We start from the raw sequence: 144,179 nt of genomic DNA on the forward strand, positions 1-144,179 counted from the left end.
GCTCAGCTCAGTAATTGTACGTTGTAATTGTACATTTTTTCCCGGCGCATGTATGAGCTGTGATAACTGCTGTCTCTGACAGCAGGCTATCACGGCTCAGTCTCCAGGGACCAATCACGGTGATCTCTGCCTCAGCGGTTGCTGCTATTGGTTAGTCACTGACTTCTGACCAATAGCGACGATCGATGACTGCATATCCTGCCGCACCCACTGTGTACATTCCTGTAGGTGTTAGTGAGTCGTTCATAGCGGATGTGTGGAGAATTGCTGTGAAAAAAATAATAATTAATAGTACTAATAATAGACTTTTTTATTTTATTTTGCTTCCTATGTACTCCATCCACTTCCCACTCCTCTCATCCTTCTCCTCCTTGTGTTCCCCTTGTCAACCCCACGTTTTTGGTCAGTGATCTATCGCTGACCACTTCCCAGTCTTCATGGCCACATTTTTTGGGAAGTTCACATAAAATCTAGTTAGGTTTAGTGTTAGCAACCTCCGCTCTAGTTAGGTTTAGTGTCAGGAAAGTCCACTTGCTCTACAAAACCAAAAAAGAAAAGAAAACCGTGGTAGTAGTTTAGGTAGCATGCAACACACGACATGTAGTATATCAAATAAACTGTACTCTCTGTAATTTATCTTATGTTGGGTGTACAAGTCGCCCACTTAAGGCCAGAATTAGAGAACATCTCAATGGAGCCACTAATCCTGAAGTTAGAAATCCTTCTAATGCATCCAAACACTTTAGTTTTATGCATCAAGGCAATATCAGCAGCTTTCAATTTGATTGATTTTATATTTGTATTTTTATACATTTTTGTAGGTTTTATAGGTCATTCACTTTTGTGATCATTGTATACACCTGATCAGAGTGGGTGTTTCTCTTTCCTGGCTATTATTTCAGCCACACACTCTCAGTCCCTCCCCTATTTATGAGTAGTAGCTCTTGTGAGCTAGAAACGCGTCAGAGAGGACGAACGTCTTATGTATTGTGACCACTTTAAGCTGTTCAGCCTTCCGCAGCTATGTAAATAAATAAATAAAGAAGATTTATTTTCCAAATTCCACAAGGAGTGCTGATCTTTTCCTCTTGCATACAGCCTATTAGTCACGTCCACACTATTAGACCAGGCGGGCTGCCCAGCACCTTCTAAGTTTACCACACAATATACTGACACACTCTTCTCCCCCAGTACTACAAAGACTGGCTGCATCCTGAAAAAGAGATCCATGATAAACGATGAATATCAATGATAAACATGAGGTATTAGTTGGTATTTTGGCTAAAATACGCAAGCTCGCAATCCGCGTCAATGGTCCCCATTGTATTGTGAGTCCCTACACCCCTATTACAAACAAATCACTGAAAAAGAACTATATTAATTTAATATCACTGAACAGGTTAAGAGGAAACTTATATTTTACCCGTCTGTTATGCTATGTATTACATTCTCAGGTTACATTAATCAGCCACATTCCAAGGTAGGGGGCAGACTACTTCTCCAATAAGATTGATTAGTTAGAATTTGGACATGAAAAAGGAGTTTGGTCTAGTGAGACTGATGTGAACCATATGTTGATCATGAGAAGACCACTATAGAATCACGAGATATGCATGTATGTGTCCAACGGGATAACGGTATTGATGTTAGCCACCCAATCGGGGTAAGGATGTGATGTACAACTCAAAGTGTAACTGTATAAAAGTAGAGGGGCCCTCCCCCTCTGTAAGCATTTCATTGAAACTACTGTATATTAGATGTAGAAGTGCTCCCAGCTGGTCGTGAATACATTTTATGTTTCCTGAAATAAAAGGTCTTTCGTGAGTGGTATTCTACAACACAGGCTATACTTACTCATAACGGCAGGTACACACCACTTCCCAGCATACAGAGTTATATAAAGCTATAAATTTCGCAAAACAGGATTGCCTAGAGGAGCAAATAGCTGACACGTTTCACACCTCAATGGTTTTCTAGGGTGCAGACATCCCTGGCTTTGTATTTCCTGTACAATGTCAAATAGGAAAAATATTCCGCAATGCAAGCAATTTAAAATTGTCTGAATATTTTTCCCATTATATTACATTATAAAGATTTCCACGGCTTATTTTTTAAGCCACATGTGTCTGCACCCTAACTCATAGCCTACTAAAATGATATGGAGCCTCTCAATATATAGTGTATGTCGTCTACTGCAATTACATAACAGGTGCGGAAATTCATGATAAAGTTCACATATATGTGGCATTTCATTACAATGTAGGATGAGATCTGCTCTAAAGTTGGGAGCATGGGGATGGGAAGTAAAGGCAGAAAACCCAAATTGCGGCTTAATTGAGAAGCGGTCTAGTGCAGTCTGCCTCTGACAGGACAGTTATCCTTTATTATGTCACTATAGAATTATGCCCCATGCACACAAATGTATTTTTGCGGCTACATCTGGTACTCCTAGCTACTCTATGGGGGTATTTGGGCAATGCATATATAGACACTTAATTATATACTACCTTTTATGAACCAATAATTGTAATGCTAAAACGCCAAAAATAGAGTTCTAAATGAATTAATATTCAATCTATATATTATATTTATTGCATCATAAAGTTTTGTTATCATTACACACACACACTGTGTGTGTGTGTATATATATATATATATATATATATGTGTATATATATATATGTGTGTGTGTGTGTGTGTGTGTGTGTATATATATATATATGTGTGTATATATATATATATATATATATATATATTAGTGGCGGATTAAGTAGACCATGGGCCCTGGGCTGTTACCAAAACTTGGGCCCCCTTCCGCACTGCCGCACCATAACTATTTTTACTACCTTTTTGGGCAAGCAATAACAAATGGGTGTTGCGATTCCCCTTGACACAGGGCTGTTGACACAAGGGGAGTTGTCTATCAGTCCTGGAATTCGGAAAGACTTTTTGTGAAATACAAGGATTTCCTATAAATATCAGGAGAGGTGACAGATTCTCTATAAATCTAGTGACTCACAGGTGACGACGTCTCAGATTCTAGTAGTTTTTTTTCCCTCTTTTCTTATCCATCCGGTCCAGAGCTTATGACGACTTCTCCCGGCCATTTCTGCAGAATTTGCCAGTCAGATGTCTTCGGCTCCTCACTTTTCCAACATTTCCACCCCTATAAACGAAAATAAAGTTATCAGGGTGCCACATACTGTGCCTCTAAATATAATAGCACCAAATACTACGTGTCTGATCATAATAATACCACACACTGTAAAACACCACAAACACAAGGCCCCCTGTACATAGTGCCACGCACAGCCCCTGTATATATTACACCCCCATAGATAGCGCCACACACAGCCCCCTGTAGATATCACATTCCCCTGTAGGGACGTTACACACAGCCCCCTATAGATAGTGCCATACAGCCCCCCTGTAGAGAGCGCCACACAGCCCTCCCCCTCTTGTAAATAGCACCAAATTGCCCCCCTATAAAGAGCGCCACACATACCGCTGTGGATCGCGCTACACAGCCCCCCTTGTATATAGTGCTAAATAGCCCTCCCCTTTGTACAGTGTCACACAGCGCTCCGCCCTTGTATATAGTGTACACAGAGCTCCCCCTTTGTATATAGTGCCACATAGCACTCCCCCCTTGTATATAGTGTCACAGAGCACCCCCCCTTTGTATACAGGCCCACACAGCGCTACCCTCCCCCTTGTATATAGGGCAACCCAGCACTCCCCCTTGTATATAGTGTAACGGAGCAACCCCCCCTCCTTTAATATATACACAGCGATAGTCCCCACCGAAAAAAAAATATATACAGTTTACTTACCTTACCGCGTGGTGGCCGCTCCAGCTGGACGCGTGAGAATCCTCTGGACTAGACACATGCGCAGACCAGCGTGATGCAGTACCTGAGGACTCAGATACAAATGAATGTGGCTGCCGCTAGCACCGGGGCCCCTTTCGGTGCTAGCGATGCCACCGGGCATGAGGGGGCCCGTGCGGTTCGGCTGGCCATGGGTCCCCCGGGAGCCTTGGGCCCCGGGCGGCCGCCCGAACCGCCCTAATGATAATCCGCCACTGTAAATATATATATATCAGTAACATCAAATAGATTATTTGTAAATAAAATCCTAACAAATAGACTATTGGTAAGTGATTAGTTCCAAATGAGGTTGTCTTCGGCTGGATCTATGCGGCCCATTATTGTTTCAGTGTGTGGGCCCACCTATGCTACTTGACCCTGCAACAACATCACAACAGAACCCTGTTTCTAAATAATATTGAAGACCATTGTGACATCACAATAGAACAGACTTTATAATTAATGATAAACACTACTGTGAACAGAGGGCGCACTAAATATTTTTCAGCAGGGTAAACCTCCATATCTTAGAATTTCTAAGGAGTATACGTCTCCAAGGAGAAGTATTTCACTTTGTAATAACTCAATTTAAGGGTGGATTCATGCACTGCAGCTTTTGTTGCTGAAATTTCTGCAACAAAATTTGTTGAATGTGAATCCACCTGAAAAGTAAATAGGCTGAAAAGAATATTTATTGGGATCTTAATAATTTTTTTTACATGTAATCTTACACACATCATTCTAATTCAAATGATAAAAGTTTGTAAAATTGTGTTAAAACAGATAGGGATGATAAGGAAGAAAATTCCACACCGACAATCTATTGTGCACGTTTCTCAACCAATATACTGACAGGTGTAATCAACAGATGTCAAGCAATATGATCTATAGTTGTTGTGCTATTTACTATGTAAGGTTATTACCCTGCAATGCTGTAAATTTTAATGATTCATCTCTTATTATGGCCACACTGCTACAAATGAAGACTATAAAGCTGTCGTTGATCATTACATGTTATTTATATACATATGTACACATTTCGCAAAGCTTCCTGCTTACACCAAACATGGCTGAAAAAGAGATGTGGAGTATCCACTGATTCAATCTTCCCCATGTCATGTGTAGGCAGTAAATGACCACAACCAGGTGAAGACACAGCGAGCCTGTTCCAGAATGTCTTCCTTTCATCATACATGTTGTTAGAGTATCCTCCTTTTAGGTGATAGGCAACGACTATCGAAGTCCGAGTCAGTCAGAGATTTCAAATTGTTCATCGCGCTGGAGAGTTTTAACACAGAGACAAGTTGATAGTTTGTCACAGTATCTGATCTGAAGAGCTGACGTCCCGTGACTTCATTTATACTCATTGTAGGCTTCCTCATTAACATAGCAGGACTCAAATATTAACCTATTACAAAGCAGCAACACATTCTAAACTTCTATTGGCTCTTAGGAATGATCCAATCTGCATTAGACACGTAGATGCTGAAGTCCCCCATATATGTCTGGAGCAAAACTGGTTTTAGGGACTTTGGCCTAATTCAATAATCATGTTTAGTTAAACTGATGTAACCCTGTATATGTGACGACATAAACTCATTAACTCTCATGTTTTTTGGATTCGAGGACTACTTCAATGACAGCATTTTTTTTATTCTCAATAAGTACAGTAAAAAATAGTGTAGTACCATGTTAGCCAGAGACAATATGAAATGTTAAATACTTTTGTGTCAAAAAAGACAAAAGTATAGTAGGTATGATACCTTTATTGGCTAACCATAAAAGTTCTATATGCGGCTTTCAGAGCACACAGGCTCCTTCTTCAGGCAAGTTAACAAATGAATGTCTTCGGAAAAAAGCACAACATTTAGATGTTACACAACGACAATCAGTACATGAGGTGATACCTCATTAAGATAAGCCGGGCCCATAAAACTGAGGTTATAGGGGTGATGACTTAGGAGTTAAGGGATCTGGAGTCAGTCTAATGGGGGATGTGACGTGTGTCCATGTAGTGGCTCATAAATCCAGGTTTTAGATTGAGGCCTTGTGTCAATGACTGGAATTTTATCATCAGCTTGATTTCCCATTTTTCTTTCTCTGTTGTTTTTAAAATGACCCTTTAGAATTAGGACTTTTAAATCTGCCAAACTGTGATCAGGTCCTGAGAAGTGGTTTCCCACGGGTGTATCCACCTCCTGTTTTATTGTATGTCTGTGAAGATTCATCCTGGTTTGTAGTTTTTGTATGGTTTCACCAATATAGATTCCTTTATCTATGCACCTTGTACACAGTATCATGTACACTACATTGGAGGATGTACAGGAGAACGTGCCAGTGATTTTATAGTCCTGCTGCGTGTTTGGTATCTGGATGGTGTTTGATGACCAGATGTTGGTACAGGTCTTGCATTTTCTATTGTTGCAAGGAAAGGTGCCAGTCTCTGATGGTGGTGAGAGGGACTTCTTACCAGGAGATTCCTTAGGTTTGGTGGCTGTTTGTATGCAAGGAGAGGTAAATCCGGGAATATTTCCTTCAGTTTATTGTCTTTGTTAAATACAGGTTGGAGATCAGCAGCAATTTTCCTCAAGATGTTCATTTGTGGGTTGTATATGACCACTAGGGGCACCCTGCTGTTGTCTTCCTTCTTTTTGTACTCCAGAAGATTGCTCCTTGGAATTCTTTTGGCTCTGTAGATCTGATCATCTATAATCCGTGGATGGTATCCCTGTTGTAGGAATGTACACCTCAGTGATAGCAGGTGTTTTCTGTCCTCACTGTCTGAACAGATTCGTATGTACCGCAGGGCCTGGCTGTAGATGATGGATTTCTTTATGGGTCTTGGATGAAAGCTGTTCCATCTCAGATATGCTGGGCGGCCTGTAGGTTTATGGTAGATAGTTGTTTGTATGGTATTGCTTCTCATGTACACTAACGTTCAAAAGTTTAGGGTCACTTAGAAATTTCCTTATTTTTGAAAGAAAAGCACAGTTTTTTTCAATGAAGATAACATTAAATTAATCAGAAATACACTCTATACATTGTTAATGTGCTAAATGACTATTCTAGCTGCAAACGTTTGGTTTTTAATGCAATATCTACATACAGTGAAGGAAATAAGTATTTGATTCCTTGCTGATTTTGTAAGTTTGCCCACTGTCAAAGACATGAACAGTCTAGAATTTTTAGGCTAGGTTAATTTTACCAGTGAGAGATAGATTATATTAAAAAAAAACGGAAAATCACATAGCCAAAATTATATACAGGGTGGGCAATTTACATGGATACACCTAAATAAAATGGGAATGGTTGGTGATATTAACTTCCTGTTTGTGGCACATTAGTATATGGGAGGGGGGAAACTTTTCAAGCTGGGTGTTGACCATGGCGGCCATTTTGAAGTCTGACATTTTGTATCCAACTTTAGTTTTTTCAATGGGAAGAGGGTCATGTGACACATCAAACTTATCGAGAATTTCACAAGAAAAACAATGGTGTGCTTGGTTTTAACGTTACTTTATTATTTCATGAGTTATTTACAAGTTTCTGACCACTTATAAAATGTGTTCAAAGTGCTGCCCATTGTGTTGGATTGTCAATGCAACCCTCTTCTCCCACTCTTCACACACTGATAGCAACACCGCAGAAGAAATGCTAGCACATGCTTCCAGTATCCGTAGTTTCAGTTGCTGCACATCTCGTATCTTCACAGCATAGACAATTGCCTTCAGATGACCCCAAAGATAAACGTCTAAGGGGGTCAGATCGGGAGACCTAGGGGGCCATTCAAGTGGCCCACGACGACCAATCCACTTTCCAGGACACTGTTCATCTAGGAATGCTCGGACCTGACACCCATAATGTGGTGGTGCACCATCTTGCTGGAAAAACTCAGGGAACGTGCCAGCTTCAGTGCATGAAGAGGGAAACACATCATCATGTAGCAATTTCAGATATCCCGTGGCCTTGAGGTTTCCATTGATGAAGATTGGCCCCACTATCTTTGTACCCCATATACCACACCATACCATCAATTTTTGTGTTCCATCAGTCTTGGAGGGATCTATCCAATGTGGGTTAGTGTCAGACCAATAGCGATGGTTTTGTTTGTTAATTTCACCATTCACATAAAAGTTTGCCTCATCACTGAACAAAATGTTCTGTGTAAACTGAGGGTCCTGTTCCAATTTTTGTTTTGCCCATTCTGAAAATTCAGTGCGCCGATCTGGGTCATCCTCGTTGAGATGCTGCAGCAGCTGGAGTTTGTAAGGGTGCCATTTGTGAGTAGCTAATATCTGCTGAAGGGATGTTCGACTGATGCCACTCTCCAGTGACATGCGGCGAGCGCTACGCTGTGGGCTCTTGCTGAATGAAGCTAGGACAGCCACTGATGTTTCTTCATTAGTGATAGTTTTCATGCGTCCACATTTGGGCAAATCCAACACTGAACCAGTTTCACGAAACTTTGCAAGCAGTTTGCAAACTGTAGCATGGGAGATGGGTGGTCTCGTAGGGTGTCTTGCATTGAAATCTGCTGCAATGACCCGGGTACTGCGTTCACCAGATATCAACACAATTTCTATCCGCGCCTCACGTGTTAACCTCTGCGACATGTCAATGGCTGTAAACAAAGAGAAGCTTGTAAATAACTCATGAAAGAATAAGGTAACGTTAAAACCATTGAAAAAACTAAAGTTGGATACAAAATGGCCGCCTTCAAAATGGCCGCCATGGTCAACACCCAGCTTGAAAAGTTTCCCCCCTCCCATATACTAATGTGCCACAAACAGGAAGTTAATATCACCAACCATTCCCATTTTATTTCGTTGTATCCATATAAATGGCCCACCCTGTATATTTATTTGCATTGTGCACAGAGAAATAAGTATATGATCCCTTTGGCAAACAAGACTTAATACTTGGTGGCAAAACCCTTGTTGGCAAGCACAGCAGTCAGACATTTTTTGTAGTTGATGATGAGGTTTGCACACATGTTAGATGGAATTTTGGCCCACTCCTCTTTGCAGATCATCTGTAAATCATTAAGATTTTGAGGCTGTCGCTTGGCAACTCAGATCTTCAGCTCCCTCCATAAGTTTTTGATGGGATTAAGGTCTGGAGACTGGCTAGGCCACTCCATGACCTTAATGTGCTTCTTTTTGAGCCACTCCTTTGTTGCCTTGGCTGTATGTTTCGGGTCATTGTCGTGCTGGAAGACCCAGCCACGAGCCATTTTTAATGTCCTGGTGGAGGGAAGGAGGTTGTCACAGGATTTGATGGTACATGGCTCCATCCATTCTCACATTGATGCGGTGAAGTAGTCCTGTGCCCTTAGCAGAGAAACACCCTCAAAACATAATGTTTCCACCTCCATGCTTGACAGTGGGGACGGTGTTCTTTGGGTCATAGGCAGCATTTCTCTTCCTCCAAACACGGCGAGTTGAGTTAATGCCAAAGAGCTCAATTTTAGTCTCATCTGACCACAGCACCTTCTCCCAATCACTATCAGAATCATCCAGATGTTAATTTGCAAACTTCAGATGAGCCTGTACATGTGCCTTCTTGAGCAGGGGGACCTTGCGGGCACTGCAGGATTTACCAATGGTTTTCTTGGTGACTGTGGTCCCAGCTGAGTGAGATCATTAACCCCTTAAGGACGCAGCCTAGTTTGGGCCTTAAGGCTCAGAGCCCATTTTTCAAATCTGACATATTTCACTTTATGTGGTAATAACGTCGGAATGCTTAAACCTATCCAAGCGATTCTGAGATTGTTTTCTCGTGACACTTTGGGCTTCATGTTCGTGGTAAAATTTGGTCGATATATTCAGTGTTTATTGGTGAAAAATTGCAAAATTTAGAGAAAATTTTGAAAAAATTGCATTTTTCAGAATTTAAATGCATCTGCTTGTAAAACAGACGGTTATACCACCCAAAATAGTTACTAGTTCACATTTCCCATATGTCTACTTTAGATTGGCATCGTTTTTTTAACATTCTTTTATTTTTCTTGGACGTTACAAGGCTTAGAACATAAACAGCAATTTCTCATATTTTTAAGAAAATTTCAAAAGCCTTTTTTTTAAGGTACCTCTTGAGTTCTGAAGTGGCTTTGAGGGGCCTATGTATTAGAAACCCCCATAAAACACCCCATTTTAAAAACTAGACCCCTCAAAGTATTCAAAACAGCATTTAGAAAGTTTTTTAACCCTTCAGGCATTTCACAGGAATTAAAGCAATGTGGAGGTGAAATTTGCAAATTTCATTTTTCTTGCTGAATTTCAATATTATTCCATTTTTTTCTGTAACACAGAAGATTTTACCAGAGAAATACTACTAAATATGTATTGTCCAGATTCTGCAGTTTTTAGAAATGTCCCACATGTGGCTCTAGTGCGCTCGTGGAATAAAACACAAGCCTCAGAAACAAAGGAGCACCTAGTGCATTTTGAGGCCTCTTTTTTATTAGAATATATTTTAGGCAGCATGCCAGGTTTGAAGAGGTGTTGAGGTATGAAAGCAATGGAAACCCACCAGAAGTGACCCCATTTTGGAAACTAGACCCCTCAAGGAATTCATTTATGGTTGTTGTTATCATTTTGACCACACCGTTTTTTCACAGCACCTATTTGAATTGGGCTGTGAAATTAAAAAAATGATATTTTTTCCATTAAGATGTAATTTTTGTTCAAAATTTCTTATTTTCACAAGGAATAAAACACCCCATTGTGTTGCCCAATTTGTCCTTAGTGCGGCAATACCCCATTTGTGGTGATAAACTGCCGTTTGGGCCCATGGGAGGACTCAGAAGGAAAGGAGCGCTATGTGTTTGTTGGAGTCCAGATTTTGCTGGATTGGTTTTCGGGTTCCATGTCGCATTTGCAGAGCCCCAGAGGTATGAAAGCAATGGAAACCCACCAGAAGTGACCCCATTTTGGAAACTAGACCCCTCAAGGAATTCATTTATGGTTGTTGTTATCATTTTGACCACACCGTTTTTTCACAGCACCTATTTGAATTGGGCTGTGAATTAAAAAAATGATATTTTTTTCCATTAAGATGTAATTTTTGTTCAAAATTTCTTATTTTCACAAGGAATAAAACACCCCATTTTGTTGCCCAATTTGTCCTGAGTGCGGCAATACCCCATTTGTGGTGATAAACTGATGTTTGGGCCCATGGCAGGACTCAGAAGGAAAGGACCACCATTTGGCCTACTGGAGCTTTTCTTGTGCTAAGTCATGTAGGCAGAAGCCCCTGAGGTACCAGTACAGTTAAAACCCCCGAGAAGTGACCCCATTTTAAAAACTACACCCCTTAAGACATTCATCTAGTGGTGTAGTGAGCATTTTGACCCCACAGTTATTGTGTAAAAGGTAATGCGCAGCAGATGGTGCAAAGTGAGATTTGCAATTTCCTATGCATATATGCCATTTCAGTGTCTGATATATTGTGCCCAGCATGTGCCACTGGAGACATACACCCCATAAATTGTAATGTGGGTTCTCCCGGGTACGGCAATACCCTACATGTGGCTGTTATTAGCTGACTGGGCACACGACAGGGCTCAGAAGGGAAGGACCACCATTTAGCCTACTGGAGCTTTTCTGGTGCTAAGTCATGTAGGCAGAACCCCTGAGGTACCAGTACAGTTGAAACCCCCGAGAAGTGACCCCATTTTAAAAACTACACCCCTTAAGACATTCATCTAGTGGTGTAGTGAGCATTTTGACCCCACAGTTATTGTGTAAAAGGTAATGCGCAGCAGATGGTGCAAAGTGAGATTTGCAATTTCCTATGCATATATGCCATTTCAGTGTCTGATATATTGTGCCCAGCATGTGCCACTGGAGACATACACCCCATAAATTGTAATGTGGGTTCTCCCGGGTACGGCAATACCCTACATGTGGCTGTTATTAGCTGCCTGGGCACACGACAGGGCTCAGAAGGGAAGGACCACCATTTAGCCTACTGGAGCTTTTCTGGTGCTAAGTCATGTAGGCAGAACCCCTGAGGTACCAGTACAGTTGAAACCCCCGAGAAGTGACCCCATTTTAAAAACTACACCCCTTAAGACATTCATCTAGTGGTGTAGTGAGCATTTTGACCCCACAGTTATTGTGTAAAAGGTAATGCGCAGCAGATGGTGCAAAGTGAGATTTGCAATTTCCTATGCATATATGCCATTTCAGTGTCTGATATATTGTGCCCAGCATGTGCCACTGGAGACATACACCCCATAAATTGTAATGTGGGTTCTCCCGGGTACGGCAATACCCTACATGTGGCTGTTATTAGCTGCCTGGGCACACGACAGGGCTCAGAAGGGAAGGACCACCATTTAGCCTACTGGAGCTTTTCTGGTGCTAAGTCATGTAGGCAGAACCCCTGAGGTACCAGTACAGTTGAAACCCCCGAGAAGTGACCCCATTTTAAAAACTACACCCCTTAAGACATTCATCTAGTGGTGTAGTGAGCATTTTGACCCCACAGTTATTGTGTAAAAGGTAATGCGCAGCAGATGGTGCAAAGTGAGATTTGCAATTTCCTATGCATATATGCCATTTCAGTGTCTGATATATTGTGCCCAGCATGTGCCACTGGAGACATACACCCCATAAATTGTAATGTGGGTTCTCCCGGGTACGGCAATACCCTACATGTGGCTGTTATTAGCTGCCTGGGCACACGACAGGGCTCAGAAGGGAAGGACCACCATTTAGCCTACTGGAGCTTTTCTGGTGCTAAGTCATGTAGGCAGAACCCCTGAGGTACCAGTACAGTTGAAACCCCCGAGAAGTGACCCCATTTTAAAAACTACACCCCTTAAGACATTCATCTAGTGGTGTAGTGAGCATTTTGACCCCACAGTTATTGTGTAAAAGGTAATGCGCAGCAGATGGTGCAAAGTGAGATTTGCAATTTCCTATGCATATATGCCATTTCAGTGTCTGATATATTGTGCCCAGCATGTGCCACTGGAGACATACACCCCATAAATTGTAATGTGGGTTCTCCCGGGTACGGCAATACCCTACATGTGGCTGTTATTAGCTGCCTGGGCACACGACAGGGCTCAGAAGGGAAGGACCACCATTTAGCCTACTGGAGCTTTTCTGGTGCTAAGTCATGTAGGCAGAACCCCTGAGGTACCAGTACAGTTGAAACCCCCGAGAAGTGAACCCATTTTAAAAACTACACCCCTTAAGACATTCATCTAGAGTGTAGTGAGCATTTTGACCCAACAGTTATTGTGTAAAAGGTAATGCGCAGTAGATGGTGCAAAGTGAGATTTGCAATTTCCTATACATATATGCCATTTCAGTGTCCGATATATTGTGCCCAGCATGTGCCACCGGAGACATACACCCCATAAATTGTAATGTGGGTTCTCCCGGGTACGGCAATACCCTACATGTGGCTGTTATTTGCTGCTTGGGCACATGGCAGGGCTCAAAAGGGAAAGATGAGGGGGATAAGCTGTGCGGAGTGCATCAGGGTAAATTAAAAATCAAGGGATGTATGGTAAATTTTAAAACAATCTTTCATACAGAGCCCTGGTTTTTCGGGACACGTGTCGCATTGGTATGTTGTGTCCTTCCTTATCCCCCTCTTATAGCACACTTTGCACCTCTTTTGACTTTTTCCCTTCTTGCCAGTTTGGGGAACTTCTCCTGGAAAGTGTTGCCCTGGTACGATGCGTGTGGCCTCGCTTCCAGAAGTACTGGGTGCCCCTCCTTCCTGGTCGCCAAAAATTAGGTTCTTTATAACCACCTCTTGAAATTCCAGGAAAGTTCCCCTCTGGCCTGCACATCGACGTAGCACGTACGCATTGTACAATGCCATCTGTATGATGTGCACGGCCAGCTTCTTATACCACACCCTCGATTTCCGCGTAGCGCTGTAGGGCTTCAGGACTTGATCTGACAAGTCCACCCCTCCCATGTACCTATTGTAGTCCAGGATGCAATCTGGTTTGGGGGTCTCTGTACTGGTACCTCGTACAGGTACATGGGTACTGGTGTGGCCATGTATTGTTGTCAATACAAGGACATCTCTCTTGTCCTTGTACTTGACACACAATATGTTGCTACTAGAATGTGCCCTGCTCTCACCCCTTCTGAGTGTTTGCCCAAGCAGTGTTTTAGGGAGGCCTCTAAGATTTTTTCTAGCAGTGCCGCATGCCGCAGTCCTTCTGGAAGCGAGGCACTTGAAGAGCGGGACGCTGGTATAAAAATTATCCAGGTAGAGGTGGTAACCCTGGTCCAGCAGTGGGTGCACCAAATCCCACACAATTTTTGCGTTAATTCCCAGTAAGGGGGGGCATTCTGGGGGCTGAATACTGCTGTCCTTCCCTTCATATATCCTGAATTTATATGTATACCCTGATGCACTCTCGCACAGCTTATACAACTTCACGCCATACCTTGCCCTCTTACTTGGCAGGTATTGGCGGAATTGAAGCCTCCCTTTAAAATGTACCAGGGACTCATCAATGGAAATACACTTCTCGGGGGTGTATGCTTGGGCAAACCGGGCACTGAAATGGTCTAATAGGGGTCTCAGTTTATATAAACGGTCAAAACTGGGGTCATCTCGGGGTGGGCACTGCTCATTATCGGCATAATGTAGGAAGCGAAGTATTGCCTCATAACGCATCCTGGACATGGCCATACGGTACATCGGGGTGTGGTATAGGATGTCCGTGCTCCAGTAGGTCCTAATGGATGGCTTTTTTAGAAGCCCCATGTTCAAGAGCAGTCCCCAGAACTTGCCCAACTCTGCTGCGTTTACAGGAGTCCACCTCTGGGATTGGGCATAAAATGAGTTGGGGTTCTTGGTGATATACTGTTGGGCATATAAATTAGTCTGGGTGACCATTAGCTCTATAAAGTTATCAGTGAAGAAGAACTTGAAAAAGTCCATCTCACTGAACCCTGCCGTGTTAAATTTGATGCCTGGGCTGCCCGTGTACTCAGGGATTTGGGGTTCATAATGGTCTGGTGTGGGCGTCCAAATGGGGTCACTTCGCTCAGGGGTATCACTTGTTGTGGGGTCACTTCTCTCAGGGATTTCTACTATGGTGGTGGTCCTGGGGCGTCTCCTAGGGGGTCCCTCCTCTTCATCGCTGGATGAGGAGGTAGACAAATAAAATAGTGTATCGCCATCCGACGAGTCTGTGTCGGAGGCCAGAAATGCATACGCCTCTTCAGCAGTAAATGTCCGTTGGGACATGCTTGTTGTGCGAAGACAAAATTTATATACTGCAAAAAAATAAATCCCTAACTGGGAGCAATAGGATAGCACAACTAGCACAAATGTGTGTTTTGTTTTTAGAGAGCAAGTGGACTTCCCTGACACTAAAGCTAACTAGGGCGAGGGTTCCTAACACTAAACCTAACTAAATTTTATGTGGACTTCCCTAACGCTAAACCTAACTACGGCGACGATTCCCTGACACTAAACCTATCTAGATTATTTCAAGCTTCCCTGACACTAAACCTAACTACGGTGACGGGTGCCTGACACTAAACCTATCTAATTATTCCGAGCTTCCCTGACGCTAAACCTAACTACGGTGATGGATCCCTAACGCTAAGCCTATCTACGGTGACCGATTCCTGACGCTAAATTCCCTGACACTATACCTAACTACGCTTTTTGACGGTTCCCTGACACTAACTAACCCTAATACTAAACTAACCAGTTAAATTTTCAAAATTGGCTAAACTAACTATTTTTTTTTGTTTCTTTTTTTTCTTTTTATATTTTTTTTTTTGTTTTATGTTTTATATAGAAAAAAATGAAAAAAAAATCCCCAGGGACCAAGAAATGTGGTCCTGAAGACTGAAAAGTGGTCAGTGATAGGAGATCACTGACCAAAAAACGTGGGTAGAACTCAAAGAGGAAGGGAACAGGAGTGGGTAGTGGATGGGGTGGTGGGAAGCAAAAAAAACGTTGTTTTAGAAACTTTTTTTCACTTTTTTTCACTTCTTTTCTCTCTGACTCTCTGCTCACAACCGATCTCAACGCCTCGCTAACTCCAACAGGGCGTTCAGGGCGGTTGCAGCAGGATGTGAGGTCAGAGAGAGGAAGTGACGAGAATGATCGCTGCTATTGGCTAGTTACTCACTGACTAGCCAATAGCGGCGATCGGCGAGGCGGGACCATAGTAAATGGTCCCGGCCCATTATGCTGTGATAGCATGCTGTCAGAAACAGCAGCTATCACAGCTCAGGAACGCCGGGCTCGAGCACTGCTGTGCTGAATGAGACCGATCGCTGCTATTGGCTAGTTACTCACTGACTAGCCAATAGCGGCGATCGGCGAGGCGGGACCATAGTAAATGGTCCCGTCCCATTATGCCGTGATAGCCTGCTGTCAGAAACAGCAGCTATCACAGCGCATGAACGCGCCGGGCGCGCGCACCGCTGTTCTAACTGCAAGACGTACTATTACGGCATGGAGCGCGAACGATAGAGCTGCCATGACGTAATAGTACGTCAAGGAGCGGGAAGGGGCTAATACTAAACTAACCAGTTAAATTTTCAAAATTGGCTAAACTAACTATTTTTTTTTGTTTCTTTTTTTTCTTTTTATATTTTTTTTTTTGTTTTATGTTTTATATAGAAAAAAATGAAAAAAAAATCCCCAGGGACCAAGAAATGTGGTCCTGAAGACTGAAAAGTGGTCAGTGATAGGAGATCACTGACCAAAAAACGTGGGTAGAACTCAAAGAGGAAGGGAACAGGAGTGGGTAGTGGATGGGGTGGTGGGAAGCAAAAAAAACGTTGTTTTAGAAACTTTTTTTCACTTTTTTTCACTTCTTTTCTCTCTGACTCTCTGCTCACAACCGATCTCAACGCCTCGCTAACTCCAACAGGGCGTTCAGGGCGGTTGCAGCAGGATGTGAGGTCAGAGAGAGGAAGTGACGAGAATGATCGCTGCTATTGGCTAGTTACTCACTGACTAGCCAATAGCGGCGATCGGCGAGGCGGGACCATAGTAAATGGTCCCGGCCCATTATGCTGTGATAGCATGCTGTCAGAAACAGCAGCTATCACAGCTCAGGAACGCCGGGCTCGAGCACTGCTGTGCTGAATGAGACCGATCGCTGCTATTGGCTAGTTACTCACTGACTAGCCAATAGCGGCGATCGGCGAGGCGGGACCATAGTAAATGGTCCCGTCCCATTATGCCGTGATAGCCTGCTGTCAGAAACAGCAGCTATCACAGCGCATGAACGCGCCGGGCGCGCGCACCGCTGTTCTAACTGCAAGACGTACTATTACGGCATGGAGCGCGAACGATAGAGCTGCCATGACGTAATAGTACGTCAAGGAGCGGGAAGGGGCTAATACTAAACTAACCAGTTAAATTTTCAAAATTGGCTAAACTAACTATTTTTTTTTGTTTCTTTTTTTTCTTTTTATATTTTTTTTTTTGTTTTATGTTTTATATAGAAAAAAATGAAAAAAAAATCCCCAGGGACCAAGAAATGTGGTCCTGAAGACTGAAAAGTGGTCAGTGATAGGAGATCACTGACCAAAAAACGTGGGTAGAACTCAAAGAGGAAGGGAACAGGAGTGGGTAGTGGATGGGGTGGTGGGAAGCAAAAAAAACGTTGTTTTAGAAACTTTTTTTCACTTTTTTTCACTTCTTTTCTCTCTGACTCTCTGCTCACAACCGATCTCAACGCCTCGCTAACTCCAACAGGGCGTTCAGGGCGGTTGCAGCAGGATGTGAGGTCAGAGAGAGGAAGTGACGAGAATGATCGCTGCTATTGGCTAGTTACTCACTGACTAGCCAATAGCGGCGATCGGCGAGGCGGGACCATAGTAAATGGTCCCGGCCCATTATGCTGTGATAGCATGCTGTCAGAAACAGCAGCTATCACAGCTCAGGAACGCCGGGCTCGAGCACTGCTGTGCTGAATGAGACCGATCGCTGCTATTGGCTAGTTACTCACTGACTAGCCAATAGCGGCGATCGGCGAGGCGGGACCATAGTAAATGGTCCCGTCCCATTATGCCGTGATAGCCTGCTGTCAGAAACAGCAGCTATCACAGCGCATGAACGCGCCGGGCGCGCGCACCGCTGTTCTAACTGCAAGACGTACTATTACGGCATGGAGCGCGAACGATAGAGCTGCCATGACGTAATAGTACGTCAAGGAGCGGGAAGGGGTTAACAAGTTCCCCCCGTGTAGTTTTTGGCTGAGCTCTCACCTTCCTCAGGATCAAGGATACCCCACGAGGTGAGATTTTGCATGGAGCCCCAGATCGATGTCGATTGACAGTCATTTTATATGTCTTCCATTTTCTTACTATTGCACCAACAGTTGTCTCCTTCTCACCCAGCGTCTTACTTATGGTTTTGTAGCCCATTCCAGCCTTGTGCAGGTCTATGATCTTGTCCCTGACATCCTTAGAAAGCTCTTTGGTCTTGCCCATGTTGTAGAGGTTAGAGTCAGACTGATTAATTGAGTCTGTGGACAGGAGTCTTTTATACAGGTGACCATTTAAGACAGCTGTCTTTAATGCAGGCACCAAGTTGATTTAGAGCGTGTAACTGGTCTTGAGGAGGCTGAACTCTTAATGGTTGGTAGGGGATCAAATACTTATTTCTCTGTGCACAATGCAAATAAATATATATCATTTTGACTATGTGATTTTCATATTTTTTTTTTTAAAATATAATCTATCCCTCACTCGTAAAATTAACCTAGCCTAAAAATTCTAGACTGTTCATGACTTTGACAGTGGGCAAACTTACAAAATCAGCAAGGGTTCAAATACTTATTTCCTTCACTGTAGGTGTATAGAGGCCCATTTCCAGCAACCATCACTCCAGTGTTCTAATGGTACATTGTGTTTGCTAACTGTGTTAGAAGGCTAATGGATGATTAGAAAACACTTGAAAACCCTTGTGCAATTATGTTAGCACCGCTGTAAACAGTTTTGCTTTTTAGAGGAGCTATAAAACTGACCCTCCTTTGAGCTAGTTGAGAATCTTGAGCATTACATTTGTGGGTTCGATTAAACTCTCCAAATGGCTAGAAAAAGATAGCTTTCATGTGAAACTCGACAGTCTATTCTTGTTCTTAGAAATGAAGGCTATTCCATGCGAGAAATTGCCAAGAAACTGAAGATTTCCTACAACGGAGTGTACTACTCCCTTCAGAGGACAGCACAAACAGGCTCTAGCCAGAGTAGAAAGAGAAGTGGGAGTCCCCGCTGCACAACTGTGCAACAAGACAAGTACATTAGAGTCTCTAGTTTGAGAAATAGACGCCTCACAGGTCCTCAACTGGCAGCTTCATTAAATAGTACTCGCAAAACGCCAGTGTCAACGTCTACAGTGAAGAGGCGACTCCGGGATGCTGGCCTTCAGGGCAGAGTGGCAAAGAAAAAGCCATATCTGAGACTTGCTAATAAAAGGAAAAGATTAACCCCTTAGAGACCAACAATATGCCTTTTCACGTTCGTCACTAAGGGGCCTTAGGCTAGGCTGACGCCTTTTCACGTGAGCCTAGTCTAAGTCCTGCACGGGTCCCCCGTGCAGGATGGAGCCGGGGCTCAGCTGTCTGATGACAGCTGAGCTCCTGCTCCAACACCCGCGATCGAAGTTTACTTCGATCGCGGCCGTTTAACCCGTTAAATGCCGCCGTCAATAGCGACCGCATTTAACTTTGTTTACAGAGGGAGATGCGCTCCCTCTGTCACCCATCGGCAGCCCGCAAATGCAATGGCGGGTCTCCGATGGGGTGTCATGGCAGCCAGGGGCTTGATAAAAGCCCCCAGGTCTGCCCTGGACATATGCCTGTTAGGAGGCGCCGGATTTACACTGACAGGCAATAATGCTCTGGTATACGAAGTATACCAAATCATTATAGCAGCGATCTGAAGATCACACAGAAAAAAGTCCCCTAGTGGGACTAGTGAAATAAGTCATAAATGTGAAATAAAGATTACTACTAAAAATTACAGCAAAAAATAAATAAAACCATTTTTTTCCATAAAAAGTGGTTTTATTTATTAAAAGTGTAAAAAATAAATAAAAGTACACATATATGGTATCGCCGCAACTGTAATGACTCCATTAATAAAGTTAATATGTAATTTAAACCGCAAGGTAAACACCGTAAAAAAAAAATGCAAAAAACAATGGCGAAATTGCAATTTTTTTCCATTTCCCCCCAACAAAGTCATAATAAAAATGAATCAATAAGTCCCATGCACCCCAAAACAGTACCAATCAAAACTACATCTCGTCCCGCAGAAAACAAGCCCAAAAAATCACTACATTGATGGAAAAATAAAAAAGTTACGGCTCTTGGAAAGCGACTATGCAAAAACAAATAATTTTAGTTCATAAGTGTTTTTATTGTGCAAAAGTTGTAAAACATAAAAAACCTCTACATATGTGGTATCGCCGTAATCGTACTGACCCGTAGAATAAAGGTAACATGTTATTTACGCCGCACAGTGAACGGCGTAAATTTAAAAACGCATAGAACAATTTCGGAATTTCAGTTTTTTTTTATAATCCACCCCAAAAAAGTTAATAAAAGTTAATAAAAAATTATATGTACCCTAAAATGGTGCTATTAAAAAGTACAACTAATCCCGCAAAAAACAAGTCCTCATATAGCTATGTAGATGAAAAAATAAAAAAGTTATAGCTCTTTGAAGGCGACTATAGAAAAACGAATAAAATAGCTTGGTCATTAGGGCCTAAAATGAGGGCTGGTCACTAAGGGGTTAATATGGGCAAAAGCACACAGACATTGGACAGAGGAAGATTGGAAAAAAGTGTTATGGACAGACGAATCGAAGTTTGAGGTGTTTGGATCACACAGAACATTTGTGAGACGCAGAACAACTGAAAAGATGCTGGAAGAGTGCCTGACGCCATCTGTCAAGCATGGTGGAGGTAATGTGATGGAAGCATGGGGTGAAATTTCTCCTGATTACCTCAGCAAATTAACAGCTAGAATGCCAAAGATCTGCAATGCTGTAATTGCTGCAAATGGAACATTCTTTGACGAAAGCAAAGTTTGAAGGAGAAAATTATTATTTCAAATAAAAATCATTATTTCTAACCTTGTCAATGTCTTGACTATATTTTCTAGTCATTTTGCAACTCATTTGATAAATATAAGTGTGAGTTTTCATGGATAACACAAAATTGTCTGGGTGACCCCAAACTTTTGAACGGTAGTGTATATATATATATATATATATATATATATATATAGATATATATATATATGTATATATATAGACAAACGAACAAATGGATCCAGCAGCATCGGCAAACTGGCAATAAAAGTACCCACTTCTTTCACATTTACTACGGAGTGCTGCCTATTTTTTGAATACTATGTATATATATCTATTTATCTATCTATATATATATATATATATAATATTTAAATATTTTTACACAATAAAAACACTTTAAAAAAAAAATTTCTCTCGCCATATTTACAATTTACAATTTACTTTTTGATCACTTTTAACCCTTTCCGGACAAGGTAATTGTCTTTTGGTACTATTTAAAGTACCATATAATGTACTGGGAAACGAAAAAAAAAAAATCTTTGTAGGGTTAAATTGGAAAAAATGTGGTTAATCCATAGTTTTTGGGGTTTTGTTTTTTACGGCATTCACCGTGCAGTAAAAATCACACCTTAGCTTTATTCTGCGGCTCAATACAATTACGCTGATACCAAATTTATAACGTTTTTTTTATATTTTGCTACTTTTACAAAGAAAAAACACATATTGCAGTTATATACTTGTTATGGTGCTCCTGGTGTACTCATGAATCCCTTACAGAATGTCCACCTAATATGTCCAGGACATCAAGGCATGCCCAGTAGCTCAGTCCAGTGCCTGCATCCTCTTGTACACGGGTGATGGAGTGATTCCTTGTATTCTGCAGGCCAGCCAATAGGAATAGTTGTACTATTTTTTCCACCGAAACTAGATATATTAAGTGGTCCATCTTAGAAGAGAATTAAAAGAACACTAGAGGGCGCAATAACAAGTATGTAACCGCAATATAGTATATATCTAATTTTTTATTTATTTTTTGTAATTGAAAATTTAGATTTTTGCGTGATCTAAATTAGAAATGTAATATTTATTAATAAGTCAACCCCTTTAAGTCAATGTCTGTAGGTCTACACCACCTTGTTTTTTACAGTTGTGACTCATTTATGAAACCTGATAAAAACCCTCCTTCTGTCACTGCCTATTCTTGTGTTTCCATGCATCACGGCCCTCACAAGTCTTGAAAACAGATACTACATTACATTACTGTCATTAGAAGAGAGCTTCACCAACGAGACACTTGCAGACCAAGAGCTTGGTAGATGACGTAAGTACCGGTGTGTACCTAGTAATGTGGTAAAGAGGATGACATGCTTTCCTTGTAGTATTATAATTGTTAATAATATTTATAAACTCTATTTGACTCATTACATGCTGTATTGTGCCGTGATCTTGTTATATGGGATGGTGTTTTTACTTTCATGTACAGTACAACCATAAATTTCTAAAATTCGGTTTTCACTTTGTTATTATTGGGTATTGAGTGCAGAATTATATGAAAAAATTGTTTTTATTTTTTTATTTTAGCACAATGCCTCAACATAACAAAACGTGAAAAAAGTGAAAGGGTCTGAAGACTTTCCGAATGCACTGTATATCTATAATTCACTATCTGCCTTTTATAAACTGTTTTCCTTTTTTCAAAATAAGTAGCGTTTTTTTCCTCAGAAAATCTAACTGTAATTAAAGAAGTTGTACAGGATTAGAAAAACATGGCTGCTTTCTTCTAGAAACAGCACCACACCTGTCCACGGGTTGTGTGTGGTATTGCAGCTCAGTTCTGTTTAAGTAAATAAGGCTGAGCTGTAAAACCACACACATTCTGTGGACAGGTGTGGCACATTTGTCAATGTTTTTCCAATTCTGTTCAAATCCTTTAGGGTATGTTCACACGGCCAAATTTCAGACGTATACGAGGCGTATTATGCCTCGTTTTACGTCTGAAAATACGGCTCCAATACGCCGGCAAACATCTGCCCATTCATTTGAATGGGTTTGCCGACGTACTGTGCAGACGACCTGTTATTTACGCGTCGTCGTTTGACAGCTGTCAAACGACGACGCGTAAAAATACAGCCTCGGCAAAAGAAGTGCAGGACACTTCTTTGGACGTTTTTGGAGCTGTTTTCTCATAGACTCCAATGAAAACAGCTCCAAAAACGGACGTAAAAAACGCCGCGAAAAATGCGAGTTGGTAAAAAAACGTCTGAAAAGCAGGGTCTGTTTTCCCTTGAAAACAGCTCTGGATTTTCAGACGTTTTGGTTGACTACGTGTGAACATACCCTTAACCTTAAAATTATGTGATGTTTAGTCACAAAATTTAGTTAAGCGCTTATATCCAACATGTGCCCTATTTTCTATCCAGCATAGCCTTACAGCTATGCCTCCCATATTTTTTGTTATCAGATAAGGCAAGTATTGTTTAAACATTCTGGTTTATTTTTTTTTATGCCACAAATAATTAGACTGGCAAATTAAATAAGGAAACTTTGTAGAGACGAGTGTTACCGTTTTTGTTTCCCAGACAAACCACACAAAAAACTGGTCATTAGTCAGGTAAGGCTTGATTCACATTGCGTTTTAGCCCTAAGTTTAGTGTGTACATCGGGAAAATCCCCAACGTACATGTGAAACGTGTCCATTGCGCTCCATTAGCCCAACGGAGGCCAAAAGAGTGTCCCTTTGGCCTTCATCGGGCTGGTAAACATTAGTATACCCTTTTTTTTTAAAGGATGGCATAGCGTAGTAGACTACACTATTCCATCCTGAGGGATTCTGCAAAGAAAACGTATACTGTGCGGTATACATTTTTTAAGATAGAGAACCTATGTGTGAGGAATGGCACTTTATGACATCCGCCAGAGGAGTCTGCCTTCATTTGGACTCCTTTGACATATACCTCTAACGGAAGGAAAAGAACGTGATTTGAACAGGACCTTACTTGGGAGACACATCATGCAATCTGTGGAAATACCAAACACATCATGCTATATTAAAGGGTTTTCCCATCAGGGACATTTATGACATATCCACAGGATATGTCATAAATGTCAGAAAGATGCAGGTCCCACCTCTGTTACCCGCACCTATCTCTAGAACGGGGCCCCTAAACCCTGTTTTACCTTTTTCTGCTCCCGCTGCCTCCTGGCTACGCTGTTTTCTTTTTCATGGTCGGATATCACATGATTCAGCCGCAACACAGAGCAATAGAACAGGGTTTAGGGGACCCCATTATAGAGATTGGGGCGGCTCCCAAAAGTGGAGCCTGCATCTATCTGACATTTATGACATATCCTGATGGGAAAACCCCTTTAAGTACTATATTTCATGATACACAAAAAAAAAGTCAGTATTAATATTTTTTGACAGAAACTAATTTCCCACTTTTATTTAATTGTTTATCCAATAGTTTTTGTGACATTGAATAGTGTGACATTCAAAAATGTTTGACTATGATAATAGTAAAAATTACTTGTTTTGCCCTAAATAGGAAATTCCCAAGATCTAGTTAGATAAATAGAGCAATAAGAACTAACAACCAAATATATGTTTTATTTAGCTCAATACAATTTCCAAACAAATTGCCAATATAATTGATCTTCACTTCTCATTTATTGAGAGTGCATTTTGAGAAACTATTATGTGTATCGCATTAAAAACAGATTAGGATTATCATGAAACATAATAACACTATAGCAATACAGATGGATTTTATGTTGATTATAGGAATTTATAAACACCATATAGCAATAAACTATGACACAATGGAGCAGATTTATTAATAAGGGCATGCCCACACGTGGCGGATTTCCTCCGCAACTGTCCGCATCAATGGCGCACAGAATCTGCGTTGCAGATTCTGCGGCGGATCTGCCCAAAATGTGCAGTAAATTGATGCGGACTAGCTGCTGCGGACTGCGGTAAAAGTACTTCCCTTCTCTCTATCAGTGCAGGATAGAGAGAAGGGACAGCACTTTCCCTAGCGAAAGTAAAAGAATTTCATACTTACCCGGCTTGTCTTGGTGACGCGTCCCTCTTTCTGCATCCAGCCCGACCTCCCTGGATGACGCGGCAGTCCATGTGACCGCTGCAGCCTGTGATTGGCTGCAGCCGTCACTTAGACTGAAACGTCATCCTGGGAAGCCGGACTGGAGGAAGAAGCAGGGAGTTCTCGGTAAGTAGGAACTTCTATTTTTTTTACAGGTTGCTGTATATTGGGATCGGTAGTCACTGTCCCGGGTGCAGAAACAGTTACTGCCGATCGCTTAACTCTTTCAGCACCCTGGACAGTGACTATTTACTGACGTCTCCTAGCAACGCTCACGTAATTTCGGGAGCCCCATTGACTTCCTCAGTCTGGCTGTAGACCTAGAAATACATAGGTCCAGCCAGAATGAAGAAATGTCATGTCAAAAAAGCAAGACGCATCCGCAGCACACATAACATGTGCATGACAGCTGCGGACTTCATTGCGGAAATTAGAATCTCCATTGAAGTCAATGGAGAAATTCTGCCATGAGTCCGCAACCAGTCCGCCACTGGTCCGCAACATCCATTGTATGCTGCGGACACCAAATTCCGCACCGCAGCCTATGCTCCGCTGCGGAATTTTCAGCCACGTCTAAACGAAGCCTACTAAAAAGAAGTGGAAGTCAATGGAGAAACGGCTCCGCTGCGGATTAACGCTGCGGAGTGTCCGCAGCGGAATTCAAGAGCAATTCCGCCACGTGTGGCCATGCCCTAATGGTTTAAAGCTGGAGGTGTTAGGTGCAAAACTTTTCAATAACGTGCATACTGTTTGATAGATGTGGGGCACGTAAGACTCCTTTACCTTCTTTACACCATTTATTGGAGGGTATACTATAGAGAGGTATTTTGTGCCAGAAAACTGGTGCACGCAAGTGATACATTTGTTGCATTTCACTACTCGCCAAATCGACTGCAATATTCTAAGTATGCGACCTGATGTAGAGAGCCTGTTGCAAACTTATGTTCTTTCTGGCGCATTCAGACGTGGCAGAGTTTTTGCATTGCAAAGGCTGAAATAGGCAGTGAAATTCCGCTCCTTCACCGCAACAGACAGTGCATGCTGCGGAGGGTAAATTCCGCACCGCAGCCTATGGTCCGCAGCGAAGTTTTCCGCAACGTCTGAACTAACTTTCCTAAAAATGTATAGAAACAAATGTAAAAAACGGCCGCTGGGGAATTCCACAGTTGACTGTCCGCAGTGGAATTCCACAGCAATTCCGCCACGTGTGGATGTGCCCTCATACATTTGGCCAACGAGGGAAAAGTGAATTTGGATCAGAGGCTACATAAGGGCCACTTTACTAATATTTCAATTCTATAATCCACCACCTGATAATCTATGACTTATAAAGAAGACCCAATCCATAAAAATTATCTTCTCTATTCATTCTCAAAAATACAAATCCCACTGTTAATCTCAAACCTCACAAGTGGAATCTACCAACTCTGATATTTGTATTAAGAATGACTGTATAATATAAGAAAATGTTCCCTACAATGCTACATTACTCCATCTGCTGTTTCAGGCAAGAGTATGAGTATTCCTGTTACTGGTGCTACATAAATAATGCATTGTATTCTAAATATTTTATTTTATAGTAATGTTGTCTACATTTATGTTAACTGTTCTTCATGCAGAACTAGTTAAAAATAAATATCATTATTACAATATACACAATATAAATCTGCACAAAATACATGTATGATGAGAACTATTCATTTATTTATTTTATTGTAGAGCTATTTGTCATCATGGAAATGGACCCAAATGGTAATGTGAGCACGTGACTTTTCTCATATTTTATTTCATTTATACATGAGTGCAACGTACAAGAGCAAGAGCTTTAATCCCTCTCCGCTGCAGCAATTTTTATTTTTTTTCATTGAAATTTTTTCCATGCCGCCTTCATAGGCCGTAACTGTTTTTCCATCGCATTAGCTGTGTGAGGGTTTTTTTTTTTTGCAAAACAAGTTTTCGTTTTTATTGGCCCCGTTTAATGTACTATATAATTTATTGGATAACCTAAAAATTATTTGGTGGAGTAGAATGGAAAAAACAGCAATTGCTCATGGTTTATGGGCTTTTGTTTTTATGGCATTCACCCTGCAGTAAAATACGATTATAGCAGCACCAATTTAAATAGTTTTTTTTACGTTTTACTACTTTTACAAAATAAAAAATATTGTTTTGTCTCTCCATATTCTGAGACCCATAACTTGTTTTTCTGTCGATGGTGCTGTGTGAGGTCTTGATTTTTGTGGGGCAAGAAGTAGTTTTATTAATACGATTTTTGATCACCTTTATATTAAAAATGTTTAGGGAGGTAAGGTTGACCAAAAAACATCAATTCTGAAGTTTTTTTATTTTTCAGACGTTCACCATGCTATATAAATAACGTTATATTATAATAGTTTGGACTATGGATGCAGCGATACCAATTATGATTATTTTTTTAATTGTTTACATTCACTTAGGGGATAATGGAAACCCTTTAATGAAAAATGTACCTTGTTAATTTTTGGTATTTAGAAGATACTGAGGGTTGAATACACTTTTACCTTTTTGTTGTAGACATATTAATATGTATTTAATAAACCCCGTAATGCATTAACACGTAAATGTACGTGATCACACGAACATGTTTAACGTCTGTGATACGCGCGTGAAAATCACGCGCGTCGCACGGACCTATGTTAGTCAATGGGGCCATTCAGACATTCCATGATTTTCACGCAGAGTGTGTCCACTGCGTAAAACTCACAACATGTCCTATACTTGGAAGTTTTTCGCGCATCACACACCGATTAAAGTCAATGGGAGCGTGAAAATCACGCGCAGCACACGAAAGCACTTCTTTGTGTCGCGTGTGATTCACGCAACAGTATATCAAGAAATGAAGGGAAAAATAAAACCACTTCCTTAATTTATTTTTCTAAACCTCAAAACCGCGTGTCATAAGGATGGCATATGCGTGAAAATCACGCAGCCACGCAGCAAACACTTATGACACACGGAACTACAACACGCAAAAAACGCTGCATTTTTTGCGCGCACAAAACGCACACGTTCGTGTGATTAAGGCCTTAAGGGGAAGTATAGAGCAGGTGACGAATGTGTTACACAGCCAACACCTCACTGCAACGGGTGGAATCAAAAATCACTTTGATTCTGCCTTTTTAACACCATAAATACCGCAGTCAATCGCGACCGCGGCATTTAAAATGTTACAAACAGGGGGGCGCCCCCTCAAACAAGCCATCGCGTCCCCTGCGACACGATCAGCTGGTAACAACGGTTGTTATGGCAGCCTGGGGGCCTAATAAAGGCCCCCAGGTCTGCCATCTTTGTACTCCTTTGAAGCTCCGCCTCTGGTCATAATCACGATATACTGCAAGGGCATGTTCAGACGTGGCGGAATTCTGCAGGCACTGAGCGCATCAATGCCGTCCATAATCCGCGTTGCAGATTCCGTTGCGGATTTGGCTAAAATGTTAATTAAAATGCTGCGGATTTGTCGTTGCGGATTCAGGTGCAGATCACACCCTGCTCTCTTTGGGCATGACCAGACGTGGCGTATTTCTGTGGACACTGTCCGCATCAGTGCTGCACATAATCTGCGTTGCAGATTCTGTTGCGGCTTTGCCTAAAATGGGCATTAAATTGATGCGGATTAGCCGTTGCGTATTCAGGTGAAGAGTACTTCCCTTCTCTCTATCAGTGCAGGATAGAGAGAAGGGACAGCCCTTTCCCTAGTAAAAGTAAAAGAAATTCATACTTACCCGGCCATTGTCTTGGTGACGCGTCCCTCTTTCCTTTCGACATCCAGCCCGACCTCCCTGGATGACGCGGCAGTCCATGTGACCGCTGCAGCCTGTGGTTGGCCTGTGATTGGCTGCAGCCGTCACTTGGACTGAAACGTCATCCCGGGAGGCCTCACTGGAGGAAGAAGCAGGGAGTTCTCGGTAAGTAGGAACTTCTATTTTTTTTACAGGTTGATCTATATTGTGATCGGAAGTCACTGTCCAGGGTGCTGAAACAGTTACTGCCGATCATTTAACTCTTTCAGCATCCTGGGCAGTGACTATCTCCTGACGTCGCCTAGCAGCGCTCCCGTAAATACGGGTGCACTCACGTAGTCACCCGTAATTACGGGAGCCCTATTGACTTCTATAGGCCTGCCTGTGCCGTAATAATGGCCCGTGATTACGGGCGTTTTTACGCTAGTGTGCATGGGGCCTCAGTCTGGCTTTAGACCTAGAAATACATAGGTCCAGCCAGAATGAAGAAATATCATGTTCGCAAAAGCAATACGCTACGCAACACACATAACATCCGCGTTCTTCATTGTGGAATTTTGACTCTCCATTGAAGTCAATGGAGAAATTCCTCAATGAGTCCGCAACAAGTCCGCTACACGTCCGCAACAGCCAGTGTATGCTGCGTACTGCAAATTCCGCACCGCAGCCTATGGTCCGCAGCTGAGTTTTCCGCAACGTGTGCATGAACCTAACTAAAAAGCTGTGGAAAGCAATGGAGAAACGTGTATGCTGCGGATTTCCGCAGCGGACTGTCCACAGTGGAATTCCAGAGCAATTCCGCCATGTCTGGCCATGCCCTTTCAAACATTCCATCCCAGTCTGGGTATAGACCTCGACACACATAGGTCCAGCCAGAATGATGAAATATCCTGTTCCTGAAAGCAATCCGCAACGCAACACACATAACATCTGCGGATTTCATTGCGGAATTTTGAAACTCCATTGAAGTCAATGGAGAAATTCCACAACAAGTACGCATCAAGTCCGCAACAGACAGTGTATGCTGCGGACAGAAAATTCCGCACCGCAGCCTATGGTCCGAAGCGGAGTTTTCCGCAACGTCTGCACGAAGACAACTAAAAAGGTGTGGAAACCAATGGACAGACTGTCTGCTGCGGATTTCCACTGCGGACTGTCCGCAGCGGAATTGCACAGCAATTCCGCCACGTCTGAACATGCCCCAATACAGAAGTATTGCAGTATATCATGCAAGCGAACCAACGATCGCTTCAAGTCTCCTAGAGGGACTAATAAAAAGTAAAAAACAGTTAAATAAAGGGTTTTTTTATGTTCCAAAAAAAATTAAAATATTAAAAGTTAAAAAAAACCCGCCTTTTCCCATTTTTTCCCTAAATTAATGTTAAAAAATAAAAGTTAACATAACTGGTATTGCCGTGTCCATCTCCATATCACAATATAGCGTTGTTTAACCTGCTCAGTGAATGGCGCAAAAAAATAAATAAATAAATAAATATATATATATATATATATATATATATATATACATAAAACACGTAAATTGCTGGTTTTTGGTCAAAAACGAAATAAAAAGTGATCAAAAGTCACATATACCCCAAAATGGTATCGGTGACAACTACAGCTTGCACTGCAAAATTTAAGCCTTCACATCGCTAAATTTATGAAAAAATTAAAAAGTTATGGCTCTCAGAATATGGCGACACAAAAGATTAACTATATCGCTAGTGCAGTGTAAATGAATAGAAAGAAGTGAATGACGCTGATTGGTCAGCATCAGACACTCCTCTGTACAACGCCCACTTGGTCTAAAGTAAAACACGCCCACTTGGGCATTAAGAAACTCATTAGCATAAAGCGAAAAATCGCTCATAAAGTGGTTTAAAATATATTGTTTTTCTAAATAAAAAGCATTACTGTCACCTACATTATAGCGCCGATCTCCTTATATAGGTGATAGGGCACTTATAATGTGGTGACAGAGCCTCTTTAAAGACATTCAGGCATTGTAAGATCTTTAGATTAAAAGATCTTTTGGATCACTTTTTCCTTGCCCTTTAGTTATAATTGTATGCTTTGGGATACGCGTACACCAGATGTCACCATATTAATACTTAATTATCTTGTAGATTTTAATCTTGCTTTAGTAGGGTTCTCCTTACTTTCTATGTTGTCCTATACTCATCCAGTAGCTATACACAGGACCTATTAGCTATGGTTCACACAATTCAGTTTTTATGTAGTTTTTGATGCTTTTTCCTTAAAGCGGCTCTGTCACCAATTTAATACTTCTCTATCTACTAACTAATCTAATAAACGCTTTGATGCTGATAACTACTGGTTTTTTTTTTTTTAAAACGTTTATTATTGACAAAGTTCTGATCATTTTTAGATTTATGCAATTTTTTTCTAAATGCCCAACTGGGTGTTTTTTTTCGTTTCACCAAGTGGTCGTTGTAAAGGAACGTGTATGACACTGACCAAATCAGCGTCATACACTTCTCTCCATTCATGCCCAGTTTTATTCCCAGCACAGCGTGATCTTGAGAGATCATGCTGTGATGTCACTTACTCCCACAGTTCCTTCACCGGAACTATGGGAGAATGACCAGACATCGCCTCCAGCCATGCCAGGACTGCTGCTGAGAAGGATAATCGTCCTGGCACGGCTGGAGGCGATGTCTGTTCATTCTCCCGTTGCTCGGGTGAAGGACCTGCGGGAGGAAGTCATGTCACAGCGTGATCTCGAGAGTGAATAATGCTGGGAATGAATAAAGAGAAGTGTATGACGCTGATTGGTCAGCGTCATACACTTTTCTTTACAACGCCCACTTGGTGTAACGAAAAAAAAGCCCAGTTGGGCATTTAGAAAAAATTTGCAGAAATCTAAGAATGATCAGAACTTTGTCAATAATAAACGTTTAAAAAAAACAACAACAAAAAAACAGTAGTTATCTTCGTCAAAGCGTTTATTAGATTAGGTAGGAGATAGAGAAGTATTAAACTGGTGACAGAGCCTCTTTAACTGTATTAGGCCCTATTCACACGGACGTGTCCATTTTGCGCGTGCAGAAAACGCTGCATTTTGCGCGCGCAAAAGGTCCATGTTGCATCAGCATATGGTGCGTGGCTGCGTGATTTTCGCGCAGCCGGCATCATGATGACACTCTGTTTTTATGTTTGCAAAATCGCGGGGTTCCGATGGCTGTTCTGGCAGACCAGAGGCCTAACAATGGCCCCTTGTCTGCCAAGTACGGAAGCCTGCTGGTTCCGCCCGGAGGCGGGCCTAAAAGTCTTCCGGTCGCTAAAGAAAGATGGCGCAGACTCAGAAGCTGAGCCTGCGACATCAGCCGCCGGTGTTAGCTGTATGGTACAGCTGACACCGTGCTGTAAGGGCAGGGATCAAAGCTAGCTCCGATCCCTGCCATTAAGACCTTAGATGCCGCGATCAAAAGCGATTGTGGCATCTTAGTAGCTTGTGGTGATCGGCATCGACACGATGTTATCGTGACGATGCCGATCGTTAATATGGCAACCGGAGGCCTAATAACAGCCTCCTGGTCTGCCACGTACGATAACCTATTAGGTCCCGCCCACAGATGGGACCTAAAAGGCTTGCTGTCACTGAATGACTGACAGCTCTAATGCATTGCACTACGTGGGTAAAGCAATGCATTAGAGTAAAGATCAGAGGTGCAGGCCCTCAAGTCCCCTAGTGGGACAAAAAAAAAGTTGAAATTCAAGTGTAAAAATAAAAGTTTCAAGTTAATAAAAACAAATATTGGCTTTTTTCCTATAATAAGACTTTTATCTTAGGAAAAAAATGAACACGTTCAAAAAGGTACACAAATTTGGTATCACCGCGTCTGTATCAATCCCAACTATAAAACGGTAATGTTATTTTTTCCACACGTGAACACCTCAAAAAAGATAAGTAAAAAAAGCATGCCAGAATCTATTTTTTTTTATCACCACCCCTCCCAAAACATGGAATAAAGCGTGATCAAAAAGTCGCATGTACCCCAAATCAGTACCAATAAAAACTAAAACTAGTCCCACAAAAAACAAGCCATCCCACAGCTTTTTTGACTGAAAAATAAAAAAGTTATGGCTCTCAGAATATGGTGACAAAAAATAAATAAAATGTAAAAAAAAGGGATTTTATTGCGCAAATGCTGCAAAACGTAAAAAAAACTATATACATTTGGTATTGCTGCAATCGTATAGACCCGTAGAATACAGTAGAGTTGTCATTTATAGCCCACGGTGAACGCCGTAAAAAAATTAATAAAAAACATTACAGAATAGCTGTTTTTTGGTCACCTTGCTTGCCAAAAAATGGAAGAAAAAGTGATAAAACAATCGCATGTACCGCAAAATGGTACCAATGAAAACTACAGATTGTCCCGCAACAAATAAGCCCTCACGCAGCTCCGGTGGAGAAAAAATAAAAAAGTTCTGGCTCTCAGAAAATGGTGATGCAAAATGTGCAGAGTGTTCCAAAAGCGGATAAGATCAGGCACCATTTATGAGTGTGCCACCGACCACATATCTGCGGATTATTATTTATTTACCGAATTATTATACCCTCTTATTATACCCTGATGTACTCCGCACAGATTGCATATGCCCCACATTACAAAATGAAATATCAGCAATACCCCAAATAGAACAACTACTAAGCAGAATCTGCACACCGCTAGCCAAATGGCGCTCCCTCCCTTCTGAACCCTACAGCATGAACAAACATCAGTTTATGTCCACATATATGGCATCGTCATACCAGGGAGAACCCGTTTAAAATTTTATGAGGTATTTGTCTTCGGTGGCACAAACTGGGCACAACATATTGTGCACTAAAATGGCATATCAGCCCAAAATTGCAATTTTCACTTTGCACCTTATGCTGCGCATTAATTTCTCATGAAAAAAAACCTGTGGGGTCAAAATGCTCACTATACCCCTTAAAATTCTTTAAGGGTGTAGTTTCCAAAATAGGGGTCACTACTTGGGGCTTTGTTTTATTATTTGACCTCAGAGCTCTGCAATTATTGGGCAATGGTGTGAAAATCACCAAAAAAGACCTCAAATGCGCATGGTGCATGGTTCACCTCTTAGCTCTGTCATATGTGAGGGGTGTAGTTTCTAAAATGGGGTCACTTCTTGGGGGCTTCCACTGTACTTTGGTACCTTTAGGGTTTTGCAAATGCAACATGGCGCCCAAAAACCAAGCCAGCAATATCTGCATGCCAAATAGTGTTCCTGCCTTTCTGAGCCCTGCAGTGTGTATAAATAGCAGTTTATGACCCCATATGGGGTATTGCCGTAATCGGGAGAAAATGCTTTTCAAATGTTAGGGTGCTTTTTCTCCTTTATACCTTGTAAACATTTTAAATTTCACGTTTTATCAGAAGAAAAGTAATTTTTAATTTCACAGCATAATTCCACTAAATTCAGCAAAAAAACTGTGGGGTCAAAATGATCACTATACCCATTGTTAAATTCCTTCAGGGGTGTAGTTTCCCAAATGGGGTCACTTTTGGGTGGTTTCCACAGATTTGGTTCCTCAGGGGCTTTGCAAATGTGACATGGCATCGAAAACCATTCCAGCAAAACTTGAGCTCCAAAATGGTGCTCCTTCCCTTCTGAGCCCTACCATGGGTCCAAACAGCAGTTTATTACCACATATGGGGTATTGCCGTAATCGTGAGAAATTGCTTTACAAAAGTTGGGGTGCTTTTTCTCCTTTATGCCTTGTAAATATTGAAGATTTCTACATTTTATTGGGAAAAATTTTGATTTTCATTTTTACATCCTAATTCCACTAAATTCAGCGAAAAAAACCTGCTGGGTTAAAATGCTCACTATACCCCTTGATAAATTCCTTGAGGGGTGTAGATTGTCAAATGGTGTCTTTTTGGGTGGTTTCCACTGTTTTGGCACCACAAGGTCTCTTCAAATCTGACATGGTGCCTAAAATATATTCTAATAAAATGGAGGCCCCAAAATCCACTTGGTGCTCCCTTGTTTCTGAGGCCGCTGCTTCAGTCCAGTAGCACACTTGTGCCACATGTGTGATATTTCTAAAAACTGCAGAATCTGGGCAATAAACATGAATTTGTGTTTCTCTGGTAAAACCTTCTGTGTTACAGAAAAAAATGAATTAAAACAAATTTTTGGTAAAAAAAATGTCATTTGTAAATTTCACCTCCACTTTGCTTTAATTCCTGTGAAACACCAAAAGGGTTAAGAAACTTTCTAAATGCTGTTCTGAATATTTTGAGGTGTGTAGTTTTTAAAATGGGGTGTTTTATAGGGGGTTTCCAATATATAAGGCCCTCAAAGCCACTTCAGAACTGAACTGGTGAAATTGCTGCTCAAAGTTCTAAGCCTTGTAACGTCCTGTAAAAATAAAAGAATGTTCAAAAAACGATGCCAACATAAAGTAGACATATTGGAAATGTTAACTAGTAACTATTTTGTGTGGTATTACTATCTATTTTACAAGTAGATACTTTTAAATATAGAAAAATGCTAATTTTCGCAAATTTTCTCTAAATTTTGGTATTTTTCACAAATAAACACGAGAAAACAATCCAGAATTGCTTGAAAAAACAGAAGCATTCCAAAGTTATTATCATATAAAGTGACACATGTCAGGTTTGAAAAAAAAAAATGGCCTGGTCCATTAGGTGAAAACAGTCTGTATCCTTAAGGGGTTAATATTGCTAATTAAGAAAAAGTGAAAATACTTACCCTAGACTTTGTATGATATCAGATATAATGTCAGATGCTCCATATCCACTTTACTATTATATTCCATATTTAACAGGTGTAGCTGGGCAGACCAACTATGGTTTTTATGGTGAAGGTTCCACTTTTCAGAATCCACCACCACAATCAGGTGATTTCAGAAGTTCATGGATGCGAGCTCCTCCAGAACTGCCTAACTGTCCACCAGGAGTAGAATATCTTAGTCAGGTTGGAAAACACATGGATTTCTTTTGATTCTTACGACTGTAGCTTCTTCTATAAGGTGCAGTTAGTATATGTTCTTCAATGGGGGAAGAAGTTTGCCGGGAAACTGTATGTGGGAAGATAGCACAAAAAAATTTCTATGGAGGTAGAAAAACTATATTGTATACCGTATATCAAAGACAACTTCAGCCCCCGTTATATTTCAGGTCTGCTGCAAGCGGTGGTGTACCTAGGATTTTCTCCTCAGAATAGGTAATAGTACCAGCCATAGTACCCATAATTTACCATTCACAGAAGTGATCAAGTAATAATGACAAGCTGAGTGATTAAATAATAATACAACCTACTGTATGTATTCCCCATAAACTAATAACAGACATTGTGGCCATTAAATATCAGCTATGGTGTAAAGGATCTGCCAGGCGCAGCTTCGGGGTTAACTCCCTTAATTAATCAGTCAGCACCTGAATCTACATCCCTGAGACTGACTCCAGCTTCCACCTCTCAGGCTGGCAGGCTTAGGAGTGGGAGAGCCTATCACAGCCTGGCCAGACTCAGCTAGCTCCCGCCCTCTGTCTATTTATACCTGCATTTCCTGTTCCTCCTTGCTTGTTATTCTTTTTCGTGTGGTTCCCTGGCCCAGCTACAGCTCCTTCTATTTTGTTCCTGCTCCATACAGACCCTGGCTTACTGACTACTCTTCTGCTCTTCGTTTGGTACCTCGCACACTCCTGGCTTGACTCGGCTCGTTCACCACTCTGGTTGCTCACGGTGTTGCCGTGGGCAACTGCCCCTTTCCCTTGCTTGTATTCCCTTGTATGTTTGTCGTGTTTGTCGTGCACTTACTAAGTGCAGGGACCGCCGCCCAGTTGTACCCCGTCGCCTAGGGCGGGTCGTTGCAAGTAGGCAGGGACAGAGTGGCGGGTAGATTAGGGCTCACTTGTCCGTTTCCCTACCCCCCCGGTCATTACATAATAACAAGCCCATACCTAGTCTACCCTGGTCCCTGACACCACTATGGACCCCCGTGAGTCCCTGGCTCAGCAAATGCAGGGTCTCTCCCTACAGGTCCAGGCCCTGGCTCAGAGGGTCAACCAGCCTGATGCTACCTTGGTAGTTCCCCTCACCGCACCTCTTGAACCCCACCTCAAGTTGCCCGACCGGTTCTCAGGGGACCGGAGGGCTTTTCTCTCCTTTCGGGAGAGTTGTAGGCTTTACTTTCGTTTAAAGCCTCATTCCTCAGGTTCTGAGAGCCAGCGGGTGGGTATAATTATGTCCCGGCTCCAGGAAGGGCCCCAAGAGTGGGCCTTCTCCTTGGCTCCTGATGCCCCTGAACTTTCCTCCGTTGATTGTTTCTTTTCTGCTCTCGGACTTATTTATGACGAGACTGACAGGACTGCCTTTGCCGGGAGTCAGCTGGTGACCTTATGTCAGGGGAAGAGACCTGTTGAGGAGTATTGCTCTGACTTTAGGAAGTGGTGCGTAGCTTCTCGGTGGAATGACCCTGCCTTAAGGTGCCAGTTTAGGTTGGGTCTGTCGAATGCCCTGAAAGACCTACTAGTTAGCTATCCCTCTTCTGACTCCCTAGACCAGGCTATGGCTTTAGCGGTACGACTTGACCGACGTCTCAGGAAACGACAACATGAACGTTTATGTGTTTTCTCCTCCGACTCCCCCATGATGCCTCCCGAAGTTCCGTTGCTTCGTTCCTCCCCGAAAGACTCAGAGATACCTATGCAACTCGGGGCCTCCATGTCCCCCCAACAACGTAGAGAATTCCGCAGGAAGAATGGTCTCTGCTTCTACTGTGGGGATGACAAGCATCAAGTGAACAACTGTCCTAAGCGTAAGAATGCAGCCAGAGAACTTCCGCGCCTAAGTGATCATCAGGGAGGTCACTTGGGCGCACAGGTATTTCCAGTAAATAGGAAATGTACTAAGATCTTGCTTCCCTTTCAGGTCTCTTTTGGTGGTAGGTCTGCTACCGGCAGTGCCTTCGTGGATTCAGGGTCCTCTACTAATATTATGTCTGTGGAATTTGCTATGTCTCTTGCTATGCCTCTGATTGATTTGCCTAAACTTGTCCCGGTAGTGGGTATCGACTCCACTCCTCTTGCTAATGGTTATTTTACACAGCATACCCCTGTTTTTGAACTCCTTGTTGGCTCCATGCATTTGGAGCAATGCTCTGTACTGTTGATGCAGGGATTATCGTACGATTTGGTTCTAGGCCTTCCCTTGTTGCAGTTGCATAATCCCACGTTTGACTGGAATACTGGGGAGCTAACCAAATGGGGTAATGAATGTTGTACGTCATGTTTTTCTGTTAATTCTATTTCTCCCCCTGAGGAGGCGAATACGCTACCCGAGTTTGTTCAGGACTTCGCTGATGTTTTCTCTAGGGAGGCCTCCGAAGTGTTACCTCCTCATAGAGAATACGATTGCGCTATAGAATTGGTACCAGGAGCTAAGCTTCCTAAGGGTAGGATATTTAATCTTTCTTGTCCCGAACGTGAAGCCATGAGAGAGTATATCCAGGAATCCCTGGCCAAGGGTTACATTCGTCCCTCTTCTTCTCCGGTAGGTGCTGGCTTCTTCTTCGTGGGGAAGAAGGATGGTGGTCTTAGGCCATGCATTGACTACCGTAGCCTGAATAAGGTCACGGTAAGGAACCAGTATCCCCTTCCTTTGATTCCTGATCTCTTTAATCAGGTTCAGGGGGCCCAATGGTTCTCTAAATTGGATCTACGTGGGGCGTATAACCTTATTCGCATCAAAGAGGGGGATGAGTGGAAGACTGCGTTTAACACGCCCGAAGGCCATTTCGAATACCTCGTCATGCCCTTTGGGTTGTGTAATGCCCCTGCGGTCTTCCAGAATTTCATAAATGAGATTTTGAGAAATTACGTGGGGATATTTCTTGTAGTGTACCTTGATGACATACTGGTGTTTTCCAAGGACTGGTCCTCCCACATTGAGCATGTCAGGAAGGTGCTCCAGGTCCTTCGGGAAAACAAACTGTTTGCCAAAACCGAAAAATGTGTGTTTGGGGTACAGGAGATACAATTTTTGGGTCAAATCCTCACTCCTCATGAATTCCGCATGGACCCCGCCAAGGTTCAGGCTGTGGCGGAATGGGTCCAACCTGCCTCCCTGAAGGCATTACAGTGTTTTTTGGGGTTCGCTAATTATTACAGGAGATTTATTGCTAACTTCTCGGTCATCGCTAAGCCTCTTACGGACCTCACTCGCAAAGGTGCTGATCTCCTCCACTGGCCTCCTGAGGCTGTCCAGGCTTTTGAGGTCCTTAAGAAGTGCTTTATCTCGGCCCCGGTGCTGGTTCAGCCCAACCAAATGGAGCCATTTATCGTGGAAGTTGACGCATCTGAGGTGGGAGTGGGGGCTGTCTTGTCCCAGGGTACCAGGTCCCTCACCCATCTCCGCCCCTGTGCCTACTTCTCCAGGAAGTTTTCGCCAACTGAGAGTAACTATGATATTGGCAACCGCGAACTCTTAGCCATTAAATGGGCATTTGAAGAGTGGCGCCACTTCCTGGAGGGGGCTAGACACCAGGTAACGGTCCTTACCGACCACAAGAATCTGGTTTTCCTAGAATCTGCCCGGAGGCTAAAGCCGAGACAAGCTCGATGGGCGTTATTTTTTACCAGATTAAATTTTTTGGTTACCTATAGGGCTGGGTCTAAAAATATTAAGGCTGATGCACTGTCGCGTAGCTTCATGGCCAGCCCTCCTTCGGAGGAAGATCCTGCTTGTATTTTGCCTCCTGGTATAATCATTTCCTCGATCGATTCTGATTTAGTCTCTGAAATTGCTGCTGATCAAGGTTCAGCTCCCGGGAACCTTCCTGAGAACAAGCTGTTTGTTCCCATGCAATTCCGGCTAAGGGTACTTAGGGAAAATCATGACTCCGCACTATCTGGTCATCCAGGCATCCTGGGTACCAAACACCTCATTACCAGAAATTATTGGTGGCCTGGGTTGCCTAAAGACGTTAAGGCCTACGTCGCCGCTTGTGAGGTTTGTGCTAGGTCCAAGACTCCCAGGTCCCGACCAGCGGGATTACTGCGTTCGTTGCCCATTCCCCAGAGACCTTGGACACATATCTCCATGGATTTTATCACCGATTTGCCTCCATCCGAAGGCAAGTCGGTGGTGTGGGTGGTGGTAGACCGCTTCAGTAAGATGTGCCACTTTGTGCACCTCAAGAAACTACCCAACGCCAAGACGTTGGCTACCTTGTTTGTCAAACACATCCTGCGTCTCCATGGGGTCCCTGTCAATATTGTTTCGGACAGAGGGGTACAATTTGTTTCATTGTTTTGGAGAGCCTTCTGTATGAAGTTGGGGATTGATCTGTCCTTCTCCTCTGCCTTCCATCCTGAAACCAATGGTCAAACGGAGAGGACTAATCAATCTCTAGAACAATACTTAAGGTGTTTTGTCTCTGACTGTCAATATGATTGGGTCTCATTCATTCCCCTCGCCGAATTTTCCCTTAATAACCGGGTCAGTAACTCGTCAGGGGTCTCTCCCTTTTTCTGTAATTTTGGGTTTAATCCACGGTTCTCCTCCGTTTCACCTGGTAGTTCCAACAATCCCGAGGTAGAGGTCGTTCATCGGGAACTGTGCACAGTCTGGGCCCAGGTTCAGAAGAACCTAGAGGCGTCCCAGAGCGTACAAAAAACTCAGGCTGATAGAAAACGTTCTGCTAACCCCCTGTTTATGGTCGGGGATCTGGTGTGGTTGTCGTCTAGGAACTTGCGTCTCAAGGTTCCGTCCAAGAAGTTTGCTCCCCGGTTTATTGGGCCGTATAAGGTCATTGAGGTCCTCAATCCTGTCTCCTTCCGGCTGGAGTTACCCCCGTCTTTTCGTATACACGACGTGTTTCATGCCTCCCTCCTTAAACGCTGCTCCCCGTCCTTGGCTCCCTCGAGGAGACCTCCTGTTCCCGTCCTCACCCCTGAGGGGGTGGAATTCGAGGTGGCCAGGATTGTGGACAGCAAGATGGTCCAAGGCTCCCTCCAGTACCTGGTCCATTGGAGAGGTAACGGGCCCGAGGAGAGGACTTGGGTACCCGCCCAGGATGTTCACGCTGGGGTATTGGTCAGGAGGTTCCACCTGCGTTTCCCCAGTAAGCCAGGTCCACTTAGAAAGGGTCCGGTGGCCCCTCATAAAAGGGGGGGTACTGTAAAGGATCTGCCAGGCACAGCTTCGGGGTTAACTCCCTTAATTAATCAGTCAGCACCTGAATCTACATCCCTGAGACTGACTCCAGCTTCCACCACTCAGGCTGGCAGGCTTAGGAGTGGGAGAGCCTATCGCAGCCTGGCCAGACTCAGCTAGCTCCCGCCCTCTGTCTATTTATACCTGCATTTCCTGTTCCTCCTTGCTTGTTATTCTTTTTCGTGTGGTTTCCTGGCCCAGCTACAGCTCCTTCTATTTTGTTCCTGCTCCATACAGACCCTGGCTTACTGACTACTCTTCTGCTCTTCGTTTGGTACCTCGCACACTGCTGGCTTGACTCGGCTCGTTCACCACTCTGGTTGCTCACGGTGTTGCCGTGGGCAACTGCCCCTTTCCCTTGCTTGTATTCCCTTGTATGTTTGTCGTGTTTGTCGTGCACTTACTGAGTGCAGGGACCGCCGCCCAGTTGTACCCCGTCGCCTAGGGCGGGTCGTTGCAAGTAGGTAGGGACAGAGTGGCGGGTAGATTAGGGCTCACTTGTCCGTTTCCCTACCCCCCGGTCATTACATATGGTATCCATATACTATTATTAGCCACAGTGTCCATAAAATAGTCCTAGTTGTACCTGTAATGCATAAATAATACCAGTAGAACATATGTAATAGTGACAGCCGTAGCCCCCAAATAATACCAGCTACATTTAATACCAAATATAACGTCCACATGCCAGCTATAGTGTCCAAATTATACCAGAAATAGTGCCCCATAAAATGCCAGCCATCATAATAACATAGTGTACAGCAAACATGCCTATACTACACTCTCATACCACTTCCTCTGATCCCTCCTCTGTCTAATAGTCACATGTCAGCACCCTATCAGTGGCCACTCATATGTGCCTTTCTTTCCCCATGCCAAAATAAGGGGAATGAGGTAACATTGTACAATATTTACCTTATAACTCCATTCTTTCATATGCTATTGCTCCCTAATTTATACTTAAAGGAGTATAGGAAGATGGCATGTTTCTCTGTGGCCCACATTTACTTATGCAGTCTAATAGTTAGCAAAAAAATTAGTCCAGGCAGGCACAAAATGCACCAACTTGATCACATCCTGCATAATAATTTTGGCTCATCTTGCATGACCTGTTAGCAGGGCCGTCCTTAGGTTGGATGACGCCCTGTGCGGGGGACGCTCTATTGCCACCCCTACACAAACACAAACCAAAAATGAATTACATATATAGAAACGCACATACTGGAATATACATACTGTACATACATAAAGACAGATATTTAGACATACAGGCAAATATACATACACACATCCGGAATATATACATACAGGTAAATATATAGACGTACACACACATATACACACACACACACACACACACACACACACACACACCAGCAGATAAATACACATACAGGAACATATACAAATACATAAAAGGCACATATATACGAGCACCAGAGATAACACAGTGATAACTCTCTGAGTACAGATAATGTAGTAGATGTTAACTGCAGTCCTATGTAACACCACAGATAACACAGTATTAACTCTCTGAGAACAGATAGTGTAGTAGCGTTACCTGCAGTACTATGTAACACACAGATAACACAGTGATAACTCTCTGAGTACAGATAATGTAGATGTTACCTGCACTCCTATCTAACACCACAGATAACACACAGTAATAACTCTCTGAGTACAGATAATGTAGTAGTTTTACCTGCAGACCTATCTAACACCGCTAATAACACAGTGATAACTCTCTGAGAACAGATAATGTCGTAGATGATAACTATACCCACAGCCACATATAAACACACACAGAGGCATATATATAAGGGCAGCAGAGTATATAGGGGGCAGCAGGATTTATAAAGGGCAGCAGGGTATATAAGGGTCAGCAGGGTATATAAGAGTCAGCAGGGTATATAAGGGGCAGCAGAGTATATACGGGGCAGCAGGGTATATAGGGGTAGCAAGGTATATAAGGGGTAGCAGGGTATATAAGGCGCAGCAGGTTATATAAGAGAAGCAGGATATATAGGGGGCATCAGGATATATAGGGGGCAGCATGGTATATAGGAGACAGGAGGTTATATAAGGGGCAGCAGGATATATAGGGGCAGAGGGATATATAGAGGCAGCAGGGTATATAGGAGGCAGCACAGATATCTTCGTTATATCTGTTCTACTTTAATATTGAACACACACTTTTACAAAGAGACATAAACACATGCAGAGAGACACACACACACTGTAACGAATACACATATACACACAGAGACACACAGACACACATAGACACTTACCATCTCTCCTTGCTGACAGGTTACTTGCAGGATCGGCTGTGGGCGGAGCTTCCTCCTCCTCTCTTTTTCCTCGGCTCTTATTTCCTCCACGTGTGAAACTAGGAGTAGAGCACAGAGTAGAGGCAGAGTCCAGTGGCGCCAATACATGCTGGGAGGGTGCAGCTGTGCGCTCGCACTGCTCGCACACCCCTAAGGGCCACCCTGCCTGTTAGACACTTTTCTCTTCTATATACCACTTTTCATTTGGCTTTCGCCCCCTTTACAACAAACCACGTCCCTTTTTTGGAACATTTAAAAAGTGCCTAGTGAGGTGTAAACATAAAAAAATTATGCCAATTTGTGCCAAACTTTTGCACATTTTTCAACACTTTCTAATCTCAAATACAGTAGTACAGTGTCTAGCATGTCTAGCAAGATGTGATAAATTATACAGCATGCACCACTGTTAGAACTTTGAACACATTTTCTGACTACACTATCTGAAACTTATACAGGATTAGTAAATCTGCCCCATGCCCAACAGACTCAAGACTACTTATAACCACAATGAATAATTGTACCCTACCATATCTAACCATACACTTGGGGTATAATTACATCCCCCTATGAAGGAGACATATACTCACACTGTTAAGCCGGATTCACACGGGCGTTGCGCATCTCGGACGTGAAAAACTGCCATTTTTCACGTCCGAGGTGCATCCGTGGTCTATGCTGCGGAGCGCGATATCACCCATCCTCTATAGACTAGAGTCTATGGAGGGATGCGTGAGGCATGAAAAAATAGGACATGTCCTATTTTCTCACAGACCCTTCACATGCTCTATTGAAACAACGGCCGTCACATGGACCTATATAATTCAATGTGGCCATTCACAAGGCCGTTGTTTCAACAGATCGTGTGAAGGGTCCGTGAGAAAATAGGATATGTCCGATTTTTTTCACGCATCCCTCCATAGATTCTAGTCTATGGGGGATGCGTGATACCGCATCCCGCAGCGCAGAGCACGGATGCACGTCGGAATTGAAAAAACAGTTTTTCACGTCCGAGATGCGCTACACTTGTCTGAATCCGGCCTTAGGGGAGAAGGATACACAAGGTAGTCACAAAATGGGGGGGGGGGGGGAACAGATATTTCTATGACCTACGTAAAATTTTCGGGTGATGTTTTTTCATGTTTTTTTATTTTTACAGGTTGATCAGCTTCTCATTCACCAACAAACAGAACTATTGGAAGGTATTTGAATACAGACAAATTTCCTTTGTCAATTCCCCTTTTTTCCTCTTCCACAATGTCATGTTAAAAATTTTTTTTATTCATCTTAGGCTTTTTTCACATCTGCGTCGGGACTCCGTTCATTGGTTCCATCGGAGCTTCAGTTTGGATTCCGTTCATGGGTACCCCTGACGGAAAGCTCTGACGGAACCCATGAACGGAGTCCCGATGCAGATATGAATAAAGCCTTCACTGAATGACATGGGATCGGCGGCCATCGGTATTCTATGCAGCTGGTTTTCGAAGAAGGTAGTTGCATGTATCAGTACACACCACCAGTACTTAATCAGCAAGGTGGGAGACATAGCAAAGATAGAAATTTGGCCCCTTTTAGGTGCTGCTTGACACCATCACACTCCTAACCACCTAAGACAGGAATGCGTGGTACTCCAATCCTATTTTTATGACTCCTGTGCTCTTCAATGTCCTTGTTTACTAACATTGCAGCACCTGTGGAAAATATGGGGGGGATTTATTAAGACTTGTATTTCAGATGCCAGTCTAAGTCTAAAGAGCACTGGAGTAAGATGCGCCCAATTTGTTATGAGGCACACACATCTTAATAAATTAGGTGCATCTCTGGCTATTCGTGCACCATAAAAGTAAATCTATGCCAGCTAAGAGATGGCATAAATTTTTACTACAAATCAAGGCAGTTTCTGATGTAAATTATTATGAATTTGTCGGGCCGTGGTGGCCCTGCCCCATTATGATAAGCCTCGCCCACTTTTAAAAAGTGGCAGAGGTTTTGTAAAAAGTCACAAATTATATCTCAAATTTGGCGTGTGCCATAATTTGCGACTTTTAAAGTCATAATACTGGAGTACAGCCGTTGATAAATTCCCCTCTATATCCCTATGCAGGTTCTCACTAAAAACCAACCTGAAATAGGCCCTCTCTTCACGAACACCATCGCACACACATGGTCTGCCTCTATTGTACATATGGCCTTGCTAAAGAACTTCCTAATAAATAATTATAATTCTTAAATAATGACTTTGCAAACTTAGGTACCTGGCGTTTAAGTTTTTTTAATTGACATTTCTGGGAAAAAAATGTGCAGCATAATTTAAGATATAGCAAATCTTGGATTACACCAGTAGAAAGTAGAACTACCACTGAACTTGATAAAGCATTTGAATCTTTTAAGAGAATATTCATCACATGTTAAAAAAAAAGTGTAATTTATAAAGTCTATAAAAGTCTAAGGGGGGAATTTATTAATCTTTCTACGGCACTGGCCTAATCGCAAAAGGCCTAAAATTTGCGGATTATGGTGAAAATTGTGAGCTTTGGGTATTTTACGCTGCTCTCGACACTTTTGGAATAAAGGGATCGGGCTTGACAAATGGGGCAACAAATTGACTATATTTACGCCAGAAAAATAGTGGAAATTATAGCGCAAAACTACGCCAGCTGCCGTAGCTTTCACTCTGGGGCATAGCAATATGGAGGCCTGTGTAGGGCACTGTACCTGGCCCCCCGTTTTGATAAGACTGCCCACCCCGCCGAATGGACAATATAGTAAAATAAATTGATGTACTCACCTCACCACTACGCTTCTCCCTACCGGGTCCCCTCAGGCTTTCACTGCAGGCTGAGGCTCATACAAGATACTGACAGTGTCAGGACGTTGTATGTGATACAGCACTGATGACTTTGAGTGCTGCTTCGCATGTTAGACCATGACACTGCTCGGCATCAGTACCTTGTGAGAGCCTGAGGGGACCTAGGGGAGTTGAGCAGAGCGTTGAGGTGAGCATACATATATTTTGCTTAATCAAGGGGGGGGGGGGCTGCGCTGTGAGTCGCACTCCCTGTAACTGCGATTGTTACAGCACAATTGTACAGCACAGCCAACAGAAAGATTAAACAAATTTATTAAGAGGCCTCTTAATAAAATTGTCGCATTAACCCCCATCGCGCTCCAGGACGTAATAGCCTGCCCTGGTGTAGGGGGTGGTGTATGGAGCTGGCTCACATGCTGATCACATTCCATACACTGTGGGTGTCAGCTATGTATTACAGCTGAAACCCTGTACTAACGACCAGGAACAGCGATCGCACTGTTCCTGGCGTTTCACCACTTCGATGCCGTGGTCAATAGCGACCACAGCATTAAAGCCGTTAGAAAGGGCAGCCCCCTCCGACAGCCCATCGGCCCCCACACGATGCAATCGCGGGGTGCAGATGGTTGTTATGGCAGCCTAATGAAAAGCTCCCGGGTTTACCTTCTCTCTGCCTCTGTAAAAATGACAATATAGTGCAATACATTAGTAACAATATAACAATCGCTAGTTTAAATCCCCTAGGGGTCTAATAAAAAGTGTAAAAAAAAGTTTAATAAAGTTCTCAGTAGTAAAAAAAATATTAACAGTTTAAGAAATAACGTTTCCCATTTTTCCTCTAAAGTAAAATAGAAAATAGAAAAATAAACAAATTTGGTGTTGTCGCATCTGTAAAAGTCTCAACTATTACAATATAACATTAATTAACTCACATGGTGTAAAACACCAAAATCAATGTTTTTTGATCACCTTAGCTCTAAAAAAAAAAAAGGAAATAAAAAGTGATAAAAAAACAATGATACAAACAATAAAAGCTACAGCTTGTCCTGCAAAAAATAAGCCCTCACACCGCTCAATCGGAAAAAGTTATGGCTCTTGGAATTTGGCGACACAATTTTTTTTTTTTAACAACGTTTTTTCTTTGCAAAAGTAGTAAAATATATATAAATATATATATATATCAAAGAAAAAGAGACTGGAAGCAGCACTCAGCAAAAAAATGTGAATTTATTCACCCAACACAGCAACGTTTCACTTCCTCCATGGAAGCATTTTCAAGCAATAAATGAAAACCACACATTGACATATATAGACAGAGCCGCAGCTCAATTAACAGGTGTAATGAATCGTAGTAGTTATACAATGTATCAAAAAATACGATATATTATAAAAGTGTAGCAAAAAGTATAGTGCAGAAACATATGAGTCAATCACTGACATTTAGATGTAAATAATCCCAACTGTATTAAGTGACATGTATGTGTATATAATAGTGAAAACATATTAATTACAGATTAATCAACAATCACAGTATGATACACAGAAGCTGGCACTCACCAATCTAGGTAAACAAGGACCATCTGTCCACGAGATGTCAGTGAAAAAAGAAAAAAGAATTTCGGCGCCATAATCGCCATATTGCGCATGCCCCAACTCACACCGTCTATTGGCTACTGCCAACACGTGCACAACAAAGCACTATGACCCTGTATATCGCGGCCTGATTACAACGTCATAGAGGGGCCGCAGTCCCGCGCAGGTGCAATGCGATAAAACGCTTTAGCCACGCCATAGTGAAAACTGGAAAACTTGCCAGTAATGCGATACCATTATCGGGATGTATGCGCGGCAATGGCTGAAAAAGAACCCTGCACGGAGAGATATATATCACATCAGTATTCCATAACACAAAATATGTGGTAAGAATGTGGGTAGATAAAGATAGTAAATAACATCACAATGAAGTTTTAAAACCCAAAAGACAAGATATCCCCCATATGAAACAATCAAGGGAATACCGTCATATGAAGAGTCTCGACATGCAAATATGTCAGATCCTCATCCCGGATACATTTAAGGTTACTTCGTGTTTCGAGTTATAAGAAAAAAAGGGCTTATTCCCCTCTCAACTATCCCCCTATTAATTCTGGTACACAATATATATCATCCGTGCAGGTCAGCGCTGTAGCATCTTCTACACAGTAGAGACCTTTCTTGAAATTCTTGAACATTCTCGTAGGCAGAATAAAGTACAAACATATAAATATAGCCATCCTAATACCAGTTGGTAAGTGTCCTTCAGTGTTAATCTCAACATCTCAAAGTCTTCAATCTACAAGACAAAAGAGAATCAAATTAGTAAACACATTAAAATCAATTTATAATATAATTACTCCTATTCCATACATCAAAAAAATATATAAAATTTTTCAGAGTAGCGAATAAATAATGAATGGTACCATCAGGCAAGAGAACCCCAGGGTCCACAAAGGTACATCAAACAAGTGCCTTAAAAAGAGAAGGACAGACATCCAAAAGGTTAATCACATCCAAAAGTTCTAACTGTACACATACAATCAGCGTTTGAATACATTCAAAGGATAATCCATGTTAAGACCATTGGGATGAAGGGAGTTAAGTTTATTAATCCATTGAACCTCCCGTTGTTTGAGGATCAGTTCCCTATTGCCCCCACGTTTAAGGGGGGGAACCCTATCAATAATACAAAATCTAAGCTGTTGCACGCTATGTCCCAACTCTACGAAGTGTCTAGGTACAGGAAGTTCAACTTTCTTCGTCCGAATGCTAGATTTATGGTTATTCAGTCGCAACCTGCATTCAGTTGTAGTTTCACCCACATAAATCAGATTACACGGGCATTGTAAAATGTAAATGACAAAGTCACTTCGACATGTGTAATGTGAAGTGATTCTGTACGCTCTACCAGTGGTTCCATGGAGGAAGTGAAACGTTGCTGTGTTGGTGAATAAATTCACATTTTTTTGCTGAGTGCTGCTTCCAGTCTCTTTTTCTTGGATATATGCATGAGGAGCCCGTCACTCCTTGATATTTTGAAGCTAGCACCAACCGTTTCTGGCTATTGACACAGTGCTGCTCCTATGTTTGGATCTTCTATATATATATATATATATATATATATATATATATATATATATATATATATATATATAAAATCTATATAAATGTGGTATCACCGTAATCGTACTGAGCTGCAGAATAAGGTTTAGTTGTCATTTTTACCACAAACTGAAAGCCGTAAAACCAAAACCCAAAAAACAATGAAGTAATGACAGTTTTTCCAATTCCACCCCACAAAGAATTTGTTTTTCAGTTTTTCAGTACATTATATAGTACTTTAAATGGTGCCTATGGAAACTACAACTTCTCTCACAAAAAAATTGCCCTAATTACACTAAAAAAAGTTATGGCTCTTGGAAGGCGGGGAGTGGAAAACTAAAATGAAAAAGCAAGAAATGGCTTAGTCCTGAAAGGGTTAATAAATATTCCCCCATGTGCGGTTACATTAGATTCCAATTTATTTCACTTGGTGGAGGTATTATTACTTTTATAAAAATGTTAATAATGACTGTGTTCATGTGTAATTTAAGAGTACATATGTGGTAATCTTATGTTTGGTGCTGTTGCCAGGTCCCTTTATGTTTGTAATCTAGATCCTCATTACTCCTATTATATATTCATTAATATTTACCGTTAAGTCAGCTCTCATTTCAGAGGTTTTGTGTGTAAATAGATAAACGTTCATTGTAATACTTGTAGGAACAAGTCTACACAAGTTGAGAATGTCAAAACCTAATATTTGATGATGTAAGGTTCCTTTCACATCAGCGCTCCTTTCCCCTGAGGTGTTCCGTTGGAGGTTTCTGTCGGATTAACCCCTCAACTGAAAGGAAAACTGAAACTATAGCTTCCATTTCCCTCACTATTGAACTCAATGGTGACGGAAACCTGGCTAATGGTTTCCGTTTGTCACCGCTGTGACAGGGTTCCATCGTTTTGACGGAATCAATAGCGCAGTTGACCACCAGTACTAAATCGTGCACTTCAAACCTGGTGAATTGTTCCCGGAAGTCCTGTAGCTTTTCTAATATTGATGACGCGCCGACACGGCCCCACGGGACTGAGGGCTTTCTTCCTGTGATATTTGTGTCGGCGTGTTATCAATCGCATGACCGCAAGGGGCTGTCACATTGCCTATTGCTAGAGTTGCCGAGCAGTGCATCAGCTAGCGCTTTGCTCGGGACTCCAGCACTGCTCCTGACATTTGGTCGGTGACTTCAGGGGTTTCCTATCACTGGAGTTCCTGAGCAGAGCATCAGCTGATGCTCTGCCTAGGGACTCCAGCACTGTTGCCAACGTCACGGTCACTGTGGACTGTGCTCTGCTCTGTTATTCCAGCGATAGGAAACCCCTAAAGTCACTGACCAAATGTCGGGAGCAGTGCTGGAGTCCTGAGCAAAGCGCTAGCTGATGCTCTGCTCGGCAACTCCAGCAATAGGCAATGTGACAGCCCCTTGCGGTCATGCGATTGATAACACGCCGACATAAATATCACAGGAAGCAAGCCCTCAGTCATGTGGGGCCGTGTCCGCGTATCATCAATATTAAAAAAGCACTAGGACGTCCGGAAACAATTCACCGGGTTTTAACTGCCTGATTTAGTACCGGATTTTAAATTAAAGTACATTAGTAATGAACTTCTTTTTACATACAAATATTAATGCAATACAATTTTTGGTCCCGGATAACCCCTTTAAGGTGATGTTAAAAGCAGGAAAAATGGGCAAGCATAAAGGGGGTTCCTGATCTTTAACCCCTTCCCGACATTTGACGTAAATGTACGTCATGGAAATCATTGACTTCCCGCAAAATGCCGTACATTTACGTCAAATGTTTGGCACCGGCTCAGAAGCTGAGTCGGTGCCATCATAGTCGGATCTCAGCTGTATCTTACAGCTGACATCCGACTGTAACGGCAGTGACCGAAATTAGCTTCGATCCCCGCCATTAACCCCTTAAGTGCAGCGCTCAAATGCGATCGCTGCACTTAAGGTGTTTGCAGCTCATCGGAGCCCCAGCAATGAAATTGCCGGGGTTCCGGTGGCTGCAATGGCAACCGGAGGCCTAATACTGGCCTCCCGGTCTGCCTAGCACCGAAGCCGGTCAAGATCCGCCCGGCGGCGGAGCCTGATCGGCTTCCGTAGCTGCCGGCAAGATGGCGCCGGGTCAGGTGCTGATCCGGCGTCATCAGCGGTGGAAGTCAGCTGTACTGTACAGCTGACATCCACCTGTAATGGCAGAAACCGGAGCTAGTATAAAAGTGTAAAAAAGTATAAAAAAGTGTAAAAAAAAGTGCAAAAAATAAAAGTTTGAAAACAATAAAAGTTTCAAGTAATCAAATAAAACACAATCCCCCTTTTACTCTTATCAAGTCCTTTATTATTGAAAAATAATAATAAACCATATGTATTTGGTATCGCCACGACCGTAATGACCTGAGGTATCAAAATATTATATTATTTATTGCACGCGGTGAACAGCGTAAAAAAAAAACGTAAAAAACTTTACCAGAGTTTCTGTTTTTTGGTCACTTTGCCCTACAAATATTAGAATAAAAAGTGATCAAAAAGTCGCACGTATCCAAAAATGGTACCTATAAAAACTATAGCTCGTCCCGCAAAAAACAAGCCCTCATACACCTCCGTCGACAAAAAAATTAAAAAGTTATGGTTCTCACAACTTGGCGACAGAAAAAATACATTCTTTTTACAAAAGTAATTTTATTGTGCAAAAAGTTGTAAAACATAAAAAAGTGCTATAAATTAGGTATCGCCAGAATCGTACTGACCCACAGAATAAAGTTAACATGTAATTTATAACGCATGGTGAACGCTGTATAAAAAAAACGAAAAAAGCTGTGCCAGAATTGCGTTTTTTTGTTTACCTGGCATCCCAAAAAATAGGATAAAAGGTGATCAAAAAGTCACATGTACCCCAAAATGGTACCAATAATAACTACAGCTCGTCCCGCAACAAACCAGCCCTCATACCGCTACGTCTATGAAAAATAAAATTAGTTATGGCTCCAATAAGTCAGGAAATAAAAAAATATGCAGTTGTGCCCGAGGGGAACATTTCTTCTGTTTCAAGAGGCGATTTATCAAGGACCTAAAATTAGGGAACAAGGAAGGGGAGAGCCCAAACATATCCGCTGGAAGCGACGGTGCCCGTATTATACCAGGACAACACTTTCCCAGCAAAATTCCCCAAACTACAAAAGGTGCGGAGTGTGAACCAAAAGGGGGATAAGAAATGACACCATTTATCAGTGCGACACTGGCCTGTGCGGAAAGGATTGCTTCACAGCGTAACACACATCTATAGATTATATATATTTTTTTATACCACCTGAATATGCCCCTTATATACTCCACCCCGCTTACATGTACCCCCACATTATAAAACACCAGCAATACTCAAACAAATATAGTACCAAGCAAAATCCGCTCTCAAAAAGCCAAATGGTGCTCCCTAGGCTTTGAACCCTACAGCGTCCCCAAACAGCAGTTTCCTTCAACATATATGGCATCGTCATACCCGGGAGAACCCTTTTAACAATTTTTGGGGTGTGTGTCTCCAGCGTCATAAGCTGGGCATGACATATTTGCCACTGAATGGCATATCTAGGGAAAAATATAAATTTTTAATTTGCACCATCCGCAGCGCATTCATTTATGGAAAAGACCTGTGGGGTGAAAATGCTCACTACACCCCTTAATAAATGCCTTGAGGGGTGCAGTTTCCATAGTGGGGGTCACTTATCAGGGGTTTCTTTTTATTATTTCACATCTGAGCCTCTGCAGTTGTGAACCAATACTTTGTAAATCGCCAAATTAGGCCTCCACTCCGCATGGTACTCTTCACTTCTGAGCCCTGTCATATGTCCAGACAAAAGATTAGGGCCACATGTAGGGTGTTTCTAAAACCGGGAAACACCGCATAATAATTAGAGAGCTGTCTTGTTATGGTGGCACAAGCCGGGCACCACATATTGGCATATCTATGGAAAAAAATCCCATTTTCACTCTGCAACATCGAGTGAACACTAATTTCTACAAAACACCTGAAGGGTTAAAATGCTTACTACACCCCTTGGTAAATGCATTGAGGGGTATAGTTTCCAAATGGGGTCACTTCTGGGGGGTTTCCACTGTTTTGGGCCCACAGGCGCCCAGAAACCAATCCAGCAACATCTGCACTCCAAATGGCGGTCCTTCCCTTCTGAGCTCTGCCGTTTGCCCAAACAGCAGTTTATGACCACATATGGGGTATTGCCGTACTCGGGAGAAATTGCTTTACAAATCTTGGGTTCTTTTTTTCCTTTATTTGTTGAGAAAATGAAAAAAATTGCGCTAAAGCTACGTCTTATTGAAGAAAAAGGACTGTTTTTATTTTCACTGCCTAATTCTAATAAATTCTATGAAACATCTGTGGGGTCAAAATGCTGACTACACCCCTAGATGAATTCCTCAAGAGGTGTAGTTTCCTAAATGGAGTCCCTTTTTGGGCGTTTTCATTGTTTTGTCCCCTCAGGGGCTTTGCAAATGTGACCTGGCCTCCGCAAATCATTCCTGCTAAATGTGATCTCAAAAAGCCAAATAGTGCTCTTTCCCTTCTAAGCCCTGCCGTGTGTCCAAACAGCCGTTTATTACCACATGTGGGGTATTGTTTTACTCGGGAGAAATTGCTTTACAAATTTTGTGGTGCTTTTTCTCCTTCAGTCCTTCTGGAAATGAGAAAAAATTAGCTAAACCTAAATTTTTTTTGAAAAATGTAGATTATTATTTTCAAGGCCTACTTCCAATAATTTCTGCAAAAAAACTGTGGGGTCAAATCGCTCACTATACCCCTAGATAATTTCCTCAATGGGTGTAGTTTCCAAAATGGGGTCACTTGTTGGGGGTTTCCACTGTTTTGTCACCTCAGGGGCGTTGTAAATGTGACATGGCCTCCGCAAACCATTCCTGCTAAATGTGAACTCCAAAAGCCAAATAGCGCTCTTTACCTTCTCAGCCACGCCGTGTCTCCAAACAACTGTTTATGACCACATGTGAGGTATTGTTTTACTCGGGAGAAATTGCTTTACAAATTTTGCGGTGCTTTTTCTCCTTTAGTCCTTGTGGAAATGAGAAATAAAATCGCTAAACCTACATTTTCTTTGAAGAAATGTTGATTTTAATTTTCACGGCCTACTTCCAATAATTTCTGTAAAAAACCTGTGCGGTCAAAATGATCACTACACCCCTAGATAATTTCCTTGAGGTGTCTAGTTTCCCAGATGGGGTCACTTTTGGGGGATTTTTACTGTTTTGTCACTGCAAGAGCCCTTCAAACCTGACATGGTGCCTAAAATATATTCTAACAAAAATAAGGCCCCAAAATCCACTAGGTGCTCCTTTGCTTCTGAGGCCGGTGCTTCATTCCAGTAGCACGCTATGGCCACATGTGGGATATTTCCTAAAACTGCAGAAACTGGGCAACAAATATTGAGTTGCATTTCTCTGGTAAAACCTTCTGTGTTATAAAAAAAATTGTATTCAAAATTTATTTCTGCAGAAAAATATGAAATTTGTAAATTTCACCTCTACTTTGCTTGAATTCCTGTGAAATGTGTAAAGGGTTAAGACATTTTCTAAATGCTGTTTTGAATACTTTGAGGGGTGAAGTTTTTAAAATGGGGTGACTTTTTGGGGGTTTCTAATATATAAGGCCCTCAAAACCACTTCACAACTGAACTGGCCCCTGTAAAAATAGCCTTTTGAAATTTTCTTGAAAATGTGAGAAATTGCTGCTAAAGTTCTAAGCCTTGTGAGGTCATAGAAAAATAAAAGGATGTTCAAAAAACGATGCCAATCTAAAGTAGACATATGGGTGATGTTAATTAGCAACAATTTTGTGTGGTATAACTGCCTGTCTACCAAGCAGATACATTTAAATTGAGAAAAATGCTAATTTTTGCAATTTTTCGCAAATTTTTGGTGTTTTTCACAATTAAATACTGACCATATCGAGCAAATTTTGCCAGTAACATAAAGTCCAATGTGTCACGAGAAAACAATCTCAGAATCGCTTGGATAGGTGAAAGCATTCCGGAGTTATTACCACATAAAGTGACACATGTCAGATTTGAAAAATGAGGCTCTGTCAGGAAGGTCAAAAGTGGCTAAAGAGGGAAGGGGTTAAAAATTGTGCGCAAATAGTTTAACTTCAGTAAGATTAGTGACGTACTTACTGTAGCTGTAATGCCACTGTAATGGAGATGTCAACCAGGGGAGATCTTAACAGGGTAAGACTCGAGCAGCGGGGCACGACAGATATAGGAGTGGCCTTTTTAGGGGTGTGGCTTATATTAAAGGGCATCGGTAAATATATTCCGACCCCTATTTTAATATCAGACCCCAAAAAGGAACCCCTAAATATATTCAGACCACCTATACTGAAATGAGAACCCAGACCCCTATATTAATATCAGACCCTAGACTAGATCCCTTCAAAAAATTGTCAGTCCCCAGACCAGACCCACTAAATATTTTTACGCTGCAGGCCAAACCCTATAAATATATTCTGATCCCTGACTAGACCCCCTAAGTATATTCAGACCCTAGAGCAGACCCCAATCTAGACCCTTAACTTAATTCAGACCCCAAACCAGACACCTAACTTTATTCAGAGCCCATATCAGAAAAAAAAAAAAGTCGACTACGCTATTGATTCCGTCAAAACAACGGAACCCGACGGAACCCCTGCACAACTGAGACAACTGAGACAAACGGAAACCATTGGCACCAGATCCGTCACCATTGAAATCAGTGGTGATGCAAACGGAAACCTCTAATCAATGTTATTCACTTCACCTGTCAGTGGTTTTAATGTTTTGGCTGATCAGTATATATTTTGTATTTGTATACATTTTTATTGTGTTATTGCTTAATTATTTTGTGTTTTAGTCTTTACAGGTTTTGAAACAAACAATAAATATGAAATAAAAAACAGCATGGGTCAGAGAGTATACTTTGCTGCAGAAGAAAACAGTTGCTGCAATCGATATTTTTGTGGAAGTGCCCGTTCTTTTGCTATAGTGATTACTGATATCAATGGCCAAGAAGTAATACGATTAATAAGACCTCTTAGATGTACCTGCTGTATCGCTCCTTGCTGCCTGCAAAGAGTAAGTATAAAAGGGTTCAAAGGTGCAAAAGTATTTTTTTTATTCTTAATTATTTCATCCAAATTTAGTTTAACCCCTTAAGGACACGGCCTTGAGGACAGAGCAATTTTTTTACATTTCCCTCTTTGCATCCCGACGCTCATAACTCTTTTAGTTTTTGTACGACGTAATTGTATGAGACTTTGTTTTCTGCGGGACGAGTTGTACTCTATGTAGGTACCATTTTTTGGTACAAATACATTATCGCAGTTTTTTTTTCCTAGACCCCCGTTCCAAAGATATGGCCCACTGTTGTGTTATCTCCCTATGAGACTTGCCAATGAGGCAAGAATTACCCTCAAGCTGAAGCTAGCTCCAAACCGTTGGCTATCTACAGAAAGTTAGCATATAGAGAGCCAACACAACAGTGGTCCATATCTTCATGGGGGGGGGCGGGGGGGGGAGGGTGGGGGAGGGGCTTGACCAGGAAAAAAAATTGCTGAAATTTAGGGACACAGCGCTATTAAGGTCAGTAAACCAGTTCGACTTATATCACCTAGTGATAGGTCTTCTTTAAGCATTTCTTTCAAATATTTTTATAAAATGTTTTGCTTAGTTTTAAAGATGCAGCTTCTATGTATCCACTCGACATAGAAGCTGCATATCGCTGCTTTAAGCTGTAACTGTCAGTGTATTGGACTGATGACTCAACGGACAGCGTCTCCTGTGTGCCTCTGACAGATCATCTAACCATGAGGGTATTTTGCCCTAGGTCGAATATAACGTGTATCCAACTTAGAACACATAGGGAATTCTGGCTGAGAAACCACATTAAATTGTAGTGCAGATTTTTGGCATTTATCACCGCTACGGAAAACAGAGGCAAAGGGAAAAAAAAATTCTTACCTCACTGGCGTTGCATCAGCGATGGCTCCATTTCTTCCCGGCTGTTCTCCTTGCAGCCTGACCTCTTGTGGCCTAACCTCCTGCAGCCCATGTGACCATTGCAGCCTGTGATTGCCCTACATAGCTAGTGTAATGTATTATAGCAGCGATCAGTGCTGCAGGTCTTCAAGTCCCCTAGTGGGACAAAAAAAAAAAGTTACAAAAAGTTAATAAATATATTTTATAGAAGTCTAAAAATAAAAGTTATAAGTTAAAAAAATGAAAACTCCTTTTTTCCTATAATAAGTCTTATTATAAGAAACAGAATGAAAATGTAAAAAAATAAGTACACATATTTGGTATCACCGCGTTCATAATAACCCAAACTATAATGTTATTTTTCCCGCACCTTGAACACCGCAAAAAAAATAAAAAAAATAAATATGCCAGAATTGCCATTTTCTTTGTCACCACCCCTCCCAAAATATAGAATAAAAACTGATCAAAAAGTTTCCTAGTGAGTTCAGCTAAGGGTATTTTCACACGTAGTGACCAAAAACGTCTGAAAATACGGAGCTGATTTTCAGACGGTTTTGTAGCAACTCGCGTTTTTCACTGCGTTTTTTATGGCTGTTTTTGGAGCTGTTTTTCAATGGAGTCAATGAAAAATGCCTCCAAAAACGTCCCAAGAAGTGTCCTGCACTTCTTTTGATGAGCCGTCATTTTACACACCGTATTTTGACAGCGACGCGTAAAATAAAGGCTCGTGGGAAGGGAACATCCTAATTCCCATTGCAAGCAATGGGCAGATGTTTGTAGGCGTAATGGAGCCATTTTTTCAGGCGTAATTCGAGGCGTAAAACGCCCGAATTACGTCTGAAAACAATGCGTGTGAACATACCCTCAGGGTATGTTCACACGTAGTGACCAAGAAAGTCTGAAAATACAGAGCTGTTTTCAGGCGAAAACAGCTCCTGATTTTCAGACGTTTTTTTTAACAACGCGTGTTATTCGCGGCGTATTTACGGCCGTTTTTGGAGCTGTTTTTCAATGGTGTCAATGAAAAACGCCTCCAAAATGTCCCAAGAAGTGTCCTGCACTTCTTTTGATGAGCCGTCATTTTACGCGCCGTATTTTGACAGCGAAGCCGTAAAATAAAGGCTCGTGGGAACAGAACAACATAACTCCCATTGAAAGCAATGGGCAGATGTTTGTAGCCGTATTCAGGTGTAATTCGGGCGTAAAACACCCAAATTACGTCTGAAAATAGGCTGTGTGTACATACCCTAACAGTAGAGTATAGTCACGTTGTTTTGCAGTGAAAGCAGAGAAAGCTGAAGGTTCCCAAGTTCTAAGATATACCTCCTCCGTCACCACCAAGTTAGCTTCACGACTAGCACAGTTACATAGTTACATAGTTACATAGTTACATAGTTTGTACGACTGAAAAAAGACACATGTCCATCAAGTTCAACCAAGGGATGGGAAAAGGGAAGGGAAACATTTCTACACATAGGAGCTAATACTTTTTTGTTCTAGGAAATTATCTAACCCTTTTTTAAAGCCATCTACTGTCCCTGCTGTGACCAGCTCCTGCGGTAGACTATTCTATAGATTCACAGTTCTTACAGTAAAGAAGGCTTGTCGCCTCTGCAGGTTGAACCTTTTTTTCTCCAGACGGAGGGAGTGCCCCCTTGTTTTTTGAGGGGTTTTTACATTTCACCATATTTTTTGTATGTGCCATTAATATATTTATATAAATTAATCATGTTCCCCCTTAGTCGTCTTTTTTCAAGGCTAAATAGGTTTAATACTTTTAATCTTTCCTCATAACTTAGATTCTCCATGCCCCTTATTAGCTTCGTTGCTCTTCTTTGTATTTTTTTCTATTCTAGGCCATCCTTTCTATGAACTGGAGCCCAGAACTGAACTGCATATTCTAGATCAGGCCTCACGAATGCTTTGTAAAGTGGCAATATTACATCCCTGTCCCGCGAGTCCATGCCTCTTTTAATACACGACAATATCCTGCTGGCCTTTGAAGCAGCTGATTGACATTGAATGCTGTTATTTAGTTTATGATTTACAAGTACACCCAGATCCTTCTCAACAAGTGAATCCCCCAGTGTAGCTTCCCCTAGGACATATGATGCATGCAGGTTGTTGGTATACAGATGCATAACTTTACATTTATCTACATTATACTTCATTTGCCAACTGGATGCCCAAACACTTAGTTTGTTTAAATTCACTTGCAATTCACGAACATCTTCCATAGACTGAACTATATTACATTGCTTGGTGTCATCTGCAAAAATAGAATTAGTGCTATTAATCCCATCTATATCATTAATAAATAAGTTGAATAACAGTGGTCCCAGCACTGTACCCTGGGGTACACCACTTATAACCGGGGACCATTCAGAGTAGGAATCATGGACCACAACTCTCTGGATACGGTCCTTGAGCCAATTCTTAATCCAATTACAAACTATACTTTCTAAACCAATAGTCCTTAATTTACCTATTAGACGTCTATGAGGGACAGTGTCAAATCTTTGCAAAGTCCAAAAACACTATATCCACAGCGGCCCCGTCTGTCTAGGCTTCTGCTCACCTCTGCATAAAAACAGATCAGGTTAGTTTGACAACTTCTGTCCTTAGTAAAACCGTGCTGGCTGTCACTTATAATCCTATTTTTTGTCACATAATCCTGTATATAGTCCCTCAATAGCCCGTCAAACAATTTCCCCACGATGGATGTTAAGCTTACTGGTCTATAATTACCTGGGGAAGACCTAGAGCCCTTTTTGAAAATAGGCACCACATTTGCCCTGTGCCAGTCCCTTGGCACTATACCAGTCACTAGAGAATCTCTAAATATTATGAAAAGGGGGACAGAAATAACTGAACTAAGCGCTTTAAGAATTCTAGGGTGTATCCCATCTGGTCCCTGGGCCTTGTGCACATTTATTTTATTTAATTTAGCTTGGACCATATCTACATTCATCCAATTCAGTATATCAACTGATATATTAACAGCACTGGCACAAGCTACATCCGCTGCTCTTAGTTGTATTGTATATACAGAACCGAAGAACCCATTTAGTAACTCTGCCTTCTCTTGATCCCCTGTGACCAACTCCCCATTACCCCTATCTAGGAATCCTACATGTTCAGACCTTGGCTTTTTTGCATTTATATACTTGAAGAATTTTTTGGGATTTGTTTTACTATCCTTGGCCACCTGCTTTTCATTTTGTATTTTTGCTAATTTTATTAAATTTGTACAGATTTTATTACGCTCTTTATAATTTAAAAAGGCTAAATCTGTACCCTCAGATTTGTATTTTTTAAATGCCCTTTGTTTTGTCATGTATTGCCCTTTTTACAGAAGGTGCAAGCCATGTGGGATTTAATTTTAGTCGTTTATACTTGTTACCTATAGGAATAGATTTTGCACTATAATTACCCAAAGTTGATTTGAAAATCTATCATTTGTCCCATTATTTAACATTAGTTCTTCCCAGTCTATATCCTGAATTGCAGCCCTCATCCTGGGGAAATTGGCCTTTTTAAACTTAAGTGTTTTTGCCCTCCCAGCCCGCTTTTGTTTTTTACAGTATATGTAAAATATAACTATATTGTGCTCACGGTTACCGAGGTTTTCACGAACATTGACGTTCCCAACAAGCTCTGCATTATTAGAAATGACCAGATCCAACAGAGCTTCACCTCTAGTCGGGTCTTCCACAAACTGGCCCATAACATTTTCCTGCAACAGGTTCAGGAAATGTCTCCCCTTTGCAGTTGAAGCCGAACCTTGACACCAATTAATATCCCGGTAATTAAAATCTCCCATTATCACTACAGTACCAGCCTGTGCAGCCCGCTGTATCTGTTTAAATAGCTGATCATCCATCTCCTCAGTTATATTGGGGGGTCTATAGATTACACCAAAAGTATTTTTTTCAGTATTTACCTCCCTTTCTAGTTCCACCCGTAAGGTTTCAACCTCCTCACAATCTTCACCCGCTATTGTCTCTTTCACACTCGCCTTCATATCACTTCTCATATACAGACATACACCACCACCTTTCCTATTCGCCCTGTCTTTCCGAAACAGTGTAAAACCCTGTAGATTTACAGCCCAGACATGTGAAGAGTCTAGCCATGTTTCAGCAACACCAACTATATCTATATTTTCTTCCAGTATCAAGGCCTCCACCTCCCCCATTTTGCTTGCTAGACTTCTGGCATTTGTGAACATACACTTTATCTTGGCTTTCAGTTTTTCACTTTTATTATCAGAAATGTGATTATTTGACATTATTTGGCCATTTTTATTTACACTGCTGTTTTGTAACAAAAGCATCTCCTTACCCTGTTGTCTGGTCCTCTCCCCACAGTCTGTTTCACCCCCCACCAATAAGGTCTGACCCCTCTCTAACCTGACTACCCCTTTATTTTCTACATTGACCTCCCTCCTCAGCCCTAGTTTAAATACTCCACCACCCCAGCTAGAATTCTCTCCTCCAGCACAGCGGGCCCCCTTCCATTTAGGTGCAAATCATCTGCAGAATACAGTTTGTACCCCAATGAAAAGTCAGCCCAGTGCTCTAGGAACCCAAAGCCTTCTACACCAAGACTTAAGCCATGCATTTAACTCCCTGAGCTCCCGCTGTCTTTCCTGTGATGCGCATGGCACAGGCACTATTCCTGAGAATACAACCTGGGAGGTCCTTCCCTTCAGCTCGTAGCCTAGTTCTTTAAAATTATTCTTAAGGCTCCTCCACCTACCATTTATTCTATAGTTGGTACCTACATGGACCACAACAGCTGGATCATCATCAGCCCCTCCCAGCAATTTGTCCACCCGTTCCACCACATGCCGAACCCTGGCACCAGGGAGACAGCAAACCATTCGGTTGAGGCGGTCTTGGCGACAAATTATTCTATCCGTCTTCCTGATTATAGAATCCCCTACAACTATCAATTGTCTTGGCTTACTTGCATTACCATGTTGGGCTGTTCTCCCGGCTGTTAGGGAGATCAGTATCCACTAGGGCTGCCATTTCTGAGACAGACACCCTCGCATCGTCTCCCAACTTGGCAATTTTGATTGGAATATCAGAAACAGGATTGGCCTTCCTTTTCTCGGACCCCTTTCTACTGCCCCTAACTACATTAACCCAGCTGCTTGCCTGATCCTGCTCACCCATGTCTTCACCCTCCAGTTCTAACCCACTAACTGCATGCTCCGTGAGCAGCATGCTCAGCTCAAGATTATCTATCTTCCTCAGTGTTGCATTCTGCTCCTCAAGATCTCTAATGTGAGCTTCCAGGTGACCAACATCCTCACATCTGCCACAGAGATATTCACCCTGGAACTCCGGCTCCAGTCGTGCATACATATGACAAACTGTGCACTGAAGAAAACCCTGTCTATACATTATCCCAGTTACAAAAAAACAAAAACAGTGAACAGTTGTTAATGCAGCTAATCTGCGTCTATGAGAGGAGATGGCACATATTTACAATGAAATATTAGGTAAGGGAAAAGAGGAAAAAAGGGGGGCAAGAACAATCAAACTTATGTCGCCTTCAAATTATTTCATTGATACCGACAGTTGTAGGGAAAGGAATATACAGTGCAATGTCCCCTTAAATTGCACTGTAGTATTTTATATATTTTCTATTTTTTCTATTTCAGTATTCTTATTTTATACAACTGTGTTTCAAAGCCCATCGATTGAAGACACCATTCTGTGTGAATGGCTATGTCCACCTTAATGGGAAAACGAGGGAGTACTCATTGAAGCTGTATTAACATAACTAAATTGTTTTGCTGAATTATTAAACAGCTATGTTTTATCAAGCAAAACAGCAGGGGGCTGCGTTCTCCCAGCCCGTAGTTAGATGCAGCGGAACAGCCGCTTGTCTGCTGTCACAGCGTCGCTGCACCACAATTCCCTATTAGGCAGTGAGATCAGGACCGCAACAAGGATGTTACTTGCGGCAGTTTCGGCTAGGCTCTCCCAGCCCGTGATAAAGTGTAGAGAAGCAGACGTTGTCAGCTGTCACCGCGTTGCTGCTGCACACTTCTCCATCGAGCAACGAGATCAAGACCGCAGCTCTGATAGTGCTTTTGGCGGCTAGACTGTACGCCGTGAGTGCTGTGACGTCCCTGGAAGAAGCTTATTTTGAGCGAAACGTCTGTCGGGATAATACCGACTTAGTAATAGGGACAGGAATATAGAGGGAGAGATTAATATAGTAGAAAATACAATAATCTTACCTTATTCATTGAATGCTTCCAATGCAGCGAGAGTGAGCGAGTACAGCACTCACACATCTCGCTCACACTGCCTAGCAGTCGAGCTCTGATGATGTCACAGCACTCACGGTGTACAGTCTAGCCGCCGCAAGCACTATCAGAGCTGCGGTCTTGATCTCGTTCCACGATAGAGAAGTGTGGAGCAGCCCCCCTTTTTTCCTCTTTTCCCATACCTAAAATTTCTGTGACTCACATTGGTGGTGTACACCAGGGCAAGAATTGTCATTTAAAAAAAAAAAAAGGAGGTCTCCTTCTTCTTAATTCATGTATTTACAACCCCTCCAACTGGCATAGACTATAAACATTAACCCCTTCCCGACATTTGATGTATCCATACGTCATAGCCGGGTAGGGGAAGTATGGAACGGGCTCACGGAGTGAACCCACTCCATACGATGCGGGTGTCAGCTGTATGTTACAGCCAACACTTCACAGTAATGAGCGGGATCGCGCTCGAACGCGATCCTGTTAGTTTAACCCGTTAAATGCCGTTAGAAAGAGGGGCGATCCCCTCTAGCAGCTCATCGCACCCCCCGCAATGCAATCGCGGGGTGGCGATGGTTGATATGGCTGACTGGGGGCCTAATGTAGGCCCCCAGGTCCGACATCTTTGTACTCCTACTAAGCACTACCTCTGGCAGGGCTTAATAGAAGCCTGTCAGAAAGTAGATATACTGCAATACATTGGTATTGCAGTATATCGTGCAAGCGATCCAATGATTGTTGGTTGAAGTCCCAAAGGGGGACTAATAAAAAAAGTAAAAATTAGTAAAAATAAAGTAGTTTTTTTATGTAAAAAATTTTGAAAAAATTAAAAGTAAAAAAAAAACATATTTTCCCATTTTCCCCCTAAAGCATAGTAAAAAAATAAATAAAATAAACATAATTGGTATCGCCGCATCTGTAAAAGTCTGAACTATTACAATATATCATTATTTAACCCGCACGGTGAACGCCGTAAAAAAAAAAATACAATTGTAAACGCCAGAATCACTATTTCTTGGTCACCTTATCTCCCACAAAAAATTGAATAAAAAGGTTGCATCAAAATTATATAATTAAAAACTACAGCTTATCCCGCAAAAAATAAGCCCTCATACCACTTAATCGACGGAAATCTAAAAAACATATGGCTCTCAGAATTTGGCGACACATAATAAATTTAATTTTTTACACTTAGTTTTTTACTTGTAAAAGTAGTAAAATATAGAAAATACTATCTATATTTGTTATCTACGGAATTGTATTGACCCGGAGAATAAAGTTGTTTTAATTGCTCAGTGAATTCTGTAAAAACGAAGCGCAAAAAACAATGGAGAAATCGCTGTTTCTTTTCATTTTCTACCCCACAAATAATTATTTTCCTGTTTCCTAGTACAGTGAAGGAAATAAGTATTTGATCCCTTGCTGATTTTGTACGTTTGCCCACTGTCAAAGACATGAACAGTCTAGAATTTTTAGGCTAGGTTAATCTTACCAGTGGGAGATAGATTATATTTAAAAAAAAACAGAAGTTCACATTGTCAAAATTATATATATTTATTTGCATTGTGCACAGAGAAATAAGTAAGACGCTGGGTGAGAAGGAGACAACTGTTGGTGCAATAGTAAAAAGAAGGAAGACATACAAAATGACTGTCAATCGACATCGATCTGGGGCTCCATGCAAAATCTCACCTCATGGGGTATCCTTGATCCTGAGGAAGGTGAGAGCTCAGCCGAAAACTACACGGGGGGAACTTGTTAATGATCTCAAGGCAGCTGGGACCACAGTCACCAAGAAAACTATTGGTAACACATTACGCCGTAATGGATTAAAATCCTGCAGTGACCGCAAGGCCCCCTGCTCAAGAACGCACATGTACAGGCCCGTCTGAAGTTTGCAAATGAACATCTGGATGATTCTGAGAGTGATTGGGAGAAGGTGCTGTGGTCAGATGAGACTAAAATTGAGCTCTTTGGCATTAACTCAACTCGTGTTTGGAGGAAGAGAAATGCTGCCTATGACCCAAAGAACACCGTCCCCACTGTCAAGCATGGAGGTGGAAACATTATGTTTTGGGGGTGTTTCTCTGCTAAGGGCACAGGAGTACTTCACCGCATCAATGGGAGAATGGATGGAGCCATGTACCGTCAAATCCTGAGTGACAACCTCCTTCCCTCCACCAGGACATTAAAAATGGCTCGTGGCTGGGTCTTCCAGCACGACAATGACCCGAAACATACAGCCAAGGCAACAAAGGAGTGGCTCAAAAAGAAGCACATTAAGGTCATGGAGTGGCCTAGCCAGTCTCAAGACCTTAATGCCATCGAAAACTTATGGAGGGAGCTGAAGATCCGAGTTGCCAAGCGACAGCCTCGAAATCTTAATGATTTACAGATGATCTGCAAAGAGGAGTGGGCCAAAATTCCATCTAACATGTGTGCAAACCTCATCATCAACTACAAAAAACGTCTGACTGCTGTGCTTGCCAACAAGGGTTTTGCCCCCAAGTATTAAGTCTTGTTTGCCAAAGGGATCAAATACTTATTTCTCTGTGCACAATGCAAATAAATATATATAATTTTGACAATGTTATTTTTTTAAAATATAATCTATCTCTCACTAGTAAAATTAACCTAGCCTAAAAATTCTAGACTGTTCATGTCTTTGACAGTGGGCAAGCTTACAAAATCAGCAAGGGATCAAATACTTATTTCCTTCACTGTACATTATATGGCACAATAAATGGTGCTATGAAAATGTACAACTCGTCCTGCAAAATAAAGCCCTCAAAGGACTATATCGACGGAAAAATAAAAAATGTATGGCTTTTGGAAGGTGGGGATGAAAAAAACGAAAAATCTGAAAGTTGTTTACCACGGGAAGGGGTTAAAGAGGCTGCATTTACAAATGCTAGATCAATTCTGGAAAACGACCTATAGGCAGGTGAATGACACGAGTAGGCTAGGGAGAGAGGATGGCGAGTTCGCCAAATCTGCTGCAGTTGATATGTTGCAGCACAGTTGGCCAAGGGAGAATTGGTACTCACAACCCCTCCCAATCTATCTAGTTAAAGGGAAGGTGTCATGATTTTTTTATTTTATTTATTATATTGCTTTTAATATAATGTAAAACAAAAATTTTATTTATTTGTGTTGTCACTTTCTACTTTTTAACGTATTCATACTTTTACTTCTCTATGGGGAATGAATTTTCTTTTTCTATCTCTGTATGTGTCAATTAACGACACATACAGAGATGGAATACAGCAGCTACAAAGCATAGGGCACAATGAACGGCAGCCTTCCATTGCCTCTGGCTCTGTACTGCGCAGACGTAGGTCAGAGTCACATAGCAGAGAAGCCGGTTTGTAGGGAGATAGCAGGTGCCATTATGAAGACCAGCTGCACTGCAGGTAAGGTGTGTGTCTCTGTCAGCAAGATTGGGTGGTGATGGAGGAGACTGTCAGCAGGATTGTATGGTGACGCTGGAGGAGACTGTCAGCAGTATTGGGCGGTGATGCTGGAAGAGACTGTGTGAACCTGTCAACTGAAAAGTCATTCAATTCACTTTCATCATTCTAAGGGTATGTTCACACGCAGTATTTCCAGATGTTTTTCGGGCCATAAACGTCCAGAAAAATGGCTGAAAAATCAGAAGCAGAATGTCTCCAAACATCAGCCCATTGGTTTCAATGGGAAATATGGCGTTCTGTTCCGACAGGGTGTTTTTCTACGCGGCCTTTTTCTAATAAGACGCCCGCCAAAAAGAAGTGCATGTCACTTCTTGGGACAATTTTGGAGCCATTTTTCGTTGACTCTATTGAAAAACAGCTCCAAAAACAACCATAAAAAAACCAGCCAAAAACGCGAGTTTGATTAAAAAATGGCTGAAAATCAGGAGCTGTTTTCCCTTTGTTTAGTAAGCTTGTGAACATACCCTTAGCCTTTTGGTGTGTCCTTTAGCTTCTGCGAGCTGCATTTCAACAATCACACCCAAAATGGCAGCCGGACACTGCTTAGCAATTTGAAGACACCTTCTCCTAGCTTGTAGGAGGGGGGGGTGAGTTTCCCTCCCACATTTACGGCAGCTGTGAGTCAGCTTGCTTTGCCTTATTCACCTTGCTGTAATTCTGGGAAGTGCTCCCTCTGGTGGCCAACATAGGAAAACATGTCAAATTATTATTTATTTTTTTAATACTTTCCACCATGTGGAAGAAAAAAAAAAATACAGCAAAAAACGTAAAAAATATAATGGAAATAAGTAACTTACTTAAAAAAAAAAAGGTTTAATTTGCGACACATTACTTTTAAGAGCAAAGTAAATTATTAAAAACTACGAGAAACAAGAGTGGCGCAGGGCTCAGGTCCGTCACCAGTACCATTATGTCGTTAAGCAATTGAACAGATGCCGGAGGAGGATTATAGACATTAACAAAGACAAATTAGGTAAAATAAATCTGACATAACATTACAATGAATCTCCTACTAGGGTACGTTTTTACAGAAGTAACCACACATTGCCGTAATACACGAGTAGCTGGGAAAAGAGGTATGGTGATCACATTCAACCCAGGGCCGCATGAGTGCACACATTTGAGTGCCTAGTAAATGAGTCTCCTGTAGGAGTACTATTTGTGGACTATATGTGGATAGGAAATTAACCCCTTACCGCACCAGGACGCATCGGTACATCCTGTATTGCAGTGCTTTAAGGCACAGGGACGTACCGGTGCGTCCTGGCTAAAAACTGTCACCCTGTCAAAGGACAAGGTGACAGAACTGTGCCGTCAACTGTTTATGACAGTTGATCGGCACAGTAAGACGGCAGGGGACCAACCACAGCGGTCTCCTGCCGGCGATCGCTGTGATTGGTCAGTCAAAGCAGACTGACCAATCACAGCTCCATGACGTGGTGTATGTGATGGCGCTGGCTCAGAAGCTGAGCCAGCGCTATCACCGCCGGTTATCAGCTTTCCGACACCCCTCTGCAACGGCCAGAACCGGAGCTAGGCTCTGATCCGGCCGATTAACTCCTTAGATGCATCGATCAATGCGATCGATGCATCGAAGTGTCTTGTAGCGTGTTGGCAGCCACGATGGTTGCCACGGGCACGGGTGTCAGCTGTTTGTCACAGCTGACATCGTGCTCTAATGGCCAGGACCCGAGCTAGGCCCCGAGCTAGGCTCCGATCCGGCCAATTAACCCCTTAGATGCAGCTATCGCTGCATCTAAGTGATTAGATTGCACCCTATGGTTCCTATTGACAACCATCGGCACCCGCGGGTGTTCCGATGGTTGCTATGGCAACCATAGCCTAACAATCGCTTCCTAGCACGGAAGACTATTAGGCCCTGCCGGGAGGCGAAGCCTAATAGGCTTGCTGTCAGTGAATAGCTCACAGCTCTAATACACTGCATTATGTAGGTAGTGCAGTGTATTAGAATAGCGATCAGGGCTTCATGCCTTCAAGTTCCCTAGTGGGACACAAAAAAAGTTAAAACAAGTTAATAAAAATTTTGTAAAAAAGTTAAAAAAAAATAAGTTTCATGTTAAAAAACACTATAACAGCCTTTTTTCCTATAATAAGTCTTTTATTATAGGAAAAACCCCAAAACATAAAAAAAAGTACACATATGTGGTATCTCCGCGTCTGTAACGACCCAAACGATAAAAATATCACGCTATTTTACCCGTACGGTGAACACCGTAAAAAAAATTAAATAAAAAACTATTCCAGAATCGCTGTCGGTCAGCGCTACTAATCTTACCTTCCTCTTCTGCCGCGGTGGAGGTCCTGTCCTCTCGATGTTGTGCGCGGCGCATAGCGCTGTGACGTCATGTGCTGCGCACAGTGCTTGACGTCAGGACCTCCGCTGCGATCCGGAAGCAGGAAGGTAAGTAAAGTCTGTTACTATAGTAACTGTTTTTGGCCTTCCCCAGCCTAATACTACCAGCCTGCGGCCACCACGGTGCTTGCCCATCACTACAGATGGACGAGTACTGGTTCGTACCCGGCTCTCCCCGGCACCCCTGGTGGCGGTGGGTACTGGGGTAATAATGGGGGTTAGTGTTGGCCTCTGCACCGGCTAACATTAAGCCCCGCCTTAGTAATGGAGGTTGTCAATCAGCCAGCGTCCATTACTAAGGCGGTGATAATAAAGTTTAAAAGGATGCAAGCACATAGAAAAAATATTTTATTGAAATAAAAAAACACAACCCCCATTAACAATTTTATTGAGAATAAAAAAACGCCGTCATTGAAGTCCTCGTATCTGAAGTCCAACAACCGAACCTGTAAAAAAACACAAACACACAAAAATAATCAGTAACACATAAAGAAGCAAAATTATTCTTACCTTTCCTGGGTCCAGCACTGGTGCCGCAATGTCAGCGAGTGGAGTCCTGTATCTAATCCAATCATGTGTGATATGGTCTGCTGAGCTACTGTATCTAATCCTATTATGTGTGATACTGTCTGCTGAGCTACTGTATCTAATCCGATCATGTGTGATACTGTCTGCTGGGCCCTATATCTAATCCAATCATGTGTGATACTGTGTGCTGAGCCACTGTATCTAATCCTATCATGTATGATACTGCCTTCTGAGGCACTGTATCTAATCCTAGCATGTGTGATACTGTCTGCTCAGCCACTGTATCTAATCCTATCATGTGTGATACTGTCTGCTGAGCCAATGTATCTAATCCTATCCATAGTTTATAGGGTCGTAGTGCTATAGATATGCTATGATGTCTCCTATACACACATTTTTTTGGGGGCGGACACATATGTATTGGGGCTATTTCCCCTGAGATTTTAAGCCCTGTGGGTATGTTCACACGGCAGCGTCCGTTACGTCTGAAATTACGGTGCTGTTTTCAGGAGAAAACAGCACCGTAATTTCAGCCGTAATGGCATGTGCAGGCGTCTATCGCTGCGTCCATTACGGATGTAATTGGAGCTGTTTTTCCATGGAGTCCATGGAAAAAGGCTCCATTTACGTCTGAAGAAGTGACAGGCACTTCTTTGACGCGGGCGTCTTTTTTACTCGCCGCCTTTTGACAGCGGCGCATAAAAAAAATGACCGTCGGCAGATGTTTGCCGACGCTTTTGAGACGCATTTTCGGACGTAATTCGGGGCTAAAACGCCCGAATTACGTCTGTAAATAGTGTGTGTGAACCCAGCCTTAGCGACGCCCCTGGCTGAAAGCTGCGGACCGTCGGCCATGAGAAGTTTGCGGGTGGGGGGCCCCAATAAGAACTTTTGCATCGGGGCCCATGAGCCTTTAGCTACGCCCCTGTGGCCACGTATCTATGAAATATTATTTATTTACCCAATTATACCCTTTTATTATGCCCTGATGTACTCCGCACAGATTACATATACCCCCACATTCTAAACTGAAATACCAGCAATACCCCAAACAAAACTACCAAGCAAAATCTGCGCTCCAAAAGCCAAATGGCGCTCCCTCCCTTCTGAGCTCTGCAGCGTGCCCAAGCAGCAGTATACGTCCACATATATGGCATTGCCATACCCGGGAGAACTTCCTTAACAGTTTGAGGTATTTGTCTTCAGTGGCACGAACTGGGCACAAAATATTGTGCACTAAAATGGCACATACCTGTGGAAATTTGCAATTTTCACTTTGCACCATCCACTGAACATTCATTTCTAATAGAAAAAAAAAAAACCTGTGTGGTCAAAATGCTCACTACACCCGTTAATAAAATGCCTTCAGGGGTGCAGTTTCCAAAATGGGGGTCACTACTTGGGGGTTTGTTTTACTATTTGACCCCAGAGTCCTGCCATTGTGGGCTAATGCTGCGAAAATCACCAATATAGTCCTCACATGCGCCTTTCACTCCTAAGCCCTGTTGTATGTCCGGGCAAATAATAAATGCCTTGAGGGGTGTAGTTTACAAAATGGGGTCACTTCTCATGGTTTTACACTCTACTCTGGTCCCTAAGGCTATGTTTACACTGGGTATTTTGCCGAGTTTTTTGACGCGGAAACCGCGTCGCAAAACTCGGCAAAAACGGCCCGAGAACGCCTCCCATTGATTTCAATGGGAGGCGTCGGCGGGAAAAACTGCCTCGCGGGAAAAAGAAGCGACATGCCCTATCTTCGGGCGCTTCCGCCTCTGACCTCCCATTGACTTCAATGGGAGGCAGGAGAAAGCGTATTTCTCGCTGTTTTATGCCCGCGGCGCTCAATGGCCGCGGGCGAAAAACGGGGCGAAAATCACCGCGAATATCGGCGTGCAGGGAGAGGAATATCTGCCTCAAAGTTCCAAACGGAATTTTGAGGCAGATATTCCTCCCCCAAAATACTCCGTGTGAACATAGCCTAAGGGAGCTCTGCAAATGCGACATGGCGCCCATACACCAGTCTAGCAAAATCTGCGCTCTAAAAGCCAAATGGCGCTCCTTCCATTTTGAGCTCTGCCATGTGCCCAAACAGCAGTTTAAGGCCACACATGGGGTATTGCCGCACTCGGGAGAAATTGCTTTACAATTGTTGGGGTGCTTTTTCTCCTTTATTCCTTGTGAAAATGAAAGAAATTCAACATTTTAGTGGAATGTAGATTTTCATTTTCACTGACTAATTCCAATAATTCAGCAAAAAAAACAGTGGGGTCAAAATGCTCACTATATTGTTAGATAAATTCCACGAGAGGTACAGTTTCCCTAATGGGGTCACTTTTGCCGGGTTTACACTATTTTGGGCCCTCTGTGGCTTTGCAAATGTGACATGGGGCCGCAAGCCATTCCAGCAAAACTTGAGCTCCAAAAGTCAAATGGTGCTCTGTCCATTCCAACCCCCGCCATGTGTCCAAACAGCAGTTTATTACCACATATGGGGTATTGCTGTGCTCAGAAGAGTTTGCTTTACAAATACTGGGGTGTTTTTTCTCCTTTATCTATTGTAAAAATGAAAAAATCTGAGCTAAAATGTTATTAGAAAAAATTTCTATTTTCAATTACACGGCATAATTCCCATAAATTCAGCAAAAACCGTGTAGGGTCAAAATGCTAACTATACCCCTAGAAAAATTCCTTGAGGGGTGTAGTTTCCAAAATGGGGTCACTTTTGGGGAGTTTCCACTGTTATGGTCCCTCCAGGGCTTTGCAAACACGACATGGCACCGAAAACCATTCCAGCAAAATCTGCGCTCCAAAATCCAAATGGCCCTCGTTCCCTTCTGAGCCCTGCCGTGGGTCCAAACAGCAGTTTATTAACACATATGGGGTATTGCCGTAATAGGGAGACATTGCTTTACAAATGTTCGGGTGTTTTTTCTCCTTTATTCCTTGTAAAAACTAAAACATCGTAAGTTTTTTCAGAAAAAAAGTAGATTTTCATTTTCACAGACCAGTTCCAATAAATTTAGCAAAAAACCTGTGGGCTAAAAATGCTAACTATACCTCTTGAAAAATTCATTGAGGGGTGTAGTTTCCAAAATGGGGTCACTTTTGGGGCGTTTCCACGGTTTTGGCACCACAAGACCTCTTCAAACCTGACATGGTGCCTAAAATATATTCTAATAAAATAGAGGCCCCAAAATCCACCAGGTGCTCCTTTGCTTCTGAGGCTGGTGTTTCAGTCCATTACCGCACTAGGGCCACATGTGGGATATTTCTAAAAACTGCAGAATCTGGGCAATAAGTATTGAGTTGCATTTCTCTCGTAAAACCTTTTGTGTTACAGAAAAAACTGTATTACAAATGAATTTCGTAAAAAAAAATTAACATTTGTAAATTTCACCTCTTCTTTGCTTTATTTCCTGTGAAATGCCTAAAGGGTTAAAATAATTTCTGAATGCTGTTTTGAATACTTTGACAGGTGCAGTTTTCAAAATAGGGTGATTTATGGGGACTTTCTAATATATAAGGGCCTCAAAGCCACTTCAGAACTGAACTGGTCCCTGAGAAAATAGCCTTTTGAAATTTTCTTGAAAATGCGAGAAATTGCAGCTAAAGTTCTAAGCATTGTAACGTCCTAGAAAAATAAAAGGACGTTCAAAAAACGATGCATACCTAAAGTAGACATATAGGAAATGTTAACGAGTAAATATTTTGTGTGGTATTACGATCTGTTTTACAAGCAGATACATTACAATTTAGAAAAATCCAGATTTTTGCAAATTTTCTGTACATTTTGGTGTTTTTTACAAATAAATATTGAATTTAACAACCAATTTTTTTCAGTATCATAAAGTACAACATTACTAAGTAAAATAGGGCTTTTTGTTTGCTTCAATAGCAAATCTGTTTAAAATTTAGTGATAAAGTACAACATGTCACGAGAAAACAATCTCAGAATGCCTTGGATAGGCAAAAGCATTCTGGAGTTATTACCACATAAAGTAACACATGTTAGATTTGAAAAAATCGGCTGTGTCCACAAAGCCAAAACAGGCTTAGACACTAAGGGGTTAAAGACCAGACACCTTTTAAATTTATCATTGAGACCCCTCACTTTCCAGGAGATGATCTTAGGCCTAATTCACACGAACGTGTCCGTTTCGCGCGCGTAAAAACACAGCATTTTGCGTGTGTTACAGTTCTGTGTGTCATCAGTGTTTGGTGCGTGTCTGCTTATTTTCGCGCGTATGGCATCCTTATGTTACGCGGTTTTGACGTTTACAAAATGAAATGAAGGAGGTGGTTTTCTTTTTCCCTTAATTTCTTGAGCAACAGTTGCGTGAATCACGCACAACACACGGATGTGTGTCCGTGTGCTGTCCGTGATTTTCACGCACCCATTGACTGCAATGGGTGCGTGATTCGCAAAAAAATGCGCAAGTATAGGACATGCAGTGAGTTTCACGCAGCGAACACAAACTTCATAAAAAAACACGGAATGTCTGTATGGCCCCATTGACTTGCATAGGTTCGATTGACGGGCGTGATTTTCACACGCATATCACGGAGGTGAAATATGCTCGTATAAATAAGGCCTTAAGGTGTGGCAACGTCTTCATCAGTTAAATAGAGGCAGTAGAACGTACTGGAAAGGTGCATATACATAGAAAGTATAGCAGAGCTGGGTCTGTAATAATAACTACAAATTCCAGTAGTCCTAGAGGTTAAATTGCTGGTCTACAAAAGTGCATGAACTACAGTTGAGTAATCTAAAAGGCATGAAAAGCTGAAACAAGCAAATTCCACACAAACCCATACCCATCCCCACAAACATGAGATAGGTTTAATTCCCAATTGCAAACAATACCGCATAATGCAAAAGGTATAAACAGAACTATAAAAATACGCTAAGTTAAAGAAGGGGGCGAACCCCTTCCCCTAGATACATTGCAAATCTAGTAAGCATAAGAAGTGGGCTCAGTAGAAATACAGAAGAAAGATATGTCTGGTATACAAAAAATACGTAGAACATATTACAATCATATTACAACCATCACGAGTGTCAGAGGGAAAACAGCAATAAATCCCACACAGAATGGGGAAGTGTAAATATGGACATCCCACAGGGATACGTTCCTGAGTGGGAGATAAGCGTCCCAGTCACGATGAATTACATTAGACGGGAGTAATAATACTTTAGAAGCAAAAGAGTTATATTCTGTTAAGTTCTTACCAGGCAAAGACGTCTTCCGGCTTGTCCAGGAACACTGTAGAGCCATTGTGCACCAGCCTGAGTTTTTCAGGGTAGACCATAGAGTAGGGAATTTGCTTATCCTCCAAACATTTCTTAGCCTCTGTAAACCTCTGCATTGCTTTTGTACATCCAGTGAGTAGTCAGGAAAGGCTCGTACATCCTAATTAGCATGTTTCAGAGGACCCTGTTTACTTGCAAGTTCCAGTATCTTGTCTCAGTCCCTGAAGTTGAGAAATTTGTCTATAAATGTGTGTGGAGGTGCTCCAGGTGCCAATTTTCCAAGAAGGCGGCAGGATTCGTTTTTTTCACTCCTTCAGGCAAGCCAACAAATCGGATATTACACCACTTTAGACGGTTCTCCATGTCATCGAGCTTGGTCCTCCATGCAGTCTGTTGACACTAGTGTGTCGACTCTGGATCGAAGAGGAGTTATCACATCTTCTAGATCAGAAATATGTCTTTCGGACTTAGTAGCCTTTTCACACAAAGTATGCACATCAGCTGTAAGGAGACCAAAGTCTGTTTGTAAAGCATCAATCTTTTCGGTTAATACCATATGGGACTTTGTTATAGCCTTCAAAACATCCAACATAGATGGCTCAGTATGAGAGTCAGCAAGAAGGGAGGCATAGGTAGAAGCCTCAGAAGGCCGTGATCTACTGGACCCAGGCACAGCTCCAGAAGATTTCTCCATTTTATCTGTTAGATTAGACTGATTAGATGGGGCCATTGCAGGTAGAACACGACTAGTAGAGACGTGCAAGGACAGAAAAAGCTACTCAGGCTAGTGCACAGAAAAATGTACTTAAAAAACATCAACATAGGGAAGGGGGGAAAGTCCGCCAGGTGTTATATTATCACCAGGTTACATCAGAGCAGTATTAGGTATAGGGTACCAGGTAAAGTTAAGCGTAATCCCAGGGCTGAAAAGCCACTTAACCCTCCTTGCGAGAGAAACAAAATGTCAGCTTCAATACTGCCAGTGGTATACAGGGCAGGGATGTAGTCTGCAGATGTGCCTCCACTTTTCAGAGGTTAACAGGGAGAAATTTCACCCAGCTGGGCATCGGGTGGCGTGCTGAGCCCAGGTCAGCGGTCCCTGATTCAGGTCGAATTTCGGCGGCGGTGTCTAAGTCCAGATGTGAAGGCCGCGCATGTACAGCCAGAAATTTAGACCAGAGATCCGGATGCCAAACTAAGCCCCTACTCTCCTGCTGTACAAGCTGGACTATATAGGCATCCAAATACTCCCGGTAGTAGCGGCAGTGCAGCAGCACAAATGTCAACTCCGTTGCCGGCACCGGGAGGGAGGATGAGGAGAGATAGTGAGCGCCACCAGCGGAGCTCATCTAAAGCGCATCCTTGCGTGTCAGAGTCCTGACCACACCCCTGATAGGTTCATATTTAATACATATTCTTTCATTTATCTATTATATGTTTTTATATTAATAATTATTTTTTGTCATTTTACACAGCTTGAAGTTCAGGCTCCTCCAGGAATACCCGTTGGTTATGTTGTCCAGAACTGGCATCCATTTCTACCAAAGTTTACAATACAAAATGAAAGACATGAAAATGTTTTGAGGATCATTGGACCCTTTCTTCCTTGTGGTTGCTGCTCAGATGTTAATTTTGTGGTAAAAAAGTTAGTTTTGTTAATAATGATGTACCAGAAATGAGAAGGTATATAGCAACTTTTAAAAATCCATGTGGTGAAGACCTGTTATATCTACCACTGCTTCCTTATCACTTGCTACAATTTAAAGGCATGGTGTCGCCCCAAAAACATGTTTTTTTTTTAAAATTTAAACATTTAGTGTGTGGGTGATAAAACATTGTTCAAATTTTTTTTATTTTTTTCGCGAGTCAGGAAATATTATAAATTTTTTCAAATTTATAATACTACCCATTTTTGGTCACTAGATGGAGCTGTTTGGAGCTAGTTCCCAAAATTGCAGCATTGCAACATTGGGTTAAAAGCTATCGCTCTAGTGAGCGCTCAGCATCCCCCCCTCCTTTATCCTGGCTAGTGCCGGGATAAACGAGGGGTTTGAAAGGTTTAACCTGCTACACTGTGCGTCGCCATTTTTTGAGGTAACCCACAGTGTAGTAGGTTTACATGCAGTAGTAAACACACACAAACACTAACATACATTGAAATCGCTTACCTGCTCCTGCCGCCGCGGCCCGTCCGCTCCCTTTGCTGCCGCTGTTCCATGTGCACTTGTCCGGAAGCCGCGACCGGAAGTAGTAATATTACTGTCCGGCCGCGACTTCCGGTCCACAGGAAAATGGCGCCGGACGGCGCCAATTTCGAATAGGACTGTGTGGGAGCGGCGCATGCGCAGTTCCCACACAGACGCCGTACACGGCAGTCAATGGGACGGGAGCCGTTCGCAGTCCCTATGGGACTGTGGCTGCCGTATTCCATGTCTGTGTGTGTCGTTAATCGACACACACAGAAATGGAACAAAAAATGGCAGCCCCCATAGGGAAAAAAAAGTGTGAAAAAAAGAAACAGTAAAACACAAACACACAAATGAAAATAAACGTTTATATTAAGGCACTAACATCTTTAACATATTAATAAAATATTTGTGATGACACTGTTCCTTTAAGGCTCTGTTCACATTGGTGTCATTGGTCCAGTTATTACGGGAGCTATTATAGATATGACAGATCCGTTGTGATTCGTTTTGTAACATATCGTGATGGATCTCTTTGACTTTCATGGCTTTATCAGGATTTTATGTTTTTTCTTGTTTACTGGGTAGAACAGGGCAGCATCAAAATGGACGTTAAAGAGCAACAGAAATCTGAGGGAAAATAACAGTGAGTGTAAAGAGTGTAAAAGGATTTGGATTGGTCCATTAAATTAATAGAATTTAGCCCTTTCCTATTACCGTCCTGTCAAAGCCATCATAGTAAAAAAAAATAAAAAAAAAATTGTCATAATATTTTTTTATGAATCTTCCATGTGCTAGGTAAGTAGATAAAAAGTCTGAAATTTGACATCTATAATTAAAACTAATAGGAAAAGTTATCAAACATTCTACACCAGTTTTCTGATGTAAAAAGTATCAATTTGCACAAAAACTCACATTTAGTGTTTTTTCTTTTTTTATGCCATTCATGACACTTTTCAAAAAGTGGGCGGGGCATAGCAGAATACCCATGTAAAGAAATAATATGTATAAAGGCTTTACATGAGCCATCCATATACATCCCTTTGGTCCAGTGGGTTTTTCAATATTCTGAGACCAGGGCCGGACTGGGACTTAAAATCAGCCCTGGCATTTTTAAGCACACAGGCCAGTCTTTTATCAGCTGTTTACTATTTTTCAGTTCATATACAGTCTTCCCTCTTAAATCAAAGTTAGCTACTGTCTATTCTAAAATCACACAGTTAGCTGGTAGTTTAAAAGCATAAGGTGAGGATAAAATAATGTTGAAGCAACCAAACCTGCGCATTAAAAACCTAGTATTAATTCATATAAAATAAGACCAATAGTGCTCTCTAAAAAGGGAATTAAAACAGAAACTTGAGAACTTAATTAAAAGAAACCTATTAAAATCAGGAAAATCTTTGTCACCCTTTGGTTTGGATTTCATTACGGTTTCTCTTTTCAGTTTCTCTATCCTGGAACTCCAAAAGAAGGTAAAACTAGCTTTAGTAATTTTTCATAATAAAACTGTAGTGGGAGGGAACACTATACTTACATATAAAAGAAGGATAAAATGACCATTATTATGATTCAAATTTTTCCCTCCATGGTGAGTTTCCTCATGTTCCACATACATATTTCATTGTTTGGCTTGGTTCACACAACCTATTTTCAGACGTAAACGAGGCGTATTATGCCTCGTTTTACGTCTGAAAATATGGCTACAGTACGTCGGCAAACATCTGCCCATTCATTTGAATGGGTTTGCCGATGTACTGTGCCGACGACCTGTCATTTACGCGTCGTCGTTTGACAGCTGTCAAACGACGACACGTAAATTGACTGCCTCGGCAAAGAAGTGCAGGACACGTATTTTGAGCCGTTCTTCATTGAAGTCAATGAAGAACAGCTCAAGATTATGGCCGTCAAAGACGCCTCGCATAATGCGAGGAGGAGCTTTTACGTCTGAAACAACGCAGCTGTTTTCTCCTGAAAACAGTCCGTCTTTTCAGACGTAAAAGACAGTTCTCGTGTGCACATACCCTTTACCTTTTGCACCACCATGTCCCAACTTATAAAACCATTATCATACCCACTGAAGGAGACACCTACAATTTTAATAGTATCTGACACAGGAACGGGTATGTCACTTAAAACCATGCTTCCAATGCTTAAAATATTACTTTTGCTAAAGCTTACCTTAAAACCGGAAGCACAGCAATAAAACTCAATTTGTTTGAGGGCTTTCTGAAGCGACAGGGTGTCCCTACAAAGTATCGCCACATCATCCATGTACCCCACTGCTTTAGCCTCTTTTCTACCTCCCCTGGCAGGGGGACTCCACGTATCAGTTTGTCTCGGTGTATTGCGCATAATAGAGGCTCTAGTGCACATAAAAAGCAGTGGGGACAAGGGACACCCCTGCTTCACCCCAGAGTTTAAAAATACAACCTGTGTATTAAAACCATTTACTAAAATTTTGCTAGTGCAATCTTTATAATGTCAAAAACAGGGATTTTGCTGATACCCTCACTTATTTATTATATACAAAGTGAGTTAGAGAGAACCACAAAGGTGTATACCACCAATAATTGCTTATTAAATTATTTGGGAAAAAGGAAGAGAGGAAAAGAACTGTGGTTCTAGTAGGAAATAAAAATAATAAACTTTATTAATATATTTATGTTAAAATAATTCTATCTTTTTCAATGTAGGTCAAAAATAATTAGCAGTGCAGAAGACCCCTTGTCCTGCACTTAAAGAACAAAATTTGTCTTGTATATGTTTGACGCGCGTTTCGCCGGCATTCCGGCTTCCTCTTGGGGTGTAACCCGCTGGTTCTGGCGCCCTTATATATCAGAAATGCTGAGTGACAGCTAAGGGGGCCAATAGGATTGTTTTGATTGTAACAATGTGTAAGTGACAGGTAGATCAATTCAGAAGTCTGTCACAAGGCTCAATATTATATCTTGACAGAAAAATCAATTTTGAATGATATTTTATTTAGATATTGATTATTATTCTTAGTTTCCTATATTTATTAAAGTTATGAGTTGCTAATATATATATGGATGGCAGTTATATTTCAAATTACTTTATATCAAGTTTTTACATATATATATATATATAAACATCTAGTTTAATCAGATATGCCAAGGGTGAATTCTTTAGTGTTATATTGGTTGCTATGCTCAAATATTAGATGTTTGTTTTAATGTCCATATTTTTATCATCTGATTCTTGTTCTTTCATATATATAGGGAAAGAGGAAGGGGGATACAGAACGCCCATCGTGACGAACTCCCACAGCATCTTTCTCATGGTAAGTTTATGATAATGGTTTATTAATTATTTTAAGTTTTGTATCAAAATATTTATTTGTTTTTATAGATTTAAAAGGGATTTTTAGGGGATTTTTATATACACATATATATATATAATATATATATACATATATATACATGTCTCACAGAAAGCAACCAAAATTAAAGCTCTCATTTAGGCCATTTGGATTAACAGAATTCATCTGAAAAATCCACTGACTTTCTCTTTTTAGAAGGGCTTCATCCAAATTACCTCCTCTTATGCCCATTTTTAGCTGGCATATTGCCCATCCTTTGAGGTTTGTCCAATCTAAATTATGATGTTGTTTATAATGTCTAGCAATTGGGGTCGGGGTAAAGGGTTTATTTTGGCACAAGGAGGTAATTTGGATGAAGCCCTTCTAAAAAGAGAAAGTCAGTGGATTTTTCAGATGAATTCTGTTAATCCAAATGGCCTAAATGAGAGCTTTAATTTTGGTTGCTTTCTGTGAGACATGTATATATATGTATATATATATTATATATATATATGTGTATATAAAAATCCCCTAAAAATCCCTTTTAAATCTATAAAAACAAATAAATATTTTGATACAAAACTTAAAATAATTAATAAACCATTATCATAAACTTACCATGAGAAAGATGCTGTGGGAGTTCGTCACGATGGGCGTTCTGTATCCCCCTTTCTCTTTCCCTATATATATGAAAGAACAAGAATCAGATGATAAAAATATGGACATTAAAACAAACATCTAATATTTGAGCATAGCAACCTCTATAACACTAAAGAATTCACCCTTGGCATATCTGATTAAACTAGATGTTTATATATATATATATATGTAAAAACTTGATATAAAGTAATTTGAAATATAACTGCCATCCATATATATATTAGCAACTCATAACTTTAATAAATATAGGAAACTAAGAATAATAATCAATATCTAAATAAAATATCATTCAAAATTGATTTTTCTGTCAAGATATAATATTGAGCCTTGTGACAGACTTCTGAATTGATCTACCTGTCACTTACACATTGTTACAATCAAAACAATCCTATTGGCCCCCTTAGCTGTCACTCAGCATTTCTGATATATAAGGGCGCCAGAACCGGCGGGTTACACCCCAAGAGGAAGCCAGAATGCCGGCGAAACGCGCGTCAAACATATACAAGACAAATTTTGTTCTTTAAGTGCAGGACAAGGGGTCTTCTGCACTGCTAATTATTTTTGACCTACATTGAAAAAGATAGAATTATTTTAACATAAATATATTAATAAAGTTTATTATTTTTATTTCCTACTAGAACCACAGTTCTTTTCCTCTCTTCCTTTTTCCCAAATAATTTAATATGCAATCTTTATAATCCATCCACTCTAAAACCTTAAAAAGATAAAAATGCGTCACACGGTGAAAAGCTTTTTGGAAGTCTATGGATAAAATGGCTAATTTTAAGTTTCTAGAATTTGTGTCCTCAATCGCATGCTTTATTGAATTAAGGTTGTCCCAGATGTTGTGGCCTGGCACCCCACACACCTGGTTAGAGTGTATTATGTGGGGTACTATGGCTTTTAAACGGTTCGCACATAGTTTCGCTATCATTTTGTAATGACTATTCAGAATGGTTATTGGCCTCCAGTTCTCTAAAACTGCGATGTCACCTTTTTGTATAGCAAGGAGACCTCACCCTTCCGCCAGGACTTAGGCAGCATATTGGAATTAAAAGCTTCAGTAAAAAGGTTTAAGAGATCATCTTTTAAAATGTCGTACAATTTGACATAAAACTCACTGGGTATACCATCTGGTCCAGGAACTTTTCCTGCTTTAAAACTCTTCACTTTCTCTAAAATCTCCTGCACCGTCAGTTCCTGTAATAAAAAAATTTGGGAGACAGGGTCTAAAACAGTGGTAATCTCCTCTAGTGAGTCATGCATAAAATCACGATCCACAGTTTTAACATTAAAAAGGCCAGCATAAAACTCATGAACTTTACTTAAAAGACCATGTGCATCCGACACCCCTTCAATGTTTTTAATGATAGCCTTTTTATTATTTATCTTCCTAAAAAAGTTTCTGGAGCAGGTCTCCTCCACGTGCTGGATTTTAGAACGAAAAATACTTTCTTCACCTTTCTGCTCCCGGCACCCGGCACTCGTTATTAAAATCACGCTTTACATAAAATGATAAAAGATGTGATCTGAAAAAACAAAGGCAGTGCATTTTAGTTACAAAAAATGAAATCTATCCCGGGGCTACAGGTGGGGTTGCTCCAGGTAACGCCGGCTTCCTCTGGACTGCTCCTGTTGCATTCTTTATATACATCAATCAAATTAAAATCATTCACAATGTCTTTGAGCAGTCCAGAGGTCTTGTCATAATTTCTACTTGTAGAGTTTGTAAGCCGGCGTTCTCCTCTCAGGATACAGTTAAAATCACCTGCGAGGATAAAAGGCTCAGTTGTATTGATAAAAAGAGGTAAAATTGCTAACATTTCTGCTGTTTCATTTTTGTCAGGTGAGCCATAAAAATTTAAAAACTGCCATTTCACACCATCAATAAACGCTTCAACCAATAAAATTCGTCCTGGTAAAATCTCTTGAATAAAATCAATTAAAAAGTTTCCCTTAAAAAGAATGTTGACCCGTGCTGATCTGGACTCATTTGATCCAGACCAGACGGATGGACCATACTTCCAATCCTATTTGTATTTATGGTACTTCATCGTATGGGGAACGCCACACTCCTGCAGGAAAAAATAAGAGGCTGCCAGGCAAGATAATAAATTGAAGAGAGCAACCCTTCTGACATTGGACTTGGTGCCCCTCACGTTGAGGGAGATCCCCTTTATTTCAGACATTGTGGAGTTAAAAGAAAGTCTTGATTTTAAAATAATAAATAATCGCAGTACTTAAAAATAATTTAATCTGCCAGCAATATCAGAAATCTCGTTTGCACTCATATCCCTGCCCTCGTCCGACCCTACTGTGAAGAGGGACGATGCGGTAAAGGAACTTCCTTCATTGAGAGCCATGCCCGCAACTCTCATCTCATACATGAAGAGCCCAATCTCGCTTAGCTCCACCTGGGACTCAAGTGGTTGACCGCTTAGGTACATATCGGGTAAGTCCCCAAAGGTTCTCACCTCTCCCCCTGGTTCCGTGAAGGCCTTCTTAGAGGGGCAGGTTTGCGCACATGGCGTGGTGTCCGATATTTGGGAGGGAACAGTGCCCATCCTCCTCACCAGGCCAGGCGAGGATGGGGTCCTAGAAGGAGCCACATTTTTCTTCACGAACGTGTCCATCTGCTCCTCCCCTGTCTCCCTCCTACCAGCACGATCTTGTTTTCCCTTTTTCTGGGGACCCACCGTTACCCAGTTTTCCTCCTCAGAGTCAGACTCTAGAGTTCCAGGTACAGGAGCAGGCCCGGCACCCCCTGAGCAACCAGCCCTCTGGGATGCCTCAGTTCTATCTGTGGCCTGCTCCTTTTCAGCCTTCCTTTTCTTGTATTGGGCTCTTTCCTCTCCTCTGAGGTTGCTGGCTGCGAGGCACCTGCTTTGGCCTCATTGCTGCGCACCTTTGAAGCCCAGGTGCCATTCAGATGTCTTCAGCTACTCACTATTCAAACATTTCTGCACCTATAAACAAAGATAAAATTCTCATGGTGCCACACACATTGCCCCTAAATATAATAGTTCCATACACTGCACCTCTAATTATAATAGCACCATACACTGTGTCCCTGATTATAATAGCACCATACACTGTGTTCCTGATTATAATAGCACCATACACTGTGCCCCTGATTATAATAGTACCATACACGGTGTCCCTGATTATAATATCATTATACACTGTGTCCCTGATTATAATAGCATTATACACTGTGTCCCAAACACACACACACACGCACGCGCGCACGCACGCACGCACACACACACACACACACACACACACACAGTGCTCTCCATAGAAAGTGCCCCAATAGAGCCCCCTGTAGATAGTGCCCCCATAGCCCCCCTGTAGATAGCTCCCCACATATAGCACCCTGTGTATACAGTGCCCCACACATAGCCCTCTTGTATATGGTGTCCCACATATAGCTCGCTATAGATAGTGACCCACATATAGACTCCCCTGTCGATTGTGGCTTACATATAGCGCCCCTGAATAAAGTGCCCCACATATAGCCCCCTGTAGATAGTACCCAACATATAGCCCCCTGTATATAGCTCCCCACATATAGAGCCTCCTGTATATATAGCACCACATACAGCCCCCCTGTAGATGGTGCCCCACATATAAACCCCCTGTATATGGTGTCCCACATATAGCCCCCCTTTAGATAGTGACCCACATATAGACTCCTTGCCACACATATACCGTCCCCTGCATATAGTGCCCCACATATAGCCTCCCTGTAGATCATGTCCCACATATAGCCTGCCCTGTAGATAGTGTCCCACATATAGCCTCCCCTGTAGATAGTTTCCCACATATAACCTCCCCTGTAGATAGTGCCCCACATAAATCCTCCCCTGTAGATTGTGCCCCACAAATAGCCCCCCCTTAGCGTCTCACATATAGCCTCCCCTGTAGACTGTGCCCCACATATAGCTTTCCCCCTGTAGATAATGCCACTCACAATTTTAGGTGGAAAAACAACAACTTTACTGTCTCACCTTGATCCCGTTTCCACACCGTCCTGTGTCAATGCAGGCCTGCTTTCTTCTGAGCAGGTCTGGTGGGGCTGAACGACGGCGCTGATTGGCAGGGCAGAATGACTTGCCCCGCCAATCAGCGCCTTTCAACAACGGAATCGTCGCGATGACGCCTAGCATCGTTGAAAGGCGCTGATTGGCAGGGCAAGTCATTCTGCTAAATGGTCGGGCACGGAAGTTGCCCGGCCATATAAACGCAGGTACAATTAGTACAGGAGGGATTGGCGGCAGCTTGTTTCAGTGGCGCCGCCGCTGACTGCTGTTATTTAACCAATACATTACATATGTAGGAGCTGATAATGTTTCCAGTCAGGAGAATATTTAATAACTGTGATTACATTTCTAAGCTGTTTTTTTTTCATAGGTTAAGTCTGTTGATGAGACTTGTGAAGTTGGTAGAATTACCAAACAGTGGTCTGGCCTGGTGAATGAGATGTGTACGGATGCTGACATGTTTGGGGTCCAGTTTCCATTGAACCTTGATGTAAAAACCAAAGCAGTGATGCTCGGTGCATGTTTTCTTATTGTAAGTTTATTACTTGATAACAAACACTGTTTCTTAAATGGTAACTTTTATTTTAAAAATTCTGTGTAATTTAGGTAAAGGGATTGCCTCAACATGACAAGCCTTTTCTATATTAAGGCTGGCCTGGCAATTATTTGATTGCTACTGGTCAAGCATTATAAGCCCTGGTGTCCAGCTGTTACCAGTGTGGGAAGCTCCCGATAGACATACATTTCCCCTGTAGCAAGCCCTAGTCCGCCAGAGCAGGGGCTGCTGTTTGCAGCAGCTTTCTGCTCTGGCTAATAGAGAGGATTCTTGTGGGGAGGATACCCTCTCTATGGTATCTATATTCCCTAATAGGACAAATGGACAGGAGTTCTCCTAATGAGAAGGTAAATAAAATTTTAACTGCAAGCTACTTTATAAATTTTAGCAGTGCTCCATTGTAATATTCATATTATAAACTCTTCACATACTGTATATAACACTTGTTTCTTTTGAGCTCACCCATACTCGTGTCTCCAAGACATTATAATAAAGGTGATACCCTATAATTAAGTCGAAGGCATACTGCAGATAAGATAAACTAAAGTAAAAGTCGGAAAGGTCTAAAATTAGCAGGCAGACATCTTAGATAACTGACATGGCTGGATGAAATCTCATTTGCTGCATTCATTCTACTGTCATTCATGTAAAAATGTGTTAGGCTACTTCTTTAGTGGTGCAGTGATATACTTTACGCTAAACTTCACGTGTATTGGTCAACCTGCAGATGCAGATCCCCACAACTGAATGGATATACATTCAGCCTGAAGTATATTCACCCAAAGGACAGGGCTTAAAGAGGATCTGTCATTAGACTATGCTGCCCTTATTACAGGAATAGGTCCACTCTCCTCTAAGCCAAAATGGAGCAAAGAAATATTTTGCCGTTTGACTAATAGGAGCGTTCAAAGAATACAATGGACTCATAGTTATGAGGGGAGCTCTACCCCGCATTCTCCTCCTCCTCACAGTGATTGACGGGCTGCTCGGCATGCAGAAACACAGCAGTCAGCTGTCAATCACCGCCGAGAGGGGCAGCGGGGCTGCTCCCCTCAGAAATACTCTGCACTCATAACTATGAGTCCAGTGTATTTCTGATCACTCGTATTAGCCAAGTGACACAATATTATTTGTACCGTTGTGGCTAATAGGAGAGTTGACTTGTCTCCGTAATTTGCTGCCTTTGTAAAGTTCAGCATAGTCTGAGCACATTTTTAACAAATATGACATGCATCAGAACCTATTGATATATTCTTAGTTTATGGCTCCTGAAGAGACTGTTCTTTAGAATGGATGGGATGGTTGCAGATAACCTTTATTTGATAACCCAGACGAGAGCTTCAATATATGCTGCAGTTGTTAGGACAGTCGGCGCTTCACAGAATCAGAAGTGAGCAACTCTATAAATATAGTAATCAAAAGAAAGATTTTCTTTCTTTGGATATATAATGACACAATTAAGACCCTATATAAACCCTATATGGCCATACCACTGGTTCCACGACCAAATCAATGTAATGCCAAGCTGTTAGTGTACCTGAAATGAAAAGAAGAGGGGTCCAGCTACCGTACAATATGCCACCCCACATCATAATCCCAGGGGTAGGACCGGTGTGACGTTCCCTTGTGATTGCCCACTTGTTCCCCAGATCAAACTCTGGCTATCATTGCGTGTGAGACAAAAGTGGGACTCATCGCTGAAGAAGATAGGCCTCCATTCCAGCCTCCATTGCCTTTTTGCTGTACACCATGATCGCCTTTGAGAGTGGTGGGATGGGGTCAATGGAACATCTGTAGCTAGACGTCTGGCTCATAGCCCAATGTTGTGCAAACGCCTTCTCATGGTTTGTGTCGACACTTTTTGCCACCCTAGAATGTGACGTCCAATTTCACTTGCAGCACAGAATGGATCACTATGCGCCATTCTTCCAATCGGGTTTCGGTCTGTGCAGAGATTCTCCTCTGCGCATCTCTTACTGTCATTCACGTTCAATGTTGTTCCCCCAACCTCCGGGACACGCAAAACTGAACAGCGCTGGCATCTCACATTAGGGCTGCCGGGATCTGCCAGAGTGACAAACCAAGGTCTCTCAGTTAAAGGATTCTGTCCCTCTTAGTTTGCGACAAGTGGCTATAACTGGCACGTTGACAAACAGGAGGCATCACACAATCAACAATTTTTTAAGGTTCCATGTGGCTAAAAAAACTTAGCTTTCAATATGGCTTTTAAGCCCTTCCCACATGCCACAGATTGGAGCTAGGTGCTTGAATATTTGATAATTTGAAGATTTTATTGACACCTGCAACTCCCTCGATTTGCATAAACTTATGGCTTGCCCTTCTTGGTGTTGCAATTTCAATGTTGGAGTTTAAAAACACGTTAGGAACTGATCCAGTACTCAAAGACAGAGCCGTAACTTGAGGCTCCTGTGCTTAGACCCTCCAACCATAGCATGCCATTCATAATACTAATATCCTCTTATATTGCAAAGAGGCCTGGGGCAACCTCTCAATCCCCTTAAATTAGACCCCCTGCTCACAGAGGCAGACTCAGACTGTGGAGGGCTCCTGTGCAAAGAATGTGCCTGTGCCCCCCATTCACCTAACCATGCCCGCGCGCATATATAACTATACAAATCTATATTGCACATTTTATTACTAGTTTAGAACACAAGTAACAAACATAAATAATGAAAATAATTTCCATATTTAACAACTGAGTATAACACAAAACACTCATGTAACTAACTTATAATGACTTTCTCTTGCATTACACAGTCACTTATAAAGCAGGACTATCAAGCAAGGACTTATCAAACAGCTTTGGTGTTTTCGTAACTCCCGACCAAATAATCATGAAGTAGCCGGGCAGCAGCAGGAGCCAAGAGACTCAGAACGGGGATCAGGAGGCCCCGTTCTAGAGATAGGCGCAGGTCCCAGAGGTGGGACCCACATCTATCAGACATTTATGGTATATCCTGTGGATATGCCATAAATGTTAAAGAAGGGCAAACCCCTTTAACTGAGCTCTACCCCACTCCACATTTTTCTACAGACAGGGCAGCAACCACTACCTCCTAGTTATGTTTATTTTCAGTCCGTCCCCTTCACAATGCTCAGCACACACACCGCACAGTACAAGCACTGGCAGGCTCAGGGGCGGAGCAAGAAGAACCCTAACACTGATAGGCTGAGAGGCTCAGCCAACCAGTATTAGGCTTAATTTCAGAAGCACCGCTATCCCGGATCAATAACTGGCCCAAAGATAGCGATGCTGGTTGCTAGGTTCGGCACCCTCTATCTGGTGGTCTTGGTGACCTAGTGAGCGTCACTGTAAGAAGTTATATTATTTCACCATGTAAAGGACTGCATCTGACAGTGACTCTGGTTTCCAGGTGACGAAGACCACCAAGCAGAGAGAGTCTCACCAGGCCCCTCCCCTCCTAATAATATTTCTAAGTTATAGATGATCGGCGCAACCGCGGGGCAGACAGAGGGAGCCCCCTCCCACCCTGTGCACTTCGACAACCAGGACGCAGATGTGAACAGGCCCTATTTCAGCATTTTGGGCCCCACTTAACTTAACTTTGCAGAGGGCCCGAAATGCTGAAATAGGGCCTGTTCACATCTGCGTCGAGGTTCCAGTGATCGCTTCTATCAGAACTTTCCATCAGGGGAACCCATGAACGCAAACCAAACGGAAACAATAGCTTTCCGTTTGCATTACCTTTGAATTCAATGGTAGTGTTTCCGCTGCAAATGGTTTCCGTTTGTCTCCGTTCCGTATGGTTTCCATTTTTTTGGGGGGCGGAAACAATAGCGCTGTCGACTATTTGAAATGGAAGCATTATCATTGAAATCGATGGTAATGCAAACGGAAGCTATGGTTTCCATTTGCCTTTTCATTGAAGGGTTTCTCCGATGGAAAGGTCTGACGGAACCCATCAACGGAACCCAAACCTTGAGGTGAACACACCCTTCCTGTATCAATAATGCAGTCAATTCAGAAGGCGGTGTGCAGAGAACTTCATCACTGATTTCTAGCACGTCCAGGAGTATTGCATGACCCAAATCATATGTCCCCCATCTCACACAAAAAAAAGATCTATGTACATATACAGTTATTAAATAATACCACTATACCAGATGAAATATTACCTGCATACTGTTACTGAACAAAACTCGCTATTATAATACCAATATTACCAATAAAAAGACATTATAATGTCCATATAATACTGCCACACCATAACCACATAGTGACTGAATAATACCCCCATACTGTTACTGAATAATACCGCCATACCATAACCACATAGTGACTGAATAATACCCCCATATTGTTACTGTATAATACCACCACACCATAACCATATAGTGACTGAATAATACCCCCATATAGTAACTAAATAATACCCTCATACTGTTACTGTATAATACCGCCACACCATAACCACATAGTTACTGAATAATACCCCCATACAGTAACTGAATAATACCGCCACACCATAACCACATAGTGACTGAGTAATACCCCCATAGGGTTACTGAATAGTACCACCACACCATAACCACATAGTTACTGAATAATACCCCATGCTTTTACTGAATAAAAACCACTTTACAAAGACCAATATTACCTCCAGGTGATGTTTTCTATGATTAGAGTTGTTCAATTTCCCTTTTTTTCTCCATCTGGCCCAGACCACTGTGATGACTTATTCCAGCCACGACTATTCTCTGCAGAATTTGACACACAGACAAGTTGGTTTCTAGCTTTTCCAGTACCCTCCCCACCTATACCCCATCCTCTAAGCAAACTCGGAATCCACAGTGCCCAGATGGTAATACTAATACCTCAGTGCTCGACACAATAAAAGTGCCCGATCAGTAATTGTGCCCCCTTTGTGCTCCCACAGCAGTAATGTCCCCTGTAGATAGCACCACACACAGCCCCCTGAAGATAGCACCACACACAGCCCCCGTAGATGGCACCACAGTCCTCCCCCCTTGTATATAGTGCCACACAGCCCCCTAGTGGATAGTGCCACACAGCCCCCCTTGTATATAGTGCCACACAGCCCCCACTTCCTTGCATATAGTGCCACACGGCCCCCCTCCCCTGTATATAGTGCCACATGGCGCCCCTCCCTTGTAGATACTGCCACACAGCACCCCTTTACTAGATAGTGCCACACAGCCCCCTGTAGGTTGCACCACACATAGCCCCCTATAGATAGCGACACACAGCCCTCCATTGTAAATTGTGCCACACAGCCCCCCTAGGAGATTGTGCCACACAGCCCCATCTTGTATATAGTGCCCAACAGCTCCCCCGTTGTATATAGTGCCACACAGCTCCCTTGTATATAGTGCCACACAGCACGCCTTGTATATAGTGCCACAAAGCTCTCCCTTGTAGTGCTGCCATGTATATAGTGCCACACAGCCCTCCCTTGTGTATAGTGCCACAATGCCCTCCCCTTGTATAGCGTGCCACCCATCCCCTCCCTTGTATATAGTGCTACACAGCCTCCCATCTATAAAGTGCCACACATCCCCCCCTTATTTAGAGTGCCACACAGCCCACCCCAAAAAAATATATTGTTCCGTTCCCGCGACGGACGGAGCGCTGCATAGCCTCTGAATGGAACGCTTGCGCAGACTAGCGTGATGCAGTGACGTCATCACGCCGTCCTGCGCAGAGAGTCTTCCCAGTGCCTTATAGTATTAATTTATATCTGCGTTCTGAGGACGCAGATACAAGTGAATGTGGCTGTCGCTAGCACAGGGGCCCCCTCCGGTGCTAGCGACGCCACCAGGCATACTGCCAGGCCCATAAATGTCACGGGCCGGGCAGCGCGGGCACCCTCATGCCTCAGCTGCGTAGCAGCAGCGGGCAAGGGGTCCCAAGAGGATGCGGGTCCTGGGCAATTCCCTAACGCATCAATAACATATGTAAAGGAAGGGGACCCGATCTGTAAGTTGCCGAAAGTGCACAGGGCGGGAAGTGGGCCCCCTCCGTCTGCCGCACAGCCGTGTCGATGTATGCGCACAGATTCGGCAGCCCCTGTGCAGCCGAATCTGCCTGCTCAATAAGGTGCTACTTGCAAGTAATTCTGTCCTCAGTATAAAAAAATAAAAAATAAAAATAAGGAGGTATCTTAGTGGTTAAAAAAAAACTAAAAGAGGTGCTGCCAATATATAGTCTGATAGCGGCTGTGAGGTCTGGGTGGAGCTCTTAGATAAACAAGTAGAAAATAAACCTAATTCTGAGGGAGGATAATTTTCCCTAGATAGACGACTGTGCCCAGAGAAAATTAACCAGAGTTATGAACACATGTACATGTAACCTCATCTTTTTGGCTACAGGACCATGAATTATTCGTATGTGTACTGTTACACCCTCTGTGTAAAAATGTGTTGATTGTGGAAATTATCCTAATTATGATGTGATTGTTGTTTTACATAAAAGGAATGCAGGCACAATCATTTTATTCTTTTTTTTTTTAATAGGATTTCATGTTCTTTGAACATTCTGAAGAAAACTGATCCTTTAGAATGTACGAACGAGTGCATGCAAAGTACTTTTTGTATATACAAAAAAAATTAATAAATATGCATTCATGGCAAAATTATTTTCTTGGTGCCTGTAAAGCTGAGTTATACAGTATGTTTACAACTTTATCAAATTCTGAAAACTGGAAGCCATGACTACGGGTAAGTATAGATTTTATTTTTTTTACCTGCTTTTTTCACAGCTGACATTCCGGCCAAAAAACTACACCACAATTTAGTGCATTTATTTTGGCTGGAATTCCCTGCGGGCTCCAGGTCGTATACGCTGTGTACATTTACGCAGCATATCCATCCTGTGTGAACTTACCCTTAGGCTTACTCCATACACACTTTTTGTGGGGCCTTTTTTAACCAAAGATACATGTGTTTTTGCTGTCAATTTTTTGCTAATAATGTGTTTTACTACCTGCGTTTTTGTTAGGCCTCATGCACACGAACGTGCTTTTGCGGCCGCAATTCCGCCAAAATCCACGGGAGAATTGCGGCCCCATTCATTTCTACGGGGCCATGCACACGACCGTAGTTTTTACGGTCCATGCATGGCCCGGGAGCCCGCACCGCAGAAAGAACGGACATGTCTTATTACGGCCATGTTCTGAGGTCCAAGCTCATTGAAAATAATGGCCGCGGCCATGTTCATGGCCCGCGATTTGCGGGCGGCTCGCGGCTGACAGTCCGCTGCCGGCCGTCCCGAAAATCACGGCTGTGCACATAGCTACGGTTGTGTGCATGAGGCCTTAGGTGGTGTTATTCACATTGCTAATCATGTGATTGAAAGATCATGTGATGCAAACACAAAAATTCAATTAAAAAAAAACAAAAAACACAAAAACCGTCTTAAAAATACGCCACACATATTAACATATTGACACATTTTGTTTTTTTTTAAAGAGGCAAACAAGCCTTTGTAGGTCTATGAGACATAACGCCCCTAAATGCTAGAAAAAATACCAAATACAGGCTTGCTGCAATTTGTAAAAAACGCCAATGAACCAAAAAACAATGCATATCTAAAAAAAGCTGCAAAAACAATTCACTGTTTGTAGTGCATTTAATAATTTTCTATTGACTTCAAGTTTTTATTTGTTTAATACGTTAAGGGTTTCCTAAAAACACTGCGTGTGAAGCCCCCCCCAGGGCTGGAATCATGCAGTTTTGGTGCACTCTCTGATTCAGATTTTTGAGCAAAACACAGACATTGATCCAAAAAGAAGGAAAAGTATAAAGAAAAGGCAATGTCCCACATTTATCAATGCATTTTCACCTTTTCCAGGCACAATTTACTCCAAAATGGCATCTAACCTGCCTTGTGACTTATTTGTTAATCATTTGCGCCAGAATTTAGAGCCATTCGCTTCACGCACGTCAGTTTTTAAAAGTGGAGTGACAAGTAGACATGGCTTACTGCTTGGCCAGGATTTAGAAACAATTATGAAATGTGCCTTTTTTTGCATCTTTACAGCATACAGACCTAGGTGTAGAAAAAGTACTGTCATTTTAGCCAGCATGGAAGCAATGGCAGTAATGTATGCTGTGACAGATTTATCAAAGAAAAGACAGTCATGAATTTCACTCATAATATGTCAATAAAACAGTTTAGCTTTAACGTAGACATTGGCATTAATGACGCCACCTTTGATAAATGTGGGTCTTTGTCTCCTCTCTCTTGTATCCACAAATATGTCATGTGTGATCCCAGCCAAAAGTTTACATAGGTATATTCGTCTTTAGTCATTTCATAGATGTGCACAGTCCTTTACAAAAGGGTGTACCTTGCGGGGAGAGAATACATTTATGCAGTGGTTAGAACCTACCAAAATTGGTACAAGGAAGAAGAACTGGTGACAGGGTCATGGGCACCCAAGACTCATTGATACAGGTTGGGAGTGAAGGCTAGACGGTCTGGTCTGGTCACACAGAAGAGCTAGTCTAGCACAAACCGCCGGAAAAGGCAATGCTGATTATGATAGAAAGACGTCAGGACACAATGTGCATTGCAACTTGCTGCGTTTGAGGCTGTGTAGGTGCAGATCGGTCGGAGTGCCAATGCTGACACTTGTCCACCACCGAAAGCACCCACAATGGGCATGTGAGTATCAGAACTGGACCATGGAGCAGTGGAAGAAAGTGGCCTGGTCTAAGGGAATTACGTTTTTTCTTTTACATCATGTGGTCTGTCTACTGCATGTGAATTACTTATCTGGGGGTGATAAATAGCGCCAGGATTCACTATGGGAATAAGGCAAGCCGGCGGATGCAATGTTCTGCTAGGAAACCTTATGTCCAGGCATTCATGTAAATGTTACTTTGTTGCAGACCCCTTCCTGGCAATGGTACTTCTTAAAGGAACGTAGCCTCTTTCAGCATGATAATGTTCCCTGCTACACTGCAAAAAGTGTTCAGGAATGGTTTGAGAAACTTGACAAAGAGTTCAAGGTATTGACTTGGCCTCCAAATTTCCCAGATCTCAATCCGATCGAGCATCTGTGGGATGTGCTGGAAAGAGAAGTTTGATCCATGGAGGACCCACCTCGAAACTTACAGGACTTAAAGGATTTTCTGCGAACGTCTTCGTGTCAGATACCATAGGACACCTTCAGAGATTTTGTGGACTCCACACAATATTAGGCAGGTGATTTTAATGTTATGGATGATCGGTCTATATTCACACAGTGCAGTTTTACTGCATGTTTTGCTGCACAGCCAAAAACGTTTTCTGTTTTTTTTATTGTAATTTACAAAACACATGTGTCTTTCCGTGCTTTTTTTTTTTTGTCGCGTGCCAAAAAACGAAGTAAAACTGCAACGTGTGAATACACCCCTAGGCCACTTCGACACAGGCCCATTTTGGTTAGTATCTTGCATCAGTATTTTTAAGCCAAAACTTGCAGGAGGTACAAATCTTTACATTATACATTTTCTCTATGTAGCTTCCATTCTTGGTCTTGACTTACAAATACAAATACTCAAAACACTGGCCAAAATACTGTTAAGTATAATTGAAGTAACATTTGTCACTCATTACCGTAAGGGTATGTTCACACGGGCTATTTTCGGCCGTTTTTAGGACCGTAAACTGTCGAAAAATCGGAATCAGAACGCCTCCAAACATCTGCCCATTGATTGCAATGGGAAAAACTGCATTGTGTTCCGATGGGCCGTTTCTTTCACGAGGCCGTTTTAAGAAATGGCTGCGTAAGAAAACGGCTGCGAGAAAGAAGTGTAGGTCACTTCTTGGGACATTTTTGGAGCCGTTTTTCATTGACTATAGAAAACAGCTCCAAAAACGGCTGTAAAAAACGCAGCAAAAAACGCCGTGAAAATCACGAGTGGCTTAAAAAATTTCGGAAAATCAGGAGCTGTTTTCCCCTGAAAACAGCTGCGTATTTTCAGACGTTTTTAGTCTAGCGTGTGAACATACCCTTAGGGCACGTCCAGACGTGGCAGAGTTTTTCCACTGCAAATGTTGGTGCAGATTTGGGGCAATTACGTAACGAATCTGCACCAACATTTGCATATTTGACAGGTAATTCAGACGTTGCAGAAAACACAGCGGACTTGTCACCGATTTCAGTATCTGCAGTGCAAAGGCTGAAATTCGCAGTGAAATTCCGCTTCTTCTCCGCAACAGACAGTGCATGCTGCAGAGGGAAAATTACGCACCACAGCCTATGGTCCGCAGCGGAGTTTCCGCAACGTCTGAACTAACTTGCCTAAAAATGTATTGAAACAACTGTAAAAAACGGCCGCTGGAGAATTCCACTGCGGACTGTCCGCAGCGGAATTCCACAGAAATTCCGCCACGTCTGGACGTGCCCTTATAGTAGTCAAGGACCACGCCTAACTGAGCTTTTTTCTAAATAAAAGTAGTTGTCCAGAGTCACAGAAATTGACCGGCCGATAGAGACTGCACATGAAAATATTGGTGTACAAGAGACTGTGATTGGCTCCAGGCTCTCTCTTTATCTATATACCTTCAGTAACACGTTAATCAATCAGAAAATGACAACCATAGGATACGCATGTCCAGCCATACTTATATATATTAGGTGGCATTAGTGTTGCAGGGTGCTGTCGCCATTTTTTTATATCTGCTGTATATCTGCAGTCATAGGTGTTCTTGCACCTGCGTATTTTGTATCATTTAGTTGGAATGTGCTGTTCAATTTTTGTTGTGTTTATGGTATCCATATATGTGGGGTTAGTGACTGCCTCCACTTGTTGTTCTTGCACTCCTCCCATTCTGCCCTGGGTGATTTTAATCAGTTCAATGCTGGATCCTACCATCCCCAGGTATATATGTAGGCTTAGTCCCAGTTCTGGGTGATTTTAATCAGTTCAATGCTGGATCCTACCATCCCCAGGTATATATGTAGGCTTAGTCCCAGTTCTGGGTGTATGTGCAGCGTAGGTTCCCACCTTACAGAGGTCGCCTTGTCGTGGCAGGTGGGCTAACACTTTTTGATCAAAATGTGCACTAAGAACCTCCCTATTTGTAGGTAGATTTAGCTTTAGTGCATATCTATTTATATTTAGTGGTTTAGGTGGCATTAGTGTTGCAGGGTGCTGTCGCCATTTTTTTATATCTGCTATATATATATATATATATATATATATATATATATATATATATATATATAAAAATATATATACAGTATATATATATATATATGTAGAGAAACACTTTGCTTCTCAGTTACACTTTAAAAGTACATCTGGAATGTCTCATGATGTTATCTATACCCTGTCCTTAAGGCCTTATTCACACGAACGTGTTAAACGTCCGTATGACGGCCGTTGAAACAACGGCCGTCACACGGACCTATATAATTCAATGTGGCCGTTCACACGGCCATTGTTTCAACGGAACGCGTGAAGGGTCCGTGAGAAAATAGGACATGGAGCATGGATGCACCTCGGACGTGAAAAAAAGCAGTTTTTCACGTCCGAGATGCGCAACGCCTGTGTGAATCTAGCAAGTTGTAGAGGATTTCTCCTTTGAAAGAGAATTGAAAACGTATCTCTGTAATGGATAGACGCAGCCATTTTGTTAACGAATTAAAATTTTATACATATTACTCTCACATCAACATCCATCATCACACGAGGTACACCCATATCCATCCAGAAAGGTGCTCGCCCACATTGCTAAATACTAGCTCACATGGCTTTACCAAGAGGGAGGAGAGTTGGGGCCTGGGGGACAGCAGATAACTGTAGTGTCCCACAGGAGCACTACTATGAAAACTATGTTTGTCTTCATGTGTTGTGTTATGCTGCCATCTACAGGTTCAGAAATGTTATGACATTGTGTTTCAGCCTATGCGGAGTGTTTTTCTATAATGTAACAGAAGCTGGGAGGAGTTAATTAGGGAGTGGTTAGAGTGAGTGAGGGCTGTGGTGAGCTAGGAGTGGATGCAGCAGGAAGCACAGTGAAGGTGCTCCTGAGTTCAGCCATTTGCGGATTACAGAGAAAGACAGGCCTAAAGAGATTTATTGGAATAACAGCTCAAGGAGCCAGAAGAGTCCAGAAAGAGAGACTGTGAGTAGAGAGATAATAGCACTCCTGCATTTAGCATTGGGCTACACTGATTGAGCTGAATTTGGATGACATATTTGTATTGTACTATTTCCATCTTGAAAAGTAAAAGTGTGCTGCAAGCTCTCCTGATTAACTGCCACCACCGTCTCCTGTCTTCTATTTGCACTCTACACCAAGGGCACCCCAAATAACACCAGACAGGAGTCAGCCACCAAGGGAGTGCCCCGGGGGAAACAACAGTCATCATCATCATCTTGTGCAACCCCCTCATCACTGTGTGTGTGTGTCCCTGGGAGGTGGGAAGGCCTGCAAGGCAAAATACCACCGTGACACAAGACAGAGAGCCCAGTATCCACCATTTTGGGTTCCTGCATTCCCCGCCACCCACGGGCCACCACATATAATTTTGGCGTCACGAACAGGATATCTATGGCCTCTGTGCCTTATGAACTAAGTCAGCGCTGATGCGCCACAGCCGAAGCCAGATTATCGCAGCCGGAGCAGAGTTACAGACATTTCGCTACAGCCGGAATAAAAGTTTCCCGCCAAGTCGCCGCCATATTGGAAGTGGCAAAGAGCTGCGCAAGAGAACCCGCAAAAACAGCGGAGCAGCTAAGAGAAAGCTGGTGAGTGCCTGAATAGGCCAGTAAATGAGATTTAAAGTAAAAAGTGGCAGTTAACAGTGTAGAGACACCGGAAAAGATATCCGGAAAAGAGGCTTAGTGCATAGCCTGAAATTGAACACCCGTTGCTAGGGGTTACTGTAGGACTTATTGCAGAAAATGTCTGACGACGGAGATAACGGCTCTCCAAGCCCCAGTGGGTCACCTCCAACAGCGCAAGTGATGCCACTCACTATGCCCTATTACTTTGGAGCACCATGGCTTCCTCGCTACAAAGGCGAAGTTCATTCCCTGAGGGAATTCAAAGAGAAGATGCTGTCCATGTTCCGTTTGTATCCTGTCTCAACAGACCAGAGGGTTGAGATATTGATAGGACAACTAGAGGGCGCAGCATTAAGAGAAGTGAAATCCTGGCCCAGAACAGAGAAAAAAACAGTGGAACAGATACTGGACCGATTGCGTGCCACATTTGAAGTAAGGACTGTGGCAGAGCTCAAGATGAGATTCTTTGGAAAGAAGCAGCAGCCCGGTGAGTCATTGAGAGACTTTGCTTTATCCCTGCAGGAGGCCCAGCGGGCAATTATGCAAGTAGAACCCTTAGAGGCTGCAGAGGCTGACAAGGCCTTAAGGGAGCAGTTTGTTGAAGGAGCTGCATCTGAAGCTCTTAAAAGTCAGCTCAGAATGTTGGCCTCCCAGAACCCAAGCTGTATCTTCTTGGACTTTAAAGAGCTCGCAATTAGAATCCTGGGGACTGAAGCCGCAGCGGTTCAAGCCAAAGTTTTCCCCTATTCCATAGAGACTCCTACGGAGTCGCAAGTAGATCATCCTACAGCAGCGGGAAGTCAAGTTGCACTAGCTCAGTGTGCTCACATGCAAGCTCAAGATCCAGTTGGTGAACTGAGGGACCAAATTGCTGTCCTCACCAAGAGCCTCAGTAAAATGTGCCAGAAAATGGAAGATATGGAGCAACGCCAGAAAGAAAGCCGCCGCTACTCCAGTAACAGGTTCAGTAACCGATCAGAAGGGGGAAGTTACCGGAATTGGGGTAGACGCTCTTCTGACAGATTTGATACCACCGGAAGACCCATTTGTCGTAGGTGTCAAAGAGCTGGCCATATTGAAAGAGAATGTCGTCAGTTAAACGACAATCCCCCGAGGCAGAGGACCGCCCCTCGGGAGGAAGACCAATAGGTCCCACAACACCAGAATGGATTCCCCGGTACATTGGGCAGTGTCCAGTGATTACGATCCACCTAAATGGGATCCCACTGTCGGCCTTACTGGACACTGGCTCTCAAGTCACCACTCTGCAGAGAAGTTGGTTTGAGAAGTACTGGGACCTCGACCAGCTGATACAACCCCCAGACACGTGGCTTAACATTGTAGCCAGTAATGGACAATCAATACCCCATCGGGGCTACTGGGAACCCACGATCCAGATGGGAGAAACTGAACTGCCCCAGCAAGGCGTAATTGTAGTGAACGTCTGGGATGATGACTTTCCACCAGTGGTGCTGGGCATGAATGTTCTTAGGAATTGCTATGAAGAGATGCTAGATGCCCTACACCGAGCACTTTCTACAGTCCCTGTCTCCAATCAAAATGCAATTCAGCATGCTATCCGTCTCTTGAATGCCCAACAGAGGTTCACGAATGAAAAGGGTGAGATCTGCCGTGCCCGCATCATGGACTCACAACCAGTGACTCTGGAACCAGAGACGGAAACCATTCTGTGGTGTCGAGCTCGTCCAGGTTTGCAAGGTCAAGATTACCAGGCCCTTGTGGAACCTCTTCTTCTGGAAGATCATCCGACCGTGCTAGCAGCCAGAAGTCTAGTGACTGTTTCTAATGGGAGGGTACCTATTCGCCTCCTGAACATTGGTGATACGGCTGTGGTACTGAGTAAATACCGTCCAGTTGCTAAGCTCTCACAGGTCTTCTTCCAAGATGTCTGGAGCCCTGAGACTACAGTGTTCCAGCAAGCTACACAGAATCAAGTTACCCCTGAGATGACAACAAAACCCTGGTGGACCGAGATCCATGTTGGCGATGCTAATACTACCGAAGAGGAGATCGAAGGAGCCCTGATGGTGGCCAAAGACAATCAACAAGCCTTCAGTAAACATCCTATGGATTTTGGGAAGGCTACTATCATTGAGCACACCATCCCTACAGGCGTCCATCCACCCATCAAAGAAAGCTACCGTCCCCTTCCACCAGCCATGTACCAGCCAGTGAAGAAAATGATTCGGGAGATGAAGGACGCAGATGTGATTCGGGAGAGCTACAGTCCATGGGCTGCACCCCTAGTCCTGGTGAAAAAGAAGGATGGCAACATTAGATTCTGCGTGGACTACCGCAAAATCAATAATATCACTCACAAGGATGCGTATCCCCTGCCACGCATTGAAGAATCCCTGACTGCTTTGGGGTCTGCTGCCTACTTCTCAACTCTGGATTTGACCAGCGGGTATTGGCAGGTACCTATGGCTCCCGAAGATAGGGAAAAGACTGCTTTCACTACTCCCATGGGGTTGTTCGAGTTTAATTGTATGCCCTTTGGGCTATGCAATGCCCCGGGAACCTTCCAGAGGCTGATGGAACGCTGCCTGGGTCACCAAAACTTCGAGACCGTCCTCTTGTACCTGGACGACGTAATCATCTACTCAAAGACTTATGAGGAACACCTACAGCACCTGGCAGAAGTCCTCAAAACCCTCATCAAATATGGCCTGAAAGTGAAACCCTCCAAGTGTCATCTCCTGAAGCCGGAAGTCCATTACTTAGGCCATGTCGTGAGTGCAGAAGGAGTGGTTCCTGATCCAGGCAAAGTAGCAGCAGTAAAGAGCTGGCCAGCCCCTACCACAGTCAAGGAGGTGAGAAGTTTCTTGGGATTTGCAGTGTATTATAGACGGTTCATCCCACACTTTGCCCAGATTGCAGAACCCCTCCAGGGATTGTTAAGAGGTCACTCCAAGGAAGCTATGAAGAGAAGGATCCCGATTGAGTGGGCTGAAGCCCATGAAGCCGCTTTCCAGAAGCTGAAGCAGCTGTTTTCCGAACCACCTATCCTGGGATATCCTGACTACAACCAACCCTTTAGGCTGTATACTGATGCCAGCCAGAAGGGATTGGGGGCCGTCCTGTCGCAGGTACAGGACCAGAAAGAGAGAGTCATCGCTTATGCCAGCAGAGGTCTTCGAGGCGCTGAACGGAACGACCAGAATTATAGTTCCTTTAAGCTGGAATTCCTGGCCCTTGTGTGGGCAGTGACCGAAAAATTTAAAGATTACCTGGCTGCAACACCCTTCATCGTCTTCACGGATAATAATCCGCTGGCCCACTTGGATACAGCGCGACTGGGAGCTCTTGAACAGCGATGGGCATCCAGACTGGCGAATTATCAGTTTGTGATCAAGTACCGGACTGGTGCGTCCAACGTGAATGCCGATGCCTTATCCCGTTTGCCTGTGGGTGAAGAACTGGTCCGATGTAATGATGAATGGGAAGAGGTAGAGATGCCTACATTCTATGCTCAGTTTGCAACCCAGAATTCGGTGATCGCTCAGAGGAAGCGAAACGAACATCCGCAACCAAATGTTCCTGACTGCTCCCAAGATTCCAGACAGTGGGCTAGATTCCAACGGGAGAGTAGAAACCTACAGGAATTGCAGACTTCCCTTCTTCAGAAGAGGACTCCGGACCGAATACGTAGAGGTCAAGCTGATCAGGAATTAATTTGTCTATGGAGACTGAGGAATCGACTTTTCGTGTCCAGAGGTCTACTACAGAGGACTGCCCTGGATCCAGTAACGGGTGAGCGTCTACATCAAATTGTGGTACCCCGGCGAGATTCCAAATCCATCTTGGAAGCCTACCATGACAGATCGGGACACTTTGGGGTTCATAAAACGGAAGATACCATACGCCGACGATTTTACTGGATTGGCATGAGAGACGACATAGAGAAGTGGTGCCGAGAATGTCCCACCTGTGCTCAGAGCTGAGGAGAGCGTCATGACCAGAGAGCCCCACTTCACCCCATCATCAGTCATAGACCGCTGGAACTGGTAGCCATTGACCATGTCAAGTTTGAAACAAGCCGCACTGGGTATACTTATGCTATAACTATAATTGACCACTATACGAAGTTCGTGGTAGCTATGCCAGTGAAAGACCTGACTGCCAAGACCACCGCTGCCATCTTTTGGAAGAATTTCGTACTCCCCTATGGCTGTCCGGACAAGATCCTGACTGATCGTGGTTCCGCATTTGAGTCTCAACTGTTCCACGAGTTGTGTTCCCTCTATGGCTGTCAGAAGCTGAGAACTACCGCTTATCATCCACAAGGTAATGGCTTATGTGAAAAGATGAACCAGACTCTTATTGGGATGTTAAGAACTGTTCCGTCCCAGAAGAGGGCTGATTGGCCGACTCTCCTGCCAGAATTGGTGTACCTGTATAACAACACTGTGCACTGCTCCACAGGGTACACTCCTTACTATCTCCTGTTTGGCCGTCAGGGCAAATTGCCTTCGGACTTGGCCATGGATGTCGAAGTTCCAGATACTATCAACCCCCTGCCAAACACAGAGTGGGTGAGTGATCACCAGCGTCGCCTGGCTGAAGCCAACGAGATTGTGGAAAGACGGATGGAAGATGCTCGTCAAAGGCAACAAGCAGGTTTTGATCAAAAGGCCGAAGCAGAACCCTTCCAAATTGGAGACCGTGTGTGGCTGAAAAACAACCATCGTTCAAGTAAGTTGGACAGCAAGTGGCAGAAAGAACCATACACAATTAAGTCCATCCCGCACCCTGGGACTGATGTCTATGAGATTGTGCGCGAAGGCCGAGATTCCCAAGTCGTCCACCGTAATCGTCTCAAGCTCTGCCTAAAGGAAGAGGTACCAGCAGAACCACAGACAACTGAGAAATCTCCTGCAGCTGAACCGCTACCGCCAACAACTAGTATGTCCCCTCTTGATTGGCTGTTCCAACCTTGGCTGTCTATTTTTGTTCCAAGAACTGTTCTTGATCCCGGCGAAGACCAAGTGACCTCGTCATCCGAGTTCCGGCCTGGTCCAGAGGAATCCAGGGACCCTGAAATTGTTATAGAGGAGCCCCTGAGGAGATCTGATAGAGCTACCCGAGGTAAGATGCCAGCTCGATATCAAGATTGAACTGTTGAATCTGAGACTTCATTTTTGGATTATCCTTCACCAGAGACATTGTATTGTTTGCATCCCAATTGGGTAACAAGCCCTTCATTTTCCCCAGTTCATATGACAAGGACTCTTGGACATTTTCCCTGTTCAGCATTATATCCTCATATTCCTCAGAGACTGTATGGACTCTTAGTTTATTATTGCAATTGTGATTAACCTTTGTTTTAGGTTAACCTGCCGCCTGGAGAGTCGGACGCCGAGGACGGCTTTATTTAAAGAGGGGGTGTATGTAGTGTCCCACAGGAGCACTACTATGAAAACTATGTTTGTCTTCATGTGTTGTGTTATGCTGCCATCTACAGGTTCAGAAATGTTATGACATTGTGTTTCAGCCTATGCGGAGTGTTTTTCTATAATGTAACAGAAGCTGGGAGGAGTTAATTAGGGAGTGGTTAGAGTGAGTGAGGGCTGTGGTGAGCTAGGAGTGGATGCAGCAGGAAGCACAGTGAAGGTGCTCCTGAGTTCAGCCATTTGCGGATTACAGAGAAAGACAGGCCTAAAGAGATTTATTGGAATAACAGCTCAAGGAGCCAGAAGAGTCCAGAAAGAGAGACTGTGAGTAGTGAGATAATAGCACTCCTGCATTTAGCATTGGGCTACACTGATTGAGCTGAATTTGGATGACATATTTGTATTGTACTATCTCCATCTTGAAAAGTAAAAGTGTGCTGCAAGCTCTCCTGATTAACTGCCACCACCGTCTCCTGTCTTCTATTTGCACTCTACACCAAGGGCACCCCAAATAACACCAGACAGGAGTCAGCCACCAAGGGAGTGCCCCGGGGGAAACAACAGTCATCATCATCATCTTGTGCAACCCCCTCATCACTGTGTGTGTGTGTCCCTGGGAGGTGGGAAGGCCTGCAAGGCAAAATACCACCGTGACACAAGACAGAGAGCCCAGTATCCACCATTTTGGGTTCCTGCATTCCCCGCCACCCACGGGCCACCACATAACCACAGTGTCAGGATTGACAACATAAAACATAATAAATTATAAGGTGCAGGTGGACGAGCCACAAATGACTAGACAGTTGTTGTTACTAACTCTTTTTACTGAAGTGAATGCAACTCTAAACTTTAACAGTGCAGCAGCAACAGCTTTTATTTATATATGGCTAGTCTGCTTGTTACTTCTAGCAACAGTGACAAACATAATGCTGCAATACTTGGTGAAGTCACACTTTGTGTAACGATCCCACAGGTAGAGGTTTAATTTTTCATGAAGAGAGCTGAACTAGGGCTAGTAATAGACACTCCTAAGTATATAATCTAATCCTTTTTCCATTCATAGGGAAATTTTGCACTTAAAGCAGCTTTAATGGTGGGATCTATACCTATACTCAATATTTGAGACTATGCCGGGTTAACTTTATAGTATGATGCTCTACCGAACTCAAAGATAGCTTTCTGGACCGAAATTAGGGATTGTAGAGGGTCCCTAATTGCAAGAAGAACATCATCGGCATAGAGACCAATTTTGTGGACTCTAGGGCCAACTCTAATACCCTTAATATTTGGATCATTGCGTATCAACTCTGCCAATGGTTCCATGGCTAAGGCAAATATAATAGGGGACAAAGGACAACCTTGCCGCGTGCCATTTTGTATCTTAAATGAATCGGACAAGAACCCTGAGGAAAGAACTCTAGCTGAAGGAGATGTATACAATGCAAGTATAGAAGATTTTATAAAGCCTCTAATGCCAAATTGCTCCAAAAGGTGAGATAGATAATTCCAATGCACTCGATCAAAAGCCTTCTCAGCGTCCAAAGCTAAAAGCAGAGAAGGCCTTTGAGATATTTCTGCACATTGCACTAAGTTTATAAACCTACGAGTTCCATCTTGGGTCTGTCGTCCTGCGACAAATCCCACTTGGTCTGATTTAACTAGTTCGGGGACAATTTTGAAAAGTCTGTTTGTAAGAATTTTTGCATAAATTTTAATATCCGAATTCAAAAGAGAAATCGGGCGGAAATTAGCTGGAGATGTAGGGTCTTTCCCGGGCTTTGGAATAGTAACTATAGTGACAGATAGCATTTCCTCCGGGAAGTTACCATCTGTTGCAGCCTTATTAAAGACTTGCAAGAGATGAGGAGCTAGAATTGTGGCATACATTTTATAAGAATTATTTGTGAACCCATCAGGACCAGGTGCCTTAAATAATTAAAGGGAAGATATGGCTTCAATTATTTCCGCCTCAGTAAATGGTGCTGAAAGATCTGATAGGTGAAATTGTGGGACCTGTGGTAGTGAAACAGAATTGAAAAAAATTTGTAATATCAGACTCTGTAGGTTGGTAGGTATCATTATCTCCATGGATGCTATATAAAGTACTATAATATGCTTGAAATTTCTTAGCAATTAATCTGGGATCCAGGATTTTATGCCCCTTTTCATCTATGAGATAAGCAATGCGAGAGTTCGGCGCTGCTTGTTTTAATTTCTTAGCTAAAAATGCCCCAGCTTTATTATTATGCATGTAAGTATGCATTTGCATACGTTTGAGATACAAATCATGCTGGGAAGCAAGTAAGGATTGTAAATTTAAACGTAAGGAACGCAATTCTGTCGCATAGCTTATTGTGGGGGATATTTTATTTTTCAATTCTAAGCTCGAAATATTCTTAGTTAAATCAGATAACTCCTTTTCTCTTTTTTTGATTTGACCTGTGAGCAAGCTTTTATCAACATCCCTCTCATATATGCCTTGTGAGCGTTCCATAATACATGTGGGCAGGAAACTGAGCCTGTATTAGTAGAAAAATAATGTATCAGTTCATCTGACTATTTCTTTATGTGATCAGAATGGTGAAGAATATAATCATTTAACCGCCATTGGGAAATGCCAGGAGAGGAAAAATTTTCTGCTAAAGAAAGAGAAACAGGGGCATGGTCTGACCAGGTAATCTGTCCAATATCAGTAGACTGAGATTGCAAAAGTCCCTTATTATTTACTAAGAATAAATGAATTCTAGAACATGAAGCATGTGGGGAAGAAAAAAAGGTATCATCCCTTTCACCCCCCGTGTTGGCACCTCCACACGTCATACAAACCCTCTTCCACCAGGGTCGCAGCGAAGGGGGATGAAAACCGAGATCTAGCCGTAGTGTCTATAGACGGGTCGATGATCATATTGAAGTCTCCCCCAATACCCAACAGACCCTGCGTTACATTCTTGATTTTTGGGAGAAAGGAGTTAAGATAGTGATATTGACGTTTATTTGGGAAATACACATTGAATATAGTATATAAAATATTATTAATTTCGCACACCAATCCCAAAAATCTCCCTTGTGGATCTTGAATAATTGATTTAACCCCTTAAAGAGGCTCTGTCACCAGATTTTGCAGCCCCTATCTGCTATTGCAGCAGATAGGCGCTGCAATGTAGATTACAGTAACGTTTTTATTTTTAAAAAACGAGCATTTTTGGCCAAGTAATGACCATTTTCGTATTTATGCAAATGAGGCTTGCAAAAGTACAACTGGGCGTGTTGAAAAGTAAAAGTACAACTGGGCGTGTATTATGTGCGTACATCGGGGCGTGTTTACTACTTTTACTAGCTGGGCGCTCTGATGAGAAGTATCATCCACTTCTCTTCACAACGCCCAGCTTCTGGCAGTGCAGCACTGTGACGTCACTCACAGGTCCTGCATCGTGTCGGCACCAGAGACTACAGTTGATTCTGCAGCAGCATCAGCATTTGCAGGTAAGTAGCTACATCGACTTACCTGCAAACGCCGATGCTGCTGCAGAATCATCTGTAGCCTCTGGTGCCGACACGATGCAGGACCTGTGAGTGACGTCACAGTGCTGCACTGCCAGAAGCTGGGCGTTGTGAAGAGAAGTGGATGACACTTCTATACACAACGCCCAGCTAGTAAAAGTAGTAAACACGCCCCGATGTACGCACATAATACACGCCCAGTTGTACTTTTACTTTTCAACACGCCCAGTTGTACTTTTGCAAGCCTCATTTGCATAAATACGAAAATGGTCATAACTTGGCCAAAAATGCTCGTTTTTTAAAAATAAAAACGTTACTGTAATCTACATTGCAGCGCCGATCTGCTGGAATAGCAGATAGGGGTTGCAAAATCTGGTGACAGAGCCTCTTTAAGGACGCAGCCTAGTTTTGGCCTTAAGGCTCAGAGCCCATTTTTCAAATCTGACATATTTCACTTTATGTGGTAATAACGTCGGAATGCTTAAACCTACCCAAGCGATTCTGAGATTGTTTTCTCGTGACACATTGGGCTTCATGTTCGTGATAAAATTTGGTCGATATATTCAGTGTTTATTGGTGAAAAATTGCAAAATTTAGAGAAAATTTTGAAAAAATTGCATTTTTCAGAATTTAAATGCATCTGCTTGTAAAACAGACGCTTATACCACCCAAAATAGTTACTAGTTCACATTTCCCATATGTCTACTTTAGATTGGCATCGTTTTTTGAACATTCTTTTATTTTTCTTGGACGTTACAAGGCTTAGAACATAAACAGCAATTTCTCATATTTTTAAGAAAATTTCAAAAGCCTTTTTTTTAAGGTACCTCTTGAGTTCTGAAGTGGCTTTGTGGGGCCTATGTATTAGAAACCCTGATAAAACACCCCATTTTAAAAACTAGACCCCTCAAAGTATTCAAAACAGCAGTTATAAAGTTTTTTAACCCTTCAGGCATTTCACAGGAATTAAAGCAAAGTGGAGGTGAAATTTGCAAATTTCATTTTTCTTGCTGAATTTCAATTTTATTCATTTTTTTTTCTGTAACAAAGAAGGTTTTACCAGAGAAACACTACTATATATGTATTGTCCAGATTCTGCCGTTTTTAGAAATGTCCCACATGTGGCCCTACTGCGCTCGTGGACTAAAAGACAAGCCCTAGAAGCAAAGAAGCACCTAGTGCATTTTGAGTCCTCTTTTTTATTAGAATATATTTTAGGCAGCATGCCAGGTTTGAAGAGGTGTTGAGGTGCCAAAACAGTAGGAATCCCCCAATAGTGACCCCATTTTGTAAACTACACCCCTCAAGGAATTCATTTAGGGTTGTTGTTACCATTTTGACCGCACATTTTTTTCACAGCACGTATTTGAATTGGGCTCTGAAATGAAAAAAAAATGTCATTTTTTCCAATAAAATGTCATTTGTGATCAAAATTTCTTATTTTCACAGGGAACAAAATACCCCATTTTGTTGCCCAATTTGTCCTTAGTGTGGCAGTACCCCATTTGTGGTGATAAACTGCCGTTTGGGCCCATGGGAGGGCTCAGAAGGAAAGGAGCGCTATATGTTTGTTGGAGTCCAGATTTTGTTGGATTGGTTTTCGGGTGCCATGTCGCATTTGCAGAGCCTCAGAGGTATCAAAGCAATGGAAACCCACCAAAAGTGACCCCATTTTGGAAACTACACCCCTCAAGGAATTCATTTATGGTTGTTGTTAGCATTTTGACCGCACAGTTTTTTCACAGCACCTATTTCAATTGGGCTGTGACATTAAAAAAAATGTCATTTTTTCCAATAAGATGTAATTTTTTACCAAAATTTCTTATTTTCAAAGGGAACAAAATACTCAATTTTGTTGCCCAATTTCTCCTGAGTGCATCAATACCCCATTTGTGGCAATAAACTGCCGTTTGGGCCTATGGGAGGCCTCAGAAGGGAAGGAGCGCTGTGTGTTCTTTGGAGTACAGATTTTGCTGGTTTGGTTTTCGTGTGCCATGTCGCATTTGCAGAGCCCCAGAGGTATCAAAGCAATGGAAACACACCAGAAGTGACCCCATTTTGGAAACTACACCCCTCAAGGAATTCATTTATGGGTAATGTGACCATTTAGACCCCATAGTTTCTTCACAGAACTTATTTGAATTGGGCTGGGAATGAAAACAAAATTATTTTTGTCAAATAATATGTAGTTTTGGCTGAAAATTTCTTATTTTCACAAGAAACAAAATACCCCATTCTGTTGCACAATTTGTTCTGAGTGCCGCAATACCCCATTTGTTGTGATAAACTGCCGTTTGGGCCCATGGGAGGGCTCAGAAGGAAAGGACCACCATTTGGCCTACTCGGGATTTTCTAGTGCGAAGTCATGTATGCAGAAGCCCCTGAGGTACCAGTACAGTTGAAACCCGCAAGAAGTGACCCCGTTTTAAAAACTACACCCTTAAGGCATTCATCTAGAGGTGTAGTGAGCATTTTGACCGGAGACCTACACCCCATAAACTGTAATGTGGGTTCTCCCGGGTATGGCAATACCCTACATGTGGCTGTTATCAGCTGCCTGGACACACAGCAGGGCCCAGAGGGGAAAGACGAGGGGGGATAAGCTGTGCGGAGTGCATCAGGGTAAGTAAAATTGGGGTAAATTATAAACCAAGGGATGTATGATAAATTTTAAAACACTTTCATACAGAGCTCTGGTTATTCGGGACACGTGTCACATTGATATATTTTGTCCTCCCTTATCCCCCTCTTATAGCAGACTTTGCACCTCTTTTGACTTTTTCCCTTCTTGCCAGTTTGGGGAACTTCCCCTGGAAAGTGTTGCCCTGGTACGATGCGTGTGGGCTCGCTTCCAGAAGTACTTGGTGCCCCCCCTTCTTGGTCTCTATTGATTCGGTTCTTGATAATCACCTCTTGAACTTCCAGGAAAGTTCCCGTCTGGCCTGCACATCGACGTAGCACGTACGCATTGTACAAAGCCATCTGTATGATGTGCCCGGCCAGCTTCTTATACCACACCGCATGGCGCTGTAGGGCTTCAGGGCTTGATCTTACAAGTCCATCCCTCCCATGTACCTATTGTAGTCCAGGATGCAGTCTGGTTTGGGGGTGGCCTTTCCTTCATATATCCTAAACCTGTAGGTATACCCTGATGCACTCTCGCAGCTCATACATCTTCACGCCATACCTTGCCCTCTTACCCGGCAGGTACTCGCGGAATTGAACCCTCCCTTTAAAATGTACCAGGGACTCATCAATAGAAATACACTTCTCGGGGGTGTATGCTGGGGAAAACCGGGCACTGGAACGGTCTAATAGGGGTCTCCGTTTATACAAACGGTCAAAACTGGGGTCATCTCGGGGTGGGCACGGCTCATTATCAGTATAATGTAAGAAGCAAAGTATTGCCTCATTTATTAATTTTTTTAGGTTCCAGTTCAGTTCTGAAGTTGCTTTGAGGGGCCCATATATTAGAAACCCCTATCAAATACCCCATTTTAGAAACTAGACCCCTCAAAGTATTCACAACAGCATGTAGAAAGTTTATGAACCCTTTAGGTGTTTCACAGGAATTTAGAGCAAAGTAGAGGTGAAATTTACTTTATTTTTTTGTCAGAAAATCCTCTTTATACCATTTTTTTTATAACACAAAAGGATTTATCAGAGAAACGCAACTCAATACTTATTACCCAGATTCTGCAGTTTAGAGAAATATCCCACATGTGGCCCTTGGTAATGGACTGAAGCACCGGCCTCCGAAGCAAAGGAGCACCTAGTGGATTTTGAGGCCTCTTTTTTATTAGGCACCATGTCCGGTTTGAAGAGGTCTTGTGGTGCCAAAACATTGGGAACCCCCCAAAAGTGACCCCAATTTGGAAACTAGACCCCTTGAGGAATCCATTGTAGTTTTCTTGGGGTGCATGCGGCTTTTTGATCAGTTTTTATTCTATTTTTAGGTGGCGTGGTGACTAAAAAACAGCAATTCTACTATTGTTTTTTTTTCGTTTTTTTTTACAGCGTTCACCGTGCGCTATAAATGACATATTCACTTTATTCTGCGGGGCGATACGATTACGGCGATACCAGATGTTTATAGTTTTTTTTTATGTCTTATGGCGTTTGCACAATAAAATACGTTTTGTAAACAATCATTCACTTTTTGTGTTACCTTATTCTAAGAGCCAGAACGTTTTTATTTTTCAATCAATAAAGCCGTGCGAGGACTTATTTTTTGCGTAACGAACTGTAGTTTTGATCAGTACCATTTTTAGGTGCATGCGACTTTTTGATCTCTTTTTATTCCATTTTTTGGGAGGTGAAGTGACCAAAGAATTGTGATTGTGGTACGGTTTATTATTATTTTATTTTACGGCGTTCACCGTGCGGGATAAATAATGAAATAATTTTGTAGTTCAGGCCGTTACGGACGCGGCGATACCAATTATGTATAGTTTATTTGTTTGTTTATATATTTTTATTAATAATAAAGGACTGATAAGGGAAAAGGGGGGATTTTTACTTTTATTACTTTTAAATCTTTTATTTTCTAATTTTTACACATCTTTTTTTAACTTTTTTTTCACTTTATTACTTTGTCCCACTAGGGGACATGAGGGCAGGAGGCTCTGATCGCTCTTCTAATACACTGCACTACATGCGTAGTGCAGTGTATTAGAACTGTCAGCTACTCACTGACAGCAAGCATAGTGGGTCCTGACGTTGTCAGGACCCACTAGGCTTCCGTCTATGGCATAGCCGGACGCCATTGTTTGGTGTCCGGTTGCCATAGTCACCATCGCCGGCCGCTATCGCGTAGCAGGCCGGCGATGGCAGCTTAACCCCTAAAAAGCCGCGATATCTATAGAACGCGGCTTTTAAGGGGTTAATCAGCGGGGACACAGCGATCGGTCCCCGCTGTAGGAGCTGTGACAGCTGCTGAACAAGACAGCAGCGTCACAGCTCCTGTATGTGTCGGGAGGACGGCCGAAACGGCCGTTACTCCCGAGACGTACTATTACGGCATGGAGCGCGAACGATACAGCTGCCATGACGTAATAGTACGTCAAGGAGCGGGAAGGGGTTAAAGTTGAAGACTATCGTATTTTTAACAGCTATCATAACCCATTTGCGCTTAGCTGGACAGAAGGAGGTAAAAATATGTGGGAAGAACTTATTAATGAGTGTGGGAGATTTATCTGCATGAAAATGTGTTTCCTGTACCAGTAAAATATCACATTTTAAACTCTTAGCCTCGCGCCACATCATACTTCTTTTAAAGGGACTATTCAGCCAACTTGCATTAATTGATGAGAAGTGTATCACCATAGGAACTCCTCGAAGGATGCAAACAGGCGCCAAAAACTGCCACTATAGTACTTCCCATAAGTTAGGAGGACACAGACTGCCAGACAATGCAATAATAGGTAGCAATTACAGCAGAAAAAAAATGCTTATTAGCTTAGAAGCAGAAACTACAATACATAAAATGTTAACATAAAACAAACCATATTCGAACAAGTTAGGAACAGACATAGTGCTATACACGCACTGATATATCTGGCAAAGAAAACAAACACCTCTTACAATTGCTCATTTATGCAATTCACATTAAAGCTAACCAGATTAAGGATACTAAAGCTTAAGGGTTCACAAAGTACCACACAATAGATTGGGTCAGGTAATATGCGCACGGGAACCCATAGTGCGCCATTCTGAGACCAACGGAGTGTGCACCCGTGAACCTCCTATTCTAGGAGCCAGATCTGGGACGCGAATGTTCCACTCGTGTAACATCGAGACACCTTCTTCCAGTGAAGTAACAGCAACCGAAGCACCATTATGCGATATTAATAATTTAGTAGGGAGTCCCCACTTGTATCTAACACCATGCTCTCTGAGGATTTTCGTAATCTGAATAAATTCTCTGCGCGCCTGGAGGGTGGCAGCTGAAAGATCCGGAAATAAGGAAATGGAAGTATAAGGGCTGGACAGTGAACACAACTTTCTTATTTCAAACATCAATCTTTCCTTTATATGAAAAAAATGTATTCTAGGTAATACATCCCTAGGTGCCTTTTCTGGAGCTGCTTTAGATTTGGGTATGCGGTGCACCTAGTCAATTGTCAAGTCCAGATCTGAGAGAGATGGAGCAATGATAAGAAATAGACGTCTTAAGTAACTTTCCAAGCCAGAGGTATTAATCTCCTCAGGGATACCCCTTATTTTAATATTGTTACGTCTGGAGCGGTCTTCCACATCTGTAACCTTCCCTCTCAGCCATTTAACTTCTTCTTCCAGTGAGTTGTGCGCATCCACAAGCTCATTATGTGCCACAGAAAAATCTCCCATTTTACGTTCCAAATGATCGATACCGTCTCCCAAAGCATTCACGTTAACTTGTAGTTTGTTAACAAGAGAGGAGACAAGATTATTAATGCCTTTTTGGAGAAGAACTAACATGCCCTTTAAAGTGTCCACAGTAATTAGAGCATCAGAAGAGGGAAATTGGACAATATCACAAGGTTCATCTACCAGGACCTGAGGCAAAACTTCCTCTATTTGTGAAAATATTTGTGGAGCTTTTTCCTTTTCAGGACATTTATTTGTGGGCGAACCCATAGGGGAAGACATAGTTCTCCTTTTAACACCATCTCCAGCACTTGTTGAATAGCTCGACAAGTCTTTATCCTCAGAACTTGCCCCATTAGCATGTGATAGGGGCTAGGAATGACCTTACAGTGAAGGAAATAAGTATTTGATCCCTTGCTGATTTAGTAAGTTTGCCCACTGTCAAAGACATGAACAGTCTAGAATTTTTAGGCTAGGTTAATTTTACCAGTGAGAGATAGATTATATAAATAAAAAAACTGAAAATCAAATTGTTAAAATTATATATATTTATTTGCATTGTGCACAGAGAAATAAGTATTTGATCCCTTTGGCAAACAAGACTTAATACTTGGTGGCAAAACCCTTGTTGAACTCTTGGAGAACTCAGCCCAAGGAAGAAGCTGCACCCAGTCATCATGCTGCCTGCAGATGAAGTAAGTAGTTCTCCATGATCTGATTGATCCTCTCAACTTGGCCATTGGACTGGGGATGGTAGCCTGAGGAAAAGTCCAACTTTATATCGAGGAGTTTACAGAGGGCCCTCCAGAACTTTGAGGTGAACTGAACCCCCTGATTAGACACGATATGCAGAGGTAGGCCATGTAGGCAAATGATGTGTTGTATGAAGAGGTTACATAGTTACATAGTTTGTACAGTTGAAAAAAGACACATGTCCATCAAGTTCAACCAAGGGATGGGAAAGGGGAAGTGGGATGGGAAAGGGGAAGTAAAAAATTTCTACACATAGGAGTTGATATTTTTTTGTTCTAGGAAATTATCTAAGCCTTTTTTAAAGCCATCTACTGTCCCTGCTGTGACCAGCTCCTGCGGTAGGCTATTCCATAAATTCACCGTTCTCACAGTAAAGAAGGCTTGTCGCCTCTGCAAGTTGAACCTTTTTTCTCCAGACGGAGGGAATGCCCCCTTGTTTTTTGAGGGGGTTTTACATGGATCAGGATTTCACCATATTTTTTGTATGTGCCATTCATATATTTATATAAATTAATCATGTCCCCCCTTAGTCGTCTTTTCTCAAGGCTAAATACGTTTAGTTCTTTTAATCTTTCCTCATAACTTAGATTCTCCATGCCCCTTATTAGCTTCGTTGCTCTTCTTTGTATTTTTTCCAACTCCAGGGCATCATTTCTATGAACTGGAGCCCAGAACTGGACTGCATATTCTAGATGAGGCCTCACTAATGCTTTGTAAAGTGGTAATATTACATCCCTGTCCCGCGAGTCCATGCCTCTTTTGATACACGACAATATTTTGCTGGCCTTTGAAGCAGCTGATTGACACTGCATGCTGTTATTTAGTTTATGATTTACAAGTACACCCAGATCCTTCTCAACAAGTGACTCCCCCAGTGTAGCTCCCCCTAGGACATATGATGCATGCAGGTTGTTGGTATCCAGATGCATAACTTTACATTTATCTACATTATACTTCATTTGCCAAGTGGACGCCCAAACACTTAGTTTGTTTAAATCTGCCTGCAATTCACAAACATCTTCCATAGTCTGAACTATATTGCATAGCTTGGTGTCATCTGCAAAAATAGAAATAGTGCTATTAATCCCATCCTCTAAATCATTAATAAATAAGTTGAATAATAGTGGTCCCAGCACTGAACCCTGGGGTACACCACTTATAACTGGGGACCATTCAGAGTAGGAATCATTGACCACAACTCTCTGGATACGGTCCTTGAGCCAATTCTCAATCCAATTACAAGCTATACTTTCTAAACCTATAGTCCTTAATTTACCCATTAGATGTCTATGAGGGACAGTGTCAAATGCCTTTGCAAAGTCCAAAAACACTATATCCACAGCGGCCCCTCTGTCTAGGCTTCTGCTTACCTCTTCATAAAAACAAATCAGGTTGGTTTGACAGCTTCTGTCCTTTGTAAAACCATGCTGGCTGTCACTTATAATACTATTTATTGTCACATAATTCTGTATATAGTCCCTCAATAGCCCCTCAAACATTTTCCCCACCATTGATGTTAAGCTTACTGGTCTATAATTACTCGGGGAAGATCTAGAGCCCTTTTTGAAAATAGGCACCACATTTGCCCTGCGCCAGTCCCTTGGCACTATACCAGTCATGAGAGACTCTCTAAATATTATGAAGAGGGGGACAGAAATAACTGAACTAAGCTCCTTAAGAACTCTAGGGTGTAACCCATCTGGTCCCGGGGCCTTGTGTACATTTGTTTTATTTAATTTAGCTGGCACCATATCTACATTCATCCAATTCAGTATATCAACTGATATATTAACAGCACCGGCAGCGGCTACATCAGCTGCTCCTTCTTCTGTTGTATATACAGAGCGGAAGAACCCATTTAGTAACTCTGCCTTCTCTTGATCCCCTGTGACCTACTCCCCATTACCACTATCTAAGGGTCCTACATGTTCAGACCTTGGCTTTTTTGCATTTATATGCTTGAAGAATTTTTTAGGATTTGTTTTACTATCCTTGGCCACCTGCCTTTCATTTTGTATTTTTGCTGATTTTATTAACTTTTTACAGATTTTATTAAGCTCTTTATATTTTACAAAAGCTACAGCTGTACCCTCAGATTTGTATATTTTAAATGCCCTTTTTTTGTCATGTATTGCCCTTTTTACCGAAGGTGTAAGCCATGTGGGGTTTAATTTTAGTCGTTTATACTTGTTACCTGTAGGAATAAATTTTGCACTATAAATACCCAAAGTAGATTTGAAAATCTCCCATTTATCATTTGTCCCATTATTTAACATTAGTTCTTCCCAGTCTATATCCTGAATTGCCGCCCTCATCCTGGGGAAATTGGCCTTCTTAAAATTAAGTGTTTTTGCCCTCCCAGCCTGTGTTTGTTTTTTACAGTATAGGTAAAATGTAACTATATTATAATCACTGTTACCAAGGTTTTCACGAACATTGACATTCCCAACAAGCTCTGCATTATTAGAAATGACCAGATCCAACAGAGCTTCACCTCTAGTCGGGTCTTCCACAAACTGGCCCATAAAATTTTCCTGCAACAGGTTCAGGAAATGTCTCCCCTTTGCAGTTGAAGCCGAACCATGACACCAATTAATATCCCGATAATTAAAATCTCCCATTATCACAACAGTACCCGCCTGTGCAGCCCGCTCCATCTGTTTATATATTTGACCTTCTATCTCTTCAGTTATATTGGGGGGTCTATAGATTACACCAAAAGTAATTTTTTCAGTGTTTACCTCCCTTTGTAATTCCACCCACAAGGTTTCAACCTCCTCACAATCTTCACCCTCTAATGTCTCATTTACACTCACCTTCATATCGCTTCTCACATACAGACATACACCACCACCTTTCCTATTTGTCCTGTCTTTCCAAAACAGTGTAAAACCCTGTAGATTTACAGCCCAATCATGTGAAGAGTCCAGCCATGTTTCAGCAACACCAACTATATCTATATCTTCTTCCAGTATCAAGGCCTCCAGCTCCCCCATTTTGCTTGCTAGACTTCTGTCATTTGTGAACATACACTTTAACTTGCCTTTAAATGTTTCACTTTCAGTATCAGAAATGTGATTATTTGACATTTGGGCCTTTTTATTTTCACTGCTGTTTTGTAACGAAAGGATCTCCTTATCTTGTTGCCTAGTCCTCTCCCCACCGTCTGTTTCTCCCCCCACCAATATAGTCTGACCCCTCTCTAACCTAACTACCCCTTTATTTTCTACATTGGCCTCCCTCCTCAGCCCTAGTTTAAACACTCCACCACCCCAGCTAGAATTCTCTCCCCCAGCACAGCGGACCCCCTTCCATTTAGGTGCAAATCATCTGCAGAATACAGTTTGTACCCCAATGAAAAGTCAGCCCAGTGCTGTAGGAAACCAAAGCCTTCTCCTCTACACCAAGACTTAAGCCATGCATTTAACTCCCTGAGCTCCCACTGTCTTTCCTGTGATGCGCATGGCACAGGCAGTATTCCTGAGAATACAACCTTGGAGGTCCTTCCGTTCAGCTTGTAGCCTAGTTCTTTAAAATTATTCTTAAGGCTCCTCCACCTACCATTTATTCTGTCGTTGGTACCGACATGGACCACAACAGCTGGATCATCACCAGCCCCTCCCAGCAATTTGTCCACCCGTTCCACCACATGCCCAACCCTGGCACCAGGGAGACAGCAAACCATTCGGTTGAGGCGGTCTTGGCGACAAATTATTCTATCCGTCTTCCTGATTATAGAATCCCCTACAACTATCAATTGTCTTGGCTTACCTGCATTACCACCCCGCCGACTACTAGCTGGGCTGTTCTCCCGGCTGTTAGGGAGATCAGTATCCACTAGGGCTGCCATTTCTGAGACTGACACCCTCGCATCATCACCCAACTTGGCAATTTTGCTTGGAATGTCAGAAACCGGATCGGCCTTCCTTCTCTTTGACCCCTTTCTACTGCCTCTAACTACATTAACCCAGCTACTTACCTGATCCTGCTCACCCATGTCTTCACCCTCCAGTTCTAACCCACTAACTGCATGCTCCGTGAGCAGCAAGCTCAGCTCAAGATTGTCTATCCTCCTCAGTGTTGCATTCTGCTCCTCCAGATCTCTAATGCGAGCTTCCATGTGACCAACATGCTCAAGTCTGCCACAGAGATATTCACCCTGGAACTCCGGCTCCAGTCGTGTATACATATGGCAAACTGTGCACCGAAGAAAACCTCCAATCTTGCTATCCATTATCCAAGTTACAACAAAACAGCGAACAATTGTCAAAGTAAAAGAAAAGAAGAGAAGAGTACTTACTGGGGCTTCAACTCCTCTTTTCAACTCCGGTTTTAGAACTCTACTTAGATCACAAGCCACTTAAACCACCAAGCTCAGAAAGGTTGGCCAGTCGAGAAGCAGAAGGTAGCGGTCAGCGGAAACATTTTTTTGAGAATCGGTCCACCGCCAACCAGACCGTACTGCATCCAGCAGGGGGAGGCAGATCCGTGACAAAATCCATTGTAATATGCTGCCAGGGAGCAGGCCAACCGGTTTGGAGTGAGCAACTTTGTTTGCTGCACAGACCGTGCATGAGGAGACAAAGTCCATGACGTCTTTGGGCAGCGTGGGCCACCAGAACTGACGGGCAATCAGGTCTCGGGTCTTACGGACACCCACGTGACCTGCCAATTTGGAGCTGTGTCACCAGCAGAGGATTCTTCTTCTGACTACCAGACGCACACAAAAGTCCTCCCCGGAGGGATGTCATGTCTCTAACTTGCCGAGGGTTGACAGAGATGATGCAGGATGGGTCAATGATATTTTGTGGAGACTCCATGGTGTCCTCTGTCTCGAATGACCTGGACAAGCCCTCACATTCTTGTCGGCAGGGCAGTAGTGGAGCTCAAACTGGAACTGGGCAAAGAACAGCGACCACTTGGCTTGACGTGTGGAGATAGGGGAGGTTCTTGTGGTCAGTGAATATCAGCATGGAATGAGCTGCGCCCTCTAGTAGTTGTCTCCACTCCTCCAGGGACAGTTTGATGGCCAGTAACTCCCGATCCCCAAGCAAGTAGTTGCGCTCTGCGGAAGAGAAGAGCTTGGAGTAAAAGCTACATACCACGGTCTTGCCTTTGGGACCTCTCTGAAACAGAAGTGCGCCAGCACCAACAGAGGAGGTGTCCACCTCCAACGAAAACTGTAGTGATACATCAGGATGATGGAGGGTTGAGGCTGATGTGAAGGCTATTAAATGCAGCCTCTGCCTCTGGAGTCCACACGTTGGCATTCATGCCTTTTTGGTGAGGGTAGAGATGGGAGCTGTCAGTGAGGCGAAGTTCGGGATGAACTGCCGGTAAAAATTGGCGAATCCCATGAAACGCTGTATGGCCCTTAAGCCTCGAGGGCATGGCCATTCCAGGATGGCCTTTACCTTCTCAGGATCCATCTTGAGACCTTGATCCGAGATAATGTAGCCCAGGAAGGGTAGAGACTTTTTCTCAAACACGCACTTCTCCAGCTTGGCCAACAGGCGATTTTCCCTTAATCGCAGCAAAACTTGACGGACATTTCTCTGATGAGTCACTGGATCTGGGAAAAAAATCAGAATATCATTGAGAAAGGGCAAGAAGCCACGGCACCACTTGGTGTGGATCAAAGAAGGTGTAGGTGAGAAATAAAATTAATAAATGCTCACCGTGAGGTTAGAGGAGTTGAATGGAGAAATCCACGAATAAGCTGCTGCCAGATCCGGTGCCGGTTGTCGAGGTAACCGCTTGATTATGATGAGTGCAGAGTAAAATAAAATTAAATTAAAATTAGGATCTATGTTGGCGCTGCTGCGTGGTGTAGACAGGATAAAGATCCAGGAGCCAGATAAACGTAAAATGATTTATTGCTATGCAACGCGTTTCAACGCCGAACTGGCGTTTTCATCAGGCATGGTGAGCACAGAAGAAAGGACATGTATTTATACAGAAAATAGGTCATCTGATTTGGGCCAGTTCAGACTGGGCAATTAGGTAAAAAACCGCCAAAACATCAGGGGGGAGGGGGGCAGGGGAGTGGGTTCAAAGTTCAAAAGGTACAGTCTATTGTAATGACATTTAGTGATGTTTAATCATTAAAACGTATATACACAGTAAAACAATTAAAACAATAGTAAAAGACGAGCTGTCACGATAAGGAATTCTCTTTATTGTGTGTCGGTGTAGAAGGATGGCTGGAAAGATTTGTTTTCGGGGGATGGCAATATTTTATTATTAAATAGTTATCAAAAGACATCGGGAAGGAATAGGTGGTGAGCAGGTAGTAACTGGTTTAATATTTGCTTGGTTGTTTATTTGTTTTGGACGTAAGGAGACCACCTATATTACGGTGGCCGACGTGGTCCAGAGCAGGGTGGAACGCACGGTGACCCGAAAAACGCCAAAGGTCGCCGGGCTGTGCTGCATGGAAAAAAATGATGATGAACAGAGAAGGGATTAGCGAAGAGAAGGGGGAGGTTGAGGTAAGTATAGATGAAGTGCAAGTAATGAAGTAATGTTTTTATTGAAATGGCAGTGTTATGTGTAGTGGTTGTTTTTATTTAGTTGATTTGAGGGATCACTTGACTCTCTTTTTTTCCCTTGAAGTAAATTTAAAAGCAAATCCAAAATTCATGCAAACCCCCCCCCCCCCTTTTTTTAAACCAACCTTTCACTTTCAATTCAAGTAAGAGATACAAAACACAGCGCCACATAGTGCAGATTACCAGGGGTAAAAAGGTACAAAATCCAGAAATCCAATTAGGTGCTCACCTAGGATCAGAGGACAACGAACGGTGGAGAGAATGGTTGCTGCTGCTGCCAGGACTCGGTGCCGGTATTCCAAGGAAAACCGCAAGAGATATACTGATATACAAATAAAAATGGAGTCTCCAAGGCGCTGCTGCACAGGGAAGGCAATGAGCATGAAGGATATGTAATAAAAGATAGTTTATTAAACAAGGCTACGCGTTTCAATGCCGCACCGGCATCTTCATCAGGCCATCTTTTTTTAAATATTTGGATGGGTATTACCCCCGTACAATTTATATATAATATATGTCGGAGTAACTCACACTAGGTGTACACCACTGATTGTCAATGTATGATTGAAGGAACAGGGGGAGTAGGAAAAGTAGTGTGTTTCATAGATATAAAAAATAAAAAATACTTTATTATTAAATTGTTATTAAAAACAATGTTGGATGTAATTTACGTTGCGCCAAAGTCCCCTAGATTGGCACAATATGACAAATTATGTCTAAATTAAATTGCTCCAATTCTATAGTAGTATATTGATTTATATAGACGACTGACCTCTCAGTGTTGGTGAGAAAACAGTCAATTGCAAGCAAAAAATTATTAATAAGGTTCCTCCAACGGGCTGTAGATAAAGCCCAGCGATGGGGAAACCCCTACATCAATCTTGCTGCAATGGGTTCCATGTACATGCATATAACTGCATAGATTGCATGCACAAATATCCTGTGTGAGCAGACACGACACAGCAGAGTCGAAACTGCTGCGTGCCAGCAACTACACAGGAGTAGGAAAGGAACAAGCCACAACAAGTGACAGCACTGTTGAATTGCCTAGATAGTGACCTGTGAATGATGTATCAGCAAATACTCTGCCCTGTCAGGCAGTCAATGACTTGCGAATCACAGCTTGTGTGTTATCATGTATGTGTATCTCGGCATAGCAGAGTTGAAACTGCTATGCTGTGACAGCTCTGCAAGGGGGAGTAACAGATCGGCCGTGCTCCCGGACGGGCGGCCACACAGGCAGTGTGCCTGAACAACGAGCTCCAGTGCCTTGCAGGGGTGAGTACTCTGCCTGTCAGGCAGTTAGTATACTGAAGCACAGTTTCTTTATTATTTATTATGTAAGTTGAGCTGCCAGGTCATTCACACACACGTGGTGAGGGCTGGGGGAAGGAGAGCCGCTATCAGCTGTCTGTGTACGGACTTTACTCAGACACAGCTCGGCTCCGTTCCCCTGTGCAGAGCAAACTAAGTCAGCTGCCCAGCGTGCAGTCTCGGCAGGCCATTGTCCCTATCCCTAACTAAAGCAGATATTCTGCAGGGTAGATGGTGAATAGAACTGCTAGTAGGCAGTACGGAGCAATATTAAGCATCCAACATTGACAGTGGTATTTAAAAGAACACCCGACGCGCGTTTCGCCGGTACTTCCGGCTTCTTCCAGGGGTGGTGACCGCCGGAATCAGAGGCCAGATATGCAAAAAAATTCCTGATTGACAGGAATGGTGACCAATCCAAACAGTTTAGGAGTGGAGACAAAGTAACAGTGCAACATGATACTTCCGTTTAGTTCCAGGATTGTATCCATGCTAGAATAACATTGCCCAAGCTCAAACCTATCTAGTTGTAACAAGAAGCTAAGTTAGAAGTTAGATCCAGACACTATAATATATAATTAGAGTACACACAGTGTTATACTGCAGGATCGATAGTTTGAATGTGAATGTAATAACGATGTGGCAGAAAAGGTGGAAGGGAGAAAAGGGGAAAGGGAAATGCATGACAAAAATCATCAGCATAAGCCATCCCTGGATAATGCCAGAACATATTGCATAAATATAGTCCATTAGTCATTTTATTGATGACAAAAACAATACTAAAAAGATCAATCTCAATCACTCATAACCATGGGTGAGACGAGAAAATGAATGAGTTTCAAAAAGAGACTACTGTCAATGGGTATAGCCATATCGGGTAAGGATAAACTCATAGATCCATAGTACTGAACTATGTTGATATTTCGGTATGTATCCCAAGGTACAAATTATGGGTATAAAACTCAGTAGGTTCATAATTAAATAATTAAAGATCTTCCTTATCAGAGATCCTAGATAGTTCCGGGTTCAAAGGAAGCAACCAAAGTTGAAATTTTCGTTTAAACCAGATGGTTTAACGGAATTCATACGGAATATCCACTCGCTTTCTCTCTTCAATAGGGCCTCATCGAGGTTGCCCCCTCTAATACCCATATTGAGTTTGCAAATGGCCCAACCTTTCAAGGTCTGCCATTCCAGATTGTGTCTCTTTTTAAAATGTTTGGCAATTGTAGTGGGTGTGAATATTTTATTTTGGAATTTGCATTCTCTCTCAGTTTTGTCATAATTTACGATTGTCCTGATATGTTCTCCCATACGTATTTTGAGTGCTCTGATCGTTTTACCCACATACCTCAAGCCGCAGGGGCACTCCAAACAATACACAACTCCTTCAGAGCCACAATTCATATGTTCTTTGATCTTATACAGTACTCCAAAACCATCAGTGAACTGCTTGGTTGTGGTCAAAATTCTACACGCCTTGCATAGCTTGCAAGGGAAAAACCCTGCATTTTGGACCCTCCTGTTACCTTCACCCCGCGTGAAATGGCTTGCAACCAGAAGATTCGAAATACTGGTTCCTTTGCGATACCCTGAAAGGGCCCTCTCTCCCAAAATTGTGTTAAGATTAGGGTCAGATTTAAGTACATGCCAATGTTTGTTTATGATCTGCATCATACTGTCCCAGTCTGCATGGTAGTCCGTGATGAATCTAGGCTGTGTTGGAAATTCACAAGTTGTGACAGCTTTCACAGATTGTGTCTTCTTGGAAGTGAGCAATTCTTCACGGTTAGTTCTTAATGCTATGTTATAGGCCTCCTTGATGTTACGATTAGAATAGTGTCTCGCCTGCAGCCTAGCCCTCAATTCAACTGCTCGTTTTTTGAAGTTGATAAAGGTTGAGCAATTGCGTCTCAATCTCAAAAATTCCCCCTTTGGTATTGCCCTGATTGTGTTTTTTGAGTGTGCACTTTCAGCAGCTAATAGGCTGTTGGTGGCAGTCACCTTTCTGTGAAGATCCGTATGTAGATTCCTCTCTGAATCTGTGTAAATGAGGACATCCAAAAACGGAATCGACTGCTGATTATAGTCAAGGGTCAACTTCAGATTAAATTCATTGTCATTCAATTTATCAATGAAATTTTCCAAATCCAAAACGGAACCCCCCCATATGACGAATATGTCGTCAATGAAACGCCTCCAAAGACAGACACTATCCGTCAGGATTTTTAGCTCATCACAAAAAACAATTGCCTCTTCCCACCAACCAAGATAGATGTTAGCGAATGTAGGGGCCACAGCTGCTCCCATCGCCGTGCCCCTAATCTGCAGGTAAAACCGCCCATCAAATATAAAATAGTTCCGTGTGAGGATAAATCTCAATGCTTGAAGAATAAAGTCCTTCCTCACAGGGTTCAGACTCAAGTCTCTAGATAGATAGTAGTCTACCGCTAAACAACCTCTAGAGTGATTAATGCTGGTATAAAGGCTTTCCACGTCACAGGTTACTAAAATTTCATCTTGGTTGAGACTGATTCCATCCAATTCTTTAAGTATTTGCATAGTGTCTCTGTGAAAGCTGTCACAACTTGTGAATTTCCAACACAGCCTAGATTCATCACGGACTACCATGCAGACTGGGACAGTATGATGCAGATCATAAACAAACATTGGCATGTACTTAAATCTGACCCTAATCTTAACACAATTTTGGGAGAGAGGGCCCTTTCAGGGTATCGCAAAGGAACCAGTATTTCGAATCTTCTGGTTGCAAGCCATTTCACGCGGGGTGAAGGTAACAGGAGGGTCCAAAATGCAGGGTTTTTCCCTTGCAAGCTATGCAAGGCGTGTAGAATTTTGACCACAACCAAGCAGTTCACTGATGGTTTTGGAGTACTGTATAAGATCAAAGAACATATGAATTGTGGCTCTGAAGGAGTTGTGTATTGTTTGGAGTGACCCTGCGGCTTGAGGTATGTGGGTAAAACGATCAGAGCACTCAAAATACGTATGGGAGAACATATCAGGACAATCGTAAATTATGACAAAACTGAGAGAGAATGCAAATTCCAAAATAAAATATTCACACCCACTACAATTGCCAAACATTTTAAAAAGAGACACAATCTGGAATGGCAGACCTTGAAAGGTTGGGCCATTTGCAAACTCAATATGGGTATTAGAGGGGGCAACCTCGATGAGGCCCTATTGAAGAGAGAAAGCGAGTGGATATTCCGTATGAATTCCGTTAAACCATCTGGTTTAAACGAAAATTTCAACTTTGGTTGCTTCCTTTGAACCCGGAACTATCTAAGATCTCTGATAAGGAAGATCTTTAATTATTTAATTATGAACCTACTGAGTTTTATACCCATAATTTGTACCTTGGGATACATACCGAAATATCAACATAGTTCAGTACTATGGATCTATGAGTTTATCCTTACCCGATATGGCTATACCCATTGACAGTAGTCTCTTTTTGAAACTCATTCATTTTCTCGTCTCACCCATGGTTATGAGTGATTGAGATTGATCTTTTTAGTATTGTTTTTGTCATCAATAAAATGACTAATGGACTATATTTATGCAATATGTTCTGGCATTATCCAGGGATGGCTTATGCTGATGATTTTTGTCATGCATTTCCCTTTCCCCTTTTCTCCCTTCCACCTTTTCTGCCACATCGTTATTACATTCACATTCAAACTATCGATCCTGCAGTATAACACTGTGTGTACTCTAATTATATATTATAGTGTCTGGATCTAACTTCTAACTTAGCTTCTTGTTACAACTAGATAGGTTTGAGCTTGGGCAATGTTATTCTAGCATGGATACAATCCTGGAACTAAACGGAAGTATCATGTTGCACTGTTACTTTGTCTCCACTCCTAAACTGTTTGGATTGGTCACCATTCCTGTCAATCAGGAATTTTTTTGCATATCTGGCCTCTGATTCCGGCGGTCACCACCCCTGGAAGAAGCCGGAAGTACCGGCGAAACGCGCGTCGGGTGTTCTTTTAAATACCACTGTCAATGTTGGATGCTTAATATTGCTCCGTACTGCCTACTACCGTGTTTCCCCGAAAGTAAGACAGTGTCTTACTTTCTTTTTATCCCCAAAAGCCCCACTATGTCTTACTTTCGGGGTATGTCTTATATTGGAAAAAAATTGTCGAATTTTTTGCACTTTACTTTATTATTTATTATTTTTTTATTACTATGGTCTGTCCCTCAAAGGTCAAAAAAGACCTTTGGGGAACTTTATATATATTTTTTTCTTTCTTTTACACCATCTTTTCCCCTGTAACTGGAGCTGCACAGCAGCCCCAGTTACAGGGGAAATCAGCCCTCTCATAGTGACGATTGTCACTAATAGGGCTGTGCTGGGTCTTGTTAGACCCAGCAGCAGTCTGTCACTAACGGGACCCGGCGATCATGTGACCTGTCACATGATCACCGGGAGGAATAGAGACAGCGCCGCTGCTGCTGTCTCTATTCCTATACACAGCGTTCATTGAACGCTGTGTAAAAAGACATCGGATAAGACAGAAGCAGCTAAAGCTGCTTCTATCCTCTCCTCAGGGTCCCCGGCAGTCACTGACAGCCGGAGACCCGACATTCAGCTGCCCGATCGCGCGGGCAGCAAGTTAAAACCCGAGCCGTAAAAAGTCTATGGCTCGGGTTTTAAGGAGGAGGCGGCATTGACAAGTGCTGGGGACGGCGCGGTGACGTATGGAGAGGGGGGCGGCGCGGAAGTGGGCAGGAGGCGGCAATACCTCCGTGTTTCCCCGAAAGTAAGACATATGTCTTACTTTCGGGGTACGGCTTATATTAGCCGACCCCCCTGAAACCCCCGATACGTCTTACAATCGGGGGTGTCTTACTATCGGGGAAACACGGTAGCAGTTCTATTCACCATCTACCCTGCAGAATATCTGCTTTAGTTAGGGATAGGGACAATGGCCTGCCGAGACTGCACGCTGGGCAGCTGACTTAGTTTGCTCTGCACAGGGGAACGGAGCCGAGCTGTGTCTGAGTAAAGTCCGTACACAGACAGCTGATAGCGGCTCTCCTTCCCCCAGCCCTCACCACGTGTGTGTGAATGACCTGGCAGCTCAACTTACATAATAAATAATAAAGAAACTGTGCTTCAGTATACTAACTGCCTGACAGGCAGAGTACTCACCCCTGCAAGGCACTGGAGCTCGTTGTTCAGGCACACTGCCTGTGTGGCCGCCCGTCCGGGAGCACGGCCGATCTGTTACTCCCCCTTGCAGAGCTGTCACAGCATAGCAGTTTCAACTCTGCTATGCCGAGATACACATACATGATAACACACAAGCTGTGATTCGCAAGTCATTGACTGCCTGACAGGGCAGAGTATTTGCTGATACATCATTCACAGGTCACTATCTAGGCAATTCAACAGTGCTGTCACTTGTTGTGGCTTGTTCCTTTCCTACTCCTGTGTAGTTGCTGGCACGCAGCAGTTTCGACTCTGCTGTGTCGTGTCTGCTCACACAGGATATTTGTGCATGCAATCTATGCAGTTATATGCATGTACATGGAACCCATTGCAGCAAGATTGATGTAGGGGTTTCCCCATCGCTGGGCTTTATCTACAGCCCGTTGGAGGAACCTTATTAATAATTTTTTGCTTGCAATTGACTGTTTTCTCACCAACACTGAGAGGTCAGTCGTCTATATAAATCAATATACTACTATAGAATTGGAGCAATTTAATTTAGACATAATTTGTCATATTGTGCCAATCTAGGGGACTTTGGCGCAACGTAAATTACATCCAACATTGTTTTTAATAACAATTTAATAATAAAGTATTTTTTATTTTTTATATCTATGAAACACACTACTTTTCCTACTCCCCCTGTTCCTTCAATCATACATTGACAATCGGTGGTGTACACCTAGTGTGAGTTACTCCGACATATATTATATATAAATTGTACGGGGGTAATACCCATCCAAATATTTAAAAAAAGATGGCCTGATGAAGATGCCGGTGCGGCATTGAAACGCGTAGCCTTGTTTAATAAACTATCTTTTATTACATATCCTTCATGCTCATTGCCTTCCCTGTGCAGCAGCGCCTTGGAGACTCCATTTTTATTTGTATATCAGTATACTTTCAATTCAAAGAATCCGATTACTGCTTCATCAATACCCACCCATACCACCCTTACCCTCTAGAGCTATTCCGATCGTTCAAGTGATCCCTCAAATCAACTAAATAAAAACAACCACTACACATAACACTGCCATTTCAATAAAAACATTACTTCATTACTTGCACTTCATCTATACTTACCTCAACCTCCCCCTTCTCTTCGCTAATCCCTTCTCTGTTCATCATCATTTTTTTCCATGCAGCACAGCCCGGCGACCTTTGGCGTTTTGCGGGTCACCGTGCGTTCCACCCTGCTCTGGACCACGTCGGCCACCGTAATATAGGTGGTCTCCTTACGTCCAAAACAAATAAACAACCAAGCAAATATTAAACCAGTTACTACCTGCTCACCACCTATTCCTTCCCGATGTCTTTTGATAACTATTTAATAATAAAATATTGCCATCCACCGAAAACAAATCTTTCCAGCCATCCTTCTACACCGACACACAATAAAGAGAATTCCTTATCGTGACAGCTCGTCTTTTACTATTGTTTTAATTGTTTTACTGTGTATATACGTTTTAATGATTAAACATCACTAAATGTCATTACAATAGACTGTACCTTTTGAACTTTGAACCCACTCCCCTGCCCCCCTCCCCCCTGATGTTTTGGCGGTTTTTTACCTAATTGCCCAGTCTGAACTGGCCCAAATCAGATGACCTATTTTCTGTATAAATACATGTCCTTTCTTCTGTGCTCACCATGCCTGATGAAAACGCCAGTTCGGCGTTGAAACGCGTTGCATAGCAATAAATCATTTTACGTTTATCTGGCTCCTGGATCTTTATCCTGTCTACACCACGCAGCAGCGCCAACATAGATCCTAATTTTAATTTAATTTTATTTTACTCTGCACTCATCAGAATATCATTGAGATAGACCACAACATGGACATAGAGGAGATCTCGGAAGATGTCATTGACAAACTCTTGGAACACCGCGGGAGCGTTACACAAACCGAAGGGCGTTACCAGGTATTCATAGTGCCCATCTCAAGTGTTAAATGCCGTCTTTCATTTGTCACCCCGGCGAATCTGGATTAGGTTGTAAGCCCCCCGCAGGTCTAGCTTAGAAAATTTTTTTGTTCCTTGTACGCGATCAAACAGTTCTGAAATCAATGGCAATGGATATCTATTTTTTAGCGTGATCTGGTTGAGACCCTAGTAGTCGATGCAGTGTCTAAGGGATCCGCCCCTCTTTTTGATGAAGAAGAACACGGCCCCGGCCAGGGAGGAGAATTTCTGTATGAAACCCCTCTCCAAATTCTCCTTAATATAAGCGGACATAGACCGAGTCTCTGGCAAGGAGAGAGGGTATACCCTTCCACGGGGAAGGGATGCGTTATGAACCAGATCAATAGGGCGGTCATACGCCCGGTGTGGAGGAGGCATCTCAGCTTCCCTCTTGCTAAAGACATCCGCAGACTGTGGATAGTGAGAAGACAATTCTGACAATGACTAAAACTGGGGAGACTGGGCCGGATGGATCTGCCCCAGGCAACGGTTGAGGCACCTGGAACCCCACGGGAGAACCTCTCCAGAATCCAGTCCAGAACTGGGGCATGTAGTCGGAGCCAGGGCAGGTCCAGCAGCACCGGGTTGATGGCTTTGGACAGGAAAAAAACGAGATGAGCTCGGAATGGAGGGCTCCCACTTGGAGCTTCAGTAGTTTGGTCACAGCTACAATCGGGTCTGGCAGAGGCAGTGCATTCACCGAGGCAACGATCAAAGGCCTCTCCAGGGGGGTAGGCAACTGAAGAAGGTCCACCAGGTCCAGATAGGCAGAGTCCCGATGCGTCTTCTCGTTGGACACTATGGTCACGGGGATGGACAGTTTGGAAGAAGGTCCCTCCTCACCCAGATTTGTCTCACCAACCAACCCTAGGTTCTGGGGCTTTTGGGGGCACAGATGCACAAGATGGCCTCCGAGGCCGCAATAAAGACAGAGTCCCGAAGTGCGTCTGCGTTGTCTCTCCTGGATAGACAGTTTGAGATGGTCCATCTTCAGAGACTCCTTATGAGGAACAGCTGATGAGGACAGCAGGGGTTGCTGAAATGTGGGACCTGGACTAGAGAATCTTCCCTCCTGACAAGCCTCTTAGAACCATTCTCGGATCATTATGTCGATCTGGGCGGCCAGAAGAATGAGATCATTCAGGGTAGATGGCAGATATCGGGCAGCAAGCTCATCCTTAATCTCAGGGGACAGTCCCTGCCAAAATGTTGCCACCAAGGCCTCAATGTTCCATAACAGTTCTCCCGCTAGTGTGCGGAAGTGAATGGCGTACTCGCCCACGGAAGTGTCTCCATGGTGAAGGTTCAGCAAGGAGGCGGCTGCCGACTAGACTCGTCCAGGTTCCTCAAATACCATACAAAATGTCCTTAGGAACCACTGGAAATCACGGGTCTCTGGTCCTTGTTGTTCCTCCCAGATAGGGTACGTCCTTGCTAGTGCCCTGCCAGTGAGGAGAGAGATGATGAAAGCGACCCTTGCGCCGTCAGAAGAATATGCTCTTGCATACAGACTGAAGTGGATCTCTCACTGGTCCAAAAATCCCCTGCAGGTCCTCACAGCTCCATCATAGCGATGAGGTAGTAGCAGAGAAAACCGGGGATCAGCACTGCCAGGAGGTGTAGTTGAATGATATGTACTGCCAGGAGGTGTAGTAGGAGGAACAGCAGCTTGCATATCCAGCCGATGTGAAACAATGTTCAACGCCTGGAGGAGTTGGTCCTGTCAAGACCGAACGTCTAGCATAATTGCCCGCATTATCTGTGATGTCGTCATGGTCTTTGATTTGACCAGCGGGGTCAATGGCCTGAGCGTACTGCCACGATCTGTGCGTATGTGGATCCACCGTAGCAGGATAGCAGCTGGCCCAACAGGGTACAAAGTCAATGTCTTTAGTTCGGATAAAGGTACCTGTGGCAATTCAGACAGTAGCGATGGTTTAGGCTCGGATGGAACTCTGACAACAGGCAGACAACAGGTGCGGTGAAACACAGCGGGTGTAGTAGGCAACACAACACGACTCCAACTCTGTACAGCACAGGAACACGGTAGCGCGGAATACAGGTAGCAGGAATGGGAACACTGGGAACTGGAAAACACTCAAGGGACCATTGCAAAGACTAACACGGGTAGGTACAAACAACGCTCAGGCAAAGAAGGAAGGGACAGGGCCCCCTCTTATAGTCCAGGGTGATCTGGGACCAATCAGCTCAATCTCATACATGTGTGCGCTCTGGCTCTTCAAGCCTGGACTGAGCTTGCGCTCACACCCTTGTGGTCACTATGGAACAGGACGTCTGCATGTGCTGGCATCTCTGGAGAGAAAGGCGTCGGCAGGATGAAGGGAGTTTGTGGTCAGCGACCACGGACGTTACACAATTCCCAGTATAGCCTGAACAATGATAATGATATGCTGGGAGTTCCTGTTTCATAAAAGAGAGTGATACACTCATCATCTCGCTGCAGATCACACAGTGACTACAGTACTCATCAGTCATAGGGAGAATAAACATTTACATTTAGTGACTCGCAGATGACGTCTTCTCAGATTGGAGTAGTTATTTTACTCTTTTCTTTTACATCCGATCCATATCTCCATGATGAAGACTTCTGGCCACGACCCATTTCTGCAGAGTTTGCCACTCCGATGTCTTCGGCTGCTCACTTTTCCAATATTTCTACACCTAAAAAACGAAGATGAAATTCTCATGGTGCCCCACTCTATTCTGCTGAAGATAATAGTATAATCTACTGTGTCCTTGAATATAATAATGCTACACACTGTGAGCCTGAACATAATAGTACCATACACTGTGCCCCTGAATATAATAGTACCATACACTGTGCCCATGAATAAAATTGTGTCAAACACAGTACAGTAGAGCACCACACACAGTGCCCCCTGTAGATAGTGCCACTCACAGTGTCCCCATAGATTGTTTTCCTCATGGAGCCCCCAGTAGATAGTGCCCCTCATAGAGCCCTCTGTAGATAGTGCCCCCCATAGAGGCCTCTGCAGATAGTGCCCCGCAAGAGTTCCCTGTAGATAGTGCCTCCCATAGAGTTCCCAGTAGATAGTGCCCCCTGTAATCTACAGGCTGTAAATAGTGTCCCTTGTAGGTAGTGCCCCCTGTAGAGTCCCCTGTAGATAGTGCCCCCTGTAGAGTCCCCTGTAGTGCCCCCTGTAGATAGGGCCCGTATAAAGTCCCCTGTAGATTTAGTGCCCCCTGTAGATAGTGCCTTCTGTAGATTTAGTGCCCCCTATAGATTTAGTGCATCATGTAGATTTAGTTCACCCAACGCTGCCCACTGTAAAAGAAAAAACAAAAACTTGACATGCTCATCTGTTCCCGTTCCCACGCCATCCACCAGCGGAACGACGCTGCGGCGCGACGATGTTATCACGCCTACTGCATCATTGCTAAAACACCGAATGGCGAGGCGTCCTGTGCCTCGCCAGGCAGCACTAGGCAAATCAGTTGTATCCGTGTCCTAAGGATGCAGATACAATTGAGTGCAGGGGGAACGGTTCCGGGTTCCCCCTTCATCCAGGTTCTCCAGATCGGCTGTAATTTTAACAACCTTTTTGGGAGAACCGGGCTGAACCATCTGGATACCACTCCTGAGCCACAGGGACCATAGGAACCTGTAAACAGAAGGGCACCCACTAATTCATACGGGTGAGTTTTCTAGGCATGCTCTGTGACCTGTGTAGAGGTCATTGTGCAAGAAGGGATAGGAGGGGAGCTGTCCATCAATCGTGGATGCTGTGTTATCTATATACAGGGCTAATAGTAGAGCAGACCTGTCACTATAATATGCTGCTCTTAAACAGGGAAGCATAGTCTGATAACAGATTAGATTTAATAATAATTTGTTTTACAGATCAACAAAATGTTCATTGTCAAAATAAATATGAGCAAAGTCAGCCATGACCTAGTGGAGTTGTATCCCCAAGTATACCAGCACCAATGCCATGTCTTAGCTCCTCTCCATTATTGGAATACCTCAGCCAGGTAATTGTTTCCTATAAGACGGTTTCCTAATATGGGTTTCAACGAATCTAATGTTGTTTGTTAATGGCTTTCTGGGGCACCCTGTGATGAAAGAGTAGATAGTGACAGAAGAAGGGCGCTTGGGTTGGCTCCTGTTGGCCTACTACAGTTATCTATTGCTGCAGCCTGACTACTCCAGACACCATTACTTTGTGGGGAGGAAGTTTACCATACAGCCAGGTACGTAACAATTGTGGTTGCAGAGGATGCAACCACGACCGAGCCCGGAGGGGAAAGGGGGCACAATTGGCGATCTATGCTGCACCAAATACAAAGTTCTAATGCCGTGTAGAGTCAGGACATTATATACAACAAAGCCCACAGAGTTCTGACGCTGGACGTGATGTGCTGCTTTGCATACAATGTACTGTTGCTGCTCGGTGTCAGGACTTTATATACAGCTCGGCATAGACCGAGGGTTGGATCTGGGAACACACCCGACAAAGGAACTAAGCAATTAAACAGTATGCCCTTGCATACAGCCAACATGACACATTTATTGTGCGCCACAGACCCAAAGACTACAAAATATGGGACAACAAACATTAGATACAAAATTATTAGGAAGTTACAGTTTCTATGGATTATTTCAGTGTAAATAGATATAACACCGTCAGTGACTCAAACACTTTATATTTTTTTAAACCAGCAAAATTGATAAAGAAAAGTTGGCATTTGACTTGTTAGGTGAAAATACAGCTACATTTTTAAATATTAGTAGTAAAATTATTAGGCAACTAGCTTGCAAATTATTGTTTTTCTCCACTTAAAACCTAAACATAAACAGATACTGTATGTAACATGGAAATGTAGTGTTCCTGAGTCTCCCATATATAATCTGTCAGTTCTTTGCTTCTGACCAATGTTAGCATGCATGTTTACTGTCCTAGAGAGAGGGGGATAAGCTGCTTAAAGACATCTCTGGCACCGTTGGTATGCCAAGTGGGCACAAAGTTTTAGGCTTGTTGATCTCCAATGTCTCTGATCCCTATTCCCAGATGTTGGGAGACACAGACTGGTGACTCCATGTGCGTGCCGAGTGCGTCTCCCAGAATCTTTGTAGAAGTTGGGAGTGTGATTTTCTGTCCATCTGCATTGCAAAAACAATAGCAGTTCACATCATTATCATTCCTCCACCATGTGAGTGTCTGAATCAAATGTGTGCCTCATGTCCATTAGTTTCTAGCCTTGGACCCATTCTTCTAGTCCACTAAGAGTCACACTCATCTTATCTCTTGATAAGACCTTTTAATTGTATTTTTTAAAGGGAATGGATTATCAGCAAAATAACCTTTTATGTTTTTACTATTTTGATTTTAAAATGTATTTTGGAGCTGTTTTGAGTTTGGTCATAACCATAAAAATGAAAATGGATTTCCAAATTATCATCATGATTGCAGTTTCCACATTGGCCACTAGATGTCAGAGGACTCCTCATTTACAGATGCAGTTACAGACCACTCAGTTGGTCTCATCAGCAGTTGGTTGTAATCTCATTTGGTTATAATTTATTTGCATTCAAAGTTGGTTGTGGTCACATTCGTTCATATTTGTGCAATATTAGTTGCAATTAAATATTTTTTTTCTAGTCTAGAAATAAACTTCACACTGAAATGAGTTTGGAGTACAATTGCATACAATTTGAAGTGAAAACATTTGACAAATATGCTAATTTAATAGGTTTTGTCCAAATACCTATATTAATAACTTGCCCATATGTATTGAAATTAGAAAAATGAATATGATACTTTACAGTTTATGCTGGACATTTGTGTTACAATTTTACTATGTATATCAACCTTGCTTTGCAGGCATCCGAATGCTGGTTCAAATAAAATTGTAATTTATGTTGGGTGAGTATTTTTTTCTGGACTTTATAACATTTCCTGTAAGGGTACAGGCTATGAACACTCTTATAGCTTTTTTGAAACTTTCACCTGCCCATACATGTGCAGCTGAGTGCAGCATGTAATGGGCAGGGATGCAAAAACCCTGGGGCACTTCACATTTTTTTCCTACCCTCCTCCATTATTTAGATATCGGTGCCGTTATATTTGGCGGCGGATATTTAAATAACCCCCTGAACTGTCAATGGGGCGTGTAATTGGCAAGGGGGCGTGTAAAAAAACTGTGACACTGTCCAATCAGCTACGGACATTGCCACATCAAGAGCTGGAAAGAGTGTACGCGCATGCACACGCTCTCACTCCCTTTTCAGCTCTCGGCAGTCAAGGACAAGATGTGTGAACTCACACTGTCTTGTTCTTGTCTGCCGAGAGCTGAAGAGTGAGTGAGAGCGTGCGCGCGCATACGAGCACAGCTCCGAGCCACGCGTGCCCGCCCACACGCTCTTCTCTCTCCATCTCTTGTTGTGGCACTGTCCGTAGCTGATTGAACAGTGTCACAGTGATGTTACATGCCCCCTTGCCAATTACATCGCTGTGACACTGTCCAATCAGCTACGGACAGTGCCACAGTAAGAGCTGGAGAGCGGAGAGCGTGTGTGTGTGCGCATGCGGGCTCAGAGCTGTGCGCGCACGCTCTCACCCACTCTTCAGCTCTCGGCAGACAAGAACAAGACTGTGTGAGTTCACACAGTTGTCCTTGTCTGCCAAGAGCTGCAATGCGAGTGAGAGCGGGCGCATGCACACACAGCTCCGAGCTGCGCGTCCACGCGCACACTCTCTCCTTTCTCCACCTTTTGCTGTGGCACTGTCCGTAGCTGATTGGACAGTGTCACAGCGATGTTCAGCTCTCGGCAGACGAGCACGACAAGACTGTGTGATCTCACTGATTGGACAGTGTCACAGCGATGTTACACGCACCCTTGCCAATTACACGCCCCGTTGACAGTTCAGGAGGTTATTTTAATATCGGGCACAAAATATAATGGCACCGATATCTAAATAACTGAGGAGGGTAGGAAATTTTTTTTAAAGTGCTCCAGGGTTTGTGCAGCTCTGCCCATTACATGCTGCATTCAGCTGCACATGTATGGGCAGATGAAAGGTTCTCTTTAAAGCTGAAAAAAAATTAAGCAAATTTGAAATTGTCCTGAAAAACTCCTACTGTTTTATGTCTACAGCTCCTATGCAGACATATGTGTCTCCATGGTCACAGTCTACAAACAAACACTGTGTAGTTTCATAATGTATTATTTTTTTCCACTCCACTTGTCACCTACTTCTTGCTAATCTACATTCGGAAGGACTAACTTTTTACACAGTCGAGTCACATTATTATGACCACATCCTACTTTCGACGTCGGCAGCGCATAGCCCATGAAGCAAGTTATATGTCGTGGGCTGGCTTGGTGAGTATATAAGGTGTGCGATAGGCTATCTGAACACGTATCACTCGTTGTTGCCATGGGTATAAGGGGAGATTTATCAGAGTTGCAAAAAGGGCTGATTATTGGCTTTTGGGCCAAGGGTGGCAGTATCTCTCAAACAGCGCAGTTTGTGAACTGTTCGCGTGCTGCTGTGGTGGAAGAGTATCGTGAGTGGACAAATGACACCATTGGGAATAACCGACATGGAAACTGCGGAGAACGAAGTGCCATTGATGTGAGAGGTGAACGCCGGCTACAAAGGTGCGCGAGGGCCGAACGACACGCTACAGTGCAGCAGCTTACCGTGGAAATCAACCAGGGGGCTACCAGACGTGTTTCTAAAACAACAGTTCAGCAAACCCTACTGCGTATAGTCACTGCTCCTATAAAAAACAAAGGTGCATTAGAAAAAAAGGCTTAGATTTGCATGGCAGTATCATAATTGGACCACCGATGATTGGCAAAGGGTTGGCTTCTCCGATGAGTCATGTTTTCTGCTTCGTAGAATGGATGGACGTTGTAAGCGTGTCAGGCGAAAAACATCAGAGAAAAAACACCCTGCAACCATTGCTGGAAGGACACAAGCTGGTGGCGGCAGCGTTATGGTCTGGAGAATTTTTTCATGGCATACTCTGGGACCACTCATCCATGTGGAAGGCACTCTGGACCGATTTGAGTATGAATCTATTGATGCAGAGCACGTCCACCCATACATGCTGTTTGTCTTCCCTGGGCAGATGGAATCTTCCAGCAAGACAATGCGACATGTCACATGGCTAGAAATGTCTGACAGTGGTTGGAAGAGCACGATCAAGACTTCCAAGTATTTCCCTAGCCCCCTAATTCGGTAGACTTGAAACCAATTGAGCATCTGTGGGATCACCTTGATCGTGTTGTTGGCTCTATGGACATTCCCCCATGCACCCTTCAGCAAATGTGTGATGCACTGCAATCAGCATGGCTCCAGATACCTGAGGCAACCTACCAGCACCTTATTGAGTCACTCCCAGCCCGTCTAGCTGCTGTCTGTGCTGTACACGACGGTTACTCTGGATATTAGCTGGTGGTCATAATAATGTGACTCGACTGTGTATTTGGTCCCATGACCATTCGTAAATATGGTGCAGACTGTAAATAGACAAATAACTATATTAGTTTAAAATCACTGAATAGGTCATACTCACTCATAAAGGCAGCTATAGCACCTCCTGGCAGGACGCAGACAAACCACAATGCTACATAGAGGGAGATTACACAGGTGCAATATACTGATGAACAGACACTCTCACGCCTACTATTCATGAGGGGGTGGCTGCTTAATATTATCATTGCACACAAATGTAGCATTTATGAGAGTGTCAGTAACATGGGTGCATATAGTGTACCATGCTGGTTTACAGCCTATTAGTCACGCCCATAATATTAGACAAGGCGGGCTGTCCAGCACCTTCCAATATACTGACACACTATTCTCCCCAGCATTAGACCTGGCTGCATCCTGAAAAGATATCCATGATACACGATAAATATCAATGATAAACATGAGGTATTGGTTAATATTTTTGCCAAAATATGCAAGCTCGCAACCCGCGTCACGTGTCCCAATTGTATTGCGAGTCCCTACACTCCTATTGCAAACATATGACTGAAAAATAACTATATTAGTTTAGTAAAATTTTTCTCTTTGGTCACGCACTCGTCACTGCCTTAAATATGTAAATATGTAAATCACACCTTAAACACAAGAAGGAAAATAAAAGTGGAACACAGAAACATCTAATCACACAGTCAGGGACAGAACTACACTTCTCATCTTCTTTCAGTCAAGGACAATAATATAGCCACTAATACCTCCATAGAGTGGTCATATAGTGGTCATATACTAGTTCTACACAGGCGGTATGCAGAGTATTATTACGCTGCAGACTATACAAGTAAATGCAGTGCTGATGCGACACAGGCAGAACAAAAATTAAATCCAGTGACTCCGCTCGTTTCTGTAGCCCATCCCCACCCTCTATAGCAGCGGTCTCAAGCCCGCGGCCCGCGGGCCACATGCGGATCCTGAGGCTGTCATCTGTGGCCCGCGGGACACAGAGCCGCTAGTATCAGTTCTGCTCCGGTACTCTGTGAAATCCCTGACATCGCTGTCCATGAATGGACACGCGATGTCAGGGTCTTACCCAGAGCGGAGTCCCGTGCAGAGCGCTAGCATAGGCTCTGCTCCGGGACTCTGTGGAAATCCCCGACATCGCTGTCGATATATGGACAGTTTTGTCAGGGTCTTCCCCAGAGCGGAGTCCCTGGCAGAGGGCTAGTATCAGCTCTGCTCCGGGACTCTGTGGAATTCCCTGACATCGCTGTCCATGAATGGACACGCGATGTCAGTGTCTTCCCCAGAGCGGAGTCCCGGGCAGAGCGCTAACATAGGCTCTGCTCCGGTACTCTTTGGAATCCCTTGACATCGCTGTCCATATATGGACAGTTTTTTCAGGGTCTTCCCCAGAGTGAAGTCTCGGGCAGAGCGCTAGCATAGGCTCTGCTCCAGGACTTTGGAATCCCCTGACATCGCTATCCATGAATGGACACGCGATGTCTGGGGCTTCCCCAGAGCCTGAGTCCCGGGCAGAACGCTAGTATAGGTTCTGCTCCAGGTCTCTGTGGAATTCCCTGACATCGCTGTCCATATATGGACAGTTTTCTCAGGGTCATCCCCAGAGCGGAGTCTCGGGCAGAGAACTAGCATAGGCTCTGCTCCGGGACTCTGGAATCCCCTGACATCACTGTCCACATATGGAGAGCGATGTCTAGGCATTCCCCAGAACTGGACAGTGATGTCAGGAGAACAGCTGGAGTCCCAGTAGTAGCGCTCTGCCCGGGACTCCAGCTCTGGGGTTGCCCCTGACATCTCTGTCCATATATGAACAGTGATGTCAGGAGCAGAGCTGGAATCCCAGTCAGGGTGCTAGAAGCGGCTCTGCTCCGGGACTCCAGCTCTGGGCAAGCCCCTGACATCATTCTCCATATATGGATACTGATGTCAGTTGCTTCCCCAGAGTTCTGGAGTAGAGACTATACTAGTGCTCCGCTCTGGGACATCGGCTCTGGGGTTGCCCCTCACATCACATTCCGGTCCAGGAGGATCCCCTCACGTCACTATGTATGAACAGTGACATCAGGGGCTCCTCCAGCAGAGGAATCCTTGGCCAAAGCGTAGGCAACGCTCTGGCTGGGGATTCCACTCCTAGAGGGAGCCCCAATGGAGCTATCTACTGGGGGTGTCTGTGGCACTATCTACAAGGGGTGTGTGTCATTATCTACAGAGGCCACTGTGGCAGCATCTACAGAGGGCACTGTGGCAGCATTTACAGAGGGCACTGTGGCATTATCTACAGAGGGCACTGTGGCAGCATCTACAGAGGGCACTGTGGCAGCATCTACAGAGGGCACTGTGGCAGCATCTACAGAGGGCACTGTGGCATTATCTACAGAGGGCACTGTGGCATTATCTACAGAGAGCACTGTGGCATTATCTACAGAGGGCACTGTGGCAGCATTTACAGAGGGTACTGGGGCATTATCTACAGAGGGCACTGTGGCATTATCTACAGATTAGTACTTTGAAAAACGGCCGTGTAAAAAATGCCATCTCGGAACAGAGCGCTGTTTTTCCCATTGAAATCAATTGGCAGATGTTTGGCGTACTGCTCCCGATTTCTCAGCCATTTTTCGGGATGTTTACGGCCCGAAAAACGTCTGAAAACACTCCGTGTGAACATACCCTAATAATGAACAATATGAACCTAAATAGGTTGAAAAATTTCCGTATCAACTGGGACTGTTGTTTAATTCTGTGTGTAACCTACAGTGGCGGAATAAGTGTTCCAAGGGCCCTGGGCAGTTGACAAAACATGGGCCCCCTCATTCTCCCTTATACGCAATGCAACTCCCCCAATCCCCTTTTCCCTTGCAAAACACCTAAACAACGCTTTTCTTCTTTGAACTTTTATTAAAACTTTAAAACAAACAACCCTGTTAATAATTTTTTTCAAATATATAACTGTAGTATATGAACTAAGATGTGATCAATAACAGCTCGATCCCGCATGTCAGAGACACGCAGGACCCACTGTCACTGAACCCTTCAGTCCTGCTGACCTGACAGATACAGGTTTCACAGCTGCTCTATATACAGGATACAAGGCAGCTGTATATCAAAAAGTAGTATTTAAAAGGTGCACATAGCCTTTAACCGCTTCCCGACCGCCCACTGTATATTCACGTCGACACTTGCTGGGCTCTGTGCAGTGCCGACGTGAATTCACGGTGGGTGTTAAAAGCGCGATCCGGGTGTCTCAGAGTAGCGCTGACACCCGGATCGCGCTGTTATCACCTGCCTCTGGTCCCGGAGACATGATCGGGACCTGATTTGTTCAGGTCCTGGTCATGTGATCGCAGGGAAAGTGTGTTGTAGCAACGAACTAGAAAGTTTGTTGCTATAACAAACTGGAAAGTTTGTTGCTACAACAAACTTTCCCGGGGACCGATTGCAGGTGCTGCAGTCGGTTATAAGGCAGAACCGGGGGCCATATAACAGCCCCCGGGTCTGCCATGCACGACAGCCTATGAGAACCAGCCGGATGCTGGTTCTCATAAGCTTCCTGTCAGTGTGAGACTCAGCGTCACACTGACAGTGTATAATCCGTTACACTACCTAGGTAGTGTAATGTATTATAGCAGCGATCAGTGCTGCCAGGCTTCAAGAAAAACAAGTAAAAAGTAAAAAATAAAGTAATAAAAAAGTTTTATAAAAGTGTAAAAATAAGTTATAAAAGTTACAAAAACAAAAAATGCTTTTTTCCTATAATAAGTCTTTTATTATAGGAAAAAAATGAAAATGCTAAAAAAAAGTACACATATTTGGTATCACCGCGTTCACAACGACCCAAACTATAAAACTATAATATTATTTTTCCCGCACGGTGAACACCGCAAAAAAAATAATTAAAAATCAATCTCAGATTCACTATTTTTTGGTCACCACCGCTCCCAAAATATAGAATAAAAATTGATCAAAAAGTCGCATGTACCCGAAAATAGCACCAATAAAAACTACAACCCGTCCCGCAAAAAACAAGCCCTTACACAGCTTTTTTTGACAGAAAAAAAAAAATTATGGCTCTCAGAATATGGTGACACAAAAAATAAATAATGTTATCAAAGTGATTTTATTGCGCAATCGCCACAAAACATAAAAAACCTATATACATCTGGTATCGACGTAATCGTACCGACCCGCAGAATAAAGTAAAATGTCATTTATACCGCACGGTGAACACTGTAAAAAAAAAAATACAAAAAACATTGTCAGAATTTATGTTTCTTTGTCACTTTGCTTCCAAAAAAATCTAATAAAAAGTGATTAAAAAAAACCACATGTACCCTAAAATGGTACTAATAAAAAGTACAGATTGTCCCACAACAAATAAGCCCTCACACAGCTCCGGTGGAGAAAAAATAAAAAAGTTCTGGCTCTCAGAATATGGCGATGCAAAATGTGCAGAGTGTTCCAAAAGCAGATGAGATCGGGCGACCATTTATCAGTGCGACACCGACCACGTATCTGCGAATTATTTTTTATGTACCCCATTATTATACCCTCTTATTATGCCCTGATGTACTCTGCCCAGTTTACACATACCCCCACATCATAAACTGAAATACCAGCAAAACCCCAAACAGAACAGTTACCAAGAAAAATCTGCGCTCCAAAAGCCAAATGGCGTTCCCTCCCTTCTGAGCCCCACAGCGTGTCCAAGCACCAGCTTACGTCCACATATATGATATTTTATATCCGGGAGAACCCGCTCAACATTGTACGAGGTATTTGTCTTCAGTGGCACAAACTGGGCACAACATATTGTGCGTTAAAATGGCATATCAGTGGAAAAATTTAATTTTCAATTTGCACCATCCGCTGCGCATTAATGCCTTCGCGCACCACGACTTAATAGCTTGTCGTTTTGCGAGGGGTTATATATGGAGCGGGCTCACGCGCTGCGCCCGCGCCATATTCTGCAGGTGTCCGCTGTGTATTACAGCTGACACCCGGGACTAACGGACAGGAACAGCGATCGCGCTGTTACAGGAGTCTGTAAAAATGATATTATACTGCAATACATTAGTACTGCAGTGTATTGTACCAGCGACCTAATGATCGCTCGTTCCAGTCCCCTAAAGGGACTTTTGGGAGGTTTCCACTGTTTTGGTACCTCAGGGGCTTTGCAAATGTGACATGACACCCGAAAACCATTCCAGCTAAATTTGAGCTCCAAAAGCTAAATATTGTTCCTTCCCTTCTGAGTCCTGCCGTGGGTCCAAACAGTAGTTTATTACCACATATGGCGTATTGCTGTAATCAAGACAAAATGCTTTACAAATTTTGAGGTGATATTTCTACTTTATTCATTGTAAAAATTTAACATTTCTATGTTTTTTCAGAAAAAAGTAGATTTTCATTTTCATGGCCTAATTCCACTAAATTCAGCAAAAAAACTGTGGGGTCAAAATGTTAAATATACCCCTAGAACAATTCCTTGAGGGGTGTAGTCTTCAAAATGGGGTCAGTTTTGGGGGGATTCCACTGTTTTGCTCCCTCCAGGGCATTGCAAACGCGACATGGCACTGAAAAACAATCCAGCAAAATCTGCGCTTTAAAATCCAAATGGCGCTCCTTCCCTTCTGATCTCTGCCGTGGGTCCAAACAGCAGTTTAGTGCCACATATGGGGTATTGCCGTAATCGGGAGAAGTAGCTTTACAAGTTTTGGGGTGCTTTTTAATCTTTATTCCTTGAAAATATTATTTTTTTTTATATTTTTTCAGAAAAAAAGTAGATTTACA

At 42.8% G+C, this 144,179-nt stretch overlaps 1 protein-coding gene across 1 annotated transcript; it reads left to right on the forward strand.

Annotated features, from left to right (window-relative positions):
- The first annotated feature begins 26,771 nt into the window (after positions 1-26,771).
- Positions 26,772-92,567, forward strand: LOC142760453 (phospholipid scramblase 1-like). Its single transcript, XM_075863644.1, has 7 exons — positions 26,772-26,790; positions 35,647-35,795; positions 44,523-44,565; positions 56,219-56,439; positions 76,727-76,888; positions 85,830-85,991; positions 92,532-92,567. The coding sequence occupies exons 1-7, from the start codon at positions 26,772-26,774 to the stop codon at positions 92,565-92,567; spliced, it is 792 nt and encodes a 263-aa protein (XP_075719759.1).
- Positions 92,568-144,179: the final 51,612 nt, after the last annotated feature.

Source organism: Rhinoderma darwinii, chromosome 4, assembly GCF_050947455.1.
Source record: "Rhinoderma darwinii isolate aRhiDar2 chromosome 4, aRhiDar2.hap1, whole genome shotgun sequence".
NCBI classification, from domain to species: Eukaryota; Metazoa; Chordata; class Amphibia; order Anura; family Rhinodermatidae; genus Rhinoderma; species Rhinoderma darwinii.

Bases quoted from the DNA above. Each gene is read 5' to 3' on its own strand.
- LOC142760453 (XM_075863644.1), top strand. The intron at 56,440-76,726 runs GTAAGTATAAAA...CATTTTACACAG, and splicing joins CTCCTTGCTGCCTGCAAAGA to CTTGAAGTTCAGGCTCCTCC. The intron at 85,992-92,531 runs GTAAGTTTATTA...TTTTTTTAATAG, and splicing joins TCGGTGCATGTTTTCTTATT to GATTTCATGTTCTTTGAACA.